Source organism: Rhyacophila brunnea, unplaced genomic scaffold (genome assembly GCF_057557595.1).
Source record: "Rhyacophila brunnea isolate RB1 unplaced genomic scaffold, BYU_Rbru_1.0 scaffold_22, whole genome shotgun sequence".
Lineage (NCBI taxonomy): Eukaryota > Metazoa > Arthropoda > Insecta > Trichoptera > Rhyacophilidae > Rhyacophila > Rhyacophila brunnea.
Window position 1 is genome coordinate 5,800,713 of NW_028232882.1, and position 144,179 is coordinate 5,944,891.

A 144,179-nucleotide genomic window follows, 5' to 3' on the forward strand; every position below is an offset into this window, starting at 1 on the left:
TGGTCCCAAGATACATGCCAAACCTTAAGAGGCCAATTTTGGCAACCCTAAATACAGCAAGAAAAACAATGTTTCTTAATCCTCAGTGCTGACAGCACAGCAGTTGTGTCCTCATTAGTTGGCCAGTAGATATAATTAACGTTATTTAAATGTGGTAATTAAATGTTCCGCGGTGAAGAAGTTATTATTACTCGTTACCTACTGTAACTTTGTCGAAAACAATTTTCTCAAAAAACTCTTAAAATTGTTTTCAAAAATAAGAATGATTTTATCCAAGTTTTATAGTTAATTAAAATCTAAGCGCTATCTATTTCCCTGAGCCACGTAACAATAAAATTGTCAAGTTCGGTTGTTTGTCATGTGTAAACATTGATGATTTATGTATATGGCATTTTAATAAGATATAATCATGTCTACTCAGTGTTGCATTTCCTGAATGTGGATTAAATATCTGATATATCAGCGTATTTTGTTTAGGAAAATATATAATTTGAACTAGTCACTCTTTTATATCGCAAGTTATTGAATTTCATTGATTCAGTGTCACCATTAGTGTGTACCTATTCATTAGCGGTAATATCATATTTCCTGTAAGCACATTCATGTAAAACTGATAAGTGTGCACTTTTCTTCTGATCTCCATAGCCTATAACCTACCTCTTTCCAAAAGTTGCCACTCGCCACCGCTTCTTACCAAGATTAAGGGAAATAAAATTGGGGCATAAAATAAAAATGCTTTTGTTTTGAATAATATATTTATTAATCATATTTGTCAATCTCCTTGGCTGAAATAATAATTTATTATTCATCTTACCTCTAATCGATTCTCGTTCCCTACTCTCCGTCTAATGTATGAAAAGAATCTAACCGGACGTGTGCTGGTTGACAATAATTCAAGTTCATGTGTGATTTGTTGTAAATAGACTAAAAATATATATAATTAAGGAACAGGTGACTTAATACTGCTATTTTATTCTTCAGCATTTAACTCCATCAGCCATCTATCTGCCAGGTGGTCGGTGGTCCGTTTTGAATACGATTTAATTGATCAAGAGATTGTAATGAACACATTGATATTAATGAGTAATAAAAATTGGGGCGTGGGGCGTGCTGCGTCAGCGGTGGACTAAAAAGGAAGCGGGGGCGGCATGTGGCAGCGCCTGTTGACAGTTTATTCACAATTAATACACCTCAAACAGAACTTCAGTCATCTCGGGAACAAATTCCGGATAGTGCAATCAACTGAATGTAAAAGTGAACTTATCTTTTATTATTAGAATAAAACGGGCATGCATTCTTATTGGTTTATGGGGGGGTTTTTGATGATATTATCACCTCAGTGCTTATTTTTAGGCGAAGTAAAAGTGTGTAATGTATTGGCATATTTTTCGTGATACGGAAAACAGGGCTGAAGGGCCAAACAGCCTCTTCGCCCTGATCTCCGCAGCACGGGAAAATTTTAATGGAGAACAGTTAAAAGGAATGAATGCCGGATAAAATAATTCAATCATAAATGAGTTGATACCGAGCCGGCGAAGCTCAGCCACGGCGGCGGACGGCGGCCACTCCTCTCTCACTCCCACCTCCACTCTGCCTAACCGCCTCTCCCTCTCTCCACTCGTCACTCGCCTTTCCTCCCCCTCCCCAAACCGCCTGCCCGTTCGGCTGGCACGCTTCACCGCATTCGCTCTATCCCTGCTCTGCCGAGTCGGCTCCGCCCCGCTGCTAATCAGCTCCCCCCGCCCTCCTCTTTCCCACCCTTTCGCTTTCTCTGCGCGCCTACACAGCTACACGGCCACACAGCTACCGGCCTGACAGGTAACAACAAAATTCGGTTAATAAAGCACGACATTTTAAACATCTTACAATCATTTTATCTCGACTGAAACCGAGACACTGTCGGCAATCCATCGAAATGAGAAAACGCAGCTTTGAACCGTCCGTTGAATATTGCTTTACAGGTCGATACACACAGATAAAATTTTACATGGAACAAGCTCAGCCGCGTTCCGATTCTCCGGATTGCCGTGACATTATTGAGAAAGATGAATATAATATTTTTTCAACAGGCTTACGCGACATCGACAAGAACTATGACACATGTTGAGCTACATTAAATGGATACAAATTATTAAGAACATCAAAACTGAGACACTTACAACCTAAGGTTAAGAACAATCAGATTAGAGGAGTCTACACGTTACAACTTATTACTTATGTATAATGAACCGACGCAGAAATTGCGAGACGCGTATAGGTCGGTCGGTAATGTCGGTTGTGAAGGGGCAAACACAATGAAGTACCTTCTGGACGGCGCCCACCACTCGGGCGCCCGCCCCCTGCGCTACGTCTGCTTCTGCTTGCTCTTCTATTGGGCCCCGCCTGAAATGGAAATTACAATTGCTAAAACAAAAATAGGGTGAAGGTGACAGATAACAGTGCCAACAGCATACTGCCCACACTCACTGAACATTCTGGTCTATAATTTAAGTATTTTAATAAATAAATTTGTATTCTGTAAATCTGTACACTCCACCACTCTGTGGCCCCTTATGCCTAGTAGGAGTTCATTTTTTATTTCATAGACATGAAATAAATAATACATTTATGGTTTACAGATATGTAATGCACCCAAAATGACTACATCAAGATAATTATTGAAACACAAATTTCTAAAAAATACTGCATTTTTGTGATATGTAAAAATGTCAACATTTCGGTGATACATATTCTTCTTCTCCGATACGATACCAAGTATCGATATGACAGTTCTGGTATCGTTCGACTCGCCAGAACAGATTACATAGTCTTAATTACTCTACTCAAACCAATTACATTTTTACTGGTTGAGTTACGAGATAAAAGGATATTTCGACCCCCCGTGACCAAAGAAACCCATCAAATTTTAAACGATTTTGAGTTACATATACCTAGTAATGAACATAAAATAGCATAATACATTAAGTGACAAAAGAGACAAAAAATAGTTCAATACACATCTCCTGAAAACACTTTCTTGATAAGTGTCAGTAGAATTAATTTTACTTGTGTTTGGGGTCTCCTGTAAAGTAGTGAAAATGAGATAAATTTCTTTGGTACCAAGGGACTTGAGTTAGTACTTGCCAAAGTACTCTACCGCTAAATCTACTAATTAAAACGACTTATAGTATAGTCAAGTTATTGCCATGAATTTTCATTGAGGTTATGGTGCTCACCTAGTAACGGGAGCGTGATCTGGATGCTCTGTGACTGCCGGCGGACCTGGACCGTGTCCTCACGCCGCGGCTGCTCTTGGAATCGGAGTGCGAGCGGGAACGAGAGTAAGAGCGCCTCTTAGAACGGGAGCGGGAGCGTGAGCGGCGGCGAGATCGAGACCTGGACCGTGACCTGTACAACAACATAGCACTATTGAGTAAAGATGGAAAAAAAACATTAATAAGACAAGACCTGGACCATAATCTGTACAACAAAATTTAGGGTGAAAATGGAAAAAATCATTTTAGACATAGAATTTTAAGACAGGTGTTCATGACTCATGTATGACTTTTTGTTTTGACACAATTCGACTACCTCATGGAATAACACACCAACTCGAAATAGTGTTTTATGTTTTTTGAGTTATTGTTGCATAGGAAAAAATTCCACACCAGCCAATTTTTTTTTGGATTTTTTTCTCGAAAAACAGCCAAAATATTAAAATAATACTCGTAAGTAGAGTTATGATTATATAACATTTTTTGTAATATCTTAAATAACATGGAACAATAATCCACATGTAGTTGGTATCACAAGTTATTGTTATTATTTTTTAAGATATAAATTATAATTTAAATAATATTTGCATAAAATAAACAGATTTCGCTACACATTTTTTGATTGGTTTTTTTGCTCTCCTGAAAAGTTGATAATTTAGAGTTAGTGTGTTATTCCATGAGGTAGTCGACATTTATGTTACTCTTCTGTTTCATTTTTTTCCTGTTCACATTGTATACCACATTCAAATTTGTTTTTGAATTAACAGCTATTTGCAACACCACCACAAGACTATCCAGGTCCAAGTAAATGCTTTCTCGATATCAAGAAAAACTGACTGGCCCGGTTGATAAAGAAAAAATCTTTCCTTTTTTATGCGACGCGATATTACAATGGCAGTATCCGACAGGCCGCAGATTTTTAAAGACACTTAACTAATGTAGGGCAAAGCTCCTACTAAAATCGGTGTAATACCGATAATTTGCGGCTTAGTATTTCACAATAATTATTCAAACAGATGTCACTGGGTGTTTAATTTTTTAGATAATGCAAATCAATCGGCAGTGGCTAGTAATTTGAGTTTGAAGTCAGACCAGATAGCTCGCGAAATTTGTTTGTGCACCACTGTAGACATGCGTCGTTCTCGAACGAACGAATCTTTTAAAACTAATCTTTAGCCAGCGAACAAATCGGTCCCGTGTCACCTGGGGCTTTTGTCGTTCGAGGCGAACGAGATTCGCGAGAGTGCACGCGCAGTATAGGAAGAAACGTGGGTGCGAAGGATACGCTGCCCGGCGAACGGAATATGTCGTTCGGGGCGAACGAGATTCGCGAGAGTGCGCGCGCAGTATAGGAAGAAACGTGGGTGCGAAAGATACACTGCCCGGCGAACGGAATATGTCGTTCGGGGCGAACGAGATTCGCGAGAGTGCGCGCGCAGTATTGGAAGAAACGCGTGGGGTGGCGACGAGATTCCGTAATTCGTACGCGCTAGTACTATACATTTTATTACAGCTACAAAAGACACAATTGACCTAATCTGTCCGAACAAATCACTATCCGTAATTAACCTATTCGGTCGGAGTCCTCATTAAGTGACTCATTTCCCATAGCTACACCACTGCCTCGTAGTGAGAAAACTCGCTGAGCTTTTAATATAAATATTATTAGATATATGACAAGAATCAATAAATAAATTTATGACCGACCGAATTCCCACAGTATTGTGTTATATTATTATAGCAAGGGATGGTATAAGTAAATAAGGATACCTTTTAGATTATTAAGTACCCATTATAGACATAAGAACTATGTATGTTCCCACAATGATGTGGAGGGAGCAATAATATTAATTATGATGTAAGCATCATGGGATCGATAATTATGATGCTTTTGTGGAACATCTGTTAATTAGGGTACTCTCCCTTAATCCATTTCCGTGTGAAATATCGCAAGTACGATAAATCTCTATCCAGTATCCAAACTACATATTGCGCATGTAACCAATATAGCGGTGACTGCTGAATCAGAAGTCATACTGATAAGTTATGTATGTTAAATAGCTGATTATATAAATTGTCTAGTAAAAGAATCAATAAAGCATTTTAATAAGATAAAATCATTAATTACTAATTTTGGATTAATTATAAAGGCCTGGTCAAACCGTGCTTTTACGTTATTTAGTCGAAATTCGATTTTGCATATGCGGTAGGGATCGAGGTAAATGTGTACATTATTTTTACTAAATATTTCCTCTGGTTAACAACATTAATTTAGTGAAGATATATGTTGACTGTGATATGAATAATCATTATAATACACCCACAATATCCATTATAGACATCCTACTCGTTCTGACATTGTAAACAATTTCATTAGGTCGGCAATATAAACATTACACACTAATACAAAAATAATTGCATCACATATTAACATAATGTCAGTATTATTTTGACATTTTCCTTTCAACCGCCATAATATTCAACAGAATTTATTTTGGATAACATTTAATAAGATTGGGATGTCATCAAAAGAAAACCTTGGGGTAGTAATTCACATTTTTAGATGTATCACATATGGCTCACATCTAAACTCGCTTCATCTGCCGCAGTCATAAATCAAACCTTCTAGAAACATTGCTTCGATGTTGCATATGAAGACCGCCGAGGCTGGCGAGGTAGTACCACCGAGGTCGTTGGATAAGACTGTGTGTCCTCGCGAACCATTCCTAGGGTTTTCGCCTTTTGTGAAAAAAATAATTTCAGCGTACACGTGTTACGAACGTGGAAGGATTAGATCCTTTAGATTTTAATTGACAGCCTAGGCGCCCATTTAAAGCACATCTACCTAGCGACAGTCGTGCATAACCTGTCAAAACATATATATTTGGATGTGGCAACCGGCGAGCCGGTATAGGAATGACCAATTCATAGGTGTGCGTATGCATTCTGGCATCTACGACTCGCAGCCCGAAACGCACGCGATTTGTTGATGACAGCACTTTCAAACTAAGTCGCACTCGACCAATCTGCAGAGCTCCATTTGCCGTGTTTTGGGAATAACAATGACGTATTCGACACGTAGACGAGATGAATTTTTATGTGCGAGCCAGCTAACTAACTCATTTCCAATATTGATGGTTTAATTCGAGCATGGTTTGTGTTTAGTTTTCATGAAAAAAAATTGTATAATAAATTTGTAACTGTCCAACATAGTACCTATAAATTGCGTAGGATTAAAAAATGTGAATTACAAACTGTTTTCTAGTTTCGGTAAATATGCCGCAGATGCAGTCATGAGATTTTATAACTTTCTTTTTAGACCAAACCAAACCTAATGTTACACTCCCAAATGGTCCCCATTTGGGGATGTCTCTGTGGATCTGGAGAAGCCCGAATCAGTATCAAGCCGACAAATAGTAAGAGTTGATCACGAAAATATATAATAGACCGGCAACGTTGTAACAGTCAAAGAGTAAACATTATTAACTCGCGCTACGCATAAATGAAATTGTAGAAATGTAACCATTAGTAGATATCGAGGGCTTAGTGTCAAACAACACTATCTACAAAAGTGCAACTTTACAGGAGAGCCAAAAATCGTTATTTTAGATTCTTGTAACTCAACAAGGGAAATGTTTATTTAAAACCTAATGTTAATATTTTATAATTTATTGTGTATTGTACATTTATCTTGCTTATGATGATGTTAAAATTTATAGGGATAGTTTTAAAAAAATATGAAAACAAGGGTAACTTATGTAGTTAGCGTTAAACTTTACTGACGATTTAATAAGAAATTAGAAAAGATTGACATAACGTTGTTTGACTATCATGTAGCCGTAAATGTAAAATAACGTTATCTAAAAAAAAAAAAAAAAAAAACACTTTTTTGTAGATAACATTGTCTGACTTGAAGCCCTCGATATTAATGTAAATAAAACTCATCGTTTCTGACCACAATTCCGGTGTGTTATTTGTCAACCAGACGAAAAACAATAAAAGTGACAACATCTTTTCACTTTCGAAAATGGAGGGAAATGACACTAACCTACCCCAACCTAATATTAGTTTGTGATAATGGTGCATCAAAATGTATGAAAATTTCAAATTTTAAATCAACAATTATTGCATCGAAAAGCCTATGCCCTGACAGAAAAAGGTATTATTATAATTGTCTACATGGAATAAACTGTTTTAGTAAAAAAAAAATTATAAAAGCTCATGACGGCATCTGCGGCACAATTACCGAAGTTCCCATCGCCATTTTCGAAACATTACCATAACAAATTCCCTCAAGTAATTTTCACAACGCAAGACAAATACCTAACTACTGTAATATCTTTGATTTCAAAAGCTCGTCATCATAGGTCCTAAAGAAAGGCTTGACCCAGCTGGTGCTCCAATACAATTAATAGTAGAATATCTTTGAAATGTCACCTCTTTCGGCTGGAGCGGCCGTATCTGCTACCGCGATACGGAGATGATGGGCGACCATAGCGAGCCATTTGTACGCGAAGCTCCCTTCCGTCCAACAGTCTACCGTCCATAGCGTCGAGCGCATCCTCGGCATCACGCTTGTCGTAGAATCTACAAAAAAATCACAACCATTAGAAGCGTAGATTACAAATGAAGATGGCGTCGTAATTTAATCGTCATAGTATTAAAATTGTTCGGTATTTAATTAAATATGCTGATATTACTTTTAATAATATGATCGGTAATATTCACCTGACGAATGCAAATCCGCGGCTTTCCCGTGAAAATCTATCTCGGGGAATGTATATGTCGCCCACTTCACCGCATCTCTCGAAGACGCGTCGAAGATCTTCAGGCGTTGTTCTGTATGTCAAATTGTCCACTTTCAGGGACACCATGCCCTCAATACGGGGCGGCGGGCGGCCGTAGCTCATTGTGATGTATTATTAACACGAAATATGACGCACAAAGGATTTTTTGCATAAAATGTAAAACTCACAATCCCAGCGGAGAAAAGCGTGTCATGGAACCGCGTCGCACAAGCTTTACGGAACCGGATGAACTGCCATTTTGGCATTTGGCATAAACAATATTTGCGGCAGAAAAAATTGCCATCTCCAATAAAATTATTTGCCTAAATTTCCTAAAATTCAGTACCTATTCTCTTACGAAAAATACAATAGGAAATAATCATTCTAAGCAGTTTAATTTATTTATATATCGGAAGTTTTTCAAAACTATGTGTTTTGGTTATAAAGCTTCTAGGACAATAACATAAACAATTTAATCATGTTTTATAATAATATACCTAGGTACCTACTTAACTATTAACTATTCAATAAAACACTTTTATTAGATTTTTCACTGGGTAGTACAATATATTAAATAGTACACAATAACTCAATAGCAACATAAAAATTACAATGGAATAATAATATTATTTAGTAGTAAAAAATATTTCCTCCAGCAGGTTGACGGGAATATCCTGGAGCTGTTTTAGCTGAATGATGACTTGAATTCATTAGTTTAATATTATGTGGTGACCGTCGTTCCGTCAAGCCACCCCATTTTAATGGATGACCCTAGAAGTGCAAAGAAAATTGAAAAGGTAGGTTCTAGAATTAAAAAATATTTTAAAATACATTTACACACCTAGGTAGGTACTTGATTTTAAAGTGTTTACCATTGGAATTACAGTCGGTGGTGATTGATCTACAGTATTTTTCAGTCTACGCCATGTTATTTTTCCAACTGTTTCTTTTTGGAGATGAACATCTTCCTTGTCAGGGAAAAGTCCTTCGCTGTGATTGTAGACTGACGATAAAAGTAAATCCAGACTATCCTTTGGTGATCTGCAAAACATTTTTGATAAATTTTTTATACATGGTAACTATTAACGTGTTTAACCTCTATGGTCGAGTATATTTATGACACGAAATTTAAATAAAATATCAATGTAAAACATTGGGATTGTACTATGAACCCTATTATATCTATATAACAGACGTCAAATTGTCGTTAAAGATAATAAATTCCGAAAGTATAATTAATAATACAAAAATTATCTATAATCATTAGGTAGGTATGCACTGTCATCGTAAATGTTTAATATATAAAGGGACCCCCTTCATAACAGAACTCACGACGATTGATGACAAACATCATCCTATAGGGTGTCAATTTTTCGCACAAGTTTCTCACTTGAAAGATTGCAAAATATACTAAATTAATATAACTGATGAAATCCTATGTGGAAGTTTCATATTATATGTATTTTGAAGAAAAAATATAGGAATATAGGTACCTACGACTTAATGAGGGAAACACAATATAAATCTAAAATGTATTGATTTACCTCGACATGATAAGATCGTAAAATGCGACTCTTCTTGCACTTGATAATGTGTGATGCGAAAACATTCGGTGATGAATCGGCGTTTCTTTATTTTCTATTTGAAAAATTGGAATTTTTTTCGAAAATATACCTTCCTTGTCAAGATCTGGGAGCATGTTTTTATTGGGAATTTGTTTAATTACAGCCATCGTGATATTTTTGTTATTTCCACACGCAATTTTAAAGTAAATAAGGTATACAAAGAGAAATTAATACTATTACGTAGTTCACTATTAATAAATTTGGTTTCGAAATGTTTCAATTTGGTTTCGATCAAACAATGAAAGCAAAATCGAAATCACGTGTGACAACGTAATAAAAAAAAAATACCTAAAAATTCTAAGTATTTTTTTACGATTACACGGTTACTCAAACATGTTAACGGCCCACGTGCTCGTCGTAGGTCAAAATTGAGTTTTTATCGTATTTTCAAACCATGATCCTGAACACTCCTTAAACGTTGTAGATAATCTATTTATATAATTTTGAAGCCTTATTATCCTTTATAGTTATTTTAAACATTTGATGACTGCATAAAGTATTTTTGTTACATAAAATAGTATTCTTTTAAACCTCTCGCTCTAATGTTTTAGAATATAGTCATATTTCGGTACATAACTGTGGAGTGGTGTTAATATTTTTTACATTTATTAATTTTTAAACGCATTTATAAAACCATTAGTATAATTTATTACAAGATAATTTTTGTAAAATATTCACGATAAAAATTATAATGATAATCTAGGCATTTTATTATTCAAAAAATCGGCAAGATCAACACATTTGAAGATAATTCTAAAGATACTTATTATAAGCTATGTCTTTGACCATTCAAGTGTGATAAGCATCTTATGAATAATGATTGCTTTATAATAATTATTGACCTAAGAATAAGGTAGTGTTTTTTTGAAATACGCCATTTCTTTTGTCATTCCCCAGTGGTTAAGCTACAACATACGGCCGTAGCCATAAATATATATATAACGTTTAAGGAGTGTCCAGGATCATGGTTTGAAAATACAATAAAAACTCAATTTTGACCTTCGACGAGCATGTCCCCCCTTAAGATATATTGGCCAACTATTAAGAATTTACAGAATATTCACGATCACGACCCGTTTGTCAGAAAATTTAAAAGGGAGCTTCCGAAGAGTTAACGCCGATATAGTCACGAAGATAATAATTTATATTGAAATTTAAAAAAAAAGACGCGTAGGTATTTATTTCTCTGTCTAAAATATTATCCAAAGCTTAAAAAAAATTCTCCATTGATAATTTGGTAAATCTATAAATATTGGTCATATATAAAACCAGTGATGTCACGTGGGAGTAGGCAGGTCATGCGTTGTTTAGAAAAACAAAATTAAGACCGATAGTGCTGAGGCAATGGGTGTCACAATGATTATTATTGTCAATATTTTTTCCATCTTTGTTGTCATTCAGAGGAAGCCAATATAGTCACTTGTCTATCTTCTAAAACTAATAAATCCCATTATGGTATAAAATATTAATTTTTTTTTAGTGTGAATCCAATGTGAATTCAATTTTCTTGAGTGTGTTCCAATGAATATGAAATCCGCATGAGTGTGGCGTGCTGCATTCAGGAAATTTGGAATCGTATGTAAATCAAGGCTGTATTCTGTGAGGAGCAATTGTCGTTTGTTCAATGCATGTGTACTACCTATGCTCCTGCATGGCATCATACCAAGCTTCAAAGATCTCAACTTTTGAGCTTTGAGAATCAATGTTTCCGCTGAATCTTAGGGGTACATTGGTACGACCGCATCACAAACACTAAAGTAGTCACGATGAGACATTTCACGTGGCTGGGCCATGTGTTCTGGATGCCATCAGAGAGTGCGACATAACCTCAAGGGTTCTGTCGCCGTAGCTGACCCTCCCGCACCCTGCAGCGGTGCTACAAAAGCGATCTACGCACTGCAGGGCGAGTGCTCACATGGCGAGATGTGGTGAAGGACCGGGTGCAGTGACACAACTTTGTCCTTGCCCTATGCCCCAATGTTGAGGCGTGACAGGGTGAAGTAAATAAATAAATACACCATCATTATTAAATATCTCAGTGTAAGATTCTTGCATCGATAACGAGTCGAATCATTTCAAAAATCAATCATCCAGAAACTACAGATAAACGGTTCTAACAATATGAGATGCATTTAGCAGTTTTTCCTACATATTGTTCGGCACGGACCGGATAACCCGGAGTAACTGGTGGTTTTAGGTAGCCTCTAGGAAAGGCGAAACAGATTAGCTTACTCTGCCCTGGAAGAAGCAGAGGACTGAAAGGGGTGGAAAGTCTTGGTTGGTCAGAAGATAACGTATTTTTAAGGTGGTCTCGATCGACGAAGAAGATGGTCATTTTAGTTTTTATTTTAATTTTTAAAATTCCAATTAAAACAAAAATTAAAAAATTTTTGATACGAGGGTGGGTCAATAAGTCCTTAGAAAAGCCGACAAGTGGCGCGACTAGTACTGTAATGCCAGCGCTCCATTGGCGAGCCAAAAGTCCGACGACAATAAGTCTTCAGATTTTTCTACGTTCTGCTACTGGCCAACAGACGTTCAACGAAACGAGTATATAATTAATTTGACGAGTAAAACAGTCGACTTTGACAGCATAGATAATATACGTATATCTGACAGTTAAATCGTGATGGCGTTAAATGATACCGACGTTTTATGTTTTTTGGGTTATTGGGTGGCAGATAATGTAATAACGAAGCAAAGGGTACACAAATACTGGGTGAAACATTGGATAAGGAAACGAACGACATTATCCCACACAAATTTAATACGAGAATTGCGTTTGCAACCGAGCGATTTCCGCAATTATTTGCGAATGTCGGAGGATGTATACACAGAACTGTATAATTTGGTCTCCCCATTTATTAAAAAAAAAAATACTATGATGAGGGAAGCTATTTCTCCTCATGATAGATTATGTGCAACCCTGCGATTTTTGGCTGCCGGCGGAACATTCACTGACTTGCATTATAGAACTGCGATTGGAAGACAAACTCTGGGCAAGATAATTCCCGAAACTTGCCAAGTCATCATTGACGTTTTGAAAGGAGAATATTTCAAGGTGTGTATTATATTATACGTCATCTAATAAAGTTGGGCAAATTTACAAATATATCATTAACAAGTAGACATTGGTTGGTCTTATAAAGTGAAGGTTTAGTGGATTGTTTTACCTATATAAATCATAGACGGCAACATCATAAGAATGGCAGACAAGATGCATTTGAGATAGGTATATATATAGTCACAAATAAGGCCATCGTTGACATGCTAAATATTCAATAGACCATTAGAATGCTGTACCTAGCCAGGACTCTCCATATAGGCTGTAAGCAAGCTGCTTAATTATTCCTGTTGAATGTATTGTAATACTAGTCATATTCTTCGAAAAGCAAGCATGGAATTTGATTTCTAAATGAGGCCACATAATAATATAGGTTTGCTAACATAGCTCAAATACTTACCATTTGTTGTATCGCTTAAGCTAAGGTTTATAGGCATAAAAACAAACAAAAAAACAAATATTTTTACAAGATATTTATTCATACAAAAAACATTAATTTATTATACCGGCTTTTGTACATTTTTGCTTAATATACGATAAACTGGTTGAGTATGAACAGTAGTTGCTGGCATTCTGGTGCTCTATTGAGATTCGACCTTGGAGTAGTCGACAACGTGGATGTTGAAGGCGAATATTCTATCTGTAAATAAAATGTTGATTATTTTTTGTTGCAGTTCCCTGATACGCACGAAGAAATGGAGACGATTGCAGAAGAATTTAATAGTAAATGGCAATTTCCAAATTGCCTGGGCGCAGTTGATGGGAAACACATTGCAATCGTGCCACCTGCAGGCGCCGGCTCCCACTTTTATAATTACAAACATTTCCACAGCATTGTTTTGATGGCGATTGCAAATGCTAATTATGAATTTATTTATGTTGATGTTGGAACAAATGGACGTATTTCTGATGGAGGCGTACTGAGAAAATCTGATTTTTTCAAACGTTTAGACGAAGGCAGATTAAAAATACCTGCACCAAAAAAACCTACTGCTAATTCTGATGCACTGCCATTTGTTTATATTGGCGATGAAGCCTTTGCATTACGTAACGATTTCATAAAGCCGTATTCACAAAGGCAATTAAATCACAGTAAAAGAATATATAATTATCGGACATGCAGAGCCAGGCGAATTATAGAAAATGTTTTTGGCATTTTAGCTGCTAGATTCCGCATTTTTCAAGCTCCAATAAACATGAAAATTGAAAATATCAATACAGTTGTATTAACTTGCTGTGTGCTGCACAACTTTCTTCGTCGCAAATCAACACATACTTATACTCCTTCTCATGACCTTGATAGGGAAAATCCTGAGACAGGTTTAATAGAGCTCGGACTGAGGTCACAGGACACCTTAGCGCCTTTGGAAGCAACGACTAATCGGAACTCGACTGCCAATGCTAAGAAAGCGCGAGGAGATTTCGAAAAATATTTTAATACTACCGGGGCTGTCACATGGCAAGAAAGTATGATAAGCAATAGATAAATTAAACCAATGTAACAATGTAGTTAAAATGTTTTACCTCAATACAATCTTCGTTGTTTAACGAGTTGGAGTAACTCTCATCAGGAGACATGTTTTCCAAATCGTCCACCATGCTGGATATTGAGCTCGATTCTGTAAAACAAAATGTAAATTGTTAAAATACAACATAATACTCAAACTTGTTTTTTATTATCTCTCCCCTAAGTACCCATTCCTTCATACGGTTAATATTGATATTGGTATAATTGGTGTAATCCAGTATATCGGGTATTTTCAAAATGTGTTTTCCGCTGTATTCCTCATAACCAAACTGTACCATTAATTTTGATTGATGATTGACGATTTATTGATTGTCTCTGAAGGAACCTAACTCGAGCGATTTTTGATTTAATGATCATTTCTTTTCTTCTTCTTTCGACCATGTCCGATCATAATATGGACCTCCACGGAGTGGAGGTTTGTATTGACAGATTTTGTTTTTACGAGAAATGGATGTCAGCCACTTGCTCAACATATTAGGTCCATACTCTGACTCATACACAAATTGAAATTCAATGTGTACTTGTCAGACCCAGGATTTGAACCTGGGACCCGACCACGACTCAATAAGCCGCGCTTCCACCGCCATGATCGTACCTATATATTATTATTTCTTACCTACCTCAGCAAAGAATAAATAATTTTATTGTGACTAGAAATGATTCATAGCTGTATGTTTTAATTGCTTAATAGTAGCTAATCTAATGCGATGTCACTTTCAGAGATACGACAATGTCATAGTCTGCACGTGTATAATAAATAGCTTTAAAGCATTCCCTCGTACCTATATATTATTATTATTTATTACCTACCTCGGCAAAGAATAAGAAATTTTATTGTGACTAGAAATGATTCATAGCTGTATGTTTTAATTGCTTAATAGTAGCTAATCTAATGCGATGTCACTTTCAGAGCTAGGTACGACAATTTCATAATCTGCACGTGTATAATAAATAGCTTTAAAGCATTCCTACGTACCTTCCATTTGGTCGTTCAAGAACTCCAAATTTTTATAGTACCACAGTTTGGGTAGATAAACTGCGTCTGTGCCGGCTCCGCTTCGATATGATGTCCTTACTTTATTTCTCTCCTTTCTGTAACCCGACCTCAATGTCTGTATTTTCTTTTTAACATCGTCGACCCTTGCCTGCGGCTCCACCTTGATTAAAATCTCCAAAAGTTCCGCATACGCCAAGGACTTGGCATCACGATTCTTGTATAGTGGGCTGGTCGTCTTCCACAACGATGGGTTGTCTTTAAAACAACTAATAAAATCTTCCAAGAAACTTTTCGAATGCACTCGTAGATCTACCATTGTTGTTATCGATGTGAGATGTCCGAACACTTTGAATGACAGTAAAATAATGATGGCGCTGTCGTCCGTCGGCATAGATATAAATAATGTGACGGTAAAGCGTGGTGAACGTACGAATTTCAGCGGCTCGGCGAGTAAAATATCAAACATGTTTGAAATCCAACGAGCCTGGTCTGCGGATTAAAAAGTCCGCAGACCTGGGGTGCTCCACGCGAAAAAAAAGTCCGAAGACTGTAAATCGTCTGACTTGCGTGCCAATGGAGCGCCGGCATAAGCGGTTTGTTTTCATGCAGCGGCACTACCGATTCAGTATGCTGCGAAGTTTCAATCAGATTGGTCGGGTTGTTGTGTGTTTTTCGTACATTTAAAAAAAAATTTGCTTGTGGAAAATGGAAAAATGGAAAATGGAGAAAATTGAGTTTAGAGCTGTTATTAAACATTTTAATACAAAAGGGTTAACAGCAAAGGAAATAAAAAATGAGTTGGATTTAGTTCACGGCATATCTGCTCCTTCACTTGCAACTATTTATAACTGGTTAAATGAATTTAAACGTGGTCGTACATAAACAAAGGATGAACCACGCTCAGGACGTCCTGTAGAGGTGACTACACCAGAATTGATCAATAAAATCCACGATATGGTGTTAAGTGACCGAAGATTAAAGTTGAGTGAGATAATTGAGGTTACAGGGATCTCAAAAGGTAGCGTCATTTCTATTTTACATGACAAATTGGGCATGAAAAATATTTCTGCAAGATGGGTGCCGCGTTTGCTCACAGTCGACAATAAACGCAATAGGGTGGTGGCCTCTAAAGCCCTGTTGTCGCTCATGCAACGCAATCCGGATGAATTTTTTCGTCGCTTTGTGACTGTAGATGAAACATGGATACACCACTATACTCCCGAGACGAAAGAACAGTCAAAGCAGTGGATTGCGAAGACAAACCATGTCCAAAGAAGGCGAAAACCGTAAAATCAGCTGGTAAGGTTATGGCTACTGTATTTTGGGATGCACGTGAAATTATTTTCGTTGACTATTTGGAAAAAGGAAAAACAATAACAGGGAATTATTATGCATCTTTATTGGACCAGCTAAAAAACGAAATTGAAGAAAAATGGCCTCATTTTAACAGGAAAAAAATCCTCTTTCATCAGGACAATGCCCGTGTTCACACATGTTTACGATCAATGGCTAAAATTGAAGAATTGAAGTTCGAATTGGTCGACCACCCACCGTATTCGCCAGATTTAGCCCCCAGTGACTTTTTCCTTTTCCCAAACTTAAAAAAATGGCTAAGTGGACAACGTTTTTTTTCAAATGAAGAAGTCATCGATCGGACAAATGCTTATTTTGAGGACCTTCCGAAAACTTATTTTTCTGACGGTTTAAAAAAAATTGAGAAACGTCTAACCAAGTGTATTGAGCTCCAAGGAGATTATGTTGAGAAATAAAAAAAAAATACAAAAATAAAAACTGTTTTAATGCTTTTTTCTAAGGAATTATTGACCCACCTCGTATCTTCAGTTTTTGGGTTTACATATTTTAGTACAGTGGCGAGGGGCGGAGATAGGCTGTTAAGATTCGACATAAATAGTGCACACTAAACCAAGCATATTTGGTTTGGTTAAGGCAATGTAGTTGAGCTTTTTAAGTGGACTGTAATTATTTTAAGGGAAGATGATGAGGTCGGATCTAGTGGTGGGGGCGATGGAACAGAATGTCAGACACTGACCTTTGTGATGATGTATGATGGCTCCGTGGTCTGGTTTCAACTTTCGCTCGCACGGTATTGTTATTTTGGGTCACCCGGTTCGTACCTACACTCCCGCACTTTGTGACACAGTTTTATGGATTATATGTGAGGGTGTATGAATGATGATGATAGATTCTGAATGAGTCTGTATCTATTGAGTCAATCACTTAAGCGACGGAAAACTATTAGAAGCCCGCACGCGCCCGCTATCGAGATGTAACTCAATCTTCTTTGTAACACCGTCTCTCCTGACCCGTAATTGCTTATTGATTGTCTGGCAACAATAACAGTGAGGATTAGGAGGTGGGTGAGGAGATAAGGAGTGGAATGGGAACATAAATGGCCCAACCATAGTGTTTAATCGAATTTTAAAAACTAACCAGCACCATCTGCAAATTGTATTCTTAGTTCAATGAAAACAAATACTTTTGACCAACAAAGTTTAGTGTGCACTATTTACATCGAATGACAGCTTACCTCCACCCTTCGCCAGTGGTTTACAAGATAAGACAATATACTGGAATCCGTATAATCAATTAGTAGTTTGTCAATGGTATAATTAACTGTTGCAAGTGCACTAGATAGGTGAAGATATATCCAAAGCTACAAGAGCTCTAAGATTTTGTGATGTTTCACTTTAATTTTTGTATTCCACGTTGGAGTAGTAAACAGAACTCACGATACAAAATTCATACATTGCCAGTTCAAATTTACATGTTTTCTTTAAATGGTTTGGATTCGTGGATTCAATGAATTGATCGAAAGGCTAACAACCACAATTTACATGGTCCACAACAGATCGTACACCTCATGTAAATAAATAGAGGATATAGAAGCTCATTGGTATGGTTTATAAAACCCTTTTCTCAAGTCCATGTATATGTATATATCCAATATCCATGATTTAATAAGGCATAGTTAAAACGGAAAAATAATCAGTCTGATTTTGGCATAGAGCTGATAGTATTATTATGCGATAGAATTATGTAGGCAGTGTGCAAGCAATAAGGCGAAGAAGAGGTAGGTCACTAAGTTACAAATGGAACTACCTATGATTTGGGTACCAAACTGGAAAGTGGCCACCTTGGAAAAGAACAGGCGGAGAGTTGTTGATAGTCAACTACTGCGCATATCCATGGTTGGTCAGTCCCAACGTAAGCAGTAGGTACAGCAGAACATCAATTATCCCGATTGATTTTGGATAAAGTTAATTCAGATAATTATAACTAGGGGTGCTTTTACATGACTGAAGAGAATACTATGTAGCCACGATCTAAGCCTGGGAGTCAGAATGAAAATGGTTAGATGTTAAGTCTTTCAGTCCTATTATGTGGAGTGGAGGTGTGGATAGAGTTGGGTATTTCTCGAGAAAATCTCAATCTCAAGATTTCCCGAATCCTAAAATCAGTGTAAAAACAGACAAATTAGTTTTTTTTTTATTTAAGTAAGAAGACAAACAAAATAGAAGTAGGAAAACCAAAATATTTCAAAACATTACTTACGAAAATAGAATTTCAAAAACTGTCAATGGCTGCTTCTGACAATTGCGTACGCTTTTGAGACACAAAATTTCGTGATGTTGAAAAATTGCATTCAGTCGACGTTGGCTAAATTGTGTTAAATGCCTCAGTCTGAACGTTTTGTGTTTTCTGTCCACTTTTTTCATACACTGTGTGACACACTCGAAATCAAATTTTGTTGATTTATTTCAATTAAAATAATCGTTTTTTTCAATTAATATTTGATATTAACAAAGAAAAAAAGATTGTCAGGCTCCGGGATTTCCCGAAATGTTAAACATTTCAATTCTCGAAATTCGGGATAGAAAATCTCAAAAATTTCTCGAGAAATCCCGTAACCCAACTCTGGGTGTAGATACTCATAGAAACAACGCTCAGAAAACTTGAAGCTTTCGAAATGTAAAGACATAAATACAAATGACGAGGATGAAAAAGACCAGAAGAAATAAAAACAGTGTGCATACTATCGCCACATCATGCGGCATCCCGAGAGATATCAACTTCTGCATTTTAATTATCAGGCCTTGATAGAAAAACCTCGGCGACTAGTTTTGCACTCAGGACTTCTTCCCTAGTTAGAGAAGAAACGGACAGGGAGAAAATGGCCGAATTCATCGCGGACATCCAATAACGTATAATATGGCACAAAAATAAGAAAATGAATAATATTTTTTTTATATCATCGTTTGTAAAGTTCATCCACACCATTTTCTAATAATCAAACTTAAATTCAGAATAGGGTTTCTAATGTGTAAGGAAAATGATAAAAATGACGATACACATGTAACAAATTTTATTTTATAAACACGTTTATAATAATTTTTTTAATATATTGTATAAAATATGTATAAAAATTATTCCATTTTTGCTATTTTCGAATGTGTGTTCTCGTCCTGGGATGGATGGAGTGTTTCTTCTTCATCTTTTTCATGTTTATTCTTGAGACCTTGGTGTTTATTTTGATTTCTTTTGCTTTTGCTGATTTTCTCTTCTAAAACTCTGTGAAAATAAATTAAAAGTATCATTTATTAATTTATTTAAAAAAACAAAACATTGCGGACATAACAAATCAAAATTCAGGACGTTCAGAACATGAGATTTACATTATAACAAATATTACCCTCACAAAAGAAAAGAAGAAAAAATAAAAAACAAACAATTTTATACAGTAAAATAAAATTTCAAAAACAAAGTACACAGCACATCATTGATAATGTTTGGGGAGCGCATTGACTAGTCTTGCACCCCTCGCTAATGGTGCCTGATAGGCATGACTCGAGGAAACAGTTCTGACCCAGAATAGGTCATGGCTGCGACCATGTAGGTAATTGACAGGCGGCGCATATAAATTTTAATTCTTTAGGATGCCATGATTGGAAACCATCCCTCATGTTAGCAGGCAAAAATGTCTCAAGCAGAAGTGGCCTACGAGATTCAAGAGAGTGAAAATTGGCATGCCTTATAGGAAGGCAGTCGGAAAGTAATCGTTTGATGAAGTTTTGAAAGGAAAATAATAATACGTTTTAAAATAAAGACATCAAATAAATTTCTTCCGGGCGCACTCTAAAATAAGCTTGTAGGAAAAGTTAATAAGGACTTCAGATAATATACCCATATTCAAGAATACTACGCACTAACAAGACATAGTGTGTACGTATGACATTTGGGTTCTTGAATGGTTTGGCTTGTCACATGATGAATCCTGCTTACTTGCATGTAGAGCTGTAGAAGTAATACATATGCGAGTGAAAAGAAAACGAAGAATCAAAAATTATGCTAAGATCTTTCGCCTCAGATTGGCGCTTTCGTGAATTTTTTGACATTATATAATTATATTTAATCGGAGCTCTTCTTCTAATGTATACTGTACATCAGTAGCGAAGGGTGGAGGTAGGCTGTTAAGATCTGTCGTGAATAGTGCGCATTAATCTTTGTTAGTCATACATATTTGTTTTTATTGAACTAAGACTACAATTTACAGATGGTATTTGTTAGTTTTTAAAAATCAATTAAACCCTGCTAAAACCTAACCATAATAGATAATACTCCTCTACATAAAATATCTAAAATTATGCAATTAAATCATACAAAACTTTGATATTTTATAGATAGAATAATATTTAATATAGTTATCAAATATTTAAATTGACGATTTCTTCAATATGGTCACTGATGTACTTGTATTCGCTCAATTCTAAGCACCTTGATTATCAAGTAAAGAATAGATTCCATGTCCGATCCTAATAAAATCATATGGGCCTATGGGTTTGTATTAACAGATTTGTTTTTACGAGAAATGGATGTCAGCCACTTGCTCAACCTATTAGGTCCATACTCTGACTCAAACACAAATTGAAAAATAAAGTGTATTTGTCAGACCAAGAATTCGAACCTGGGACCCACGACACTCAAGCTACGCGGCTACTGTGGGGCTTTGTAACGCATGAAGAAGCTGACATGAACCACTCCCGTTCTATTACCTTTAAATATACCAGCCATTGGCTTCTAATAATTGAATGACTAATGCACAACTCAGGGACTGCAACGAAAGGAACAGTAGGTATTTATAAATATGGTTTCCTGTCAATTACCGGGAGGAAGCTCTTGTCCCTGGTCCCCAATGCGGCGTTGGATTGAACTGGAATCTCAAAAAACCTTCCTTGCGACTAATCGGATTGGCATCTTTTCTTATCGTCAAATCAATATGTGATGTAATCTCCTGCGATAAGATGTATTTAGTAATAATGTCCTCCTCCATCCTGAAAGGAATACATAAAACGTTTTATATAGTCAATGTTTAACATGTAAAAATTATCACTAAGAACACTAGACATGACCCCCACATCCTGAAACGGGCCCCCAGGCACGGATCTTTGGCGGGGCCCCCTACCTATCGCTAGAATTAAAGGCGGTGTGACGCTCTACCATGGCCCCCACAAGGGGGGGACTGACAGGGCTCTAGCGTGGGGGCCCGGCTTAGCGGATCGATCAGCCAAGTGAGATAAACACACATCACAAAATTGCTGTAAAAGTAAAAAAAATGTCGTGTATTTCACTTCAAGCGTAATAACATTAAAAAATATGTGATTGTACAAAGTAATTTTTGATTATTGTATGTCAATATACTCGACAACTCCATAATTCAAGTGAGTTCAAAGATACAAAAAAATCGCTAAAAAATACACAGAATACCGTTAATTTCATCTCGAACACCATTTGGAACACGTAAATGTAGATCATAACACTGTTTTTAATTAACCTTTGCGATAGGTAGGGGGACCCTCCAAACATTCTAGCCTGGGGGCCCGCTTCAGGATGTGGGGGCCATGCGCTCTACAGAAGGGTTTTCCAAACAGTGTACCCGGTAAAATTAAGGGTAGGTATTCAGTGTATTTTTGAATAAATCCACTTGAATTATGAAGTTTTCGAAAATCGACACATAATAACAAAATTTGCATCACACAACCACATACTTTAAAATGTTAATGTACTTAATGTAAACTTTTTAACATTTTTTTACCATTACAGAAAATTTTTGATGTGTGTTTATCTTACTTGCTAGGTCGACCCGCTACAACGGGCTCCCAGGCTAGAACCCTGTCAGCCCCCCCTTTGTGGGAGCCATGACACTAGATGTCACGAAAAATCCAGATATTAGAATTACTAGATTGCGCAAACATCGTTTATGATTTACCGGACTAAATTTCGTTCACTCTTCTGGAGGATGCAGTGAACCGAATAAATCTGAAGGTTATTATTATTGAGAAGACCGAGTACATAATCTTTCAAACTGATGTCACTGTGTGTATAATTTTATAGATTATGCAAATCAATCAAAAAAGGTATGAATTAATTTCTACCTCGCCTTTTTAACAGGATGTCCCTTCTCCCAACTTCTTAAGATGTCCCAAACAAATTTGGCCGGTGCATCCGTTTTAAGAGACGTCTTCGATGCATGGGAATAAGAGACTCTAAATCCTCCGTTCATCAGCGCAGACCTGAAATACAATCATTTAAAATCTAGATTAAAAAAACAAATGAACATAGTAAGCCAAATTATATAAAAAATGTATTGTAAAGTAAACAGTTATGTCATGTTTTCACATGCCGATTGTAAGTTGTTGTTCAGTTGTATTTTGTATGACAGGTGAAAGTTTTAGAAGAAGAAATTTTTATAATTACCTCATAATTTGCATGGGGATACTTTCCAAATGGAGGCAGGAGATAAGTTTGTCCATTGAATAATAAAAAGGCACATCATTCAGCTCTTCCCGTATCATGCAAAGTATGCCTTGAATTCTTTTGGCTGTAGCAAACTTTTCATTTTCCTTGTCGACAATAGTCAACACTCTCTCCACAAAGTTTATATCGTGTAATGGTCCCGACCACATGGGCCCCCCTATCTGAAAAACATGTAAACTATCATAGAACAGTTAACAGGCGGACCTTGCTAGCTTTGTAACACATATTTTTTGAATCAATGTGTATTTGGAACCAATGATCAACAGTAAAAAAAACATGAGATCGCGATATTTCATAGAACCAAAAGATATAGCTAACGCAGAGTTCTATGCGTACATTCCAGTTAATTCCGTCTTACTCTAACTCATATCTTTGTCACTGAGTGCTTTTTTTTTTTTTTTGTGATTTTACCGAGGCTTTGACTGCGACTCGCTGTCATATCGCCTCTTCTCTTCTAGAAGGGGATCCATCGATCAGGTCCTCACTCCTATTCTGTTAAATAACTTTACAATTTTGCCTAGCTCTTCCGTCTTACCCACCGCCAGGACACCCTTCAATTCGTCGACATTCTCATAGATATCTGCAATTCGCAGCTGTACTCTGTGAATTTCATATTTGGGGCATTGCAGTGCTATATGTACAATGTCCTCTAAAACATGACATTCATCGCAGAGCTACGATTCGCTTCTTCCCATGAGGACATCAAATCTTTTGCCCATGGTGTGCCCTGTTCTTAGCCTCAGTATTAACTTACGCTAATTCCTCGTCAAAGAAGACTCTTCAAACCAGGGCACCTCTCGTGGTGATGGTAGAATCGACTTACTCCATTTCCCCTTTTCTAATGATGCCCTATGGTGAAAATCTATCCACATACTATGGCACATTTTCTTTATAGCCTCATTCCAGTCCAGGTTTTCTGGTATCCACTGATATGGTACCCCTGAATGGCCGGCTTCCTTTGCCAGATCATCTGCCCTTTCATTTCCCTCAATGCCCATGTGCGATGGGATCCATTGAAGGCATAGATCTCCTCCTCTATTTTTCTTGGCGTCGATCTGGTCAAGGATGTGGTATGCTATGGTTTTACTGTTATGTGAGCGAGTTGATGCGGCAAGATGTTGTAAAGCGCTTTTGGAGTCTGTTAAAATGACAGCGGATTGCGCCGAGAAATCATCGCTTAAAGTGTATTTAATTGCTTCGTTTATCGCGATGAGTTCCGCCGTCATTATTGGTATTGCTGGGTTTAGCTTCCAGCTCTTGTTTATACCTACTTCTGGTATCACAAGAGCTGCTCCTGCTCTATTCTGATCTTTGGATCCATCTGTATAAAGGTGGCTCCATCCTGCGTACCTCTCTGTCAGCATTTTTTCGACACGCTCTCTTGCTTTATCAGATACTATGCTCCGTTTTGGTTTGTCTATTCCTTTGACCTCTAGTTGGATAACAGAGCTGAGGTCGTAGGTACCAACTGGCCTCCTCAGCGAAGACATACCTAGGCATTTTGTATTTAATACCTCCCAACTTTCTGTGGCTTTAAGGATTCTTACCAGTAGTGGAAGCTTTCTTTTCTCATAGTATGTATTGCTTTCAACGAGCTCGTATAGGAGTTTCACCTTTGCCAATATGGGGTTAACTATTATAGATTTCCACTTCATCCATGTCTTTGTAGCCAGTGCCCATCTCCTGACATTCAGTGGAGGTACGCTGAGTTCCGCTTGTAGCACGTGAATGGGCGTTGTCCTGATAAATCCTCCACATATTTTTAATGCTTTGGACTGGATGCAGTCTAGCCACACCGAATTAGTTTCGGCAGCGGAGTGGTAAAACATGCTCCCGTAATCTAATCGGCTTCTAATGAGTGCCGTGTATAACCTTCTCATATGAATGGGGTGTACGCCCCACCCACCTCCCGCCAGTACTTTGAGTATGTTCAGAGGTTGTGTCAGGCTATTCGCGCAATGACTAATATGATGCTTCCACGTTAGTCTATAGTCCAGGTTCATACCTAAAAATTTATAAGTGTCTACTCTTTCTATTATAGTGCCGTCGATTTTTAAATTAAGCTGGTTTTGTCTCTTGCCTCTGGCAAAAAGTACCACCTTAGTTTTGTTGGGAGCTACTTTGAGGCCTCGAGTTTCCAATAATAATTTCATTTTGTCAAGACTCTTCTGCATTAACCTTTGACATTCATCTACTCTTTTTCCCGAACAAAAAAGTGCGAAATCATCTGCATATTGTACAATGTTGACCCTTGTTATTAACTTTAATATGTCAGTTGTAAGAATGTTGAATAGTAATGGGGATAGGGGGTCTCCTTGCGGAAGGCCTCTTGAGCATACCGTACTCTTCTTTTCATTATTAATGCACATGGTGATTTTTCTTTCATTTAAATACTGCTTAAGATATTTAGTGATCTTCCCACCGATTCCCCATTCATTCAACAACCTTGACACTTCTTTCACATGCACATTATTATACGCATCCTGGATGTCCAGGAACGTTGTCAGAGTTACTTCGTTTTTGACCTGTGTTGCATTAATGTCTAGTACTAGGTTGCCTATGTTCTCCAGAGTCGACTATTGCCTTCTGAATCCCGTAGTATTGTGATGAAATAGTTGTTTTTTCTCTGCAAACCATTCGATTCTTCTTGCAATCATCTGGTTGAACGTTTTGCACATGCATGATATGAGTGCAATTGGTCTGACGACGACCCTAGGGTAGGGTCTCGCCCTGGTTTTAAGATTGGGATAATCATCGTTTCCTTCCATTGCCTAAGGACTTTGCCGGTTTCCATGATTAAGTTGAATATCTCCACTAGTTTATTTTTTTCGGTCTCTGGCAGCTGAGCGATCATGGAATATGAAACTTCATCCATGCCGGGGGCAGTGTCTTTATTTTTGGTTACTGATCTTAGTTCCGCCACTGTAAGAATTTCATTCATTGTATCATTAGGATTATATGTTTCCTGTTCTGCGATTTCTTCCTTCGTTTCGTCACCTTTATTTGCTAGTTGTTGAAGGAGGAGTGACGCCACGCTTTCATCCAGTTGATTTTTGAATTTGTTTCCCGATTTGCCCTTCACCCAACTCATTTTTCTCCAAATTTCTGAGTAGGAAGTCTCCTAGTTGACGGAGTCACAAAATGTTTTCCAACTTTCTCTTTTGGCTTTTAGGATTGCTTTTCGAGTTGTGGCTTGCTTTTTCTTTAGTTCTAGGTAGTTTTCTGTTGAACTGATTTTTTTGAAGCGAGTATAGGCAAGCCTTCTCTCAGCGATTGCCTTTGATACTTCGGAGTTCCACCATGGTTTTGGTCTAAAGTTTGGGTGACTGCATACTTTGAGTCTCGGAATGCTTGAATTTGCCCCATTATTCAATATTGCCTCCAATTTATCATACTCTACTTGTACATCTCTGGTAGGTTCTGTAAGTCTGTCTATGTCCTTTGAGATAATTTCTCGATATTGTTCCCAGTTTGCTTTAGGGTAATTTCTTCTTGGGAAAAACTCTCTGTCGTACACGCCTTGAAGAAGATGCTTTTATTGTTAAAAATTATTTTTTTATTCAACGAATAATTCACAAGATTTGAGAATGTAACATTGAACATATATAATTTCTCACATTGGTGTCATATTTTTTTCAAAGTTCTTTTTAGTAGGTATATAATATCTACTAAATATAGTTATTTTCAAATTATGTATGTTTTATGTATAAAAGCTTGTCATACATTAGAAATTATTGGATCAATTTTACTGAATTCAGATTTCCGGCATGGTTATGATATCATAATTAAAAATCTCTGATATAGACTAAATTATAAATAACATTCGCACATGATTTATTCAATACCTACTATATACACAGAAGATTTAAAAATGTTCAATTCTTAATATCAATAAGAATTTGACATTTTAAAATCTTGTGTATTTTTCTTACATGATGTCTCTGGTTGCAGTGTTCACAGTTAGCGGAGAGGGGTGGAGCATGCGGCAGACATGCTTTCGTTCTATTAGGATCTGTGGGCCCCGGGTTTGGCTTGAACATCCCCAATGGTTGTAGAGTTAACAGATCGCACCCAACACATTGATATACCATAGAAAGTTTACTGAAAGCAATAAAAGAAATGAAGCTTATTAGTTTCAATATCGGTAACTTCCATTTTTACATTTTTACAACGTTTTTGTTTATCCAGTATAAATCTTGCAATCGATTTTTAACTAACTTCCCGACTAGCTAGACATTTGAAACTTTTAGAATATATCAGAACACGATGCCAATGCATTCTTTTAATACTTTTAGCCATCTTTCAGTAGAATTGAATTCATTTTCACTTAATTCTGTCTTGTATGAAAAGTTATTTCGGAAGAAATCCGTAAAAAGTAAAATACTATTATTGGTTGCTAGGGGTCTGGGGTCCTAGCAACTAAATTATTAATATATACGTGCGTTACTATGGAAATCAATATGCAATGTCAAAATGACATTTCAGTATTCTATATTTATTCAGTATTTCTATCAAATACAATTTTTTTTGATCGTTTAAGCTAGTCAAGTCAAGTTTATATGATTCAACAGAAAATTTAAAAACGTATATAAAAAGTTCTTTTTATCTTGTAATTATTAACCTGATCCGTGCCACGGACAAATTAACTCACCAAAGCATGTATGTCGCGTCAGGCCATCGACGAATATATTCGCAGGTTTTTGTAAATGTCATAACTTCTGAATAAACATTCTGTGTATATTTTCTAAACAATATTTATCATTTTAGTGTGAAAATATTCACGATAAACTTGATAAACATGTTGTGTTGGTAAGTTTTCACAAATATTTATCATTCCGTTCCTATTTCATATTTTTTAAAGGATTTATTTTATTTCGAACATATCTGGCCTACAAGTGTCCACCTAGTAAAAATTGGCTGGCAGTGATAAGGTTAATATTTTTCTTGATTCAATCATATATATGGTATATCAAATCCAGCTTTAGAATTAAACTGGAGGTTAATTGCAATGTCATTTGTATTTGTGAACCACTTTTTTTATATACGACTATAACTATAAACTATAACTTATAACTAATACTAAATACTAATAACTAATACTAAAATCTGTTAATACAAACCTCCACTTTGTGGAGCCCCATATGATTCTATTACGATCGAACATGGTTGAAAGAAAAGAAGAATAACTACATAACTATATACTATAACTTGGAATATAATTTTGGGCTCTATTTACCGAGAGCTTACCGTGGAAAAACGTCAGATTTTTCTAGTCTATACCTGAAACCATCCAAACGCCACTTTTTGAGCATAGAGAACCATGACAAAACCGCTATTATAAGCATAGACAATAAGTACGGTCACCGAGGACAGTGAACAATTAAATTTGCTTTAATTTTTTTTTTGTTAGCTACATACGATTTATGTATAATTATTTAAACTTTAAACACTATTCTTTTTATTTTTATCTCTTATATTAAGCTAGAATTTACGGCTAGAATTTAGCTAGAAGAAGCACCAAACATTTTTTTTCATATTTTATAAATGTGTACCTTTGAGTAATTTAATTGCATGATTTTTCATGTATTTTTTATTGTTTTTCCATTTAAATTACGCGAAAAACTAGCATTTTTTCTATTTTCACTAAGCACCCCGTCAAAACATTCCGAACAAATTCTCTCGTCTCAGACAGAACAAAAAGTCTCGCAAATTAGCCAACACGGTGCTATGCTCACAAAACATTTCGGTTTTTGCGTAATTTAAATGGAAAAAAAATAAAAATATATGAATAATCATGTATTAACATCATGTATTTAAAAAACATCAATTATCAAATCAGTGTGAGCCGTTTTATCAAGGCTGTATTGACCGGGCCAATTGTTTGTGGATGCGAAATGTTTTCATGGGGCTAATAAACTGGTGCCAGCTTTATTTATTATATATTTAAATGAATACGGGTACGAAATACTGACTATGGATATATCTGATAAAAACAATCACTATGTAATCAAAGAGTAAATAAAAGGCATCCAAGCCATTTTCACTCGTATTTCTTATTTTATTGATTAAATTTGAGTCGGAATTATCTGAAAAAATAACAATATTGTTTATTTAACACGCTAAATTTTATATAAATATTTTTATCTATAACGTTATTTTCGTATGTTTAGCATTTTATACGAAGGATTAAGCACGAGTGTCAAAGGTTATATTATATTTATTTTAAAATTATGAAATGCATTGGCAAACTCTATTATGCTGTACTGATTTTTGAAAACGGCGAATTTTATTAATTTTAAATGTTTGAATTTTATTCATTGTAAATGATTTTTATATTTGTACTTATTGTCTACGCTTATAATAGCGGTTTTGACTTGGTTGTCTATGCTCAAAAAGTGGTGTTTAGATGGTTTCAGGTATAGACTCGAAAAATCTGACGTTTCTCCCGGGTGAGCTCTCGTAAAATAGAGCCGAAAATTATACTATTTAAGCAGACAAAACCAGCCGAGGTTATTGTTAAATTATTTGAAATAGTTAAAGCAAATTTGGTGTAGTATTCTAGCATTTTTATGCAAAATTTTAAGCCGTTTAATTGTCTAAACACGCTAGATTTAACACCATACACCGGCAGGACTTTTCTTAAATAATTAACGCGGTAACATGTTTCCGTTATTTTTATTGGTCCAAAATAACACGGATATCACTTGGAACAATGCCATAAGCAAGGCGGTTATGTACAATAATTATTTTTAGCACAGTTAACATGTCTTAATTGATTCTAATAAGATGGATTTGGAATCAAGTAAAACGTGTTAACTGTGTTACTCACCGACATTTAACAGCTGCGGTTCATGGGCGACTATGTTAAAAAATATCACGCCTTACAGTTAACTTCCCGGGATAAATAACTGCCTAAATACAACATATTATCATTTTTATCACTTTTTTTTATTGATTTTGGAGTTAGGTGCATATTTTAGAAGCTAGATAGATGGCTGTTTAAAAATGCTAGATCTGGCAAGAAAAACACTAAGTTTTACGCTGCTTATGCTCTGAAACTGTTGTGGCAATGTGATGAAAAAGATTGTCTACCAAAATATGGTTTTCATACTCAATAACTCTAATTTGTATTAACAAAATAACATACCTTGTACTTTTTTTACAGTGTATGGGTCCAGTTAGTATCTTTACAAATACCCTAATGTAAAAATCTGCCGATACACTGATGAGTGGGACTATGTACCGGCCGTAGCGATTTGCATGTGATTCAATACATTGCAGTAATATCCTGAGAGCCTGAAAATTTAAATAAAAAAAAAAACAATGGATATACAGTCGAACTTGGTTATTACGAGGAAGATGAGATCGACTGAATTTGCTCGTTATAAGCATTACTCGTTATATAACATGTTTTGCGCCAAATTCTATTTAAGCATAGAACATAAAAAATCTGAAAACCATCATAAAAATCCCTGAAACAAGCATGGCATTCATAAACTACAAAAGAAGTTGTTTATTGTAATGAAGTGCTGAGCCGTCGGCGCTGGTAGGTACCTACTGACTTCACAACGTTTGGATTTTTTACATGTAATTTCAACCATATGTGTGGATACTTTTTAGACACTTAACTAGTGTCATAAACGTAATCCGATCCCGGCGGCATCCTGCCCGGTGACATACTCCTGGACTTCCCGTCTTCAATTGGGAGCCGGAATAAAGTTTTGTAGGCCTAAGCGTGCAGCTTGGTCATTTAGTCAATTAACAAAATATGAAAGGCTTATGACGTAACACTTGGCTATCTGGATAAAAAGGAATATGTTAGATTTAGAATGCTAATTATAATATGTATCTATATATAAATTTTCAAACAAATAGCTTTAAGTGTAATATTAAGATTTATACCATTAAAATTGTAATTAATTTAGTAATAGGAATAGTTTGTAAATCTATATAAGATCTTGTTTTAAGAGTGGAAAAGAGTGAGTATGAAAGTTCCTTTTGTAGCGACTGCACCACTTACTCGATTGTCAAGTGAGATTTTTTTCTTTTATTTAAAGCAGTCGGAAGAAAGACGTGTTGCGAGTGGACGCAAGTTAAAGTTCGCGAACTCGCGCGCAAAAAAAAAAACTATTGTTTTAATTATTAGCATATAAGTGTGTAGCAAAGAAAAATTACTGAAAATATAAAGCCACGTGCTTATAACCAAAAAAAAAAAGACAAAGACTTTTCATTTAACCCAAATCTATTTAATTAATTTTTGTGAATCCTGAGTTCGAAGCAGTTCTGAGCTAGACCGGAACTCGGGATATCTCACCGGTCGGATTTTATTGTTGTTTTTAAACGATCGACAGTTTCGAATCAAATTTTTGACGAAATTCTTGCGGTATACCCGATAAGTAGCTCATTATAAAAGTGAATAAATGTATGAAGAAAATCATAAACTAAAAAGTTAACGAATGTTTCCTCATTACATCCGAGATCTTGCTATTTCCGTGATCGTAATAACCAAGTTCGACTGTATTATACATGTACATAATATGTACAAGGTATAGATGATAGCCGACTCCACGCCCATACAGGACAGTAGCATAGCCATTAACTATATTCTCAATGAATAAGACTAGGATTTCTGTCAGATTGTCCATAGCATACCTAAACTATTATGGTTTGGTTAGGTAGGGTTTATTTGATTTTTAAAAACTATCACCATCTGCAATTTGAAAACAAATAAATACGACTGACAAAGTTTAGTGTGCACTATTTATGTCAGATCTTAACAGCTTACCTCCACCCCTCGCCACTGTCACACGGCATCCATATGCACCAACAAAAGAGTGGACATGGACTAAATAAGTAATAGTCCAAACCATTTGTTGTCAGCAGACATTAATCTAAATGAATATTGATATAAATTTATTAAGTATGAAAACGATGGACGAACCTGTTCATGACATGCTTTGGTCCTTAGACTAACAGCACCATATTTGGAATAGCAGGTTTCTGGAGAGTTTCCGGCCAAGACCGCCATATCAGTGGCTGTTACGAGGAGCAGACCCCCGTCTTTGATGCATTGAACGGCTCCATCGAGGAATATGGAAGGGCAGCCGTAGGGGTCAAGATCCACCGCAGTGAAACGATCAGAAATTTTACGGTTTTTGTACATCACCATACTGAAAGAATACAATAATTATTATAATTTTATGATGTACATAATTATGATTCATGGGATCACAACCCGTATACGTCGCGCCCTACATGATTTTACGACATATTGAACATAATTCATATAATCTTAACAACATGTTGCCATGTAAGAAGTAAAAATGTTAATCTTTTTATTGTATATATGAGCGCTGAGTCGCTAAACTGGCTCCTGGCGATTTTTTGATAAAATTAGTTTTGAATGTACATATGTGCTATATTGATAGATCTACCAGTTTTTCCAGAGTTTCAAATTCCTTCCAATTTCGTCAAAAAATCAAAATAAATATTGACGTGAGTCGCCAAGCGCACTCTTTGAAAAAATAACGAGTCGCTAAATTGTCTCTTCATAACCGACCAATCAGACGCCGCCATTCAAATGCTGATTTTAAACGTACTTTAAATTCTCTATACAATCGTGTCAAACTGGTCACGTGTGTACAGTGAAAAAGTCATGATTTTGCTTCGTCTATTTGATTATTTTTATTAATTAATAATGGATGTTTCATTAGTTACTGTAAGGGAATCTCAACCAGAAGAATCAAGGAAGCGTTTGAGAAATCCAGCTGGCTGGAGATGTAATGCGTTACGCCAGGAAAAGTATTTGAAAATGGGCATTCCAAACATTAATTTTTGCTATAGTTGTTTGAATAATCCAGTGGTGTCACATATTAATTTTTAGTTTCGTATGCGTTTTTTTAAGTATGCCGTAAATATTAGATATTAAGCGTGATGTAATTAAGATTTTTAAATAAAAGTTTTTAACATAATTTTAGTTTGTTTAAAAAAATATTATTATTGGGACACTTATTAATTGAACATTTTTGAATCATTTGACGACTTTGTAAGCGAATCCATAATTATGATAAATTAATTAACATAACCGCATTAAAGGTCTTTATATAAATATTTACATATCTATATTAAATGCTGATAACCCGTGTATAGGTTTGGTTGGGCAGTGCGCTACCCTAGTATTGGTTTATGCCATAGACTAACTCTGATAATTTCAATAAGTCATGGGAAATGACTTACATGTTGATATGATTACTCATAGGATTGCGTTTGGTTTAAAAACATACTTTTTGGGATGTATTTAATTAGTTAAAAGTAGACACATGTTTCGACTTACATCATCAAATTCGTTTTTTGGCTTTACTCCAGCAAACATTGATTAAAATTATTTTTCGTTACCTACTTCATACTTAATAGTCCCCATACAAGTTACGAAAAAAAATTATTTCGAAAAATTTAGTATATGGCGATTATCGTTTATTCGAAATCAAATTTTTAGGGACCCCTGTAGTTAACGAGATTATACTGTACTAATATTTTATTTAATCAACTTATTTCCAATCATCCCCAGAAATCACTTATTCTTTTATTTTGTATACTTCTGTAATTTCTTGCTTGCTGCTCCTTGATAAACAACGATTCATTATTCCGAAAAAATGCTTTTTTATGTATGTATGTGTGTATGTATACCACTTTAAAAGCTAAATGGATTCAATGTAAAAAAAGACCTACCAGCTAGTAGGTAAGTATGGCTACGAAATATTTGTTTAGCAAAATGAATTCTAAAAAACCTATATTTAATTGAAATAAATACGGGCCGTTACTGAGCTGTCATTTCCGGCCGACCATGTTCCCGCAAGTGCCAAATTCGACTCTATTGTCATGGAATGTCAAAATGTGAGTAAGAAATTTTGCTCCTTGCGACAACGAGTGACAAGTCCGCTCTCCGGACAATTAAAATGGATTTATTTGGAATATTGCCGCATATAAATTGAATTTGAGGTTTTATTTTACTTTTAATATTAACCTAGAAGATACAAAACCACTTAAATTACACATAAAGTTAACACACTGTCCATAACAGTTTTTCGTGATTTACTCAAAACTCAAAAAACCCTCAGGAGCCACTTTAGCGACTCGGCGCCTCAATATACAGTACTCTCTCAGTAATCCGCCACCCCAAAAACCAGACAAGTGTCCAATTAGTGAAAGCGGCGGATAATAGTTCATACATACATGGTAAAAATTGAAACAGGCATTTCGTAAAAATAGTTTTTTTTTGAGAAATTTGTACTACAGCAAATTACGCTTTTATTTATAATCAAAATCAAGTGTTTACGAAATTATACATATTTATAAACTAAGTTCATTAACTAAATATTAAACAGAAAATCACTTGACACAACCAGATGTTCAGTAAGGTAGATATTCTTGAATGGCTTACGATGCCTGGCTTTCCCTATGACCAAAAGCTTAATTTTGTGTGTCCCAGTTGCATTGGAGCACGGCATAATTGTGATGCGGTCCTTGGGCACTTTCCTCTCTGGTAGGGACATTATTTTCTTCGCGATGAACGTACGTTTTACGAAGGAGAAGTTTCCAAAATAAACCCGTCTCATCTGCGTTGTATACATGTACGCGGCGGACTACTGAATTTGACAATCGAATACCAGCGAATTATAGAGCTTGATTTTGTGCTTTAAACTAGTAAAAATAACGGCGCATTGTAGTACTTGTCGGATAATCGAGAGGCGGATTACTGAGAGTGTACTGTAATCTTAATAACACAATGTCATGTAAGAAGTAAATATGTTAATCTTTTTAACGTATATAATTAAATAAATATGTCTGCACAGCCAAAAATTTACCCATACCTAGGGTGGCCAGATTTGGGGATTGTGTATACAGGACATTTTCAGTGGTAACCATTATGATAAATGACATCTCTGTTGATAACAAAAAAATGCATTTTTTTTCAATTCATTCTATATTTTATTTTACAAAATTGAAGTACGTAGCGACATTTTTATTTCGGCTGCTGTTTTTTGTCTAACCACAGGATTGTTATTTTTTTGCGAACTAGGATTTTTTTAAATTGCAATCTGCACAGTGAAATATTGTCAGACAACAAGAAATCGGCTGTAGTCGCATGTAGAATAATTCTAGGGAAGTACCTGTCATGACAGCAACATGTGCTAGAGGCGTTAACAGGTGTTAATTAACAGGTGAATAGGCGAAACCAAAGGTTTACTAATAATAGTTTTTTAGTAATAATAGTTAGACATTTTTTTATTATAAAAAGCTTCAAATTACGTAAATTGAGAGATCCGTACACCACGAGAGCGTAAAATGAAATGATAAATTTGGGGGTGTTTCTCATTTGAAAACCGAAGTGCGCTCAGCTGCACTGGAGGGGGTTGTTGGTTAACAGTTTTAACACGTGGACAAGAAGTTCTTGTTCGACAGTAGTTGATGATTTAAAAATAAAGTATGTACTTACTATGAATTGAAAATTTCGTTTAATGAAAAAAGAAATTAATACATTTTCTCTTCCCTTCAGTTAGTTCCCCTAATAGTTGAAGTTGACGATTACAGTTAGAACAATCGACTTTGTAAATGTATGTTTTGCAACACACACATCCACACATTTTAAAGTAATATTCTCAATTACATGAATATGGATTGTTACCAATAATTATGTAAATACAATAAATCTACATGCATTGACACCTCTTATTGGGCTGGTGGAAAATAATTACAAGGTAAAAAGAACTTTTTATATACGTTTTTAAATTTTCTGTTGAATCATATAAACTTGACTTGACTAGCTTAAACGATCAAAAAAATTTGTACTTGATAGAAATAATACTGAAATGTCATTTTGCAATTCATATTGATTTCCATAGTAACGCACGTATATATTAATAATTTAGTTGCTAGGACCCCAGACCCCTAGCAACTAATAATAGTGGATTGGATTACGGATCTCTTCCGAAATAACGTTTCATACAAAACAGAATAAACTAAAAATGAATTCAATTTTACTTAAAGATGGCTAAAAGTATTAAAAGAATGCATTGGCATCGTGTTCTGATATAGTCTAAAAGTTTCAAATGTCTAGCTAGTCAGGAAGTTAGTTAAAAATCGATTACTAGATTTGTACCGGACAAATAAGAATACGAGCTAATAAAAACGTTGTAATTGTAAAAATGAGACATATTCTGCGAATACCTATGCCAAATATTTTGCGTTTAATTTCTTATGTTAATTATTTATCTCTCGTTGTGTCAAACCCTCCAAGAAAACAAGCATATCAGTAGTTTCCCTCTCGAAGGAATGCTCGGGAGTGGGACTATTAATAGGTAACTCATAAACCATAAACCTATTTGTTAATAATAAAAATAAGAACCATCTATGTACCTGGCATCATCATGACTTGTAACAACAAGATGTTTGACACCATTGAGTTCAATGTTGGCATTGATACTCTCGACTGCTTTAGCCGAAATGTCATTTGCTATTATCCTAGTGATTCCGGCCACTTCTTTTGCATATCGAATGCTCCTCAGACCAGTCGCCGACAGTGCTTCTAATACGGTGAATGCATTCTACAAATACAAAAAAGGAACAATTAAATCTTTATGTTAACTTGTAATGGCTTGATGCATAGAATACAGATGTTACATAGATCTAACCATTCTAAACTATGATGAATATGCTATGCATAGAATGAGACAAAAAACAAAATGAATGATTAATTGAGTCATGGTCAAATGCAGAGATGGTATCATTAAGTTAGCCTTAAATAAGATATTCTAGTGATAATAAATAATTTGTTACTTGTTTTTCTTACTTCCACAAGTCAACAATCACAGCGGCGTAAGGTTAAGTGTTGCTTAATGCCAAGACCGATGTATGCTTGCTTGCGCGACTACTGGGCGACCAGGTGTGGCATGGTCCATATAACTGCAAACATCGGTCTGGTTTCGAGACCAGAATTGCCCGGTGTGGCCCGGCTCTAAAGGCTTGAACAGACAGAGAGCGGTCAGGCGTTCTGCGTTCCGCATTCTTTGTACTGTATGGACTGTGCACACAGCAGGCAGTCAGACCTCGCCGGTCAATGAGAATGCTTGCGTTCTAGAGTTCTATTCCCGCCACTACAAAGAACTCCGTACCTCTCAACCGTTGCAATGTCGAGATCAAAAAATTGATCAATTTAGCGATATCTTTAAAAAAAAAAAAAACCAACAAAAAACAAAAGTGGACAACATAGATCTCTTCTTTTTGAGCTATGCTAAAAGTTTAAAAAAAATTCCACGTAGAATGCAAACTACGTTAAAACTGGAAATCAACGGTATACAGATACTGACGCTAGTATACTACAAAATTGTAATACATCAGACTGTACTCTCTCTGCCTCATCTACCGAAATACAGCCGAGCACTTAATGGCTACTTTTTATCAGACGGTGGCAATCGCACTTGATGATACTCCTTAAGTACCCAGTAGATATTAAAACAATATTATTCTTTATTAATTATTTCATAAAAATGTACTTTATAAAACTCCCAGTCTTTCTTTTGCAGAAATAGCCTTTCTCTAATAAAATTGGTATCTTCTTTTTCTATGTAAAATTTAAATGGATTATATAATTCATCGAAGCTTTGTATTGACATGCGAAAGTAAATAAAAAATTTTCATCTTTAAGCAATTGCGGAAAAAGAACATTAAATTCTCCTTTTTCTTCTCGTTTCGTGTTCATCGGATGCACCCAGTGCTTTTGTTTTGTTCGAGACGGCTGTAGGCTCCACAAAAGCAATGCTTCGTTTGCGGAAGATGAGCTGTCAAGCGACATGTTACACATACAACGTTTGTATACAAATGGAACGCATTATTGTTGACCGCCACCTGTTGGCTGTCGGAACTCGTATTGAACGCTACCGGTCAATGGTCGGTTGAACGCAGAACGCCGACCGCTCTGTCTGCTCAAGCTCTTAAGTATGATTATTCATTTGGCACTTAAATTACCTAGCATTTGTTATCGTCATTATGTAAAATTAAATTACGCCAGATTACAAAAAGAACAATAAACTCACCGCATCGATCTCACAAGAGTTAGTTTTAACGTCCGTTGTATTCTTCTTGTCAGCGATGACTTTTTTATTGTATTGTATTTCCTGATATTCTTGGATAAATGTCCTCAAAACAGCTATACTTAAATCTCGATTAAATTCTTGGACTGGATTGTAGAAAACATGTTCAGAAGTTAAAAGAACTTTCGCTTGGCCTTCATTTATTGTCTTCAAGGCCTCTGAATCAGTCTCCATCACTTTTAAGGGAATTAATCTCTTATTTGTCTGAAAATAATATATTAACGTTTCAATGATAATATTGTCATAATTTTGGTATGTACTGAAGTATAATTTTGTGAATTCTTAATGCTTTAATATAAATACTACAATTAAGATATCACATCTAAACGATAAATACAAAGTATATTTACTGTAACTGTAGAGCTATGCACTACGAAATATGGTTGAAACGTGGATTCAAGATTTGCCGTAATAGCAACGTATTTTTTCAATATAGTGTTTCTTAGTAAAATAACATTCATCTCATGTGATAATTTATCAGCCGTTTTAATTGAATAGAACTATAATACATACATGTGAGACGTGCAAAATAACCTATAATAATAATATTATTTACGTCCAACCCAAACTTTGACTTTGACAGCTACAGATGTTTACGTCTAAAATATTTATGATTATTAATTATTATGACAAAAAACAATTAGTATCAAGCAGAAAATTTACAGATTGAATTAAAATATATTTAATGACGATGTGTGAATCGTCGATTTTTTTAAAGAAACAATTAAAATTCAAATGAAAAATCTACCACAGACTGCTTCAATAATAGTTACTAGCTGAGCCAGCTGGCGGTCGCCAGTCTGTCTCGCTAGGTCTTGCAGACGGCTTGGCGGTGTTGGATTTTAATATAATTGTGAAGTATGCATAGAGTTTTCCCTTCGGAATTGATTTTCATTCACCTCAAGACAGTTTGACATTTTGCTGATTTGTCAGTTTTACGATTTTCAAGTCGTCACTGTCAATATAAATTTGGGGTCATATGCGTAGTCTTATCTGGAGTCTGGCCTTCACAATATCGTCCGACACCACCTCAGGCTGGTAGGCCAAATAGAATAGCTTGCAATCGCCGATTGCGACCACTGACATTTTAATAAAATAAAATATGTGTAGTTATATAAATGTTTCGTTAAAACACGTGCATTTAAATATGATAAATAATTATACATCTCATAAATTCGAATATAAAGCAATGTATGTGATTATTATAAATGGCGATCCAATATAACATGAATATTAATCTGCCACGGGACCCATTTAGATAATAAAAGGTTAGCAGTATATAAATAATAAATGCTTGCAGCCGTTTAATAATATTTAAAAAATCAAATTTTGAATTAAAATTTAACCTTAAATAACATAGTCTTCCGGTGCGGGACATTCATATCGAAACAAAATTTATTTTGGGTAGGGTTTGGGTATTATAAATAGGTAGGTATATAAAATCACAAATTAAAAAAAATATAGCAATTTATATGACCAAGTAGAGTAGAATTAGGTTGGGATAACCTTCATCCAGCAGTGGATTGATTCTGGTTGATGATGATAAAAACGATATTATGAATGGGTAAATATAATATCAACAATTTTGATAAATATTGCAATCGTTTAACCGCTAGTAGTAGAATCAGGTTGCGGAACCCTTCATCCAGCAGTGGATTGATCCTGGTTGATGATGATGATGATTATGATGACGATATGAATATGTAGTTAAATAACATTAGCATTTTTAATAAATATAGAAATTCAATACTGTCAAGAATCAGATTGCGGAACCCTTCATCCAGCAGTGAATTGATCCTGGTTGATGATGATGATGCTGATGACGATATGAATGTGTAGTAAATATAATGTCACCGATTTTGATAAATACAACAATTCAAATGACAGAAAGGAGTAGAATCAGGCTAGGGAGGCCTTTATCCAGCAGTAGAATTGCTCAGGTCGATGATGATGAGGATGATAGAAATAGGTATAATATCACAAATTCGTTTAACCGCTAGTAGTAGAATCAGGTTGTGGAACCCTTCATCCAGCAGTGGATTGATCCTGGTTGATGATGATGACTATATAAATATGGAGATAAATAAAATATCACAGATTTTGATAAATACAGCAATTCAAATGACAGAAAGGAATAGAATCAAGCTAGGAAGGCCTTTATCCAGCAGTGGAATTGTTTAGGTCGATGATGATGAGGATGATAGAAATAGGTATAATATCACAAATTCGTTTAACCGCTAGTAGTAGAATCAGGTTGTGGAACCCTTCATCCAGCAGTGGATTGATCCTGGTTGATGATGATGACTATATAAATATGGAGATAAATAAAATATCACAGATTTTGATAAATACAGCAATTCAAATGACAGAAAGGAATAGAATCAAGCTAGGGAGGCCTTTATCCAGCAGTGGAATTGCTCAGGTCGATGATGATGAGGATGATAGAAATAGGTATATTATCACAAATTTGTTTAACGGCTAGTAGTTGAATCAGGTTGAGGAACCCTTCATCCAGCAGTGGATTGATCCTGGTTGATGATGATGACTATATGAATATGTAAATAAATATAATATCACAGATTTTGATAAATACAGCAATTCAAATGACAGAAAGGAATAGAATCAAGCTAGGGAGGCCTTTATCCAGCAGTGGAATTGCTCAGGTCGATGATGATGAGGATGATAGAAATAGGTATATTATCACAAATTTGTTTAACGGCTAGTAGTTGAATCAGGTTGAGGAACCCTTCATCCAGCAGTGGATTGATCCTGGTTGATGATGATGACTATATGAATATGTAAATAAATATAATATCACAGATTTTGATAAATACAGCAATTCAAATGACAGAAAGGAATAGAATCAAGCTAGGGAGGCCTTTATCCAGCAGTGGAATTGCTCAGGTCGATGATGATGAGGATGATAGAAATAGGTATAATATCACAAATTTGTTTAACCGCTAGTAGTAGAATCAGGTTGTGGAACCCTTCATCCAGCAGTGGATTGATCCTGGTTGATGATGATGACTATATAAATATGGAGATAAATAAAATATCACAGATTTTGATAAATACAGCAATTCAAATGACAGAAAGGAATAGAATCAAGCTAGGGAGGCCTTTATCCAGCAGTGGAATTGCTCAGGTCGATGATGATGAGGATGATAGAAATAGGTATATTATCACAAATTTGTTTAACGGCTAGTAGTTGAATCAGGTTGAGGAACCCTTCATCCAGCAGTGGATTGATCCTGGTTGATGATGATGACTATATGAATATGTAAATAAATATAATATCACAGATTTTGATAAATACAGCAATTCAAATGACAGAAAGGAATAGAATCAAGCTAGGGAGGCCTTTATCCAGCAGTGGAATTGCTCAGGTCGATGATGATGAGGATGATAGAAATAGGTATAATATCACAAATTTGTTTAACCGCTAGTAGTAGAATCAGGTTGTGAAACTCTTCATCCAGCAGTGGATTGATCCTGGTTGATGATGTTGACTATATAAATATGTAGATAAATATAATATCACAGATTTTCATAAATACAGCAATCCAAATGGCAGAAAAGAATAGAATCAGGCTAGGGAGGTCTTTGTCCAGCAGCGGATTGGTTCAGGTCGATAATGATAAGAATGATATAAATAGGTATAATACCACAAATTCGTTCAACCGATAGTAGTAGGATCACGTTGCGGAACCCTTCATCCAGCAGTGGATTGATGATGATGGTGACGATATAAATATGTAGATAAATAACATTAGCATTTCTAATAAATATAGAAATTCAATATTGTCAAGAATACAATCAACGTAGAGAAGCCTTCATCCAGCAGTGGATTTATTGAGGCTCGTGATAATAATGGCATTATATATAGATAGGTAGATAATAATATAATATCACTGATTTTGATAAATATAACAATTCATGTGTAAGTAAGGAGTAGAATAAGGCTGAGGAGGCCTTCATCCAGCAGTATCCACTGCTGGATGAAGGTCAAGATTGATGATGATAGGGACGATAAAAATAGGTACTTAGATATTATACAATATCACACATTTTGATGACCATAACAATTCGTATTAATTTCTTTCATTGTTTGTAATGGCAACTTTGTTAGTTTAATATGACTATATTCTGATCTATGGAAATTAGTAGCCTAGGTAATTATTCAATAAAAAAAGATTGAGTGAATAGCCACAAAGAAGTATTTTAAAAAATCAAATTTGGAATATCACGTTATCTATGAAATGGCGGACAGTGGCGTACGCTGCTGTTGAAAGATAATATACGTAGTGAATTGGACCAAGATTATTGTTTTCTCATCGGAAAAAAGTGCGCCAATGCCTACATTACGGTATTTGAATAAAAATAATCGAATCCGTTAGTCAATTAAAGGATTAGAAGGTCTTAAGCGACGAAGACGTCATTTTGCTGTACGTTAAAAGAAATATGGCGAATCGTATGCGGTATATGAGAAAATATCGGATATAAACGTCACGTACCTGTAAAATCATTGAAAATTTCTGAAATGTGGTCAATTCAATCGGTAGATGAATCGGTAGCGCACATTTTGAAGTGAAGATGTAAAAATAACAATAAAATGTCGCTTAAATGGGCCGTTGGTGCGTTTTCCAAAATCTCTTAGGATAATAGGAGATGCTTCAAATACACTCTATGACGATCGGTCATATATATGTCGAAAAACCCGTTTCTTATGTTGGCGTCCTGTGTCACAGGGTGTCACAGAGTGTAAATACGATGTCATAGCTCTCATACAATATGTATGTATAATATGTCGGAATGGCATAGATTTGATCATAGACACTAAAACACTCTTAGCAGATATGTGCCCAATCTTAGGGTTCAAATAGACTATATTATGACGATCGGGCAATATATGCTAAGAGCGTTTTAGTGTCTATGATCAAATCTATGCCATTCCGACATATTATACATACATATTGTATGAGAGCTATGACATCGTATTTACACTCTGTGACACCCTATGACACAGGACGCCAACATAAGAAACGGGTTTTTCGACATATATATGACCGATCGTCATAGAGTGTATTTGAAGCATTAGTTTATGGGTGGGAATTAATCGCACAATGCAATAATCAAAATTCACAAAAAAAATAACTTTAACATTTGGAAAGTAGTTTTCACATAATATTAAATGATTTCACAAATAAATAGATGAAATCACATAAAATAGTTTGTTTCACAAAACAAAAATCATAAATCACTCATTGTAAATATAAATTCACTCAATTTTGACAACTGCACACATTTGTAAAATTGTTTTCACCGACAAATAATATATCGCACAAAGAAAAGATAGAAATTCACAAATGTCAAACTAATAATTGTAGCAGCAATACAATTTATTAGAAGGCAATCGCAAAAATGATGCTTAGGTGTCAATATAATTAATGTATAACGCAGTAATATAAATATGTGTATATTCGTGCTGCTATCGTTCATATATTATTTGATGTAAATCTACAACCAAATAACACCACCTAGGTATATCTTTTTCGGTTCATCGATATAAATTTTGGTAAATGTGGAGCAGATGCCGTCATGAGATTGTATAAGTATCATTTTTGAACTAAACCTAACCTAACCTATTCTAACGTAATCTAACCTAATATAACTTCACCTAACCTAACCCAACTTAACCTAACCTAACCCAACCTAACCTGACCTGACCTGACCTGACCTAACCTAACCTAACCTAACCTAACCTAACCTAACCTAACCTAACCTAACCAAGGCGGCTCTCGTGGTGCAGTTGGTAAGGCGCTCGCCTTCCACCCGAGAGTTCCTGGGTTCGATTCCCAGTCATGACAAAAACATTTATGTGTTTTTCTCAAAGCCTGGGTGTTTGTGATTGTTCAAAATTACTAACAACCACCTTGTACGAAAAAGCAAGGACATGGTTATTAATATTTCTAAAAAAAAAAAACCTAACCTAACCTAACCCAACCTAACCTAACCTAACCTACCCCAACCTAATATTAGGTACCTAATAATATAATCTTAGATTGTGATAATGAAGTATCAAAATCTATGAGCATTTCAAATTTTAAATTAACAATTATTGGATCGAAAAACCTATGTGCCGACAGAAAAAGGTATTTATTATAATTGTCTACTGGAATAAACTGTTTTCGTAAAAAAAATCATAAAAGCTCATGACGGCATCTGCGGCACAATTACCTAAGTTTTAATTAACGTCACTTTCTAAATAGGTATTTATAGTATTATTTGAATCTGAAAGTAGGTACCTAATACATACTTATGTTTTGCCAAAATATTTTTTTAAATCATTAAACCTAATTTTCATAGTGTTTGTATTCTTTTACGATTAATTGGTTACAATAGTATATTGATACGTGAAGACTACTTTTTCCTTAGTGCAAATCGATCATTTGAGTGTTGTAGTTGATTTGTGAATATCAACCATTTCCGATGTGACGAACATCTTTTTAAATGTTGTCAGCGCTTTGTGAAAACAGTCTATTCAATTGTGCGAATATAATAATTATATTCCCCATCTATTTGAACCCGTCCCGAAATGAAACGTCAAATAATATTATTATTTATGGTCAGTTTTAACACACACGTGGGGTTGAGAAGTTGTCTATGGTTGTTTTATGTGTGATTTCTTCTTCGGCCTCATGTCAATAATTTGTGAATTGTAATTTTATTTGTATTTACTTTCATAATATCTTAGCACAAAATGGACATTCTAGCAGGAATTATAGAAAAGGAACAGAAACGAGCCGAAAAATATAAGTCTACCAATGTTGAAAAACACCTGGAAGTTGAATATGACTTTGGCACGTTACTTGTCAGCGATAGTAATGATTTGGACCTTAAATCTTTGGAGTAAGTACGAACAGTATACTAAAACTAACTCAAATGCAGTGAAATGATTCTATAGATGCATAAATTACTCAATGATGCCCTGCAATGCGATATTAGCTAACCGACATGCAATATGAATGAAGTTCTACATAACCTCTTTAAATTAGCGCCAATATGCGTATATTTATTCAAAAAACGAAAGCCATTCTTTCCTAAATATTGAAATATGTAAGTGTCGGCCTATAATCCACTTCTCGCATAAAAAAAACTGACATTTTCAATCCTCATATTGGCTTCCACTAAGTGGAGGTTATATTAATTCACCTTTTTACGAGGAATGTTTATTAGCTATTCGCCCAATGCATTGGCTCTTTGTGGCGAATCAAAAACATCATACATTATTTGACCAGCAGCGAGTTCAAAACCCGTGACCCACGACTTCTTATTTATACAAAGTCGGCCGCCGCTCTACCCACTTAGCCACCATGAACCAAAATTTCAAATAGTGTAATACAAAACAAATGGCCGCCTAATGTGTTAATAGGAAAATCTGATTCAGTGAGATATTATGCTAAAAACTATTCAATTTTAGCCTGACCTCATGGCTAAGTGACACGACCCACAAAAATTCTAGCCAAAAAGCTACATTTTTCTTACCTATTCCATTATCTGGACATATCAATTGCAAGGTCATATCCCATATATTTATATATATGTTACGCCGAATGTGCGAAATTGACTATTACATGAAATGGCCAAAATTTTGGCTAATTCATGTAATAGTCAAGCCTGTTGCCTTATTCATGAATTGGGTAAATTTTCTGCCGAATACGTGAATTCTCCAGGGTATGGAATTCTTAAACTGTCAACATGACAGTAGAAAAAGTAAATTTAATACGGATGGTTTTATTAGTTATAATTGGACATAATATTATTATTATTAGGTTAGGTTAGGTTAGGTTTTGTAATTCTGAATTAAATTATTCAACTGAATGTCCATTTTGAGGTTAGCTAACAAGTGTCAACAAACTATCACAAACATACAATCGACCATTGCACGGTTGATACCCAAGCACGAATCAAATTGCGAAAATACCTTTCAATAAAATTCTTCCGTTATCATATTATAGTTCTAGATTTTTTTTGCGCATAGTAAATGGATATGAATTTCATTGTAGTTGTTGATTGGTATATTTTTATATGATAATCAATGACATTTGACACATTTGGTTAGTTTGATTAGTTGCAAAAAACCCCATCGGAGCGCGACCATCTATTTTGACCATAGATAATATACGTACATTTTGACCAATGCATGAGCATTTGACACATTTAGTTTAGTTGCAAAAAATACCACTGTAGCGCTACTATCTAATTTGTCCAATGCATGAACTAGGCAGAAAAATTACTGCCGAATTCACGCACTCGCCAGATATTTTGTCTAATTCATGAATAAGGCGACGGGCTTGCATTTTTCATGATTTAGGCAAAATTTTGCCCATTTCATGTAATAGTCAATTTCGCACATTCGGCGTAACATATATAAGGTGATATATTGCTATTGTTACAGCACCTCAGCTTTGAGCCTATCTTTTTATTCGTATCAAGTATTAATAAGGATGCATAATGAATGGCTGGGAAGTCATTTGATAAAGATTTGCTTTATCACACCATTATTCTTATCAATCTAAACGTCTGGAATACAGTGCATCTTTATCGCTCATTGTTTCAAACCTTCTTTCTAACGGATATTGTTTAATATCCACTTTTTTCATCAAACGAAACGTCTGAGAATGCCATGCGTAATATTAATAAAGTTTGTTTTATATTTATATAGAATCAAAATAGCTTTTCAATTTAGTTTTAATTCAACCTTAAGGAAGGACGCATCGACTGCATTCAATCACTGTATCAAATCAGACTGTTAACCAGTTATTGTCTAAACAGAATCTAATATATATATTACATTCTTATGAAGTCAGTTTAAGTGTTTTTATGAAGTTGATCCCGTTCACTATATCAGGCCGGTCAGTGGATATGATATTATGTAATGAATACCTCAGATTACATTTGTCGAACCAGCCTTTGCTTACTTGAAATTTCATGTTAGAATCTTCTTTTAATCAAGTATTCCAATCTTCATGCAAAAATAAGAAGCCTTAGCTTGAGAGGGACATCTTTCTCAGATGTTTGTCATAAATAAATTCATGATGGGTCTCCATTTCATCCATCACAATGCCATGTCTTATGAAAACAATCTTTGAAGATATTTTTCCACAATTTTGAACATTTTTTTTTTTTTCCGACCATGTCCGATCCTAATAGGATCATATGGGCCTCCACAGAGTAGAGGTTTATAGTAACAGATTTTGTTTTTACGAGAAATGGATGTCAGCCACTTGCTCAACCTATTAGGTCCATACTCTGACTCACACACAAATTGAAAAACAATATGCGTACTTGCCAGACCCAGGATTCGAACCCGAGACCCACGGCGTGATAGTCCAACGCTTAAGCCGCGCGGCCATATTCTTCCGCTTCTCACTCATGTTTATAAATTTATAATGGCGAAATATTTACACATACATGAAGAAATAAACTGCATAAAAGCGTACAGTTTTTGCATTATCATGAAATAGCGAATTGAATGAAAGTCGAACGTACGAAAATCATTAATATATTCGGAAAATCGAGAATTTAATTATAAACTATTTTACTTCCAGAATAACCTTTCACGAGTGCAGAACTACAAGGTTCTAAGTGTTTATCTTTAGAGAAACAAAGTAACAAAGAGGCAGCTTAGAATATTACTTCATTGTTAGCTTTGTTTTGTCAAAAATAAACACTTCGAACCTTGTAATATTAGGCTCGCACTTTGTCATTGCAGTTTTTAAAAATCTCAGTTTTCTTTTTTTAATTCATGCATTGCTCTTATCAGCGAACACAAAATTAATGAAAACTGGCTTACCCTCCCGGGTATGGTAGCAGTTTTGAAGCAAGGCTTGCTTTATTATTTTAAACCATAAAATCAAGGAACTTGTACTTAGCGTACTGACTGTCCCCAAACATTAAATGCTCGTTTATGTTTACATACATGACAAACTTTAATATATATTCACATATTATTCTTTAACACGTGTTTAAGTTTCTCCCATATTTTTCCACACTCGAGATCTGTGCCCTTATGAAACTGATCATAATGCAAACCGGATAATTGCAGTCTACACACTCAAAAGACAAAGCTTTCGATCAGACATCAATTATTTATTGATCTTGTGTTGAATATGCCTTTTGTTTTCCCATAGATCGAAGAGGGATGATTACCTTTTAAATTTGACAAGGGACAACACGCAGTTGCTATTCAATAAAATTTGGGAGTTGCCGACGGAGAGGGTGGAGGAAACAATAGTAGTCACATTACCGGATCCGAAATTCACGCTCCCGCGTGCGCAAAGGGTACCCAAGCCGAAACCGCTTACCAGATGGCAACAGTTTGCCAAAGACAAAGGAATCACAAAGACAAAGAAAGACAAAGCAACATGGGATGAACAATTACAGAAATGGGTGCCATTATATGGGTATGTAATATTTTCAAACATTTTTTATTAATGTAAAACTTGAAACACAATATATCAACGTACATCGCTTTAAAATTTAAAAATTATTTTTTTTTTCTTCAAAATACGCTGACTATTATTATTGTAATAACACTTCCAGCATGCAGTGGTGAAGGGTGGAGGTTGGCTGTTATAAATAGTGCATATTAAATTGAACTAAGACTATAATATCTGTATACCAGAGGTAAACTACGGTATATCCAAAATGACAACTTTACAGGAGAGACGAATTTATGATTTTTGGTACTTTCAACTTCTGGCATTCGTGAACGGAAAAAGATAAAATTAATTTATTTATCAAAACAAGCATATTTTCTCGTGTTCTATTGTAATATGTATATATTTTTTTATTATTAATATTATTTAACGCTCATAATGGATATTGTTTGTTTACCTCGAAATCTGTTGGTGGTACACAATAACATATGCTAAGTAATAAACAACTGTAAGTCCAAGTGTTTTTCATTAATTGACTCCTTGGGATTGGGAACAAATGGTAAGAAATGCAACAAATATGTACACATGTTTTTTTTTTTTTCAAATGAGAGGGTAAGTTCTAACTTCAATTTAAAAAAAAAAAAACCCTTGGACTTACAGTTGTTTATCACTTAGCATATTTTATTATGTACCACCAACAGATTTCGAGGTAAACAAATGTATCTCCATTATGAGCGTTAAAAATTATAGTAATAATAAAATATATACACAGTATAATAGAACACGAGAAAATACGCTTATTTTGATAAATAAATAAATTTGACTTTTTTCCATTCACGAATGCCAGAAGTTGAAAGTAACAAAAATCACAAATTTGTCTCCCCTGTAAAGTTGTCATTTGGATATACCGTAGTTTACCTCTGGTATACAGATGCTTCGTGCGAATAATCTCCGAGGTTTAAACAATTGTAAAATGGACTTACCATTGTTTACCGCTGTAATCGGATTATAAGTTTCATCAAAATAATTGTATGTTTTCTTACTGTTGTTTACCTCTAATAGTTATGGAGTTACAATGACATTTTTAATTTTTATAATAAGAGTAATATGAGTTACAGCTGTTTACCACATATGCAGAATAAGTAATGAAGTAACAATATAACAATAACTCCATTTCACGATTTTTGGAGTTACAATAGTTTACCTCTGGTATACAGATATATTGCAGATAGTATTGGTATGTAGTTTTAAAAATTCGATTAAACCCAGCGTAAACTAGATACATAATAATCAAAATTCATACATAATTTGGATATTTTATACATTGAATAATATTTTTTATATTTTTTGTAATATTGTTTGCTTTAGGCAGGGCTTAATGAATTTTGAATACTATCTGTAAAATGTATTCTAAATTCAACGATAACAAATAAGTATGACTGAAAAAGTGTGTACTATTTTTGTCTGATCGCCTATAGCGTACCTAAACCATTATGGTTTGGTTAAGGCAGTGTTTAATGAAAACAAATAAGTTTAGTGTACGCTATTTACGTCGGATCTTAATAGCCTATCTCCTTCTCTTACCACCGACTCCTTGAATAGAAGGGCAAAGGATATGTGAGATGCAAGACAAAGATATGGATTTATTTGGACACGGCAATTTACCAATTTACGTGGCAACAAATTATGTAATTAGTTTCAAGGCCAGACACAATAATCTAGACCGGTGTAAGGAATATGTCCAAATGAATTCTAAAAACTACAAATTAAAGTACAACTTAAATCAATATATGTAATATATTAGGTCGCGCGGCTTAAGCGTTTGCCTTTGGCGTCGTGAATCCCAGGTTCGAAACCTGGGTCTGGCAAGTACACATATTGTTTTTCAATTTGTGTATGAGCCAGAGTATAAACCTAATAGGTTGAGCAAGTGGCTGACATCCATTTTTGTAAAAACCAAAAATCTGTTAATACAAACCTTCACTCTGTGGAGGCCCATATGATCCTATTAGGATCGGACATGGTTAAAAAAAAAAATTGGGTATTCGGAGAGCTTTCAAGGATGGGTTCTCATCCCAAAACGTGATGGCTAGACTGCTTCAACCATCAGATGGAATTAATTTTACAACACACTAAAACACGCTATGAATCCTGGAAGACAGTTATACCTATACAGTAAACTCCCGATTTTCCGTGCATGATACGGTGTATAGATCGATATAATAGGTCCTAGGAAAATTCGAACTGATGTTTAATTATTAATAATAAATAAATAAATTAATGATTAAAAGATGCCTGCAAATAAACCAAAATCACAGATTTTCTTTATAAATAATTAGTACTAAACATGTTAAAATAAGTGTCAGCTTTAGAAATGTATAATATCTAGTATTTTAAATAGAAAAAACCATAGTTCGGATTATCCGTGTTTTTCATTTATCCGTGTCGCTGCTCCCCATCATTAGCTTGGATAATCGGTAGTCTACTGCATTTAGTAACTCGAACTTTTGATAATACTCAAATTGTGAGGCAGCACAGCATTGGTATTATATACTTCCATCTGGTGAGAATATCTATGCAAACTCTATCCTGTGTAGTTATCATATTTTGTTGTTTTGGCAATTTTCAGATACAAGCGAGCCGCCGCCCAGGCCGATAAAGATTGGGTTCTTGAAGTACCTCAGAATGATCCGATGAAAGACATGTTCGCCGCGAAGGCCGATGCCAAATCGGAAAAGGTCGCGAAGAATGAATTGCAGAGACTGAAAAATATTGCCAGAGCTCAGAAAGTCAAAATCCCCAGAGTTGGGCTCCCGGTTACCTCGGATAAGGCGACCGCAGCACAGGTAATAAACAAAATTCATTTCACTTAGGTTAGGGCACAAGTGCATTCACGATAAATTAGTGAATTAATTTTCTTCACTTAAAAGGTACATATGGAATAATATGGCATTAGAAATAACTCCACTAGCATCGGCCTCTAGTGTCGTGGGTCCCGGGTGCGAATTCTGGGTCTGGCAAGTACACATATTGTTTTTCAAATTGTGTATGAGTCAGAATATGGACCTAATAGGTTGACCACGTGGCTTACATTTCTCGTAAAAACAAAATCTGTTAATACAAACCTTCACTCAGTGGAGGCCCATATGATCTTATTAGAATCGGACATGGTCGAAAAAAAAAATAACAAGCAATTCAATATATAAGTTATAATGTCTTGCAAAGTGGGTTCTCGGTCTATCGTTTTTGAGGGGACCAGATGATCTGAACCAGTGCAATTATTACATGTTATTAATTAATCATCTTTATTTTAACAGTTGGCGACAGCAGTTACAGTGGCCCGATCGTCTACCGCATCTGTTGGAAAGTTTCAACCGAAACTACCGAAAGAGAAAGAGGCTCATGGCAAAGGCGTTTCCGAACTCATCTCAGGAGCTGGCAAGAAGAGAAAAGCAGCCCCACCCGATATCAAAACCGAGAGACAAAATAACCTCAGTATTGTCGATTCTCTTATTCAAAAACAACCTAAAATAGATATGGACATGGCCGTCTCCAAACAAATACGACAAGAGCAAGCACAGTAAGTAATATGATTCTTATTTTACCATTTCCAATTGATGAGCCACCGCAATGTGTCATAGTTTGACAGTCTCTTAATCTGCATTTAGACCAAGCGAGCGAATGTTTGTTCTTCCCCACGCCAGCGAAATTCTCTTGACGCAAATACTTTTTGTTGAGCGAGCGAGCATTCTTTTGAATTCTACAGATATTCGCTGCATCTAGCTAGAATGCTCATTCATTTGATTTAAACACATGCTAGAGCGAGAGCACAATTAGAGCAAATGCAATTCTTTCCTGTTCTGTCGCGCTCGCTGGTGGACCGATTTCATTAAAGTGTTCTTCACACTGTTGAAACTAAATATGAAAGAAAGACAAGTTTAATGTTTTGAATTTTTTATTTGGCCATAGGTATATGCATGAGATGTTTTCAAATTATGTTATGTTCAATATATAGAATGTTACATTCTCAGATCTTGTGTCTTATTCGTTAAATAAAAAAATAGTTTATTAAATAAGTACTTTGATTACTAGCCAGCATTATCAGAATTGTAATTAGGTACAGCGCATGTGGCTCAGGCTGTAACTACTGTATAATATAATGTCTCACCTCTGCCCAGTGTCTTAAGCTAGCCATTCGAATCTGGTGACTTTTGATTTGTTACTGTGTTTACTGCTCTGCAAGCTGGTTCAAGTGGTTATCTTTATGTCTTCTTCATATAGGTTCTTTCATAACATTAAAAAATATTATAATGCTAAATGTGTTTTTTTCACAGGCGGGCTGAAGAGAGAGCAAATCAAAAACCCAGCGGAAGGAAGGGAAAAAAAGGATTCGGTGGTCCCAAGGGAAAGAAAGCTGGTAAGCCAACGGGAGGAAAACATTCCGCAGCCAAGCCCACCGGTGGTAAAGGACAAAGAAACCCCAATAAAAGAAGTTTGGGAAGGAAGAGACGTTGAAATTATTATTATATATTGAATTATCGCAATAATTTTAATTATATGGCCATATTACAACGAAAGGCGCAATTTTATAACTCAATCAGGATGAATAGTTTCTTGGATCTGAAGAAAGGTGGATTCTGGGGAGTACAAGACGACCATGATAAAATAATTTCTATTTTTGTATATAAATAAGTACCTAATATTATAAAACTGACATACATGCATAATATAAGTTACATAGTGTTTTATGTATGACAATTCTTATAATGACAAGTGTTTCATCCATTTTATTACAATTAAATTGAATGAAAATATTTTTATGTACATAAAAATAGAAAATAAATACGATTTAATTTGAATTTTATAAAGCTTAAATTTAATAATAATATTATATAATTTAATAATACTCCCACGGTGGCCGCGCGGCATAAGCGTTGGACTATAAAGCCGTGGGTCCCAGGTTCGAATCCTGGGTCTGGCAAGTACACATATTGTTTTTCAATTTGTGTCAGGGTATAGACCTAATAGGTTGAGCAAGTGGCTGACATCCATTTCTCGTAAAAAACAAAATCTGTCAATACAAACCTCCACTCTGTGGAGGCCCATATGATCCTATTAGGATCGGACATGGTCGAAAAAAAAAAAAAAAAAATTTATCGCCAGATTCTCAGGCCAACCGTCTGCCACGATCACCCCTGATTGTGAAAAGTCACTTTTAAGTCGTTCCCTTGAGTCATGATTGAATTAGAATATTTTTGGGTACGATCCTGTCGAAGATTACGAATGAATGTACGAAAATCGTTCCGAATTTAAAGTCGACGATTACTCATGATAATCTTATTTTATTATCTAATTTTATCTTGATTACACAGTAGTCTCTGGAATGTATTCATCATGTAAATCAAAATATAAAGTAGCCATAAGCCCCTATGTATCTTTTGTGCGAGAGTCTAATGAAATATGTACATCTTTAGCTAGCGATTGAGCTATAGGTTTTATAAGCTATTGAAAAAAAAACTCATATACTGTCTTTGGATCTGTTGTACGAAAGAATCAATGCTTTCCAATCGCAATGTCTTCTCAAATGATTCAATCAAAGAAATGTTTTTTACTTCTAATTTCATGTGTTTTGGAGATACTGTTGGTTAAACGTATTGTAAGCGTTAGCCTATACTTATCACACGTCACAGGTTTGAACCATGGGTCTGGCAAATACACATTGTTTTTCAATTTGTGTTTGAGTCAGCGTATGGACCTAACAGGTTGAGCAGGTGGCTAACATCCATTTATCTTAGGTCCATGGTATTTGCATTTTTAAGTGATGTACATAAAATATCTCATTTTCATGTTCCCACGTACATATAGAATTACAATATACATGTACAATATCAATAATTGTGAAAAAACTAGTTTTATATGTCTATTATTTATGGTCTGGTTGAGTTAGATCTTTCGGTGTAATATGGCTAATAGACAAGTCATCTTGTATTGTTATGTTGTCTATACCTATGTTTAAAATAACAGCTGTTATATTTTATAAGTGATAGGGAATGGAATATTTTTTATTGTAATGAAATAAAGACACTTCCGTTTCCATGATATTCTTTGATTTTATTTTTTATTGATCACAATATTATAAGCATTTTCTAAAGCTTCATATTATCTTACACTACTGATTTTTAACACTTTCAAATACATATGTATTATACATTTAACAAATACTACACAAAGTGACATTTTCATAGAATAAAAAGTAAAATTTAGTCAGTTCCCAATGTCAAATGTTTTGAAATGTAATAAGTAAACTTATTCTAGTGAGTTAGTCTTTGGTACCTGTAATCAAATTAATTGTTATGTAATACTGCTACAATTAAAAAATATATATATAATATATATTACATAAAATTGAGCAGTTACAAAACATAAATACATATATTATAATATTAAAACAGTAGATTTATCCTAACAGTCATGTTAACTAAATTGGAAACAAGCAACAGCAACGTAAAATGTGCATTGTTTTTTTTCCATATCTATTCCAGATTGAGTGCATAAACGATATGCCAATCTGCTTCTAATGGCATAGTTTTGGCTTGACAGTAAACACATCTGATAGAATAACATCTCTGAAATTCAAATACATCATCTAAAATACGTTCAATAAAATGAACACCAAATTAACAATTGTCTACTTCAACAACTTAAAAAATGCTGACCATGAAATAGGCTGCAATAATTGCAATAAAATAAAAACCTAGATCTATAGCTATTAATTATAAAAACATAATTTCGAATAGTGAGCCAAAACTTTCAAAAAAGGAAAAAGCAACAGTGTTGCCAACAAATCTGCCGATTGTTTATTTTTCCTTGAACTTATGTATACAGAATGCACTAGATTTCAAATAAGCTATATGTATCTATAATAATATGGTTTCTTTCTCATGAAAGCATATTTATTTTGAATTGATTTGTAATAATTTCTGGCAAGATAGTAATTATGAAAAATAAAATTCAACAGAACATGACATTGTGATTGGTAGGGTTCAACAATAATTTGAGACTCCAATATATTATCTTTGGGGTAATTTTGTTACAGGGTTTGGTAGCTAGTCATTTATTAAACCAAAGAAACTGGAGTCTGTAAAGACAGGGAGAGAATATAATAAATGGACATCACTCGATCAAAATACCCGTTGAAGTTAAAGCCTGATACTCATAGGAACCCATCAAGTTTAACCAACATGTTTTTCAGTACCTAAATGCTGAAACTACATGATTGCATACTTGACCCAGTTTAAAACAAAAATATTGTAAAATAAGTATGTAAGTACACACATAATATATTTTACAAGAATAATTATTAATATATTTGGCACATATTCATTACTTAATAAGGAAACTTCTTTCAATACTAAATTCAAAATTGAATATTGCCGATTGACTGATTTTCATTCCTGTGCTTGCAAAACAGTGTTAACAAGTACAGTAATACCCTAACTTCACTTTTGTTGATCTGTATTTACGTCATCTATAATTTAAATACTCAGATCATAAAATATACTCTCATTTTCAAATATAAAAACTTTATAATAAAGATGAAAGTCATACTCCTAGTAAACCTTAGTCTGCAAAGCCAGCTACAACCAGTGTTGCCAACTGTCTGTCATTCACAAAGATATTCAAGTTAAGAAAATAAGCTAGATGTCAGAAAAAAATGCTAGATTTTCTCAAAATTCAAAAAGTGCAACTTAACTTTAGGGTATTACTGTATACTAAAATATATAAAATCATAATTTATTATTAACAATTCATTGCCTTCTAAAACCATGCGTAATCAATCACAATCTATACAGAGTATTAATAATTTATATGCAATACGACAACATATCCACAGGTCCATAAAACATGACTTGATCAAGAATGTTTATGCCTTAAAATAGTCAAAAAATATACATTACATTAATTGTATATATTTCAAAAAGTAGTTATTACTGAAAGCTGATTTTCCGAAATCACTTCCAATATGACGGTTTACTAATTTAACAGCCATATTAATTTGGCTGTTTGTAATTACACAAGTTAAGAAGATTATACATATTATAATAAAATACCTATGTAGAAAAATACAATTATGATTATTGCTTTTTTAGAGAGGATAGAAGCATTGATTTTTATTATTGGAACTATGTAAAGATTTTAAACAAACTATTAATCGTCGCATGGTGTCTGACCTAGAACGAACAAGAGGAATTAGTAGTATTTGTGAGCAAAATATTGTATAAAATCTTGGCATCCACACTAAGAATTCGACTAACAGAATACACCATAAGCTTGACCAGTGTTTTTCAACTATTTATAATACAACTACAATTATATGTACTACAGCGGCACATTTAACCTTCTGCCAAACTCGAATGGGACACCAGGTAGTATTGACATAATATTAATTAGACATGACACTCCCTATAAACAAAGTGCGACTCATACTGCTCGACCAGAGCATGGTGCGGTTGTGTGGTAGAAGTGGGAACGAAGCAATCACTGATGACACTCAAAGCGTAGTAGCGACCAATTTGCTGATCGAGAATAGTACATTTTAATATAATACCAAATGACAGGATGCCAAGATCCTGATTAGGTTACCCCATTGAAAGGGCCTATAGCGAGACTACGAAAGCCGTGGATTGACTGGGTGGAGAAGTAATGAAAAGGTTTAGTAATTAGAGAAAATTGGTGAGAAGCAGGGTTTTGTGGAGATCAAATCCTGCCCCAGGGCCTAGTGCCGACAAATAAATCGTTGCCGTTAAAGCAAAAGTCGAATCAGCATTATAGTTTTTAGTTAAATATGCTAATGGATTCAGATAAACATACTCTTTTAGATCTAAATGGGACAGAATATTGAATCTGATATAGCCAAGATAATTTTTCATACACCAAACTTCCATGTTTTTGTTGATAATGACTTTTGCTCAAACGGCAACAAAATGATATTGTTAGAATGCAACACATTTCTGAAGAACCGTGCACCATTCAGAGAACTGCTATATTACCCCAGCCTCCTTCCTAAACATATCGCACTCGTATGATAGTTAATAATTCATTTATTCATTATATTAATGATTTTACAATCTTCTGACTCAAAATACAAATACGCAGTAAACCTAGATAGATATTATTACGATACAGTAACTACATAGATAATCGAATTCTACTTATAATAATTAAAAATACTTTACTGTTTTAAAATGTTGAATTGTTAATTAAAAGAGATCATAATATGGCTTTAAATATCATTTATTTACAGTCAGCAAAGTGACAATGACACAATAGATTATTTACTAGTTATATTTTCAGTTATTAAAATTTCTTTTTAAATCGTAAAATTCTCACATTATCGGTCAATCTTGTAAAACTCCTAAATCCGACATTGGTCAAAAATGATCGAATCAAAAAAATATCATTGAATATCTACATCTGCCTATGATTCTTGCACCACTAAGGCTCGTTGTATATTACAATGACAACCACAAATTGAAGAAAGTAGCAGTCTAGGTATACATTTCAGGGACGGTTCAAACATTGGGATATTTTGCGAAGGAGTGTGGAGGTGTTGCATGCCTATTAATTCGTGGCGGGAAATAAATTCCTAGCACCCACTTTTCCAAACTGCTACTTCAAGTAATGTAATGCAAACTTTATGAGTTTAACATTTTTTAAATTGTCTCCTGCAAAAAAAAGTTGTTTTGGATTTATATGTTTCACAAGATAGACCAACACGTTATCCGTTTACGCTACACAGGCTAATGAGAGAGTGATATATTATAATATACTGTCATACACAAGGCCATATGTAGGAATGCAGTAGTGCAAAGTTGCAAGTTACGATCGTAGTGTCAGTTTTTGCTTATACTTTATTCGCTTCTTATCCTATGCCCTGCTGGATTACTAAACATTATTCTCTTCGTTAACTTTATGATCGTTCACACGGTCAGTATGACCTAACCAGTAAAGCCTCTCAATCTCGATTGACTGTATTACCCTGGTGTCGTCGTAGACACCGTAGAACCCAGCGATATACCTTTTCGTCCAATTGTGGTCCATAGATATGAAGCAAGATTTTTTTGTCCAGATTTAAAATTTAAGATTTAGAAGTTAAAATTAAATTAATTACCAAACAATAAATTTTTTTGATATATTTTGGTAAAGCTATATTAAAGACATCAATAATGGCAAACAGTCACAAGGTGTCAATTAAACACCATTGCTACTCCAAGACTACTCCGAGCACATGACACTCCAGAGTGAAGACATCTAAACAAATTTTTATGAGGAGTGGTTGTCGGCCATTCACTCAATCCCTCGGGAATAGAAGTTAAATTGAAATTTGGACAATGGAGTACGTACATTTTATAGAATTTGGACAGATTTCATATTATTCTTTATATTACTTACATTAAGACACTAAAGCGTCAGCCTACAGAACAAATATTGTCAAATACGCACAATCAAAGCAGTCTATTTATTTCTATATCTACCCACTACTCACATGAAGTCATTTCAATCTCTATTCAAAAATAATTTCAGCTAACGGAAAGCATTTTAATTTTTAGAAGCCTACTTTTTTTTTCAAAATTTGGCAACATTTCATTTTTTAGTCTACATTTTCCATTACCTCCATAGATACTTAATTCATTTTAGAGCTAGCAATACTTAATAATATCACCCTTCTTAATTGGAACAATATTTGAATTTTCAAATCCATCACCGTTTTAGAATGCACATGCTCACATGCTGAGATCAAAATTATGGACTTATATTAACCAGTTAAGTGCCCAGAGCGTCTTTGGACGCCTTAATTACACCGATTCTTATGTTAATTACTATCAATTAACTAATTGCGGCATAGAAAGGATTAAGGACTACACTTTTAAGTCCAAGGTATTATAATTATTACAAAAATAGACTGAATAAATGTACATATTATATTAATGGAATAACATCACCACTATGAGATCTTTCCATATGGAGAAACAATTCAAAACAAAACTGTAATTCAATAATTGATTGCGACGTTCTATATCAGCTGTCAAATGTCTGAACTCTGACACATCCAGATGACAAAACAGTGACATGTCAATGTACATGCACATTAATCTTATTATTATAATATACACCAGTAATATTCTATCCAATGTAAAAATATATGTATCTATCTATCCAGACATTTTTATAGCTAATTAATATTTGATAAATGTATACGAATGATAATATTTAGTACAACTGCAAATATGTGGATGTATCGAAAGACAAAAATATTGTTTTTCTTATAAACACTACTGTGACTGCATGTGTTAATGCAGCGTTTCCCAAACTAGACATATCGGCGACCGATTATATTTCAGAATAATTTTTCATCGAGTTTTTACAGAAGACGTAGATATTTTTTGTTGATAACGATAATTCAAAATGAGTATGATCACTCATGACTTTTGTCTGCATGAAATATGGAAAGAAAAAATAGACAGGCAATTTAAAAACAGGCAGGTTCGTATTATTAACATTATTTCTTCTCAAAAAATGATTAAAAAAATAATCTATTCACTTAATTTTTTATAAACATCAGATAGAATAAGCTAGTTTCACATACTCAAAATTGCATTTATACATCCAAAAAATTATGAATTTAATAAATGGGAAACGCCGCGTTAATTCATTAAGTACCTACTTAAAATATCAATGTAAGTGTAATACCGCAAAAGAGCCAAATTTTTAATCAAACATTTTTTGCCGCATTCTTTTAAACGTGACAATATGTACTTAATTAACTTTATTTTTATTCAATGAATAATTCACAAGATTTAAGAATGTAACATTCTAATTATTGAACAATGTAGCTCAATTTAGAAAGTACTTCAGTGAGTATTAAAAGACATTAGTTAAAACTTGTTGTAATTAAGTATGACTCCTTTAGCATTGTGGTCAATGTGCGTGGGCGTGATACCCGAGAGATGCAGGTTCGATTCCTGCATTGGTTATAATATATTTTCTCAGAAGTGTTTTCAAAATTATGTATGTGACAAATGTAATGGTTAATGTTTTCAAATTTCAGAATTGACTTAAATCAACACCGCATATGCACAATTCATACCACTTGCAGTGAACAAAACTGCGTGTGAACCATACAGCGAAAATCATATTCGAAATATGGAAAAACAAGTCCGAGTAGTTACATTTTATAGTTCAATAGTTCAAAAATAGTTTATTCACCATATTGCAGTTGCACTGATGATTTATTGATGTTAAGTAAATTATTTAAATGAAATTAACTTGTTTTGGACTTGCGTTGAGTTTGAATATTGTAGCAAAGGTTTTTGGAATTTTGAATATTGGGCAAAATAATAAAAAAAAGATAAATGTTTTATCTATTTTAAGATCTCATTCTTATAGCAGCGTTCGCAGACAATATATTCGTCAGAAAACGAGTTATGTTTGCCTTTATCATGGCAAACGATATGCACAAGTTTCAGATTGTCAACGGTAAAGATCTCTTTATAATACCAAAGCGCTGATATGTGTCCGGCGTCTATCTTACCGCAGCAAGAATGACATTTGTTAAAAGAGCTATTCACAAGTTGAACGGCTTGCAAGATATTAGGGACAATGCTGCGGGATAACTCTATTCTATGATCGAGATTCCACGTCTGGAATAGTATCCTTTCTTCTCTGCTCCTGTAGGGATTGATGGAGTGGCTTCCACCGTACTTACAGCTCTCCTCGTTCCACAAGCCTCCGCAATCGAATTGCCCTTCGTCATTGCAAAGCCGCATGCAGTCGTGACTTCTGTCGAAGTAAAAGCAGTGGTATTTGTTGGTGTCTAGCAGGCGACGGAGGTTTGAAATCAGCAAATCGATTTCTATCTTGGCCTGGCCTTTTTTGGAGTGGACGTATATGTCGGATCCTGTGAGAAGCTGCTTTGTTTTATAGAAATATCCCTTGATTCTGTCTTTGGCCTTTCGTCTCATAAATGCTTCTTTTGTAGTGTCATTTGTGTCAGTCCCTAAAAAAAGATCTCATTAATTCAATGACATATGGATGCAAACATTAATATGTTAACTTTATCATCATGGGTTTAGTAAAAGCCTATGACGTGAAGTACTTGTTTTAATTGCATTAGCATCACATAACCTGCAAAAAAAAATTCAGGACATGATAAGAGACTGAAGAAAAAACCCACAGAAGGTCATGGACTGCTGACATTTGCAAAAGCTAGTTAATAAAATATACCTTCAAACCACTCGGAATCCTCCTTGACATGGGTAAGGTAAACTTTGTTTGATTCAGCTCGGTGAATCTGATCATGCAGTCGTTTGATCTTTCCTTCGAGATTCTTGCTTAGGAAGTCTTGTGCACTTCCTCCGGCTTTCAAATATTCCGTCTTTGTCGAACGAATCATCTCGTACAAGTGTTCGAATTCTGGAAAGTAAAAAATTATAGAGTTTCGGTAAAATTTTACAGGTATCGTAATTAGTTATAGCTCAACAACTTAAGTATTAAGGTGACGCATCAGTGAAACGCCAAATAATTTCCAACTGTAGGCGCGACGAAATTTTGGACTCGCTGCCATTCACTGAGAGAATCTCGAGTCGTAAGCACGTCACTTTGCTGCGTGATGGCGACGGGTCAATTAATTCTAAAATCGTGTAAAGATGACTAAAAACGTTACCCATTTACTTTAAAAAGAAAACATGTCAATGAATATATTATTATTGTTACTAATAGAACAATAAACAGAACATAAAATTAACGTATGTTGGATTTATATGAAAAATAATATTTCGTTTGACAGGTGTCATTTGCACCCGCGACCCGCAGTCCGCGCATCGCCTAGCAACGATCTTTTTAGACCGTGCCTCAACTAATGCATGGCCTTAACTTGTGCAGAAGCACACCTCCTTTCATGCGCATGAAGTAGGTGGGGATAATTAGTACATCCTTGACCTAGGTCGTGTTAAAATCGGTGCTTGTCCGTGAAAAGTTTGTTTTACATAATTGAACAAAGAATACAAAGTACAGATGGTGTTGCTTAGTTTTTAAAATTCAATAAAATGCTGTGTAAATCAAGCTTAAGAGACAAAAATATTTGTCTATCTATAAATTATCTAAAATTATGCCATTAAATCATACATAATTTTGGATATTTTATAGATCATCAAGATACATTTGTGGTGCTTGAGAAACGATAGAATGGTTTAAACGCCAATGGCTTTGTATGAGAGTATTGTAGTCAATTTTTTGTTACTGCCAATATTTTCTCAAATAGTTGAAAAATTATTTACTTATGTGTTACCTGTCTTCATGGTCTCGTCGGGCTGAACGACGACAAGAAGCGTTTGAGGCTCAAGAGTATTAAAATATTCATCGTCATCCACCAAGGTCCCGTCGTCCGCAACATAACACTTGCACTTTTGCCACTTGTCCTTGACCTGAAACAACACGGAAAGTTAATCAATACCTCTCTAAAGCGTAATAAATGTTTCATAATTACTAACTAAACATTAATTAATACATTATCCTACGCCAATATTAATAATAAAATCGAAATTATCAATATTACTTAGTAATAATTTACCATGAATTTCTCGCAGGATTTCTTCAATAATTCGCTCAAAGAATCTGCCGCGACTCCAATTTTCTTCTCCCTCGAGAGATTCGTCACTTTGAAGCCCTTTTTAGTCATGATTGCACAAATTAAATTCTTAAAGCACTATTGGTTTCAGCTTATACTGAAAACCTCCGGATGTTACTACTGTTTACATGTCAATACTTGGGCTTTTTGACATATTAACGAGTGTAACATTGACCTTGACATTTTGTGATTGTGCTGCCATGTACAATTAAAATATAGTACACGTAATGGCAATACTAGCTCGAACTCTGCCCACAAAAAATATAAATATGTATGTAGGTAGGTAGGTACCTAGGTATGTTAATGAAAGGAGTTTTACCTACCAATAAAACTCTTATTATTCATGTTGACTTTGAAGTCCTTGGAGATAGGGTTTGCTCTTCCTTCTTCGCGTGAGGTTATATTCTACTAAATTATTTTCCTTTTTCTTGTCGTTGGTCATTCCCCCGTTTTTATTTACTGGTCATACTCGCGCATTACTTTTTTGTAGGGAGTTTGGGACTCTTTTGTCATTACTGATATGGCTCAAGGAACAGGTAGGGTTACCTGGACTTCAAAGTTAACATGAATAAAAAGAGTTTTATTTAAACTCCTTTCATTATTCGAATTTGTCTTTGAAGTCCTTCATATATCTGTTTGTTATCACCTGGTGTTCGGTATGCCAAATTCATGTATGTGACGATGATTCATTGATGAGGTATAGACCATCGTGCCGTTCAATGTATAGGGTTGAATAGAGAAGTTAATGGGTTCCTTTCTCCTTATGATGGTGATGTGTCCATCGTTCTCTGGTAGTAGTCGTGAAATGTCGACTCACTACGTCAGTTACCTCTCTCTAAGATATCATCTATCGGGTATTTTTACAGTTTAAGGAAGCCTCCGCTGATCGGACACTGCCTGGTGGTTCTTGGACCCCTGCTTCTAACAGTACTGAACTGGACTAACTGCCCTGCCCTGGTGGCTGGTTTTGGTGGTCCTCTTGAAGATATAAATAATTCCGAAATATTCCCACCTTCCTCTCTCCTTGGGTTTGACACGCAGACGAGTTTCCGTAACCAGAATACTGGGTCGATGTTTTGACACGTGGAAGTGCTTAGCTTCAATTCCGATTGACGATGCTTGGCGGTATCTGTCTTTGCGCCAAACATTGCGTCGCTATAGGATTTGTTTCCCGAATAGACCAAATGTCAATTTTACAGGAGACGAAAAACAAATTTCACTGTCGTATATTTTTATATCAGTAGATGTATCAATCATTCTTTCTATACTGTATGATTGCAATATTATCTAAGAATAGATTCCAAGAATAATATACTGGTATAAATCATTAAATGCACAGAAAATGCGTTTTATTTACAAGTACTCACTGTGGATATTCGGGAAATTTTTAGCGCTCTCTCAGAATAATGGATATTCGGGACAAAATCGGACGTTCGGGATTTAAGACCGTAGCGTATTGCTGCACGACCCACAGATTACTGAGTGGTCAAAAAGTACGCGCCTCAAATGTTATATTTATTTACACGATAATTGTTAATAATTACCTCTACTATTTAAATACTTAATGATCGTAATTAACCAAGTTCGTATGTAATAATAACACGCGGCAATCGCTATTTTCGGTTTTTTTTCGGATTAAGTAATAAAATAGTTTTTAAGTAATTAACTATTTTTTTATTGAACGAATATTTCACAAGATTTAAGAATGTACCATTCTAATAATTGAACATACTTACATATTTTTTTTAAATCACTTCTGAGAAAATATATTATAAGGTATCTACTACTTCAATTATTAACCGACGTCACGGTCATTTCTCCAATATTTTATGATGGTACTTACTCGTACTTGCTAACAATTTTATATTAATACTTTTTCCAAAAAAAAAAATCTATTTATATATATCTGTATATTATTAAATATATATATTTCTATAATTGACAATTAAACTTATTACAAACCACCAAATAAATATTATATATTTACTATTGTAAGGAACAACAACACAAAATAATAGCATGCATAAATTAATTACCATTGGCTGCTAATATTAGGTAGGTACCAATATCCTAAGTATATAATGTCCACCAAATAAATAGTTACTAACATACATATTAAATTAAAATATTAATTATCAGCGCATTCAAAAATAAATAATAGCATCGCTTTTATTTTCATAGAAATACCTTGATTAAAAGTAAAATAAAGACAAACAATGTTTGATTAATAATAATTTGAAATAATAATTATTTTTTACGTCATAGTAGTTGCCGGGTCATACTGTAGAATTCATATAACCGTTGGGATTTTGTGTCATTTATCAAAACAAAATGCAGTTATTTAGGTTAAAATACTCACTTCCACAACTCTATTGTAAGTTCAGGGCGAACTGGTGATGTATCAGCTATGAATGATTTCTTCAAATTTGATGAATTCACTATTAAAACAATAGTAACGTTAAAAACAATATCAATAAGACGAAATTTGAAAGAAGTCTCAAGACGGCGGAAAAATATGAAAGTGGGCGTGATTGTTTTAGAGCTAGACAGCGTGAATGTGGGAGCGAGATGCACGGCGTGAGCGCGATTTGATTAGCTAAAGTCATATTCGGGAAATAAACACTCAGCCAGAGATATATTTCAACCGAAATCAACTTGGATATTCAGGTACGAATAGTTGGACATTCGGGAGAACACCACGGAGTAATTGTAACTTAACATGGCGTATTCGGGTTTTTTAAAAAAATATCTCTGTTTCTAGATAAAAATATATTGTTTTTATAAATGATTTCGGTAGAGTTCGATAAAGGAAATTGAACTGCATCAAAATGTCGATTTCGACAAAAATGGATATTCGGGAAACAAATCCTATAGCGACGATTGGCCATTTAATTATGTGGTCACCTTTATCCACTAATCCATTGTCTACTATTACTGAGTAGTGTGAGGTCAGGAACCCTTCGTCCCGATGCGTGAAGCAGCCGAGTAGCTGTCCTGCGAGACGTTTCGTACCTATAGGTTGTACTCCACCGGTGTTGTTTTCCTAAGATGATCTACCACTCGTCTTGGATCCCAAACCGGTGGTTTGACGGGTTTGGATTTATGTACTGAAATTGCCTTTAACATATTGTGTTGTACTACCACGTCGTTACTGCTGATATCTCAAATAATCATCGTTTGCAAAATGTGGCTATGGCTGACTTATTCACCAGGTTGGTGTTGTACGACAAACCCTCCTTGTTATGCAAGTAGCCTATGTATCTAGCCAATAGAAGACCCGAGAGTGAGAACAGGATATAAACCAAAAACTCTAAAAACGGTTTTTCGGTAATTTCATATTAAAAAAAAACCTCTATCGATGAGTTCGAGAACGAGATATAACGAACTCTTCCTTTTGCCATAAGATGGCATTGGTGGTATTAAATTCAGCTAAAAGCCAACTTCACTTAAGCGTCAATTACATTGAGCTTCTTTGCGAGCTGTTTGTTGACGAATTTATAATCTGCCTGTAAAGTTGCTCAGTGTAATCATCGAACAAGTTAACAAGCAGGTTGTAAACACTCTACCAAGAAAAGTTGAAAGCCGGTCAACTTTACACGCTACACGCCGGCGTCTGCGCAGTAGAACGCAGTAGCAACCTCCCGGTAAAAAAATGAACTACGTTCTGTCAAAATAATCGCTGGCTTGTGGCTTCTCAACGAATGGAAAGTTTTGTGTGTAATCATCAAACCGCAGTACCTAGCTGAATCGCTCGAAGCTCAATGTAATTGGCGCTTTAGAATGAGAAAGATATATAAACCATTTATATCTCGTTTTCATTCTAATTCGAACGTCAGCGATATTTTTGTAAGCTGTCAATTCAAAAGTGTCTTCTTTAATAATATGTCCAGCGAAAGTGAAGAAGAATATGGAAGATGGTGACTCTGAGTAGGTACATCTTAGAAAGTGAGGAAGTAGAAATTAGTACTTCTCGTCGTCTCGACTCTTGCTTACGACTCGAGGTACTCATATTTTGTAACATTTTTACTTATAAGTGAGTAATAAAAAAACATTTATGAAAATAAATAAGCCAAAAAACGGAATTAATATTCATTTAGGTAAGAAAATAAAACAATAAAATTGATATTGAAAACAGGATAAAGACCAAACACAATTTAATTGATAAAAAAATATGTAGGTATCTGCAAATAATTAATTACTTATTTTTATTATAAAATGTTCAAAACCACTTTAACTATCATAATGTTACATTCACTTTTTGAATGATAGGATCACACCAAAGAGATTAAAAGACTATTTTTTAAATCAGTTAATAGGCTCTCCTGTAAAAATAAAATAATAAAATTGATATTGAAAACAGGATAAAGACCAAACACAATTTAATTGATAGAAAATATGTATATGTAAATCGTTTTACAGTGGCGCCATGGGTACGGCACATCGGCTTGCAGTTGTAGTGGTATTGTTTGCTAGCATTGAAACAGGCATTGTCGCAAGCAATTCAATACACTCGCGAGTCGCCTATGGTGCCACTGTAGAATGATTTACCTATACTTATCTGCAAATATGTAATTATTTTTATTATAACATATTCAAAACCACTTTAACTATCATATTACATTCACTTTTTGAATGATAGGATCACACATATTTTTTAAATCAGTTTATACCTAGGCGCTCCCGTAAAATTTACTATTTTTGGTCTTTATATAGTTTTCATTCTCAGGTCTTCAATTCCATTGGTTGAGGGGTGTTATGATCTATTAGGTTCATCCGTATCTACTATAATTATAGTGTCGTATGTAGGTGGGTGATATTGTAAGTATAAGGAGGTACTATCGCCCATCGTCGTGAGTCCGCTCCCCAAAAGCATTGTTTCCAGCTCGGTGCCACTAGTAAGTACTTCCCTTTTGCTGAGTTTAGGTGCGCTGGGACTCGTGGAAGTAAGTTTGGTGGTGAAAATATCCACGCCAGTCTGAAGTCCCATACTCGGTTGAAGGCGTCGTAAAACAGAGCGCCACTGTCAGCAACGTCTCGTGAGACGTACGTTGCAACGAAATGTGCTGTTTCTCTTGCGAATAAATCCACCTCGGGAACTCCTTATCTTTGAAAAGGGGGGATGGTTGCGGTGTTGATGAGGTGCCATTCGGGAATGAGTTGTCTACGGGAGAGATGATCTGCCACGCAGTTGTACTTTCTGCGGAGGTATTGCGCAGTAAGCGTGATATTGGCTCGACTGGTAAATACTGTCGGCAAAGGTTTAGGAGGGTGACAGACTTTGTGTCGCCCTCGTTGTTGATGTTTGCCACCACTGTTTTGTTGTCTGTCTGCCGATGCAGATCTGATCCTTTGATTGCTTGTACCCGAGATTGAATTGCAGAGAGAACTGCAAACATTTCCTTCCTGTTGGAATGCCATGCCATGCCAACTGGTCTTGTTTCCACGTAGGTACCTGATTCGTAGTGTTCATTCAGTTGGGTTCCCCAGCCTATGTCGGCTGCGTCTGTCGTCAGGAAGCGATTGAATGTCATTATGTGTGTCAACTCTGAGGATCCTATCGCTTGGAGCCGCCACATGATGTCCTGCTGGGCCTGTGGTAGGATTGTTGCCAATTGGCGAGGATGGGAACTCGACAATATTGATGACTGGAGCGTTGTAGCCGTCGGCAATGCAACCTTCTTCGTGGAGGTAGGATGCGAAGTTGAGTCACCCCAGAAAGGATTAGACATGTGGCTGTCTGAGGGAACAACTGCCTTTTTGTACCTGCATTAGCAGATGGTGACGGAGTGCTACACACTTCTCCAGCGACAGAAACCTCCGCTTGTTGTGTGTGTCCTACGTGATGTCCAGGGACCCTCATTGTTGGCTTGGGTTCAGACAGGATCTTTTAATATTTATTAACCACCCTAAAGACTGTAGGAAGGTTATCCTGCATTCCACCTGAACCGAGACTGTTTCTCGGATTGGTTAGCTACTAAGAAGTCGTCTAGGTAAGTGAATATTCTCAGCCATTCTTTCGTAGGCGTTCGGCGACACAATTGGTCAGGGATGCCAACATAATTGGAGCGGTCGGCAGCACGAACGGGAGACACGTGAATTGTAGGAGCTCCCCTTGGTAGGCTAGTCGAACGAATCGACGATGTTGAGAAGCTATTGGTACCTGGAGGTACGCCTGGCTCAGATCTATTATTACTAGCCAGTCTTCTGTTTGTAAGACGGCTGGAACCTCGTAATGCTGAATTAGTTTGAATGCCTTTGGCTGTAGGAACGCATTCAAACGCTTTCGGTTGAAAACAGGGCATAGGGCCCCGTCTTCTTTCTTGATCAGAAACAGGGTTGAGAGAAAAACTGGGGGTTTGACCCGTTTCCTCTAGAACCCCTGAGTACTTTAAGTCCTCGAACTCGAGAGTGACCTCTGCTGATTGTTGCATTTGAAATTCTTTCCGTAAATGTAAAGAAGGACTTACCAATGGTGGTATCCGCACAAAAGGTATGCGGGCTACGGCTATTATTTTTACCTATGTCGGGGGGGGGGGGGGTTACACTAGGCCATCCAGACTCCCCGAAAGTCTCTTAGGCGGCCCCCAATGTTGTTGGTCGTCCAGATGCGGTTACCTTCGCTTAGAGTACGGATCCCTGGTGAAGCCCGTACCTCCGATGGAGAACTCCCTTCCCACAGGACCTCGCCCCTTAGGAGTACCCCGGCCATAATGTGAGTTCGAGTGCCTTCTCGGAGGAATCCTTGATAGTGCCTCTTCGAAAGATGTGCCTGTACCAGCACCCTCTTCGATTTTTTGGTACAGGCTCATCGCTGTTATGATGTTTTGAAGATTGGAACCCTTGCATACCCTTTCAGAAGCTGTCCCGTTGGGAAAACATCGCATTCTGGAGGGCCGCGATGGTCCTCTCCGTCAGATGGTTAGCTGACGACGAGTGGTCGCACCGACGCAACTTGTCATTTAGACCTAACCCTACGACCGTAGGGGCGGGCTGCCAAGAATTATTGTTTTTTGGGCGTTGTGCCACTCCTTGCCGGTCCCCCTGCTGAAATAAGGTACGTAATGAGGATACCTCAAACATCAGCATCTTAATCGACGCTCGTACTTTGAACTTTTCCTTCTGTAGCAGTTCTGCTTCGCCGTCTGGTGTCCATTGCTTTTAGAATATCCTCCTCACGGTCATTCAGATGTTGCGCCATAATCACTGATCACTTAACGTTCACTTAACTATCACTTAACGTTCGTCCAAGATAATTTTTTTGATACTTAGAATGAACTGTCAGACGTAACATGTAAACAATAAGAAAGTCAAATCCTTAATGTAGACAAAAGGATCCCAAACTCCATACTTAAAAAATTGACGCGCGGGTATAACCAGTAAATAAAAACGGAGGAGTGACCAACGACAAGAAAAAGGAAAACCCTATCTCTAGGACTTCAAAGTCAAATTCGAATAATCAATAAATAAAGTGTTTTTATAAATTGTATGTCAGAAATAACAATAAAGTATTAATATCACAATCCAAAGGCTTGGTAGGAATATTCTTGTTACACCTATTAATTTTATCAACAAATGTTTTTCAAAATTGAACTGATTTTTTGCATTTCGGCATTATCTATGGTGCATAATATGTGAATGTGTATTTGTCGATGGTATATAATTTAGTCTATGATTGTTACTTATCTCCAGTGTTGCCACTCGTACTATAATTATAGTACAATACTATAATTTTGAAACAGCGAAAAATGTAAAATACTATAATTTTACGCAAATATGCCAAAAATACTATAATTTTGAAGGATTCGAGATGAAAAATGTTCCTGTACTATAGTTTTTTTATGAAATACTATAATTTTTACCTTTTTGTACTATAATCGACATAGAAAAAGATGGCAACACTGCTTATCTCCCAATTAGTCTATGTTATCTTCTGTCAAACTTATTTAGATAACAAGATTGCCATTATTAATTTATTGTATAATATACCTACTATAACACTTTAATAATATATTTAGTGGTATTTTTCCATCAATGTTTAAATTACGTGACATAATAAACTCAACTAAATGAATTATTAATCACTGTGAATCAGGGTGCAGTAGTTTACGAAGTTCAAAAGTTGTCAAAAAGTGTACATTATTTTGGTATGAGTCATTCACAAGACTATTCATTGTAAACCGCCCTCATACGATGCAAAACGAAATATTTAATGAAAAACTACTCAATAGGATCATAAAGTGAATATATGTGCACAATGTGTTCGTGATATAAAACATAAGTGAGTCACTTCCAGTGTACACAATGGATAATCCACCAGTGCCTCGACCTAGAACAATAGTCGACGTAGAAAATGTGAAGAGACCAGTTCCGTTGCCTCGGTGTAGAGATAAGGTCGATGCAGGAAATCGGCTGCTGTCTCACATTGGAAATACTCCACTGAATGGTGCGTCAATCACACCCGAAGACATTCCACCTGAACCAGTTGTCTCGGATAAAAATGCAAACTTAGTTGCCAACCTTAGCATTACACCTGCGTGTAAGCCTTCGGGTTCTGTGTTGATAAGTGGTGAACCGCCGGATTTACCAGGAAGTGACAGACAAAGTTATTCAAATGTTGTACTTCAGCCTTCCACGGATGTGAAGGCGTCCTCTAAAAGTCCTTCTACACCCCGTCGTCCGAAGACCTCGCCAGTTAAATCTTGTAATAATTTAACATCTTTAAGTTACGAACAAGGAAATAGTTCGAATTTAACACAGAGTCCTTGTACGTCCATGTATAATGATTATCAGAAAAAATATGAACTCTTGAATCAAGGGAGTGATGTCTATGACTGTCCTAAACCAGGTATACCGATTAGAACAGATTCCTGGCTGATGTATGATACGATATCGAACGCTTCGAGTGCAAGCGCAAGTATTACTTATGACACGTTTCCTCCGGTGATAAAGAAGGCCAGCGATTTATCTGAAATGTCCATTTTAAAACCTATTAACTTGTTGGCTTATGAAAATTGGAATGTCAGTAAGGAAAAACTGCCTACAACAAAAACTGGATTAAGTCCAGCGGTTTGTGAATTCGATCCGTTGGCAAACATCATAACAGAGGAAAATGATCACAGCAACGATTTAAGCTTACTAGAAGCTTTCCTTAATGCGGACACTTACGGTGATTCACAGATCGCTCAGACAACGGTGATGCCGAATACTCTGGCTTATGAAACCGAAGCTGACAAATCTGACTATGGTTTTTATTTGGAGAATAGTAGTTTCTTTTTATCACCGCCTACGCCTCCGGAAAGATCCGATTCGTTGTCTTTCGACATCAAGCATGGAGAAACTGTGAAGGAGAAGCCGGTTTCTGATGTGACACCGAACCAAACTAAATGGTTTCATACGGATAGCGCTGATACAGAGGTTCCCATAATGAGATCGACTAGTACAGTGACAGTCGATAGAATGCAGTTGTCTTTCAATAAAAAGAATCGTCTATCAGTAATCGACAGGATGTCCACCATGTTAAAAAATTTGCCAGAAACGACGGCGTATTTCAAAAAAAAATTCGACCCCGTGTACATTCCTGATAAAATTCTCACGCAAACCGCTTACATGCACCAAGGGTATTTAATACGTGTGATGACGCGAGTGATGGAAGATCTTTTCAAAAATTTCCAATCCAAGCAATACATTCTCTCTGACCAAAAATTAACATGCTATTCCGATGACAGTTTTGCCGCCAAAGAAGTATTTAACTTGAAAACGTTGTCGTCGATTCAAATTATTTTGGGTCACAATTTTAATTATGAGGGAGAGTTACACTGCTTTCAATTGTTCTTTTTAAACAATAAAGTTAACCGAGCGTCTGTTATCTTCGGTTGTCCGAGTGTCAGCGATAGAAGTACGTGGATTCAAAAACTCGTAGAGTCAATCTGTCAAGGGTTTCCCACCAAGTACATTTCGGATCTGACAAGAATCGGTTGGTGCTATATCAAGGAGATTGCGGGAGGCGCTTGGGATCCTAAGTGGCTTCTCTTTCGCAAGAGATGTTTACATTACTACAGTAATCGGGACACGCTTTGCACGCTCGATTTGCGGAAAGCTCGTCTGGTCGCCCTGCAGCAGGACGAAGATAAAAAGAATTGTCCCGGGGACGGTCCCACTCTGCTGTTGAATTTCCCGGATGTCACTTTATATATCAGAATGTGCATCGGAGTAGAAACTAGAATTTGGCACCATATTATTAAAATAGCTGCGTCTAATAACGGAGCGTGGATTCATCACTATCAGCTTACCAAATATGATATTCCCACAATCGTCGATAAGTGCATTAATTATATTTACATACAAGGTAGCTTGAGCGAGGGTATATACAGGAGAGCAGGATCGACGACCACAGTCGCCGCCCTGTTGGCGGCGTTCAGAAAAGACGCGTGGGCCGTACAGCTAACAAATCAGACGTGCACTGAACACGATGTTGCCACAACACTCAAACGTTTCTTTAGAGATCTTCCGGAACCTATTTTGACATCTAAGCTACGTCACCAGCTCTGCACCACAAGTGACATGACAATTCAAGCAGATAAAATAGCCATTTACAGAGATTTGTTGGACACCCTACACCCGGTTAGCAAGAACACCCTCAAGAAATTGTTGGGTCATTTGCATTTTATTCAGTTGCTGTGCGAAGAGAATTTCATGACCACGTCGAATCTTGCCGCAGTGTGGGGTCCGACGCTGATGAAGTGCTCTGAGTCTGACCAAGCTAATTGGTCTGTCGCCGAAACTAAAGTCGTATACGATTTGATTCACATGTATATTGAGATATATCAGCCTACCGCAATGGATCTGACCCGCGAATCAAAAATGTTGGCCGTCTTGCGAAAATGTCAGAAATCCACGACATCACTTCCGTCGAAACCGTCAGGGGAACTGCACATTTGGGTGTACATCGGCGATAAAATCGCCGGAAACTGCGTCAATATTACATTGAAACCGGGAAAAACTTCCGGACAGCTCTGCATCGAGCTCAGCCCTAAAGTGAAAATAGAAGCACATCATTTGTGTATCGAGGAAGTGATCTGCGGCGAGAGCATGTCGCGGCCTCTTCATCACACGGAAGTTTTATTGGATGTCGTCTTGAGGTGGGGCTACTGGGAGGAAATCGACAGGAAAGACAATTACTTGATAGTTAAAGGTAACCATCTCTTGAAGGATATCGCATCGCAATTGCTGCCACCAAAGAAAGATTTTCTGGTCGCGGAGTTTAAGTTCGCCCATGAAAAAACCAAATACTTCAAACTACACACATTTAATTTCTGCATGAAAAAATTGTCATGTTACAAAGATAAAGAATGTTTGTCTCTGTTGGCCAGTTGGGACATACACGAGATCCGTTGGTATATTGGACACGAAGCTAAGAGAAACCCACTGTGCAAATGGTCCTTGACGTTCATTCCTAAAAATTCAAAGCCAGTAAGATCGAAGGACAGTCCGTGGTTCGGATGCACCATCGCCGGGAACACCACCGACGACAGGATTAAATGGATGGGAGAATTTTTACTCGCCGAGTATTCTAAAGAAATCCTACCGATTCCCCAGTTGGCAGTCATATAGAAAGCTCTACCTGATTTACTTACTATTCATAATTTTCTTAGTAATGTTTGAATACTTTGTTGTATCATCGTTCTATGACACAATGGGTTCATATTTCTTTATGGCAAATTCGTAATTTATGTGTCATAGGCAAAAAGCAGTTGTGAAATAATATAATACAAAAGTATGGTGAATACGTACATGGAAACTAACATATACTATTTTATTTGTATTTATAGCAAAATATGCTCACACCACTATAGACTACTTTAACAAGGGTTCAGACTCTTGGGTCACAAGGGATTACACGGATGAAAATATACAACATTTAAATCAATTAGAATTAAAATTCTATCAAGCACCCTGTTGATAGTATTAATTTAATAACATGGGTGTCATTTTTATAACCAAATACTGTTGTGCGAAAAACAACACAATGAATCACAATGAAATTAAATATAGTGAATCATAATAATGGTGAACTCTGTATTATTCTAAAGTAGCAATATGTATTATGTGCCTATGTATATTGCAGTGGCGAAGGGTGAAGGTAGATATAGATAGTGCACACTGAACTTTGTCAGTCATACGTATTTCATTCATTGAACTAAGCTTACGCTAACGCTTATAATGAGCAAATTCAGTCGGTCCCATCTTCCTCGTAATAACTAAGTTCGACTGTATATCAAAGTAATGTTGAAAAAATCATTGCCATTTTGTTTTCCAGCCATTTATATATTATATGCCTTGCCTTAAGCTCAAATAACATTGGCAGATTCTCAGGCCAACCGTCTGGCCCGACCGTCTGCCACAATCGCCCCCGATCGTGAAAAGTCTATGACAAAATATTGATACTTATTTCTTGATATTTATTAATGTTTTTAGTGTTTGAGGGTGGACAAGTCAAACCAAATCATTCAAATTATATACGGTGGAACCTCTCATAACGAGCATAATTCGTTCCAGAAACTTACTCGTAATGTGAAACATTGATTGCCCATTAGATATAATTAACATGATATTTAAATGTGGTAATTAAATATTAATTAACAGGTCAGCAGTGATTGTGTGTAAAATATGATAATGCGTTCCATGCCGAAAAGATTACTCAATTTTTTTTATTTATAACGTTTATTCAAAGAAAATTACTTATTATTCTTTATGAATTTATGACAATAACTAATTTTTTTTACAAGAAAGCCATCTAGAAACATTTGTTTTTGCTGACGCTTCAAAATTTCATAAAAATGTGACATGGCATTATCATTGAATAAATTTGTAGGGTGATATTTCTTAGTATACGATGCAACAGTTTCCCGTGCTTTCAATACTAACATGCTAACAGAACGAGTGCTAAACACAGACTGACACACTGGGGCGGAATGTCCCGGCGCCAAGCCAGTGACGTGAAGAGGGGACTCCCCCTTACCGCATCACTCGTTATGTGAAATGTCTCGTTAAGGGAGCAATTTTTTTACAATTTGTTTTGCTCGTTATGTGAATTGCTCGTTATGAGAGGTTCCACTGTAATATGGTTTCAATAACAATATGTCCATAGGATATACTTTAATGTTGAGAATAAAATGGTTGTATATTTATACACAAAGCAGTTAGATGTCTATTATGTATAATCCTGTTTCATGTATAAATGGGTATGCGGTATTGTGAAAACTACCCTCACTATTTTTTTTAAATTATGATATGTCACTTGTATTTGTTTAATCCTTGGCATCTCACACATCCTGTGAGAGTTAAGTATACACTAAAAACCTATGGGATCACAATCAAAAGTATGTAAGTCCCTCTAAGCATAAGTCCAAACTCTTTTGCTAATTTACTATTTTTTTTACATGGATAGTATTAAAAAGAAACATGACCATTAATTTTATTTAAAAAAATGTTTTTATATTGTATTTTTAGGAATTGATCAAAGAAGGAAGTTTTTGTCGTAAAATGGACTGAATAATGGAAATTAGTATGTGATTAAAATTATATGCCAATTTGTGTCTGACTGATATAACATTTATTTTGTAAACATATAAATAGGTATTTACCAGCTATGGAATGAGTTAAAAATATTTAGTGATTATTAAGCCGACGACAAATGTGACTGCACACTTGAGCAGTATACTTGCACAAGTATACATTGATTAAAATAAAACACAATAATAGTACTTATACCACATAATTTAATAATCATCAGGACCGGTTTTTTATAGCTTCAATGGAATATTGTCATCTACTTCAAAATACATAATTTGTGATATATAAAATTTTAAATTTGTATTAGTGGTCAATGCCTCATTGATGCAGACAAACCAGTCCAGCACAGCTATTCTAAACAATTAACACTATAGGACATTTCAGATATTTTTATTGGTTCAAATTAACATGGAAGCAATTCCATACACAAGGCGGTTATCAGTGGTTATCTACAATAATTAGTAAATTTGTAATATGGAAAAAAATTTAAGTTGGTAGACATGTCGTGTGAAATACGTCTCTTATTTGCGGACCTCGGTCAAATTTGGGTATGTTTGTGCTGGCGTATCTATCCGAGCCCCGAAATTTTGTATTGAAACATCAAACATATGAGGCGTCTAATTCCAAAAAGCGATAAGTCCACATTTGGTCAAAATCGAGAAAAAAATACGCACGTATTCTTTGTATAATTTTACACAATATGTATTGATCTCTAAATTCCAAAATGCGACATAACCCTACGAAAAAAAATATTTTAAGTCTCGATTTATTACAAAAAGCGCCAAGTCCGTGTTTCATATTATTTAAAGCTTGGTTGATTTCGCGCGTGTTTAAGTCAACCAATAAGGGAACATTCAATATGAAAAGGGCGTCTCCCATGCTATAGCATCTGGTAAACTCATGACAGTCCCACGGAAATATGTGCCTTATGCAGAATAAATTAAAAAGTGAGGTACAAGTAGCGCTACGTCCAATTTTATTTTCCTATATTTATTACATTTAAGAGTTTATCGGCTGAAAAAAATTGCCATTTGGTTCTAATTTCGACATAGAATACAACGGAAAAAATAATCTCACGTTAAAACAAATAATTGAAGCTTGAAACATAACGTTTCCCGAAAATATTAAATTGTGGACTTCTCGCTTTTTGTAATTAGACGCCTCATATCAACATAACCTACAATTTTATTATCATGTCATTGTAGTACCTATGTATTAAAAAAATATGTTACTACTCGCCATTCGATATCTAACAGTTCGCGGGGAACTATAAGTTGATGCGGCGCCACTGACCCGTGACATAGATTATTTTAGAAAAAAGTCACATCTCGCATCTCAATTTTCAATATGTAATTGACATACTCTATATCACCCTAAAAGTTAACACAGCCAAGACAGGGGGTGTTAAAAAGATAGCATTTTTGACAGAGTTAACTTCTTGTGATAATTAACTGCCTGGATACATAAAGTGATATGTTAGTATAGCTATTGAGAATTGACGATTATCACCCCTAAAGAAAAAAAACATATATACATAACAGGCATGTAGACTCCATATGTCGCAGGTATATTTGAACAGTGCCAGTTGATGTTTGATGTTGTTCACAACGAAAGAAATGTGACTTGCGCAAATCTCTGTTACACACACCCAGTTATACCTGCACAAGTTTGCATGCATAAGTATGCTCAAGTATGCAGTTGAATTTGCAGCCAGCTTAATGTTTAAATAAAATAGAATAGCATTTATTATAAAAACTAGTAATATTCTGTTACTGCCATGTGTTATTATAATTCTATACATTATGTAGTAATAATCTATAATCAGATTTAGAGTTTATTGACAAGATTTTTAATATATTGTGAATTTTATTAACAACTAACTATTTTTTAATCAATGTATATTAGACATATATATATTGTTTATTATAAGGAAAACAGTGTATAAAAATCATGTTGTCCGAATGTATTGCCTTCATTTTATGGTGCTAATGTATTATATCATATTATTGTTACATATCTTGGTTATATTATACATAATTTAGCCATAGATTGAATTAATGTATTCTCGATTATTCGATTTAATTGTAAGTATACCTACTTGCCACATGCGTGCGGTGAAATCTGGTCGTGGGCATTCCGTTGAAAACAAATACAAATATACCTACTTTTACACTTTTGGAGACACTTTTTGCTTAGTTAACATCGAAAGCCGCGTATCCATTATGTTCACAAACCAGTGGCGGTCCACAATCTTTCCAGTTAGTTTCTGTGTACAGTTCGCGAACCATGGAATGCGTTCCAAATGCTGTCAGGTTTTTTTGCGAACACAAAGGCAAGCGGAGTTCGTTCGGGGACGCCAGTGAACCACAACATGTAGTGTGTACGTGACAGTCTGTAACAATTCGTAATGGGGAGGTCGGAAGAAAAATACTTAGCTCACATCGAAATAACAGCCTTACAAACTTCAGAAACAAATTTGCTGATTTCTTGCTTCGCAGCTTTAACCAAATATTGCAGACTAATAAAACTATCACCCACCGGTGACTAAAAATGTTAAGGTGAAAGCCAGCTTATCTTTAGGATATACCTCAGCTGAGGCATGGTCTAAAACGATCGTAACTATGCGACGCACGGATTGTGTTAATGACGCGTGCTGAACGAAACATAGTGTGTCATAAAAATTCAACATGCGTCCATTTAGTGCTATGTTTATTGTTATATTAGTAATAATAATAATATATTCATTGACATGTTTGCTTTTTCGAGTGCAGGCATAACGTTTTTAGCCATCTTTACACAAATAATAATATATTCTAACGACGCCATCACAAAAAAAATCGATGTGCTCCTTCCTCGAATGCCGCTCAGGAATTGGCGACGATGCAAAAATTTCGTCCTACCTATTGAAAATTATTTGCCGTTTCAGTTATGTATGCTCTTAAGCTTATATAGCCTTTCAGAATTTAGTATCATTTCTTTGGATCGGTGTTGCTACTAAACTACCAGATGTCCATAATTTAACGAAGACAATCTTATAAAATATTTTCTGTAATGCCCACATAATTCTTGAGATTTTAGGTCGAATAGTATTCATGTTTTTGTAGAAATCGGCTTACCAAGAATGAGAAAGCCTTTTATAATCGTCTACCAAATAATGAAAGAATATGAACAGAACTTGCCACTAATTCACTAGATTGCTTAACATTCAGATAAACGTTGCGGAGCACCTGCGAAGCGTTCGTGTAAAGGCACTTCGCTTTGAGTGGTTTCAGGTTCACAGAATGTTACTGGTTTGCGAACATAGTGGATACGTGGCTTAATGAATAAAATAAAATAAGGCAAAATATTTTTTCTATTTGTCATTCAATCAACTATAAATTTACAAAGGTATTTTTAAAAGCCATATCAAATTTTAATGAAATATCAAAAGTTTATGTCAAAATATTGAAAAATAAAAGAGTGGTTGTATATTAAATACTCTTTATTGTAATAATTTGATGTGATTTTTACCAACACTGCTCTGTGAAAACTGCTCCTAACCAGTGGTGGCTGGCGGCGGTTCCCAAAATTGTTTTTGATAGGGGTGCACAAAAAACTTACTTTATTGAAAAAGAAGACTGTTCAATTGAATTTAAAAAACTCACCAAAATTATCTGCAATATGTATTCCTTAGTTCAATGAAAACAAATAAATATGACTGACAAAGTTTAGTGTGCACTGTTTTTGTCAGATCTCCACATCCAACCCCGCTCTTCGCCACTGGCCTAAAACTAGGGTTTCCTTAGAAAGCTGTGTAGCGGTGGTTGACGTCACTAAAACGTTGTCCATGCAAACCAGATGGCATTGGTTTTCTAGAGAGTGTAATGTCAAATAACGGTGCAGCCATTTGCATGACGGCCGTTATAGCGGAACAAACAGTCGTGGAACATTTTTTACCGTGTAGCGGTGACCATTTTAAAATAAAAATGAGTGTTAACGCTGCAAATGTAATTTGGACCAGCAAAAATAACGAATTATTGATCGATTTCGTGAGAAATAATGAAATGTAATATAAATTTAAATAGCAAAAGCCATCTCTTATGTGATTCAGTACATAATCAAACAATAGCGGTGTAAAGTGAAAGTATTGCCTGAATTTTTCCTCGTTGCAGTGCAGATGGCGACGCACTACAATTTGAAATGTACCCTCTGCAGCATGATTTCTAAATATCTCGCTATCCTCCAAATGATACTTTTCGTCTTCCGATGATTCCTCATCTTCCAAATATAGTAATAATGCTATGTCTAGATTGTCCATTCTCCACCGCAATACGCTCACTGACCGTTAGCCGTCTTTTTTTAGTTTACATCTCCGGTTATCGTTTTTATGTCCGCCGCATTACGTCATGTTACGGCCGCTACATAACGGCACCGCTTTCTTAAGAAACCCTAGCATAAGGCATGCGCAAAACTACGCAGTGTTAAAAAGCAGAATTAAAAGTTGAAGACGAAGTGAACATTTGTAGACCTATTCTTGTTTAATCCTCAACACGTCGTATTATTATTTACCAGTTTATTTTTAAGACTTGTTGACATTTCGAAACAGGGGAATGAATCATGCCATGTACATCAGATGTTTGATTAATATAATTATTTTATAAAAATTCTTCCAAAAGAATTGTGCGCAGATATCTGTACATATTTGATAATAGTGTTTGTTTGAATGATTAATGGTGTTTTTTTTATCAATGTTTAATGAGCCTTCATTTCTATTTTATAATAGGTACTTAGATAAAAATTTTGTGTTAAATTACTATACTATACTAATATTTAAAATGAATGGACACGTGTGTGATTTCATTTATAATTTTTATTAAATAATATTATGTAAACGTGCTGGCATCAGATGTAATATATACCAGTCATGCTGTGATTAATAAATTGCTTGTGTTAGTATCACTCTAAATTATTGTTGTACAAAGTATTTTTTTAGGTCAGTTGAAATAGTAAAATGTAGTAATGAATTGCCCATTGTATCAGTAAACTTAACTGCAAAAAATGATTGAAATATAAGCTGGAATCTGTTTTTAAGGTCCTTTTAGACGTCAGTTCTGTTGTCCGTTCAGTGGAGATTGACAATTATTGGGAAACGGCTATGTAAAAATGAATATTATTTTTATAATAACTTTATAAACATATTGGTTGGTATAATGTAGTACATATATTTGAAGAAATAATAACGTCACTGTTCTGGCAGAAGACACTAATTCGAAAAAATGACATATTGAGTTAGTTATACCAAAATGTTCCTTATTTCAAACTTTACCGTCTGGAAAACTTTTTAATAAATAAACAGTCTTTATTTTAAAGTCATCCTTTTTACGATTACTTAATAAACTCACATGATAGACCATTTCAAACATTTTAACAACTTCAAAGTCAAATTACCCAAAACTAGTAGTCTCCAGTTAGTGTGTTCTGCCAGAACAGAGACGATAATATTTCGATCGAAATTAGAAAAATGGTATGAAAAATACGGCAACATAGTAATTTACACGTCAATTTAACTGGCAACTTAAAAACGGATATGATAACTCATGGACAACCGAACCTGTCTCGTCTCCATTTTGGTTTCAGTCAGCCACAGTTTTGCATTTACACATGAGCTTAACTGATAGCTCGACTGAAACAGAGACTGATCGGACAGATAAACTGATCGTTTAAAAGCACCTTTATGATTTTTTTTTGATTTTTGAATCAAATTCTATAATGTAAACATTGTAAACTAATACCAGCTAGATTTATAGCCAAGATATGTTCCTGCAGGCCTATTCTAACATATCACTTAATATCCAAAAAGAGCTAATTGTGATAAATATATCACGTTTATCACTTTTTTTATTCTGGCGGTTGATTATCTAAAAAAGTTAACCGTCTGAACTGTCAAAAGGTGATATCTTTTAACAGCTCCTCTCTTTGTCATGCTAATTTTGAGAACGAGACAGAGTACGTAAATTTTACAAATTGAGATGCAAGATTCGACTGTTGTACTGCAATAACAATGGCATGACTAATAAAATTCTTCTGTTTAGCTCATTACCGACTAGATGGCACTGGTTCGGTTTTATCCGCTTGGGTTCAGCAGCACAAAGATACCCGAATTTGACCGACAAGTCTACCAACCTAAATTTTCACCGTATTATTATTTAGAGATAGCCGCCGATAACTGTTTTGTTTATAGAATACCTTCCATGCTAATTTGGACCAATGAAAATAACGGAAACGTGGTAAAGTAATAACTGTTAAGAATGGACCTACTGGAGAGTTGGCTGTGATGTGAAATGCAGTATGAGTTTATAAAAAACTTTTTAGTTGAAATGGCATTTTATTTATTTTTTAAAAACACATTCTCATTACAAAAATAAATATCTTTTAATACTGGCAAGTTTTTAAGTTGAAACACAAGAAATAAATACGTTATTAAGACTAATTTGAACTAAAGATTGATTTCCAGAATCCTTTGTCGAGTTTTATAATGCCGGTGATCATGACTTGTTATTATTGTGTACGAGGTCCAAATATTTCCATCTTGCCCAATTTTTTTCTGCATAATATACATATACCTATATTTTCTCCCTATGTCAAAAATGCATCGAAAAGTATTTTTTTTTGTGAGTACAGTAAAACCTCTATATAACGGACTAATGCGGGTGAGTGGGTGTCCATCATAATAAAAAACACCAACAAAATCCTGTTTATTCGTCTTTGGATGATATATACAGACACATCTGTTGTGGAGTGACGTTAATGTTCGATGTCTTTCTTGCTTGTTTTCAGTAATCGTGCTTTGTAAAAAGAATCAGGTTTTGTTTGCACTTTTGAAATCTGCTGTTTTTTACAATGTTTTTATTAGGTCGTATTCCTATTTGTCCGGTGATTGTCTATCCAGTACAAATCTTGCAATCGATTTGTAACTAACTTCCCGACTAGCTAGACAGAACACGATGCCAATGCATTCTTTTAATACTTTTAGCCATCTTTAAGTAGAATTGAATTCATTTTCAGTTAATTCTGTTTTGTATGAAAAGTTATTTCGGAAGCAATCCGTAATCCAATCCACTATTATTGGTTGCCTATATTGGGGTCCTAGCAACTAAATTATTAATATATATACGTGCGTTACTATGAAAATCAAAATGACATTTTAGTATTATTTCTATCACGTACAAATTTTTTTGATCGTTTAAGCTAGTCAAGTCAAGTTTATATGATTCAACAGAAAATTTTAAAACGTTGTATATTATAAAAAGTTCTTTTTATCTTGTAATTATTTATAATCAACTCTCTAAAATTACGAAAATGCGTGTAATATAATAAAATTTCGTTATCTGACGAATAGTCAATAAATGTTATTAGATTATCATGCGCAAAACACTGTTGACAAGACAGTGATGACACTTAGATTTAAACGTGTATAATAGCGCCTGTACAAGTGCATTAATTTACCTGTACCAATAACGTGTATTTTAAACTATCGCGATAATAACTATTTACATGTAAAAGTGCTGACTGTCTCTCCAATTTCATTCTTCAAGCGTAAGCGAGCTGCGAAGTTGTCATCGTATTGGTGCTATTTGAAAGATTCAGACGTCAAAAGGTTCGCTACTATCGTTCCACTGCACATGCGCCAATACCAATTATTGCGTTAAAATTCAGAAGCTTCTGAACTCTTTGATACATGCATGCAATCTTGCAAATTGTATGATAATATGTGTTTACACGTGCATTTTCTTGTTATTGCCACGATAATACGTACTAGCAGCAGTAAATCCATGCACGTGTAATTGGGGTATAACATTAACTTGATCATTTTAACAATTTTCTCATTTGACCGGATATTTTGTCCGTTATATCGAGGTTCTACTGTATATTGAAAAGAATCGGGACGTAAATCGGAATTGAAGCGGTCGTATAGTAAGGTGTAAGTGTATGTGGAATCAAGTTCCATATTATCGAGATTGCATTATCCAATAAATAAATTATGATTTAAATTTTATGCATATTGTCATTGCTACATTTGTCTTGATAATATTTTGTAAATAAAGTGTATAGTCAAACTATTTTGTTTTTGAGTTTGAAAAATAATGTACCAAGACAATAATTGCATGCGTGGAAAGATTTGCGAGTTTAACCTACTCATTGCGCTGTATTTGGCAGTGGCGAAGGGGAGGTAGACTGTGGAGATTCGACACAAATACATACATCATACTTGTTTGTTTTCATTGAACTAAGAATATAAATTGCAGATGGTTAAAATTCGATTAAACCTGCCTAACCAAACCATAATAGATGAAAAATGTTCTTCTATCTATAAAATATATTTTATATTATATTTATTATCGTTCACTTTAGGTGATTAAAGATAAAATTTAGGTGATTTAAAAACTAACCAATACCATCTGCAATTTGTATTCTTAGTTCAATGAAAACAAATAAATATGACTGATAAAGTTTACAATTTATGTTGGATCTCCACACCTTCACCTCCAACCTTCGCCACTTGTATCCGGCCCGTATTAAGTCAAAAAACCATAAATTCAATGACTTGGTTAATGAACTAATTTTCTGGATATCAAAAAAGAGCGAAAGAAACAATTAGCAATAAAAATAAAAATGAAGCGAGATGCAGAGATGTCGTCGTTCAATTAACGTTAATTTAAGTGGCATCTGTCAAATATGTCGCATATAAAATTGAATAAAACATAGCATGTATTTTATTTATTCGTATGCAAGATAAAATAAACCTGAATTTTGTTGAAATCATAACGAGTTATATCACCGTACATACCCGAATTCCATGCATGATACTCCGGACTATTCTGACAGCTGTCACTTTTGAATTATGCCACTCACTAAACGTCCAATTTGGGCGAAGTGTTAAGCGACAGTTAAGTATGACTAAGCATCTGGCCCTTACACTTTCTTTGAGAATGAAAAATCATGTCTACAGGTTTGAGTAGGTAATAAAATAAAAATAACTTTTTCTGTTACATGACGAGTTATATTTTTTTACCATTAGTACAAATTTATTGTTGTGGCCTTTTGAAAAAGCGCTTATGAAATATTTCTAAATATTGTAAAAAATGAATTTGTCTTCATATGATAAATCAATAATATTTTATAATGAATTTTATTGTAAACTTATGTAAATAATTAATGCATTATAAATTAATAAAGTGCAATATCTATATGACTTTGTATTATTTCTAACTTTCAATAGATTCTCAAACAATTTATTTTATATACATGAACTCAACATCACATAATCATGAGTTTGAAATGTTCATGACATAACATGAAACAGCGAAGAAGTAAATATGTTTAAATGAGATTACATCTAAGTATGTAAATAAAACAAAATAATAAGTAATATAATAAACAGTGGTGGCTGCTCTAACACAGTACAAGTGCATTGCGCTCCCTTTAATTTTCTAAAGAATAACTAGATACATGTAAATTATTGTACGTATAATATTTCACTGTAGCACAGTTCGCCGTGAGCTTTCTTATCGTTAAGAGATGTTCAATATTCAAATACGAAATGTGGAAAATGTTTGTGGTATTTGCAAAATGTTAATATGTCGAGTTGTCAACATTTTCACGCCTTGCACGGATGTATAAACAAGTAATAAATACATAGTATGTGTTGAGTGCCAGTTACTTAAATTGTTAAAGAACTCTGAGAATAAAATCAGTTCTGTGAAACGTTATAAATCAAGAAAGTCTAAACTCGTTATCAATGTTGATTATTGAAAAAACTATATTAAACTCTGCCATTTACCAAGCTGATGAAAACGCACTGGCACGGATTGAAAATTTGCCGCTGTAGACAATGTAATTTTGTATTACCGTGGCTGTCTTTTTGCTAATGTGTATTCGATGCCATCGCTAACACATTACCGCCATACAAGTGAATCAATGAATTTCATATAATTACAGATTTTAATGCATGAGTTATGGATGTTTTTCACACCGAGCACAATAGATATAATAATGATCTTCAATTTAATTGGTAAGCATTTATAGTGAATTACCAAGAAAAATAAAATTAGAAACCACCGGCTGCCATTGGTAATAAGTACACCACGAGAGCTAGATGGTCCCAACTGTAAAAATTTAGAAAACAGCGTTCACCTAACTCACCTCACGTAAGTGGAATATATCAATATCCAAAGCAATTTGGTTGAACACAGATATTGCCCTACAAATTTCTTTTCCGTCTAAATTCCATATCGAGACCTTTCCTTTATTTTAGGTTTCCGTTGTTAATATACACTGTGTGAAAGAAAAAAAGGAGATGTCTAAAGCCTCAATTACATTGAGCTTCTTTACGAGCTGTTTATTGGTGAATTTAAAAGCAGGCGATTCAGCTACTGCGATTTGATGGTTACACACAAAACTTTCCATTCGCTGAGAAGCCACAAGCCAGCGACTATTTTGACAGAACGTATTTCGTTTTTTTACCGGGAGGTTGGTACTGTGCTCTACTGCGCAGATGCAGTAGGCCCACACGCCGGCGTGTAGTGTGTAAAGTTGACCGGCTTTCAACTTTTCTCGGTAGAGTGTTTACAACCTGCTTATTAGCTTATTCGATGATTACACTGGGCGACTTTACAGGCAGATTGTAAATTCGCGAATAAACAGCTCGTAAAGAAGCTCAATGTAATTGAGGCTTACCTTCAGGAGAGTCAAAAGAAGATTGAGTTTAAAACAACTTTGTATAGAAACTTGAATGTTTCTGTAAAATTTATTAATTCACAGACATTATTAATTTAATGCATTGTGTTAATTATGTGTATTTTTATTAAAATTTGCATCCAGTTTACAACATCTGATATTGTATTATGTAACTATTTGGTTATTATTTTTATTTGTTATAATATATTTTTATGTAGGCACTTTGTTTGATAATAATTATTGGGTGTCTTGATTCTTGTCAGTAGGTAGATTATATGCTAGATTTAAAAAATACTATTCCCTGTTCTGTTAATAGTAAAGTTAATGAACTTTTAATTGATTACCTACCTGGGTACCTAATTTAAGTTTTTTTTATGTGATTGGTTAGTGTTGGTTGGATTTTATGTGTGATGATATCATTGTTAAATATAAGGTGATCAAACATGTTTGGTAAATTTTTGCTACTACCAATTGAGAATGTTCATCAGTACGAAACCCATCTTGAATTTATATTTAATAGATTATGGAATTAAATAGGTACAAATAAAGCTATAAGTAAGTAGGTAACTAAACAAAAATCATTTGTAAATTCTAATAATTAAGATATTATGTTGATTCGACTAACCTAGACTCATCACTTTTCTCATTTTTTTTGCATGTGTTATGGTTAATTTGGCATATTCAACTCATTTTTTAAAGACTTATTGCCCTCTTCTTTTTACACACAGTTATTAAATATTCAATGTACCTACACAATAAGTGTTGAAAATTTCTTAACTCATTCACCGCGGAACATTTAATTAAGGTGAGTCGGGGTAAGTGTGACATAGAATTTAATGAGATGAATTTCAACCTGGTTCATGATGAATAGGTATGTTTTAAACAGTTGAAAACTTTACCACATAGACTAACTTTACCATATGATCTACAATATCATTACAATTAATATGTACAGAAGGAACCCACTGTATATCTTACTATAATACGATATTTTAATATTTTTTGATTACTAGTCAGTTTGTAACCATAACGTATTACATGCATAGAAAGGTAATATATCATTTAATGGATATTGATTCTCTAATTAAAACTTTTGTATAGATTTTCAACAAAAATGATCTCTATCATTTTTTTGGGGTAACTGATTAACTGAATAACTGAAATGAATGAAGATTAACTTATAATTTTATTCGTCTCTAAAGAGCACAAATACAAAGTATACAATACAGGAATGCAGAGTAACCCTAAAAATAGTCAGTATTTACATGACAAAGACGTAAGCACTTACAGTAAAATCAAAACGATAAAGAGGTTTTTCGATTGTGTGCGGCGTGAGAATAAGTGTACGAAAGAATGAGCTAAATTTGAAATGTTATAATAGCTTCACCAAGAATTAACAGGGTAAAACATTATTTTGTTAGCTCGAAACAGTGAGCATTAACAAACAGTTGATGAAATTTAATATACCTAACATGATTATTTTCGTATTAAGTATTACAAAATTAAATAACAATCAGCAAAAATAAAATGTGGATACAAATAGTAAAATATAAAAGAAAAAATAATAATAAATACACAAAAACATTAAATCTCTAGTAACATTTTGGGTCTCATTCTCGAATCATTCTTTCGTTTTTACTGTACTTACAATTCAAGTTAAGTGCTTACTTACAAAACTATTTATTCTTACTTAATTATTTCGAATTGCAATATTTGAAATTGCATGACTAGGTACCTACTGAATATTGTAACCAGAGATTTTTGTTTTGAAAATTAATTCGCCTCTTCGTCCAGTTGATGCTTGAGGCAATATGCAGATGACATCCTCTTCTTTCACTTCGTAAATATCTTCTACTCTTGGAATTGAAAACATAGTTTCGTTTTCTTTTTTAATCGTCTTAAGTTTTCGAGCAAACAATGTCAGAATTCTGTCATCTTGCTCAAGTTTTATTATAACTCCGACAGAATGTTTCACAGTTTTTTTTAGCAAATTGTACCAATGTAAGTGTCCATTTTCCAATCTCTAACATTTCTGAATTAGATGCAACTGCAGTATCATCAAACTGATCAAACATTTATATATTAATCATATTAATTGAAGGATCGTTTTCCTCATCGCCGAGCAAATCATTAATATAGTCTTGCATATTATCTTCGCTTTCGTCACTTGATGTCCATGACAAATCTTCTTCTGATGACATGGGTTCGTGTTTTTTTTTTGTTTTGGTGTACTTTTATCGGTTTCAATACCTTCTTCTGCATGTTAGTTTTGTCTTGCAATGGCAAACATTTCTTTTCTATTGGGACATTATTTTTCATTCGCTCTATAACATCATAACATGTAATCACTTCTGCTCCTGGGGCAACCATTTTTCTCTTATTCTTTATAGGCGCCTTACTACTGATAGAATTCAGCAAAAGTGTTTCAAGCAAAGTTTCTCTTTGGTTTCAAACAAAGTTTTTCTATATTTTATGCAGGAAACTTTTGTAACAGTGGCATTTCTATTAAACTTTCGGTAACTTCTTTATTTGGTAATTGAACAACTTTGCAATCCAGAATTATAGGCCTAGAAGAACATTTTTGAGTCGAACAGTCCCCATACAAATTGACGAATTTTTTTCTTCTTCAGAAAATTCGATTTAATATAGCGATTTTCGCGAATTCGAAATCAAATTTTCAGAGTCCCTTGGATTTAGAATTATCTAGGTTATACTGGTATACAAATTCTTACATATAAACATTCTATTTCAATTACGAACATTTTCGATCTTCGATACTTCGATCGATATAAATAATGCGTCATGTCCCATCACTAGTTAAAATATTGACTTTGCAAATTCATAGAAAATATATGGGGTGACACAATACAAAGGCACACTTACCCCACGTGTTTACTTTCGTGGGGGAAGTGTGTCTACTTGATTAACGGTTACACCACGTGAAGCAGCGTATCAAAATACATATACTCACCAATTTTTACAACCACAATGTGCAGATTTCCGTGTTTAAAAAAATATTTTAGTAACAGCTACCATCTCACTCGTCGACTTCAAAATGTCGTCTGGAGAATAATCCATGTAGTCACCTCAAAAAACATGGTATCGACACCATTTCTGATTATTTTTATAAATCGGTGACTTTTCAAGAATAGATGGCATCATCCAATTTGTAGTAGATACTGAGATATCTTAGTAGCCACACTTACCCCGACTCACCTTACCTACCACATTTAAATAACATGCTAATTATATCTAATGCCGACACAACAGCTGTGCTGTCAGCGCTGTAAGAGTTAAGTTATTTAGAATGTCATTTACTTAGTAAATGTATGGAATGAGGCAAAATATTTGGCCTCTTGGCAGAACCTAGGTACAATGTTCCCACACTACCATTTTTCATGCATTCGTAGTTCATTATTTATTTTTACATAGGTAGGTACTGTCACGACCTCGGACTTCGGGTCTTATACCTAGAGTACCTTTTAGGGGTGTAGAGTGGCCTGAACACGCCCTTGGCCTCATAGTCAAATAAACTGCACCGAGCCGCACCCTTGACCACCCAGAGGGACGTTTCTTTCCAGAAATAAGTCCCACGGCCCGTGTCTTTGAGGCTGAGGACACGGTTCGTGGAAGACCAGGCCTGAATAAATAAGAAAGTATGCGAGACGACGAATGAAATTGGGCTTCACCCCTTAAACAGTATAAAAAGTGACCAACTGTCGCTAACAATAATGTATGAAACATGTCAGTAGAATGTGTAGACAAAACGCCAATAAATTGCAATACCATGTATAAAGAATGAATGGGAAAAATAACTTGTATTGTAATTGAGAGAGAGGAATGTTAGATAGTGCAAGGAGAAGAAAAAGAGTTGTTAGAAAATAAGATGTTGAATGGCAACAATGCCATAATTTGACCGTTGGAGATATTGCAACGTCGCCTTGAAAAAAACCGTTGAAAGCGATTTTCAAGATGGCGTCAGTGTCGGAAAACAGTCAAGCAATGAACTCACGAAATTTTGTCCTCCGTAAAACAAATTATAAAACAATGTAATAATTATATAACATCCATGTAAATATACCCTGCCGTTATAAAACTAATTCCGGTGCGTTATTTTGTCCAGCCCAAATCCTAAAAAAAACCATACTAAAGATAAAAAAAAGGACAGTTTACCAGTTACTAACTAAAAATTGTGATACCAGGGTTCGAATTGAACTTTGTCTGAGCTAGACCGGAACCCTGGATTTATCATGTGGCGCCCCACGTTAGGCGCCACTTATCACTTCCCTCCATTTTGGTAAGAGAATTTTCTCAACTGTCACTTTGTGTTTTTTTTTTTTGTCTGGATTCGGGATGGAAGGTGGATAATTATGACACCGGAATTATGATGGAAGACGACGAGTTTATTTACGTTTATTATACTATATGGTTACATTTTTTTTATATTTAATTCTACAGAGGGCGAAATGTACGCGTTCGCGATTTTGCTGCTTGTCGCGATCTCCGCGCCATCTTGAAAAAATCATTCCCAACGGTTTTTTTTTCTTGGGCGACGTTGCATATCTCTAACGGTCAAAGACAATGTTGCCGGCCGACTTTTAACATTATTTATTTTCGTATTATTTGTTGGCTTTGATACCGATTCGGGCGTCTCCAGATACACAAAGACATCCCCAAATGGGGACCATACGGGGGCGTCACAGTACCTACATAATATACTTTGCAGTAATGTTGTAAACCTACAGATTTTGTTCAACGGCTTTCTCTCCATCTGAATGTTAAAAAATATACATTTAAAATCTCGTTTTCCTTTTTTTTAATGTGTGTGGACCAGAGTATAGATCTAATAATAGATTTAGTAAGTGGCTAACATCTATTCCTCGTAAAAAAACCCCATTGAAAAACTTTTTTAAGAGGAAGCCAATAACCATATCGAATTGTAAACCCAATGACTACAAATATAAGATTTTATGAAAAAGTAATTTATTAAACTAAATTAATCAGTAGGTAGGTAAGTAATTTACCATTATTTTTTGACAATTCAGTTGTAGGTTTTTATTTTAAATCATGAAGCCAAGTGTCATTTTATTTGAAACTAAAAAAAGTAATGGCCTTATCTCACCCCATTTTACAGCATTTATTATTGTGATTGGGAAATAAAGTTTTAATATAGTGGCACTAAAATGGCCATGCTCTTTTAAACGTCAACAAAAATGGGTTCGAAAAAGAAATATAAAAATGAGAAAAAGTCATTTGATAAACCAATAAAGATAAAAAAACGCAAAGATAAGGTTAATTTGGTTTTCGATGAAGTTAAAAGACGGTAAGAATTATACTTTAAATATATTGGTCTTATTTTCAGCATTAATGATGGTAGTTACAAAAAATAACTAACCTAACTTTTACAGAGATTTTCTCGGAGGCTTTCACAAACGAAAACTTGAAAGAAAGAAGAAAGCTCAGACTGAATTTGAAGAAAAGCTGAAAGAAGAGCGAAAGCGGATCAAGTTAGAGGTAATTTTAATATAATGGCTACTATTTCTGGCACTATCCATACCATGATTTATTTTAATTCATCAAACCATAGATATAGTAAATAAACCGATGGAGTGTTGGACTAATTCGAGAGTCATAATTGCTGAGAGCGTCAAATCACGTCATCGTGGTACTTTTTCATAACGGTCGATTCATCACACTAACTAATATCCCAAAAGCTACGTCTACATTTTGATTACTTCATCTTCAACGTTTTAATTCTGGTTTTAACGGAGTAGTTTTGCGCATGCTTTACGTTGAATGTGTCATACGCACCGCATCGACTGTTGACATTTGTACGTCAAATAGTTTAAAATTTTTCACAGTGCAGTCTTTTTATAATGCTGATTTGGTAATATCTATTTGGTACTCCATATCGCTATTGTGGATAAGGTGTTTTGAGGCCAAAAACCAAACCAAAACCAAATACAACCTACTGAAAAGACCCAAAATCAAACACAATTTACTTATTTTTGGTTTACAATAGGTTTTGGTCTCAAAAAACGGCTATGGCTTCCCCATAACCAACTGAGAAACCCGGGGTTCCTGCGGCTAGCTCAGGTGTCCATCGAACCCCGGATTCACAAAAAAAGTAGTACGATATATTTGAGGGTGGAATTAAATAAAACCACGTCTGTCTCGTGTAACTTGGTATTAGCTTATATTTTACACTTTCTTTACATGTTTAGGTTTTTACAATTAGTTACGCAGGTCCGTATATGTCGGAAAGGGGACGCTTACTAATTTATTTATTTTTTTAAACTTCGCGTACCCACGCCATTCGTAAAAGGGACTAGTGATTGGCCAAATCTTGATCGCATGATCTTTGATTCGGTGAATCACGAGCCTAACCCTGGCGCCGGCGCGCTAGGATTTCACGCACAATGTGCGGCAAAATTTATTATATTTGAATACTTATATTTAGTCTTAAAATTATCGCTTTCATCCATCATCATTTATACTTTTTAAATCAAATTAAATTTATCTTAATTACACCTCCGCCCAATATGCGATTTTCACACACTGGACGAAGGCCTTTACTTATGATTAAAAAATACTTACGTGGTTGAGCAAGGAATCAGATTAGATATTTTATGAAGCCGTTTATAGAGGTCAGGGTTACGTTTCGACTTATAGCTACTAAATGATTATTTTACACCGGGAGAAGCCCGCCTGTAACAGGGGTGTATCAATTCGCCCCATCTGGATTAAAGTCGAAAGGTACGCCCTGATCTCATCGGCCACCCATCCAATTCCTTCTTCATCCGTTAAGTACATGGCATGATAACAGTTTATAAAAAAAATTCAACTACAATCTAACTATTTTAACAAAAAAAAAAAAAACAACTAACTTTACGTATTGTTTCTATATTTATTTTAATTACTATTTTCCTGCTCAAAGCAATGCTCCTGAATAAGTCAGAGTTTGATTTATTTTCCTTTCTTATTATCATTTGTCATAATTTATTATTATTTTATTTTTCTCCTGTAAGTAATGTCGTGCGTTTATTTTGTTTTCGTAATGTTTTTGTTATTCTTCTCGTTCTTTTATACTAGTCAGCGGAGGGGTCGTGGAGCTATAGTCTTCGACTCTTGGGCTGTCCAGTTTTTTTTTTTGTATTCCGAGAGGCTACATTTGTAGACGTTTGGCCCTCGTTCGGAATTATTATTTCGTGTTACGTTTTTCTTCTTCTGGTGCAATAGGAGCGTACCTCGTTTGGCGTCGTCTGCCTTTGCAACCAGGGCGTGGTAGTGGCGTTACTATTGAGCCAGGCTCGTTCCGAGCAGCGGATATCTTTCTGTGGAAAGTTTTCCACTGATCTGCTGGTCTCTGGAGTATCACCTCATAGATGGACAGGTACTGTGTCTCCATCTGTTCCTATTACTGCGGGCAAGGCATCGTATAGCGGTACAACGGCCAGGCTCGTTGACGGCGGCACGGCTTTCCCACAGGTACTAGGATGGATTTTCACAATAAGTATCCTTTTCCCTTTCTTTTTTTTTTATAGATAGTTACACTTCGGAGGTACCTCTTGTTGTTTCACGATATCTTTCAGGCGTCACGTCCCTAGTCTCTCCATGAACCTGCGCGAGAAAGGAGAGTGCGCACTCTCCACACCATCAAGCTTTGGTATCATGAATTTTCGGCTACGCTGCCTTTGGATGCGCTTACTTCGAGAGGTGGCTCCCTTTATGCTTCCAAATTGTCTTCATCTGTATTTATTCTTTTTCTTTCTTTAGTAATTTATTCGTTCATTAGACTTCCTGTACTTTAAATTTATTCGAATTTACTTTATTAATTACTCCTACCCCATACATTAAATAGCTACTAATTTTATATAAAATCTTCCCATTGTACTTATGGTACTTACTATCACATTTAATATTTTACCCTAATACCCATAATTATTTTGCAACATTGTATTGACTGTATAAATCACATTGATATTAAAAATTGAAATATTCCACCCTCTCATTATATTTATTTCTGAATCAGTACACTTAAAACGGTGTAATTAACTTTATTTTTAGTGAAACCCATTTTATTTAAAAAAAAATTGTTGTTTCGTTTTACGCGCCCGACATCCTATTCCAAAGGCGCGCCGCGCCGATTTGCGGTGCCTCTCACGTTTTATTATTATTATTATTTTTATTTTTTTTCATTATTGAAACCCCGTTGAGAAATTTACGGCTTATTGACTCATTTTTTTTTTTATCACAAGCATACAATCTCTACTTTCATCCTCTTATACCTAATTTTAACGTATTATTAAAATTTCACTTATCAACTATAATATACACTTCGTCGAGTGATGCCGTATTATTCCCGTTCCGTTTTCGCTGTGTTAAATTTACGATTGGTAATTTGTAAAGAAATAATAGTGACGGTCGTATACTATTTTCCTCGTTTCTCTTTGAATTCAAATTATTAACACGGCGTAACTTTGAAACAGGTTTCGTGCTACTGTAGAATATCCTCTTTCCCGTTTATAAAATTGTTTGCGATTTTCAATGTTAATGTTTTCGAATTCATTCATATTTACTTTATTTGAACGGAAAGAATTGGCGTCACTTTGCGAAGTGTTATTTTTAAAACTAGAATGTACATTTTTCGTACTAATGAACTTAAGATTACAAGGCTCAGAAAGTTTGTCCTTAATTAACTTTATATCCGTAATTAGAAGAATTTCCGGATGTTTTATTCGTATAATCTACACATTTCACTTCTAACAGCAACTCGGCGTTCACCCTTGACTCGAGGGTTGGCGACTGGTCCTGCTTCATCTCCTCGTGGTCGAGCCTGCGCCCGCACAGCTTCGATTCATCTCAGCTTGCGCGCCTTTTCAGCCCTCTTGTGAGGCTCCCTGGCCTCGCGTTTCCTTTTTCTCTCCTCACCGAACATCCCGTGGTCGACTAGGGTACACGACATGTTAGTGATACCCTAGGAAAATCGGCATTTTGCTCGCCGTTTTTCGTCGTGAGTGGGCCGTGGCCTCTACGAGCCCTCCTCGATGGATACCGTCGATGATGTGTCTGGTCTCCATAGGTGGGATTTGTGCAGCCATTCGTCGTACTGGAGACGCGCTGGTGTTACGGTCTCCAGCACGACGCTAGGCGCGGTCAGCTCCGTATGTGGACTGTCTTCGAACACCAGAGGAGGGCTCTCCCGGTTTGATGTTGGAGACAGCACTTCTTCTTTGATAAGGGTCACGTCGGAGTCCACTTTTTAGTTAACCATTTCTTGGTTGTTCCGGCTCCTGGATCATAAACTTTTATTTAGCGTTCGCGGGCGTAAATTTTATTTCGCGGGTTCGGAAGAATCCATGCGATTCTTCGAGCTTCACGTTGCCAAGGCGCCATTGAGAAACCCGGGGTTCCAGCGGCTAGCTCAGGTGTCCATCGAACCCCGGATTCACAAAAAAAGTAGTACGATATATTTGAGGGTGGAATTAAATAAAACCACGTCTGTCTCGTGTAACTTGGTATTAGCTTATATTTTACACTTTCTTTACATGTTTAGGTTTTTACAATTAGTTACGCAGGTCCGTATATGTCGGAAAGGGGACGCTTACCAGGGGGGTGTATCAGGCATACACCTAAGAGGTATTAAATGATTTGTATGCAGTCCAGACTGTAGAAATCTGTTGGATCGACTGCTTAACAAAATGGCGGTGAAAAATGTGACCAGCTATCATAGATGTTATCCGGCTATATTGTACATTTATATTTGCCATGTGTAATAAATATTTTTTTTATTCAACGAATAATTACAAGATTTAGAAATGTCATACTTACGTAATTTTAAAACACTTCTGAAAAATATATAACTACTAGAAAAAATCTTTTTGAAACAAATACGACACCCAGCAGGATTGTGAAGGATTAAATAATTATAATTTATGTTTATTATCTCTTCATTCTTTATTAATGTTTCTTTATAAAATAAATATATTCTTTGAACCTTGTGTTTATCAAGTGGAGAAATCTTATTTCAATTATTTCCAGTTATTTAATTATCCTCTAGATAATTTATTAATATTACAGAGTTTTTATTGTGCAGCATGTTTATTAGGTAAATTGTTATAATTTATAATAAATTGTGACATATTATTTAATTTGTGATATATGGATGTTAGTATTGTTGCAAAAAAATACAATACCTACTATAAGTGATATTATATTTATATACATATTCATATCGTTATCATCATCATCATCATCATCAACTAGGATCAATCCACTGCTGGATGAAGGGTTCCGCAACCTGATTCTACTACTAGCAGTTAAACGAATTTGTGATAGTATACCTATTTCTATCATCCTTATCGACATCGACCTGAACCAATCCACTGTTGGATAAAGGCCTCCCTACCCTGATTCTACTCTTTTCTGTCATTTGAATTGCTATATTCGGTTGTATAATTGATATATCGGTTGAGTGGATTTTGCGTTAAAATCAGACAAACGGATAGACAGATAGAGATTACAAGTTTATATCATGGGCCAAACATAAATATACGTCAGTAAATTTGTACCTTAATCTCGATTCAATTTACTCTGTGACCATATCGTGCTTATTGATTTAATAAGTGTTTGTCGTACTGTATATTTTTATTTTTTAACATTTTTGATGCGTCATTTTTTTTGATCTAGCCTTTCTATTTTAAATAATAATGTGTAAATTATCATTTTCGTTATGTCATCTTAACTGACTTACAAATAAATAATTATTCATCATTCGCTTAACTCCAGATCATATCCAAAATGAAAACACTCATGAATCCATGAGGTATTACAAAAAAAAAAAAAAAAACAATGTGACTTTCAACAGATGGCACACCGATCAGGAATCAAACGTACTAACCATACGTACTCTGCTCTGAGACATTCGCAGCAAAGAGGTTAAAATGGAATATAATAAATACATCATAATATTTATCCTATGAAAATAAGTTTATTAGGTCGAGAGTTCTTATTTTGAATATTTATATTTTGTTTAATGGATTTTTCAAATGTCAAATGAATATGAAACAAAACACAACCGGATTGGTGAAAAACACATTGAAATCTACTAAAACGTGTGTGAAATTAAATACTTTTCGTAATAATTGACTAGTAATAATTATTATTAGATAAAATTTATTAAATAATGTCAAAGGATAGGTGTGCAGTAAAAGGGTGTGATAATTTACCAACCACGAGTAAGAAGAGTTAATAAAACATGAAACGGTGGTGAAATTCTGTCGATCCTAAAGACTAAGGTGGGCTGGACACGTTGAGAGAATGCCAGGACGCCAAAAATCATGACCAAGTGGATCCCACAGCGGAAACGGTCTAGGGGCAGACCAAAGAAGAGGTGGGCTGACTGTATCGAAGAGGACTGGAGAAAGATGGGGAGGGCTGGAGACTGGAGAGGAGCAGCCAGGGAAAGGAGCGTGTGGAGGACAATTGTAGAGGAGGCCAAATCCCGCCCCGTGATGTAGTGCCGAGAAAGAAGAAGAAGAAGGTACCTACCTATTTATATATAAGGATAAAAATTCTCATGATTTTTGATAAATTTGATATTTTAAGGGGTACTTTAAATAAACTAATGTGTTCCTCAAAAAAACGATTCTCTAGCGAGAATCATAATATAACACTCTTTAAGAGTAAATGACATTTTATCATTTTGAACCTTGAATATATAAAATAAAACTACATGAATTAATTTGTGTAAGTATTTAAATTAACATGGCGTTAATCGTCTATAATGAAAATGTACCTATTTATTTTTGCAATGTTTTCCGCTCATTTATCAGTGTACATAGTTTCAATATTGCATTGCAAATGGAATTATTCCAATTAAATGCTATCTCATTTAATATAAATTATATAAGCCTTCAGTAAAATTTCTTGTGATTAATTGAAAAATGTTAAACCTTACTTTGATTTAAGATTTTATTGAATTTGTCATATTACATTCTGTTTTCGATAATCTGATGATATTTTGTTGTAATATTATGTATTTATATTTTTATTGTATATGCTGTTCTGTGTATTTCAAAAAATAAAATGTCAAACATATAATATTTTTTTGTTTTTAATTCCCGCCTAAGTCCCAGTCCAAGATTCTAGCCACTTTTTAAAACAAAGACCTCCAGTTCAAGATTCGAGTCATTTTTTAAAACGAAGACCTCCAGTCCAAATTAGAGAGAGATATATAGAGAATGATTTTGAACCACTTCTACACATTGATGTGGCTTATCTGTAGTATATAGTATATTAGTCTATGACGCTTACTAATTTATTTATTTTTTTAAACTTCGCGTACCCACGCCATTCGTAAAAGGGACTAGTGATTGGCCAAATCTTGATCGCATGATCTTTGATTCGGCGAATCACGAGCCTAACCCTGGCGCCGGCGCGCGAGGATTTCACGCACAATGCGCGGCAAAATTTATTATATTTGAATACTTATATTTAGTCTTAAAATTATCGCTTTCATCCATCATCATTTATACTTTTTAAATCAAATTAAATTTATCTTAATTACACCTCCGCCCAATATGCGATTTTCACACACCGGACGAAGGCCTTTACTTATGATTAAAAAATACTTACGTGGTTGAGCAAGGAATCAGATTAGATGTTTTATGAAGCCGTTTATAGAGGTCAGGGTTACGTTTCGACTTATAGCTACTAAATGATTATTTTACACCGGGAGAAGCCCGCCTGTAACAGGGGTGTATCACAACCTGTACCCATTTTTCATTTGAAATCCGTCAAAATTATAGTACAATTTACTATCATACATTTTTCAAGAAATCATTCGGTTGGCAACACTGACGTGATGTTAAACAGAAATCCATCACTGATATAGCTATGTGCGCTGGTACTTTCATCACGAAATACGGCCATTTTGAAACCAGTTTGAGGTAGGCAATGTGCACGCCACGTATGTACAATGATGCGTTCATCTAGCGAATGAAAAAATGCCCAAATGCAGACGGCTAATCAATGCTATCGGCACATTAAAATCTGCCTCATTTTCATTCTATTCTGAGCTTGCGTCAAACTAAATTATTTTTTCCCAATACGGACATATTCTTCAACGGTTGATATAAATGTTTACGATACAGTTAGTAGTCCATATCATTTTTGTGGTCGTGTTATTTTGAGACCTAAAAACAAACCAAAACCCAACACAACCTATGGTAACCCAAAAACAAGCAAGCTGTGTTAAATTTTGATACCTATAACATCATCGCCAAAATGATAAGGTGTACTGTTAACTTTACCTATCATTTTTATTTATAGCTAATAATATACAGTATTATATAATATACATTGCATATGTGGTCGTGGTCTTTTGGGACCTAAAGCAAAACCAAAACCTAATAACCTACTGTAACCTAAAACTGAGTAGGTTGTAGTTGTGTTTATAAGTTCCGAAACTGATGGTTTCAGACAGGTTGGACTGTCTTCAATCTATGATTTCGGACCATTTTTCTTACTGGAAGATATAATATAGTAAACTGTATGCAGGGAGCAAAAAATAAGAGAAATGGATTATCTTCTAGGTGTGTCTGTAAAAGGTTAAATTCTTGAGTGGAGAAATATGGGATAAACTTTAGCATGTGTTAAAGAATACTTAGGTTATTTTCAATATTTTACGACTGTATCATATCTATTAAAATTTGCCACGTTAACAAAATGCACATCTAATATTGGTAATATTTTAGGACACCCGGGCATTGTATTTTTTGTATTTGTTTGGGTTTGACCATTATTAAGTCATAAAACAAATCTGGCTTCAAAGTCTTGGTGTATGGTGACTGTGTTTCGAATTTCTAACAAATTATTCTGTTCTGTGACTGTTTTCTATGTTTATAAAATTCTGTGATGTTTATCATGTAGTAATGTTTTTTTTTTTTTGCAATTTTAGTCAAAAGAATCTTATAAGAAATTGGTTGTTACTAGAAGACCAATACCCGAGTTGGAAGAATTGCTAGCAAATGAATATGAGTCGGAGGATGTAACTGTGAAAGTTGTCGAGCTGTCGACCAATGATTTTGCCGAGAAGAGCAATTGGATTGGAGAGAATAAGCCTCAAAGTGAAGACGATGAGAGTTCAGAAAACTCAGATGAAATGTCCGATGATGAAATACCAGGGATGGAACTAAAGGAGAAATCAAATAAGAAAACTTCCGAGAAAACGGATGACACTCAAAAGTCAAATAACAGTATAAAGTCATTCAAATCCAAGAAGGATATTAATAAGATGATCAAAAAAGAGGCCACGAAGAAAGTACAAAAGAGTAAAACCTTCCAAACTAAAAACAAAATGGAGCAATTGAAAAATAAAAAGAATTCGATGCGAATGAAGAACCAGAGAAGAAAAACAGCAGATAAAAAAGGAAAAGCCAGGCACAGAGGTCCCAAACCAAATCATGATTAATGTAAAAAATATATGACATTTTTGAGTATTAATAAAATTATTCTACTTTTTCAATTGACTGCTTTTTTTAAATATCCTTTCATCATCTGATATGTCAGGTATGGCCAACAGGTTGATCGATCGCGGCCGTATTCGTAAGTTACAACATCGCATCTTTTTATGGTATTCTGTGATCTATTTACGTATTGACAGATTTTAGATAAATTCAGTGTTTTGAATTTAAAAACACACTGATGAAATAAGATAATAAGTAACATGACTAGTAGACTGCCGGTAGGTGTATGTATGGCAGTACCTTGCACGCTGCGAATTTTATTGCAAAAATAAAAGATGCATTGATTGTGCCACCATTTATCCATAATAACAAACTTAAAATGTTTATGATTTGTATCTTTAAAATAATTGATTTACGTTAGTAAAATCCCGTTTAAAGCGGTACATCCAGAGACGTCATTTTTGTATGAGCGGCGTTCCGTTCACGGAAAAGTTCATGTCTTAAGACGTTATTGGCAGCCATCCAGTTAATGCTTCTACGGAGTTATTCATCTATAGATCCACCAGTATAAGTTGTCAGCTGAATGAGGGCGCCACATGCTTACATTTGACAAATCATTCAATACTTTTTATACTGTGTTGAGCTTAGTTCTAAATTCGAACACATGCCGATTTATGATGGTATATCTATAGCATGAATTTCATAGTTCTGTCATTTGTTATAATTATGTACCAGCATAAATCGGCAGGTGTTCGAATTTAAGTATTCAATTATAATATGTCAAATGTTAGCATGTGGCTCCCTCACTCAGCAGACAACTTATAGTGGTGGATTTATATCTGTCAAATATTTCGCATGTGTTATTTGACATACTGTCATTTATTTAACTTAAGGCTATACCTCAGTTGAGGCATGGTCTAAAAAGATCGTGGCTAGGCGATGCGCGGATTGCGGGTGCAAATGACGCATGCCAACCGAAATATAATTTCTCATATAAATCCAACATGCGTCCATTTAATATTCTGTTTATTGTTCTATTAGTAACAATAATAATATATTCATTGACATGTTTTCTTTTTAAAGTAAATGGGTAACGTTTTTAGTCATCTTTACACGATTTAAGAATTAATACCCCCGTCGCCATCACGAAACAAATTGACATATTGACACCTCGACGTTCGCTCTCAGACTGCCAGCGAGTCCAAAATTTCGTCGCGCCTATAGTTGAAAATTATTTGCCGTTTCACTGAAGCCTTAACACAATGGATGATTTTTACACCGCACAACAATCTTACAATCATATTAGGAAAATGGCACATTCGGTAGAAATTATCATCAAACTGAAAGCTACATTGTGGAATATGTATGCAATTTGTGTCAAGGTTTTCACTATATGCGGACTTACCTCTGTTTGGAATTGATTAAAGAATTTTACTTGGCTTGAAAGTATGGCGACATTTTTCTGGAATTAAAATTGATTTAAATTTTGATCGATAACTTATACATAAAGGTAGTTATTGTAGAATGCCTTCATACTACAAATGTTGAAAAGTTTTTGTTAATGATAGTTAATAAACAATGGAATTTTGTTTGGAATATTTTTTATTGACAAACATTAAACACACAATAATTAATAGGTACATACTAATAATATAAAAATATAGAATGTATTGTGATGGCAGTTTTGCAATTAATTAAATTAACAGAATCAATATACTATGACAAAAAAATATTTAAAAAATGAGTAAGTTGACATATCTGTTGTATATATTACACTATGATGAAAAGATAATACATACAAAATATTATAAGTATGTGCAAATGTATTTGGATAATTCAAAATAGACATGAGATGCCTTTAAATCCGTCACAATGGAACATAGAGACATCCTTAGAATGCAAGTAACTTAATAGCAGTGGCGGCTCGTGGATAAGATATTTGGGGGTGCTGCGGTTGATTTAAAATTAAAATAAATGTTTATTTGGATTATATTTTACTATTAACATCAAAATTAAATAAAAATAATTAATTATATTAATAATTAAAATAAAGAACTTTGCATAAATTGCTTGCAGAAATAAATTTTCACAATGTTAATAAATCATTATAGCTATATTTCTTTCCTCGCTCTGGCACCCGTGCTCACGCGCGACGCAGGAACGGGGAAATACTGAAAACGGACTGTCTGACCGGCAGTACGAAGCTGCGAGCACCGCTGCCCGCGCCCCTCTGTCGCCCACTTGAGAATATTCTATTGAAATCGGTACTGTGCAAAATTAAGTACCTACCGCGCTGTATGATATTATTGGACATTGGATGTATCAATGTGTGGGCGAGCTGATTACACGCTTAATAATATTGATATTTTCATATAATATATCGTCACCGTTCAGGCAAAAGTCACCAACCCTGAAAATGGCAGTTTTGAGTTGAGTATGTCACCCGAAGCGTAAAATTATGTTCTTTAAGATGCAAAACTCACCTCGGTACATAAGTTAGTAAAATTTTGCTTAAATCCGAATTATTTGTTTTTCACTAAATGACTTTCGATAAAATCTTAACAAGCAAAAGTCATTATAGGTGAATAGACATTATTGACTCTATAACAAAAAAAATCCTTCGTTATAAATATACAAGCAAAAGTCACTATACTATGGATGGTGAGTTTTACTGATGCTTCTTTTGGCTAACATTGTTCAGATTATTAACAAGCAAAAGTCACCAAACCATAATTTGAGCTACCTTGCCTCCTTTAAAACCCTCCAGTGGGTCTATTCTATACTTATCGAACACTAAATTGATAAATAGTATCAAACTTAGGGTAGGTTTGTATCAAAATATTAGCACTTATTGTAACAATTACACGAAGCCGGTTTTTATTGTTGCAATAAGTGCGATATTTTAACAGCAGCAAGATAGGTGCTGTTAAAATATAGCACTTATTGCAACAATAAAAACCGGCTTCGTGTAATTGTTACAATAAGTGCTAATATTTTGATACAAACCTACCCTAAGTTTGATAATATTTTTCACTTTATCACTTTAGCGGTCGATAAGCATAGAATAGACCCACAGATGTTTTAATTAGCATCAAAAAGTAAAATTACCTTAAAGAAATTATTAAGAAGACATGAAAAAATAATTTAATGTAGATAAAACCTTAAAAACATTAAAATCTGATTTTTCCTGCATTTTCAAACTTTCAAATTGCGATATCTCAAAACTATGTTTTTAGGGTTGGTGACTTTTGCCTGAATGGTGACGATATAATATAATATGCTTGGGGGTGCTGCAGTACCGCAGTGCATATGGACGAGCCGCCACTGCTTAATAGTATACTTTTTTTAAAGAGTGTTGGTTGTAACACAATTACACATGAAACCAACCGCAAAATATAATACGTAGGGATTGATTGAAAAAAATAACATGTTTCCTTAGGACCAGTGGGATGAATTAATCTGTGACCCAACAAATTAATGAGCTTTTAACCTCTGTTCTATTATGCAGGGCATTAAGTTTTTTGAATATATGAAAATCTAGTGTGTAACCAACATAATAAGGCCAGTATGTACAATACCGAATTATGTTTATCAAAAACCCACAGATTAGAAAATAATATTGTAAAAACAACTGAGTACTGTATTTAATAAAACCTGTCACATGCATGGATTTACTGGCACCAATAATGAGTAAATTAAACTATCTCAATACTAACTGATTACACGCAAAAGCTCTGACTGTCTCGCTAATCTCATTCATCAAGCGTAAGCGAAACGCGTTTTCATTGTATGGTGTTACTTGACAGGTTGTGAAAATTGGTAAATATCAAAATGCTCTGCGCTGTGTAGTTTTTATTTTTTCTGGCAGGTTCGCCACTATCATTCTACCGAGCATACGTCATGTTAGTTGCAATCATCGCATGAAAATTCAGAAGCCGTTAAACTTTTTTGATACATGCATGCAGTCTTGCAATGTACACGTGTTTACATTTGCATTTTATTGTTATGGTCACGACAATACGCACTGCCATCAGTAAATCCATGTACGTGTAAACGGACCATACCATCGTACTATATAGGTTTTAAACTTTTTCGTTTCACTGCACCCTAAAATATATAAATTGGAAATTTCCCTTCAGAATAAAATTCAAAACCTTAATGTTTTTGCTTTTCAGAGCTGCCAATTGAAAATTATCCCGTCAGAATCAGATACGGAACCTTTTTTACCAAGTTGCCAATAGAAATTTAAGTATATACAAAAATAAAATACGTACAGATTTCTGAATAAGATAATATGTGGCGTTTATGAAAGAAAAATTAATGTAAAATTAGTGGGTAAAATAAAGAACTATCTCCCTAAAATAAAGGATGAATGTTAACCATAACGATACGTGAAGAGCTGTTTGTTATTGCTTGAAAAACAGCATACTAATCTGCCATTGTGATCAGCACATAGAATTAAGAATTACATAGATAAGATAACAAATGAAACACACTTTCAATACCACTCCCATACCATATCAAAGTGTGTTCATGGTATATTTTGAAATAAAATTCGAAGATTTTATTTTTGTGAGCAATTTAAACAGTGCATTTCTCCATAGTAAAAAACTTAATAATACTGATAAAGATCATGGATATAATATATAATTAAAAAAATATATTTTGGCAGCATAATCAATCGATTAGATTTTTACTTTCTTGAAATACTTTTAGAATTCTTCGTAACAAATGGGCATATTTTTAGGTTAAGGCAGGATGAACACTGCGGATGTACAGGCCGACAAACTGTTTGGCCGAATCCAACCAGCAAGTGGTTGACTTCCGACCAAAGATTGTATGGCAGCCATGCTTGAAGCATCTCTCTGGTTGAGTCCGGTGTTTTAGTGGGTTTTGGCAGCCATTCTAATCTATTAGATATCCTATGCACGTGGGTGTCAACACCTGTAACAAAGTATAGTACTTTTAAAATAAACAGCTATTAAATCTGTACTTTGTAGCTGAAAGTCACATTTTTATAGTTTTTGCGTACTAGGGAGTTTGAAAAGTTTGTTAAATTTCGATGAGAATATGACGTCACAATTTATGAAGCAAAATCACTTGACATGTAATCATACTTCAAAAATTTCAGTCAGATCTGACACATAGTTAATGATTGACAGCCATCTGAATCGATCACTTTCGCATTTGTTGCAGTGATAAAAAAAGGCTAGTTTCGTGGTTCCGTAAAACATTTTTATTCAAAGAGCTGAACCGCAATGTTCCCTGTAAGGTGTGCGCGCGCAAACCTACCAAAATGTGTCCGCACAGATGTTTTCATCCCCCGCACAATCCTCACATAAAAATATTGTAAAAGAAAGTTTCCTTTGCCAGATTTTAGTTTTGCTCGAATGCACGAACCATCACATGCACAATTCTTTGACTCATTTTTCGGAAGGCGAAGGTCAAGTGCGACTTTTTACGTAGTTGAAAAATTAATAGGAAAAATATTTGTTGCATCACTCCATTTGTCAGGGTGAAAAGAAACACGTTTTTTATAAATGTTTATTTTGTATTAAAGTGTTTATATTGAATAAAAACAACCCAACATACAAATATATAGATTTAATATAAATATAAAAAAAACGTTCTGCAAGTTAAGTATTTAATATATTTTATCAACGAATACTTTTTTTTCTTTAATTCCTATTTTTTTTATTTACTTAAAAAATTATCGTTGTTCGTGTTATTATTAAGTATATCAAATCACTGAAATTAATAAATACCTTAAAAATATAAGTTTTAATGAAAAATTCTAAATTCGCCATAATTCGAAATTTTCGCAAAAAAAAGTCCCTTGAACATTATTTTCATATAAAATCATACCTTTAATTCGAATTTCGTAATTCGAAATTATTTCAGAGTCCTGGCATATAAAAATATTCAATAAATCGAAATAAAGTACACTATAATTATCATGAGCCAGTCATTGAAAATTGTTACAGGCTTTTAACATTGTAAATTACTTATTTTAAGAAGGTAATAAAAATAATCCTGACATTTTATGACCCATTAACACACACGAAACCAGAAATTTGGTAGGCACGTCTATGATCGTAAATGATATTAATGAAAATATGATTTTTTTTTTCCAAAATTTTTATATTTTTCCTCCATACATTTCATTATTCGTAATTCAAATATTTTTTCGATTTTCGGTCCCGTGGAATTCGAATTAACGAGGTTTTACTGTATCTGACAGGCCGTAGATTTTTAATGACACATGTTGAATGTAGAGGATGGCATGGATAATTTGGTGGCTTAGTTTTTCATGATTATTCAAACATGTCACTGTGTGTTTAATTTTTTAGATTATGCAAATCAATTGACAGTGGCTAGTAATTTGAGTTTAAAGTCGGACGAGATAACTCGCGAAATTTATATGTGCAGCCAGTCAATCACGGCCTCATAGAGCGAGAAAACTCATTGAAGGCATAGAACCCGTTGACAAATTTTTAAAACTATTCTTGTATACAGATTAAAAAATATTTTCATGTTCTATACATGCTGAAAACAAGATGTCCTAGTGCTGCACGGTTAATGATATATAAACAACTAGAGTTATATATTGTCTCTGTTCTAGCAGAACACACTAACTGGAGAATACTAGTTTTGAGTAATTTGACTTTGAAGTTGTTAAGATCTTTGAAATGGTCTATCATGTGAGTTTATTAAGTAATCGTAAAAAGGATGACTTTAAAATAAAGACTGTTTATTTATTAATAAGGTTTCCAGACGGTAAAGTTTGAAATAAGGAACATTTTGGTATAACTAACTCAATATGTATTTTTTTCGAATTAGTGTCTTCTGCCAGAGCAGTGACGATATATAATAAGTATTATATATATAAGTATAAAATGTACTTTAGAGCTAAGAAACAGTGCTAAATACTCTTGTGTAATATTGTGTTATTGTGACTTCTAGACCTTTTGGCTCTAAGGTACATAGATTAATTTGAAGATGAAGGGACAAAGAATGACAATGCAATAACAGATATTTTTAATTAAATATGTGAAGATTAACTCACCTATTCCAGTCACTTTGTTCCAAGCTACGCTCATACAGATATGCGCCATCTTTTGGCCGACGCCGGTCAATTTGCAGAGTTTTTCAACACTGTCAGGAATGTCGCCATTGTAATCGTCTTTTAGCGTTTGTGTAGTCTTCTTAATGTATTTTACTTTGGTCTGAAAACAATAATGATACAGCATATTATTTAAATACTGTGGGTATTCTGCGAAAAAGCACTAAGTCAAAATTTTGCTGTTTTGACTTAATGATGAGGTAATCTTATTAAGAGTACGCTCTATAGTCTACAAAAACACACACAGTCATATCTATAAAACTGGCGAAGATAATTTATGTTATAAGTCAAAAAGACATACATCTATTTAGAGAAAAGGCACTAAAGGGACTTAGTGCATTTGCTTCTGTCATTCTCAGGCTATATTCACAAAATTCTGCGTGCGAAACTGCACTCAGTCATACTCAAAGCAATATCGCAGAAAGGAATTTGCCTTTTATATATATAAAAAAAGCTAAGACCGTCCAAAATTTCAAACTCGATTATCTCAAAACTAGTATTTTTGACTTAATGCTTATTCGCAGAATACCCACGAACGTATATGTAACAGGAATGGTGAATCTATGATTTCTTTGACATATTCATTTGAATTTTGTATGCATATGCTACATATAACTTTTTTTACACTTATTTTAACTGAAATCTACTGAGTTTTTAATATTTAATTTATCTGGCAGAATGACTTTTTATTAACCAATATGTTTATTTCAATGAAAAAGTTAGTAAATCATTGGAACATATTAACACAGCCAAGAATAAATTTAAATCAGTAGGTCGTAGACAAACAAACGGACATCACAAACAGTTGAACCAAACGTGTGTCGAAAATATGCTGGGAAAAGTTTCGGCAGTAAACAGACGCTCTGTCAACACACAATTCTCTGGGTCTGTCTAAAGAATCTTGACAGGAAACTCCAATAGGAGAAACGTGGGTAACCATATACAAGCATAGAGCAAGAGATTTCGTTAGGCGAGGTTACAGAATACTACTAATGTTGTGGACATACCTTCCAAAATCCAACTGGATAGATGAGCTTTCCTAGTTCATCATCTGAAGTTTCGAGTATGTGTTCTATGGTGAGGCCATGTTCTTTAAGCCTCTGCATAGCGGCAAATGTCACCTGGTCTTTGGTTTGACTGGACAGCATGAGCGCTATTAACGATTGGTACCTCATCACCTGAAATTTAAATTAAATAAGTATAATAATTTTTAATTCGAATAGTGCCGTGAAAATGTTAATTGTTGATCATTCATTTCACCGTAGCACAGTTCTCCGTGAGCTTTCTTATCGGAAAGAGATATGAGGACAATGACTATGAGTATATAATTTATAATTAGAACAAGTAAGAATTGTCAAATGGGACATGTGGTGTTGAAAAGTCAACATCATTCAATTTCAAATTTTATTTATTTGTACATATAGTGAACATTACAAATTATTAATTCAAGACGTTCACAGTATGACATTTACAAACAAAGATATATTAATTAAACATGAATTAATTCATGAAACTGTTGACCCAGCAGCTATTCAAAGACAGTACTTATGTTGTGTGTGTATTTACTGCTATATCAAGATAACAATGATTAAATAGGTAATCGAACCTCTGGTGGTGCCAGTTCATCCGAACATTTATGGCATCCCATATCATCTACGGGGGCCCCTCCTCCTGCTCGCATCTGCCGGATGTTGTCTAGAGTCTCTTCCCAATTGTTTGGGCGCCAGTCTGTAGTTTTCTGCTTGATCTGAATAAAGCGGTACATTTAAATAAACAATGCTAATCAACCAAAACCAATTGTTACTGAAACTGAATGGTTTTTGTTTAGATTTATTTTAATAGTAAACCATGATTGCTATAGATATACCATTATAAATTGAAAGGTGTTTGAATTTAGAACTAATCTCATTACATGAGCGTGAGGTTAATTTTGTAAGCTTGGCCATATTCAATTTGATTTCAGATTAGTCAATTAGTCACACAAATTACAATAATTATTAATCATCCAGCGAGTTTGCGTGTTGTGACACAGTGCATACATAAACTTCTACTTTGCGAGCCCATCTTTAGTTACTTTGAACGAATATTCTTGGACCAAGTTGCAGTAACTTACACAAGGGTTATGTCAGTCACTCTATATAGGAAAATACACAGTACGCATGTCCGCCAGCACTAAATAACTAGAAGGTAGGTCTTCTTTGCCCGTCATTGGTGACCCTCACGGTGCCCTTGAAGTTACCCAATTTCGGTCACCAGTGATTCCCATGACAATCAATGTGTTTAGGTTTCCAAAATTTTCAGTTACCTACATGAACATGATTTATGAGGTTTTTGTGGATTTATTTTTCAAATGATTTGACGTGTTACGGCTTAAAGAATTTTACAGAGGTCGATATTTGATAATATAGTAGAACCTCAATATAACGGACTAATGCGGGTGAGTGTGTGTCCGTAGAAGCCGAAAGTCATTATATAAAAACACAAACAAAATCCTGTTTATTTGTCTTCGGATGATATATCCAGACACACCCGTTGTGGAGTGGCGTTAATGTTCGATGTCGATGTGCTTGGTTTCGATATTCCTACGATATAAGGAACACCCACGAAAGAGATGGCCCGATAATGTGCATGTGGACGCAGAAAGGTCAATATGTTTTAGTACAGAGAGAAGGCTCAAAATTGAGGTGTCTAGAGGTCAACTGTGCAGCCGGCCATGGATAAGAATGATCATATTAATATAGAATTTATACTGTATGAATTTTTACCTTATTTTTTATATCTTTTTCATATTCAATTTTCACAGGGTTACTTTTTTCATCGGGAGATTTTTTAACAGGTGACTGAATCTCTTTTTTTATAACGATGTTTTCAAAATCTTCAAGAGGCTCAGGTTTTACAATGACATCATTCGATTTCGGTGAGATTATTTTAATTTTACGCCGAGTTTTGGAAGTATTATCAACAGCAGCTATTATCGAATTAACCACTTCTTTAGTTTCAAGATCTTCTTTGATGGCGTTTAAATCAATTTCAAAATCGGGTTTGATGATTTGTGACATTGTGTCTTGCTTGCCTCTAGTGCTTTTAATTTTGGGTATTTTCACGTCTGACGTTTCTTCCGTCGTGCAGACATCTTCGCCTTCAGACTTCACTCCTCGTTTTCTCTGGACTTTCATTTTCGGCTTGTCAACTTTCGGTTCGAAAGTTGAACGCATGTCTTTCAAACATTCGCTCAAAAGATCTTTGTCAATCGGATTCCTTTTCGCACAGTCTAATTTTGCAGCCCTTGATCGGACTCGCCTCACAGTCGACATTTTCAAGAGACGGTTTACACTACAAAGACCACCGGAATCATTCAAATTTTGGATTCGATAAGAGGTTGTAAACAATTTTAACAAAGCAAAGACATTCCCTGCACCAGGTATATTTCGTAACATTAAAACATCTTGTTAGCATTTGGAATTATTATAGACGTGCATTTTATTTCACAACAACAACATAGGGAACAGAATCGCGCGAAAACATTTAAGCCAGATGAATTTGATTGTCAAAATTATTAATAGACAATAAACTTTTCGCTGTCAACATAACAGTCTGCCAAATGACGCAAATAATTAATTTTACTGGAGAAATTTATTATGAATATTACATTTTAATAAACCTTTAAACGAATTATTTTACTATTTTTTAGCAAGATTTTAGTCACTGTAAATTTATACGTACAAGTTGCCATTTTGTAATAGTCTTGTTCGTCAGATGAGTTTTCGAACACGACGTTATATTCTATTTCTAGCAACACAAAAACGTAATATGTCATAAAAACAATAATACTTCAAAAATGGCTGCGGAAGACGATGAGATTGACATCCTTGGCGATTTTACTTTTGACAGTTGTTTGTCGAAAAACGAAAGATCAATGTAAGTATTTATGAAACGCGCTAGCTTCATTGGTGCATTAGTATATTTTTTGAGTTTCTAAAATTACAACATGGCATAGACCTTCATTTAGTATTTGAGTAAAAAAATGGCAATAGGTAAGTAAACAAATTTGGACAATATTTGAGAATTAAACAATACACTATTTTATTCCACGATGCGTAAAATAGTTTAATTAATTCAGTTTATCAGTATGTACATTTATGAATGTTTAATTATAGCTACTGTTGGCTACTAGGTGTCAGATAACCGATAGGTTATGTCATTTTGAAGTGTAAACAATCTATAAATTCTATCAACATTATTTCGTTATTTTCAATGTTTTTGGCATTCAGCTATATATTTAATAGTAAATTTATGTTACATTTTCATTAATTCATGATATGGAAATCAGTTTTTACAAGTTGATTTATCATAAATGGGTAAAAAAATAATACATGAATTAATTAGTACGTTTTTTTTTGTCGAATATTGATCCTTTACGGATAGCCACTACAATTAAATTTTCGCAACTGTTTTTGGTAAATGTGCCGCAGCTGCTGTCATGAGATTTTATAACTTTCTTTTTAGACCAAACCAAACCTTACCTAACCTAACATAACTTAACCTAATCTAACCTACCCCAACATAATATTACCTAATATCGTACCATCGCGACTAAACTGCCACAATCCAAAAAACGTCAAACAGAGAAAATCAGCTTTGAAGTTTTTACCTTTCGCATTTTTGTACTGTGTTTTTGAAATGTGTTTAGATATTGAATGAAGTTTTGATTTGAATTTAATGACTTAGAGATATGAAATTTTCGGTACATATACTATGAACGATAGACAATGAAACGTAGTAATTAACTCAAAACACGTAAATTTGGACTTGTGGCGGTTTAGTTGCGAATGTGCGAAATAAGGTTAGCTTAGATTAGGTTAGGTTAGGTTTTCATTCTTGTATTCATGAATTTTGCCAAAATTCACTATGAAAGTTAGTGCGGTTCCCGCCTGGCTTCCCGTAAACCGACTTGTACCGTTTTTTCTTTCTTTAGTAATTAAAAACGACCTTATAGCGCCTGTACACGTGCATGGATTTACTGAGACCAAATCTAACACGATAATAACTGTTAACGTGTAATAGTGCTGACTATCTCGACAATTTCATTCTTCAAGCATAAGCGAAACGCGTTGTTATTGTATGGTGTTATTTGACAGATTATAAAAGTTCGTAAATATCAAAATGCTCTGTGCGGTGTAGTTCGTTTTTTCCCGGCAGGTTCGCCACTATCATTCTACTGCGCATACGTCATGCAAGTTTCAACTACCGTGTGAAAATTCAGAAGCTTTTCTTTGATCTATGCATGCAATCTTGCAACTTGCACGATAATACATGTTTACATGTGCATTTCCTTGCTATGGCCACGATAATACGTATTGTCAGCAGTAAATCCATGCAAGTGTAAACGGGGTATTAGTACCTATTGTAAACGAAAACTACCAGACTCTTATTGTGTTTTACTTATAATTTATAATATAAAACCAATTATTAAGTGTATAATAATAGTTATTTGCATTGAATATGTTGAAGATTTATATTATTTTATACTTACCACTGTTTTATAATAATAATCAATTACTGATAAAATACTGACTACTTATTCATATAAGTAATAGGTATATAGTTTTATAATATTTAGAAGTCATATTTATGAAGTTTCTGTGGAAGTAAATAAGCAAATGGTAAAAATGATCTTGTTAATATTGTACCGCAAGGAGTTTTTGCATTGCATAATGCTTATCAATGATCTATATTCGTACTTAATCAATGAGAATTGTATATTCCACAGTTCTACATACCAAGAACTTCTTCAATGTGATTACTCGGTTCCACCCCAATGGCTTCTAGACACAGGCACAACATCCTGTTGGTACGACACTCCAGCTCATGAAGATGGCTCACTGTAAGTTTTTTTCACTTCTGTCTGTTCTCATTTGAGTATGTCCTTCTTTTCCTTAACGATCTTGTTTTTTCAGTTCAATGCTCAATTCAATTCAATTGCCGATAATGCTATTTTTTGTAACAAGTTTTCATGCATGCTTTCACGATTTCTCCACAAAAATGGAGCACATTGACACCTGTAATATGTAGGTAATATAGGTAATAGGATATCTGATGAGGATTTTCATGAATGTCCGTGATAATTTAAATATAAAAAACAATGTTAAAGTAAATTTTGGAAAACGTGATAAAATGTATGTAATTTTCCTATAAATTGTCAGATAATGCTTGTGTAAGGCTTCTCTGTAATACTTACGGAATTTATGAAGATAATAATATGATATTACTACATTATTGTCAACGTTGAATAATAGGTATCGTAGAATTAAAACACATTGACTGCTGACTAGATAATTACTAATTAATTACCACATTTAAATATCATGCTAATTATATCTAATGGCCACCTAATCGTTACGCGCCTAGCTCGTCTTTAGCACTGAAAGACTTGAAATGAAATCAATGACATGAAATTTATAAATTTATGGTGTTAGTTGGTTTTTAAAATTTAATTATACCATAAACAAAAAACCCTTCAGAAATTTTATTTTTAAAAATATTTCAAATTTAATGATTTAACAGTGTAGGAAAAACTTTTTTGAATTAAATTGATCTAATTTTAAATTATTTGCTTGTAGGCTGATATGTAATGAAAAGCCTTCAACTCTAGTGCAATTTGCCGATCTGTTTTGATAAATTTCCGGTAGATGTTACATACAGATTATTACAGCCATTGAATACATGAGTATTGGTGGAAATTACATTACATATAGATGCTTCTATCAGTCTGTTCCTGATACAATGTAATATTTATTTTTATTAAGGTAGGCTCTAATAATCGCTAGTAAGGTGTAAGGAGTTCAACCATTATTTATTGAGAAACTGACCATTTACGCCTTCAATTTACAAAAATATGTTAATTCAGATGAAAATCGAATTAAAGCTAATCCTAAAATGCCAAAATTCTATTATTTTCAATCTCAGGACTTCGCGTTTCATTTTTTGAATGCGAATTATTTTTTCATGTTAGACTGCAGAATGTTGAGACTTTTAATAAATTGACCATCTGAAATTTTCTAGTAAATCGGATATTCACAATAACCATTCGGAGGCATTCAGTGACGATGACTTCCAACCTTCAACTAGTAAGCACACGGTGATCGAGTGGACTGAAAACGAGAGGGAACTCCTCAAGAAGGGACTGGTTAGTTATGTTTGAAGATACGCCAATAAATTTTTATTATTTTATAAATTTTGTATTATTATATCATCGTTTTTTCTAACAATAGCTAATAAGTTTTTATTAGCCATGGTGTGATCATTAGATATGTCGTGAAATAATTATTATAGAAAATTACCATTTTTTCTCATAAGCAGGGGCGGGTCTAGCGGTAAGCGGCCCCGAAGAGACCCCGAGATCTTGGAATGTCTTTAAAGAATTATCTTACAGACGGATTTTGATAATTTCTGATAATTTTTTGATAATTTCTATGATTGGGTGCAGTTCATCGTTTACTTTATTATGGTCTCGCTACTTGTTTTAGTTTCCGAATAATAAAAAAATACACCGAATTTAATCATTTTTCCTGACGTTGTGGGTTAAATAACCGAGAAGAAGTGACTCACTAGTCGATTTCAAAGTAAATTCATTTTATGTCATATGTGATAAGACCAAGGCAAAACTATCGCAAAGAACACAAACATAATATGAAATAGTTATAGAGCCTTTTCGAATATTTCGTCTTTTAAGAAACAACACCGCGTAAGTCCCCATTTGGCGGTTTTGAGTTTTGAATAACATTCGGTAGGTAAAAAAATCCTACACCGTGTTCCTTCTGTGGAAAAATTCTTTTTGAATGAAAAAATGTTTTTTTTTTAACTAAACACAAAAAAATAAGTTAAAAGGTATCAATTTTCAATTTTTTGAGACGTTTTTTGTTTCCCCTGAAAATTTTAATTAAATGACTTCCGCGGTGTTGTTTCTTAAGCGACGATTTGTTGTTTGGAATCTATCAATGGAAGAAAAAAAGAATGCGATAAAAAAGTTGATGGATATTTACAAATGGACATTGATGTTTGTACTTTTGAAGATGAATTTGACCATTTTTTAATATTTCTTAAAGAAAACAAAGACACTATTAAAACCACACCAGACATCTATCGAGCCGCCAAAGAAATGTCTTGCACATTCCTAAATGTAGAAATATTATTGAAATTTTTTTTAACAATCCCCTTATCTAATTAGGTGAAAGATCATTTTCTGTTTTAAAGCGTGTAAAAAAATATTTGAGAAGTACTACGGGAGAAGAAAGATTATATAGTATGGCCATTTTGTATATAGAGCAAGAATTTTTTTAACTGAATTGACACTGCCAAAATAATTGACGAATTTGCAAGAAATAAAGCAAGACGAAAATTTATTTAAAAAATGTTTTTTTTAATTTTATTTCTTTTTTGTTATATTTTATGTTAATAAATTAATGAGAGTTTCTATGTGTAAATTTTTTTTTTTCCAACTTATTCCTGGCCAACTGGCCCCGAAATTTTTACCGCTCAGGGCCTCCACTTGACTTGATCCGCCCCTGCTCATAAGCAGAGCATATAGACTTCCACAGAATGCAGGTTATATTACCAGATTTTTTTGACGATGCATAGTCCCTTGCCATTCGCTCAACCCATTGGATGCCTGCACTGAAACAAACACTCAATATGTGAATTTTTCTAGATACAGAATTTGAACGCGTGATATCAGAGATGGGCACTCTACCGGTACTTGACTATGGGCTTGGGTGTTATTTCAAATCGGTATAAAGATCAGAAAAATCTATTAACGTTGTTTCTGTGATCAATGTTTTAAATTTATAAAAATTTGTGAAAATTAATATCTATAAAGTCTCTTTATTTCTATTGTATTATGTATATTCTATTGACTTTAAATATTTGAACTCATTTCTAGTTTGGAGGCGAAATTGATACTGATAATTGTGTACTTATTGTAGGAAATATATGGCCGTGATGCTAATCGTTTAGCAATATTCATGGGAACTAAGAACGTGACGGAGGTTCAGTTATTCATTGAAACGGAATACGGCATAAATCTGGAAACCCCCGCGTCGGAACTGCCGTCCAATATGACAGAACACATAATAACGCAAAACCTTGCGAAGGAAAGACCGCCAGGTTTCGACTACGGAGAGGTGCTGACTGATAACGAGATACCGGCTTCTATCGAAGAGGTCATATCTATGGTCAGCACAGCCGAGCCAACCGTACACGGGATAACTAAGCTTAAATTGAAAAGCGGCGTAAATTCAATTCAAAAGAATCCAAGGAGCATACTAAGGAAGAATTATCCAGCGTATAACGAGAACTCTGGTAGAAGCCTGTTGAAAAACTCAATTAAAATCGAGGCTCCATCGCCTGAAATGTTACATAAGCTACCGAAAGTCCAGGGTCTTAATAGTTTATGTTTCGATACGGTTAACGATTACCAGTTGTCTATTAAAACATCAGGTAAAAGAAGTGCTCAATTTGTAGATGCCCGATCAGATGTGTTAAAAAACTGTGATTATCTGAACGACGATAAGATCAAAAAGCTTCAGTTGTCTCCTGTCGGCGATAAGAATCGACGCAGACAAAAGTCCAACGATTTTGACACGTTACGGTTCGATGAGATCGATAAAAAGTCCAAATTTAATATTAGTTTGACTTTTAATAAAAGCGACGGATTGAGCCGGCTCGGGTTGGGCGGGAAGAAGAAGAATAGGAGTCCGATCAATTCGAAGAGGAAAAATAATAGAAGTCGAGTTTTGGTCGATAAGTCTCCCACTGTGAAAGGACTATCGACTCTCATGCAGATTGTCACGGGATCCGGGCAGGCGTTGCCGTTGAGTGAAGGGGAACAAGTTGTAAGTATTTTCTTAATAGTTTATTATACAATAAACGGGGAATAGAATGTATTACAAGTTTACACAATACAATTCAGGTGTATTCTATATGGTGTACTTTATTGGAGAATCGACATTAAAAACGGCAGAGATCCGACTGTTTGTTATGTGCCGGCAAATGAGTTCAGGCTGAAGCCATTAATTTTTTTCTTGTGACTAATGTAATTGAACAAAACGTAGGGAATAATTCACAAGCCTTATTTGTTGAATAAAAAGTAGTTTATTAAATTATTAGCAAGTGCAATTATTATGTTATACCAAAAAATTTAAGTGATTCTGACACCGGTTGGTAATTAAGGTAATTTAATATTTTGATTTGAAATACAAAAGCCGATTGCCAATAAGTAACGCAATTTAGAAAGTGCTTCGGAGAGTATTGTAAAAACATTAAATTTGTCACAATTAGATAAGATACCTATGGCATAGGCCATCCTCCCACGGCGCAATTGAAGTCCGACAGAACTGAAACTAAAATTCCAGCCAGTATCTAGCTAATGTATTTCAATGGCGGCTCGCTGACGGCGAGACTGGAATCTCTCAGCTTCAAAACGGTCGCGAAGAGACGCGACATGCTAGTCGCGCGGTCTCTGAAGTTTCCAGTCACCGTAAAACAGTGGTACCAACATCATTAGATTCGGTGAAAAATCATATTTTCTTACCAAAATTGGCCGCACTGCGAACATGTGTCATGCTATAAAAATCATTAACAACCCAAAACGTAAAAAGTACAAGATAAGCAAAATTGAAATAATTTAATTCTATTTGAATAAACGCAGCAGCGTGCGTGTTGTCGGTTTTTGTACAAAACAGCTGATGGTTCAGTTTGACAGTTTGAGGTTATGTGATTATTATTTCAAGTGGTTTCAGTAGCGCCGTGTGCGAAGCATCACATTGGCCAGTTTATGAGTTCCTTCACAAACCAGTTCTGTCAGATTTCAGTTGCGCCGTGGGAGGAGGGCCATAGTGGTCAGTGCATTTTCGAGCAGGTTCGAACCTTCTGGGTGTCATATTTTTTTGAAAAAGATTTTTTCTAGTGGTTATATTATATTTTCTCACAAGTGTTTTCAAATTATGTATGTTCAACAACTACTCTATCAAGTGTTTTATTACTAAAATTTCATAAGACTCCTTGTTGTCTGGTCCTTTCTCCTTTTTCTTCTGGTCAAAACTTTTTGTCAAATGTCTTTTTTAGTGATTTTAGGCCATTTTAAAATATGGCTTTATATTGTCACCTCAATACTACAACTAGGTAACTCTGATTTGGTCATTGTTGGGAAAATGAAATTTAAACTTTACTTGTTAAGGGGGCAGCGCTCGAAATGGAAAAATTTACGAACCGGAGCGCTCGACAAATTTTCTGAAGATATTTACATAGTCATCAAATCGTATGTGTATTTTATAAAAATGAGTGTCAGATTATCTATTCTATGGCCTATCTAGCTCAGACGGTCAACATATTTTTTCCACGAGACGGAGCGATGATTTTACAAATTTCACGAGCCGGAACGGCGCTCCGGTGCGTTCCGTTCCATTTCGAGCCCTGTAAGGGGGAGACGCACGCCAGCAGAGAACCTAGCGGAAAAATACGAAGCTTGCAATTTGAGATTTTTTTTTGATAATTTACAATTTCAACTGTATTAATTAATAAATATGTATCTGAAAACATTAAATAGATTTTTAATTTTTTTTTAAATTTAAAGATAAACTTGCAATCGTAAAAAAATGTGAATTCGTTGCAGGGTCACTTCTTATTATTACATTTTATTTTATGGTCATATTTATTATTATAATTTAGTTTATTAAGTTTTCAATTTTCTGTCGTTTAGATTTTTGACTAATTCATCATTTTAATATTTTTTATATTTAATTTAAAAAACATCGATTTTTATAAAAATCCTTTTTATTTATATTAATATTTATTTTAGGTATGTTCCTAATATTGAAACTCGATTTGATATAAATAAAAAGGATTTCAAGTTATACACATTTATATTTTTATAAAAATCGATGTTTTTTAAAATAAATATAAAAAATATTAAAACGATGAATTAGTCAAAAATCTAAACGACAGAAAATTGAAAACTTAATAAACTAAATTATAATAATAAATATGACCATAAAATAAAATATAATAATAAGATGTGACCCTGCAACGAATTCACATTTTATTACATTTTTTTACAATTGTAAGTTTATCTTTAAATTAAAAAAAAAATTAAAAATCTATTTAATGTTTACAGATACATATTTATTAATTAATACTGTTGAAATTGTAAATTATCAAAAAAAAATCTCAAATTGCAAGCTTCGTATTTTTCCGCTAGGTTCTCTGCTGGCATGCCTCTCCCCCTTAACATAAATCTATAGCTATAATTATTATTAAAAATAAAAATGGAAAATTGTGCTTGTCTAATTGGGAACAGTTAAATAATGTTCAATTGTATGAAAAAAATGCATTTATGGTTTTAAAGTTATCTAATATTTTCAAACACAGAATTAATACAGTTCCCATTAACTTCTGACTTATCTAGTTTTATCATTTTGTAGAGAAGGAAATGTAGAATCATATTCAATAGCTATCTCAAAAACAGTGAAAATCAAATTATCTAGTTGTAGTATTGAGGTGACGATATGGAATGTGTAGTTGATATCTAATAAGTCCATGTATTTTGTAGATCAAGTTGGAGAAGCAAGCAGAGTCAGAGGCTGACAGCGATGTCGAAATTGACATTGACAGTGACGGGGATACTGCCACGCCATGCACGCCGTGCACGCCACCCCAGTGGAAAGCGGCAACGCCAAAATATGTCAAAACGGAATTCTCGCCGCCCATACAAGAATACATCAGTAGCAGTCGTACACCCGAGGCGACTGTGGACACCATACTGAGCCAGGAGTCACCCAATCTAGTCAAATCTGAGGAGTGCAATGTTAAACCGTTGGAGATACCGGATGAGCTAAAAGATCTGATGACCGGATTGGAGAATCCTCAAGAAGAATTGACTGTGAAAGCGGGGGAGATCAGTGACCTTGAGAAGTTCTTGTATCCAGATTTCTTTGAAGGTATGCTTGCTTGATTATTTATTCACTCTATTACACTCTGATTTTTTACTCCACAATGTATTGTGTAGATCACTCTTGTAGCATCATTAATGGGCATGGTCGACCACCATATAAATAAAGAATTAGAAGCAGTATTAGAAAACGAGTGTAAGAAGTAAATACAAAAATTAAATACTAAATGATTACTCCAATGTTCACCCTGACTAAGAATTTTTGTTGAATTGCCACAAATAGTGCGATTCGTCTTTCATCTGTTGGCATTAAAATTCGAACGCAAGAGCCTGGTGATATTTATATGAAATTATTGGTCCGCTAATTTAAAATACTAAAATTTATATGAAAACCTTTAGCACTGCTCTGTGGAGACTTAAACATTTTAAATATACTGAATAACATGATTAAGCCGAATAAGCCGAGGGCATTGTTGTTGACTTAACAGCGTGAAGGTTCTAATGGTTATTAAATTTTGTGGAATAAGTATGTACTATTGTGATATATTTTAATTAATATTGTCTACTCTATGACATGGTAACTCACCGTCTAAATCCCCGTATTCACTAGTGGAGAAAATGTCCCTCAACATGACGCGCAATATAGAGTCTTCGTGATGCTGCAACGTTGCGCACTGTCCCCCAATGTTGCACGCAACATAGCGCGGCATTTCTATGTGACCCGGGACGTGTTGCATGCTGTTGCTTCATAAGAGGCGCACGGGCCACCCGTCTGTCCAGCCTCAGATGTTGGTGAATGTAGACGGGTGCGCAACATGTCGCTCAACATGAGTCACTTGAATATCCATTCTTCTTTCTCTTTGTAGTAAGTAGTTTCACACCCACCACCTTTTCTTTCTCTTGCGTTTCGATAAACTACTCAATAGAATAAATATGTACGTATGTAGCACTGACCAACACAACCTCCTTGGGCGACGTTTCTGCGACAACTGATGTGAGTCCTGTTGTGCACAAGCAAAATGTTCCGCAACATTGTTCCTGAGACATAGACATTGAGCTTCATGTCCTGTGACATGTTGCTCCGTTTGTCCCATAGTGAATACATAGGTAACTTTAGTGTATAGTTATTATTTTCATTTTCCCCTACCCGTGTGATAATCTGTTCTTGGTTTTTTATGTATATTTTTAGGCAGGCCAGCTAAGACCCCTGAGCGATATTTGATGATTCGTTCACACCTCATAAACAGCTGGCGCCAGTGCCGACCATACTACCTGACCAAGACGGCTGCGAGACAAGGCCTCCGAAACTGCGGCGATGTCAACTGTATTGGCCGTATACACACCTTGATGGAACAGATCGGGGCAATCAATTTCGACTGCGGTAAGTAAACATCAATTTAATATATATGATCATTAAATGAAATATGTGAACACCTTTTGAATCCTCAGTGAAACATAATAATATGTCATTGATCAAACTTCCTGGTGATTGGAGAGGAAGGGACATTTTTTGACCAGCACAGAATAGGGAGGACTCCGGCACATGATTTTCTAAGTTGATAGATTTTAAAGGCTTCAAATTATTTGGTAAGTATATATTATATGCATTAACAGCAAGTATTTTAATAAAAAATCGAGCAAGTATTTTATTAAAAAGGTGGGAACTATTTAATATGAACAGCAAGTAAAAAATGATTATTGGGAAGTATTTAAATAATTTTTGGTAAGTATAAATATCAATTTGTCAGTATAAAATCTATTTTGGACAGATTTTTTCTTTTACAGAAATAACTTATTTAATAGCTTCCTTATTATGTTAAATTTAGTAGGATAGTTTTGTTCTTTCTATCTGGCTCTCCAGAACAGATTGTACTATTAGAATGGTATTTCTCTATTATTTCATCCCTTACGCCCATTTAGTGTAGCAGCATTTGTGTATCTATAAAATGGCTCAATGATGCAATGCGAGTCTCCTGAGCAAGCTTCTAGTGCCTTTAAGATACTATTTCATTTTAACTATCAGCTGTAACTTAACTTAACTGCACCTTCAGAACCATCAGTTGTAGGTAGCTGTTAGGCATACACTCTTGATATAAACGCACTTCAAAGATATATGTAACCTTACCTTATGAGATTCAAACCCCTAATCTCTACTTCATTGCAGAGTTAAATAAATTGTAGTGTCTATTTACTATTTTATACATTTTCAACTTTGCAATAATAACAAGACATACTTCAGACTTGTATAGTGCTTATTACATATTATTTTCAGTATCAGAATTAAATAATAAGACAGACTTCAGTTGTTTACAATAAATGTATTTATGGTAACAAACATATGACAGAATAAGACGTTTCCTTCAATGACATATCAATTACATACAACCTATTACTAAAGACGATCGATGTCGATCAATGTGAATAATTGAAAATGATAATCTAGAATACACACCCAGTCAAACGATAACATAAAAATCTTTTCCTTCAATTACGTGCAACCTATTACTAAAAACGTTTATGAAATTCATAAAAGAAAACATAAAATTTGTGTTGTTTTTACTGTTATATTATTTTATGCAAGTCTACATATAAATAACACAACATTTTAGGATTATCGGAAAACATTCCGATAATCGCAACTTTTGACTTTTGACAGCTCGATTTTGTTATTCGTTCGTTGTATAAGTCGATCAGTATCAGAGCATAGACAAATCGGATGACTTATGCCAGCGCTCCATTGGCAAGCCAAAAGTCCGAGGACAATAAGTGCTCGGCCGTAGTCATTTGGCGGGCGCGGCGCGGCAGCGTCTTGCGAAACTCAAACGTATAACCGTGTGTATTATGCCCCAAAAAAGACACTGTCTACGAATATTTTACACACGGTTATACGTTTGAGTTTTGCAAGACGCCGCCGCGCCGCCCCTGCGCGATCACTACGTTCTTGCACTAAATCGTCCAATTTGTCTATGCGTTGTTACTGATCAACGAACGAATAAAAAAGTCGAGCTATCAAAAGTCAAAAGTTGCGATTATCGTAATGTCTTCCGATAATCCTATAATTTTGTGTTATTTATATGTAGACTTGTATAAAATAATATAGCAGTGAAATCAATACAAGTTTTACGTTTTATTTTATTAATTCCGTAAATTCAAATCAAAAAATAATTGATAAATCTCTCATTGTAATGTGTAAATTAACAAATTAATTAATAAAAATGTTTAAAACAATTACAGATTTTTTTTCGGTCTGAATAATCGCGTATTAATGTGAAATCTAATTTCCATAGTGATCGACGGACGAAGTCTGGCAACTCAGAGAGTAAAATATCAAACATGTTTGAAATCCAACGAGCCTGGTCTGCGGATTATAAAGTCCGCAGACCTGGGGTGCTCCACGCGAAAAAAAAGTCCGAAGACTGTAAATCGTCTGACTTGCGTGCCAATGGAGCGCCGGCATTATTAATTGTCCTCGGACTTTTGGCTCGCCAATGGCAATACGTTTCACGGTCTTGTTTACATTAGATACTATAGTAAATTAACAATATTAAATTATTATCTGATTCGGCATTTACACTAATAGTAAAAATAATAATATACATTTTATATAAATAATTAATCTACTTACTTAAATTAGTAATTTTAAAAGACGTTGAAAAAACCTTTTTTGTGGTGATGAGTAAAAAACATGTAAAATATAAAAAATTCACGAACCCTAACTAATTAATTTAGCATGCAATTTTAATTGGATAAATTTAATATCATACTATTAATTATTGTTGTACCCAAACTGAGATTCATTTTTTTTATAAAATTAGACAATAATAGGTAATAAAAATGTACTTAGTTTAAAAAAATGATTTCTGTAATAATTGTAGTACCTACCTAGAGAACCTATATTTTTGATCAATTATTAATTTAATCTTTGAGGTTATTCGCATTTATTTTATGAAATGTCCATCTAGCTCTTTTTTCTGCACCTCTGCGACTTCTTATTTGATCTTCTTTTAATAATAATGTAATCATAAATAGTTTGTTCTTACCGATATTCATGAATGCATAGACTAATATACTTTATATGCGATAATGGTAACCCTAAAATGCCGTGCGGCCCATTGAATGTTTTTTACTTTTCATACTATCAAAATAATAATGGATATTGATTTTATCTATTGGCCCATGTCATTTAAATAATGATTATTTATTTTTACTACTGATTTTTGAATATTATTTCTTGCTGTACCAATATTTTACATTCAACATTAAAACTGGCGGGCTTATACCGATACTTTGAAATAAATACTTACCATTCATTTAAAATTCTGACAGTTGTTATTTAAAAACTTTTCAAAATTGTCTATTAATACTTGCTTCAAAAATGCACGCCGATTTTAAATACATACAACATTGAAGAAGTTATGTATCTTAATTTGTAATCGCTTTTCTTTTCAGAACAAACATCATACGTGCGTCCGCTGAGTCTTTTGCTTTCGCGAGTAATTCCCGCCACACCGACGCCGGCTCAATCTTCAACGCTCAAAGTAAAGCAACCGGAGGATGTGTTTAAATTCGATGTCTCCAGACATAGGAAGAAGAAGATTGTTGTTGTAAGTACGATGCAATGGTAACATTTTTGACAATTGTAAAAACAATTGGTTGCCGTATATAATAATCTTATTATGCCGTCTACTTTATGAAGGTTTAACCCAAAAAAGAAATCTCCACCTTTGAGATCGCTGAATGGAACAGCGAGGTTGTGCTCTTATGAAACCATCTCAGATTCTTCAGCAAATATATTTTTTTCCGTTTTTATTGGACTGGAGACAGCTAGATTTACGCTTGGAAAAAACAGGCACAAAAAATAGCAATTTTAAACATAATTTAAATTTTCTTACTGATACAAGAAGAAACTTGTTTTTCTAACCATGAAGGATTATTATCTAATGCGTAGAAAATGGATGTCTTAAGTAATACTCACCCCACTTCTGAATGTGTGAAAACAGGGACGGTTTTTGATATATTTGTGCACTGTAACTATGTCTTTCGGTGCCGTTTGCAATTGATTTTAGCGACGTTAAAAGCATGTAACACCATACTTACCTACTTCTGTCGAGTTTTTACGCATCCCAATTTTAATTTGGTATGAAGGCAGTTGCTTCCTCTATGTCAAGGGTTTGTCAAGGAGTTTTTCAATTTATTTTTGTGGATACCACTTCTGGGGGTGTGGGTGATACACCCTTTAGCCCTATCGCAATTCTCGTCACGTTTTTGAAATACTCTAGGCAGGTAGGCTGATGACATAAATAGTGCACAAAAAACTTTGTCAGTCATACTTATTTGTTTTCATTGAACTAAGAATACAGTTTATAGATGGTGCCGGTTAGTTTCAATTAAATTAAACTCAATTAAACCTTGCTTGAACCTAACCATAATAGTATTGGTATGATATGGGTGATCTGACAAAAATAGTGCACACTTTTTCAGTAATATTTATTTATTTTCGTTGAATTAAGAATACATATTACAGATGGTGTTTGTTAGTTTGTTTAAATTCATTAAATATCTAAAATGACGTATGATTTAAATGGCATAATTTTAGATATTTTATGGAATATTTTTTTACTATGAATTTGATTAGGCAGGTTTAATTGAATTTTAAAAAGTAACAAACACCATCTACACAATGTATTCTTAGTTCAATGAAAACAAATACGTTTGACTGGAAAAGTATAGTGTGCACTATTTATGTCGGATCTTAAGGCGATACATCAGTGAAACGGCAAATAATTTTCAACTGTAGGCGCGATGAAATTTTGGACTCGCTGCCATTCGGAGAGAGAACATCGAGCTGGGAACACGTCAATTTGTTTCGGGATGATTGATTGATGGCGACGGGGGTATTAATTCTTAAATCGTGTAAAGATGACTAAAAACATTACCCATTTACTTGAAAAAGAAAACATGTCAATGAATATATGTATTATTATTGTTACTAATAGAACAATAAACAGAACATTAAATGGACGCATGTTGGATTTATATGACAAATTATATTTCGTTTGGCATGCGTCAATTGCACCCGCCGCAATCCGCGCATCGCCTAGCCACGATCTTTTTAGACCGTGCCTCAACTGAGGTATAGCCTTAATAGCCTACCTCCACCCTTCGCAACTGCTTTATGGTGTGTGATGGTTCTAGCTGCGTTTCATTCTCGGTAATCCTATGTCATTTATTATCTCATATGAAATGAAAGGATATAAATTTTTGCTGGCATTTTTATCAGGATGGCGACGGAGGCTATACGATAACTCACAGCGAATTTGGAGAAATTTGTGAAGCAGTGTCGGAGCCCAGACAACAGAGGATATTGAAGAAGAAACCTGTCACCCTCATGTACTGCAGAAGTTTTACAGAAGACCATCCTGTGAGTGATTATATTTTATTCTTTGCTGATATCTGACAATCATTAGCCCCTGTTTTCAGCTTAATTTTCATATTGTCTATTGAAAGGGAAAACCTGTGAGATAATCATTGTTAATCTTTATGTGCAATCTGAACTTGAAATCATGATGTGATGCATAGAGAGAGATATCTCTTCGATGCGCTAATTTGACAGACCGCAAGAGCTAACAAAATGATGGTGTGATACGAAAAACTATAAATCACAAAGTTTTTAGGTTCTGCAGGCCTATGTTATAACTGGTGATATGAAGTCACCCGGTGACATGACGTAATTGTGACGTAAGCCAGTACACTCTCGAGGCAAGCCGCCCAACGCACACTGCTCACCATAGATATTATTATGCTGAAACACCTATTTGTGTATGGGGACAATGGATAACGCCAGTATTTTAGTAGCGTTAATTTCTCGAATGCTATTATCACTCCGGTAGTACGTCACAATGATGTCATATGACGTCATGTCGACCGGGCGACTTCAACTCGCAAGTTCTAACATAAGGCCCCTGGTCTCTACAAATAAAGATTTTGTTTGGCACATGCCTCAGGAGATTATACAAAAGAGACATACTCAACAAAACATTTTTTATTTATCTAGCGTTCGGATAGAAATATAATTTGTTTTCCTTTCCAGGCTCCACACCGTGTTCACATGTCCCTGTCGGCGCTGATCCTCATGGACTTCCACTCGCACACGTCGCGAGCCGAGGTGATGGGTCTGCTGGGCGGCCACCACCTTACAGAGGAGACTGGCCGTCTGGTCTCCATCGAGAGATACGTGCCCTGCGATAGTTTGGAAAACAGCGGCACGCACTGTGATATGTGTCCAGGTGGGAATTATCTATTTTAGTTTTTCTTGTACTTTTACTGTAGGTACTGTAAAATAGGGAATTACTGTTGGCTCTAATGACAAGACCTGTTGCTAAAGAGTCTCACATTGTATTACAGTAGAACCTTGATATAATGGACCTCGATATAACGGACTTCGGATATAACAGTCAAAATATCCGGTCAAATGTGAAAAAACATCCTGTTAATGTTGTACATGTTTAAATCTATGTGTCACCGCTTGTTAAAAATGTTCTGCACACGATAATCTATTGACTATTTGCCAGATAACGAAATTAAACTATATTACATCCATTTTCGTAATTTTAGAGTTGATTATAAATAATTACAAGAAAAAAAAACTTTTTATATACAACGTTTTTAAATTTTCTGTTGAATCATATAAACTTGACTTGACTAGCTTAAACGATCAATAAAATTGGTACATGATAGAAATACTGATAAATAACTTTTCATACGAAACAGAATTAACTAAAAATGAATTTAATTCTACTTAAAGATGGCTAAAAGTATTAAAAAAATGTATTGGCATCGTGTTCTGATATATTCTAAAAGTTTCAAATGTCTAGGTAGTCGGGAAGTTAGTTAAAAATTGATTGCAAGATTTGTACCGGACAAACAACCACTGGACAAATAAGAATACGAGCTATGAAAAACGTTGTAAAATATCAGCAGACTTCAAAAAGTGCAAACAAAACTTGTTTCTTTTTCAAAGCATAATTACCGAAAGCAAACGCGTCGACATTGAACATTAACATCACTCCACAACGGGTGTGTCTGGATATATCATCCGAAGACAAATAGACAGTTGTTTGTTTTTATATAATGGACTTTTGACTGCAACAGACATCCCCTTACCCGTATTAGTCCGTTATATCGAGGTTCTACTGTATATTGATTTATATCAAAGATATTGTATCGAACGAAAGGATTGGCCGCGTTTATTGTTGTACATAGATAACCAGCGAAATCACCATCATTATTTAGAATATCTTATGTGTATAAATAAACAGTCTTAAGATCATGTATGTATGTCATACATCCGAAATGTCTACTACTGGTAAAATGTATGGCAAGGAAACATTTAATTATGAATACTAAAATGATTTAAAACTATCCAGTATCCCAGAGTGCAGCGTCGGAAACATTGGCTTGCGAAGGTTTAGAGACTGTGGGCTGGCACCACAGTCACCCGCTCTTCCCGCCGCATCCTTCCGCTCAGGATATTCTCTCGCAAGCTGATCTCCAATCTGCGTTTGCTCCGAGGCCTTTCTTAGCAGTTATTCTATCTCCTCATTGGCCCCCAGGGAGGACTGCTTCACAATACAGGTATGTTTTTTTAATTCGAGTCACCGTGGAGGTATCTTCAAACTTATATGATTGGTTTATTTCTTTGTCTTGGAACCGGGTAAAAAGAGAAGCCTTCGAGAACAGTTTTTCCAGGATCCGATTTTGTCTTTTTAACACCACAACAAGTCATGAGGCCCAATGATAGTAGTGTAGTAGTGGAAACGAAACGATCACATAAACACCCAAGCTTTGAAAAAACCACATCAATATATTGTGACCTCACCAGGGAATAGAACTTAGAGTCCCCAGGTAAAATCCCAGTGCATTACGCACTGAACCAAGTGGGCCGCTACACAATAGAGCAGAAGTAAGAGTTTACCATTCATACCGATGTATATTTTTGTCAATTGGGTTTTAGAGAACAAACAAGTTGATGTTGGTTTTTGCAACCGCTGTTGGATGAAGGCCTCCCTAGTAGCTCCCTTCACTCCAACTCGGTCCCTAGTTCTTCGCTGCCACGTACATCCATCGGACTCAGATTTCGTCCATCCAGCAGGATTTAGGGCTATGGTTGTTGTTATGTTCTCTCAATTCTATTCTATGGTATAGACGTATGGACGGTAAACCAATAGATGTCATGGAGAGTTGAAGCTTTTGAGATGTGGCTGTATAGCACATCCTCAAAATTCATTGGACTGACTGGGTGACAAATGTTGAAGTTCTCTATCTAGTGGGTAAGGACCGAGAAGTTCTGCGTAGTATCAAAACCAGAAAAGTACAGTACCTCAGCCACATTATGAGAGGAGGTGACTTAACAACCTCCGTGATTGGTACGAGTGCAGCGCCACTGAACTGTTCCGGGTAGCAGATGACAAAGCTAAGCCGACCTCCGCTAGGGGATGGCACAATAAAAAGATGGTTGTCTACATTTGTCAAGCGGTTGTCCATTCGCCGAGCGAGATGTCAAACCCATTGCCATTTCATCTGTTTAGTGACCTCTATCACATCGTGTGTTCTTGTCTGCTTCCTTATCCATTGGTTTCTCAGTGGTCTTTCCGCATTATGCCCAACATGCACCTTTTGTGTAATGTAATTTTCGAATTTCTCTTTACATTAACAGTCCGTGTTTCATACGCATACGTGAGCACTGGTAGCACATGTTCGTTTATCATTTTACGCTTAAGACACAATGAGAGGTCACTTTTGAAAATACTATTTCCAAAATGCATTTCGTGGTAATTTGGTACTGCTACACACTAAATTGTCACTATTTTTGTATTTTTTTTATGATGCCGATATTTTTTTTTATACACTTAAGTCACCATGAAATGCACGGATGAATAATCCCTATATCCAACTCAATGGGAACATTTTAAAGAGTCGTATTATTCATAGAATTATATTTCCAGATGCATGTATGTGAAGAAGGATATCAGCAGTGAGCAAGACTTGGCTTTTCGCTTCAAAATCCACCTGCACTGCGACATCAACAATCACGTGGACGTGAAAATGCTGTTGGCGCACGTGGAGAGAATGTGGAGTCACAATAAGACCTCCAGTGGGAGCTTCAAGGTGGACATGCGGAATGATGTGTGCTCCAATGCCAAGATTCCGTATCTCGATAAGGTCAGTATTCAATTTTGAAAAATCTTGCTATTTCAAATTACACAAAAGCTAAACTAAACAAAATTTTGGAAGAAATGAGTACTTATTTATTGTCTGAAACTGTGTTATGCTTAAATTACATTGGCAGATTATGTCTGCCACGATTGTCAAAAGTTATTATTTATGCTTAAAAATCCCTTTTTTGGAATTGTGAACTATCGTGAGCACATTGAAACAATTCTTATTTCCGTCTGTCACGATTCACCTACAGCATTCCTGAGAACGTACGAAAATATTCAAAATTACCGCTCGCTCTGCGAGTCACGACGTCGTATTTAGCCGTGCCATTCTGAATTCATCAATTCAACTGTCAACACTCTCTGTCCAGTACTATCATAACCATTGGCGGCTCGGCTCTATGCTCGATGATTTGGTGGGTCAGTTTTATATTATTTTAATTTGCCTTTTCGTTGTACACTTAGAAGACGTATAGCAAATTGGCTTTTTATACATTATAAAAGAAGTGCTATAAATTGTTAGATAGTTAGATTAAAAAGATAGATACCTACTTAACCTTAAAAAAAAATGTCTATTTTCACATCAAACAATCAAAAATATTTAATAAAAACTCCGTAGCTTTTTAGCTTCATTTTTCATTAAACTGTCACTATCAGAAAAAGTGTTGTGTACTGTTATGAAATGGCGGGATCATGTATATATAAACACTTTTTATATTTCCACTGATTTTATTAGAAGGTAACTTTTACGATTAATATAGCAGATTACATTTTAAAGGGTAACTTTTATACAATGGTTTAACTGTTTAACACAATGAATGCAGTCGATGCGTTTTAGTCAAAGGTTGTATTTAAACTAAACTAAAAAGCTATTTTTGGTTGAGTACTATAATATTACAAAACAAATAATGACATTGCATAATATGAAACTTTCAGACAACAATAGGAAGTTTGAAATAATTAAAATATAAAAAATAATACGGTTGAAACCATGCTTGGTAGGTAATATAATACATGCTCGATGAAATCGCGAGGCAATAATAATTAATAACAGAACAACGTTTTATACCTGTTTCCTTTAACACACTGAAAAATGTATTGTTATCTCTTTTTGGGACAATGACGAAAATCTTGCCTATGCTGCGTCAAAACAAATTAAAAAAAAGACTGGCGAAATGTGTGTTTTCTCCGTTTCACATATGGAAAATGAGAGAGAAAGAGAAATATGTAGAAATATTTTATCCCGGCATATTCCCAAATGCCCAAGGTATAGCGACCGAGCGGATTCCTTTTGTTTGAATTTTATACACACAGTTCGTCCGTCCGTGTGCGTCTCGCCTTGACGTGTTAGCCGATAATTATTATAATACATTGTACCTACATCTTAGATTATAACCTACATAGATTGTAAGATGTTTATTTTTGGAGGGTCATTGACCAATTGACCTAATGGACCAGCCGCTATTGGTCATAACTATTCTCAAGATGGCAACCAAATCAAAGAACTGAAATGTAAATTAATAATAATAAGTATACAAAACTAAAGTATTTTCTATACGTCAAATGGCCGCGACTCGCTACATGCATAAAATATATTTATAGTTAGCTTTGACAGCTGAGTTTTGACGTAAAAATGCGAGTGAAAACTGTTCAGTGTAGCCAGCAATCTAACGAAGAAATAGTTTTTGGTCAATCTATATTTTTAATAATAGCAATACTATGTTTATTTTAAACCAATCAAAAGCAAGGATCAACGTAGTGTGTAATTTCTTGTAATGTAAAGACGATTGGTCACGACGGTTGGCGTGGATTATTGGATCTGGTTGGAACTGCGCGTCTGCTGGTGTAATTAAGCCTTTACCCAATCGTGCAACTTGCCAGTTTCCCTTTATAGGCATAGATTTTACGAGCATACCCCATTTTTATGACATATTTGTGATTGAAAAAAAAGTCATTTATGCTCTGAGTAGAAAATTGAAAATCTTCACTTTGGATTCAAATGTGAGAGTTTTTTTTTCTCTCATTTATACGTAATATAATCTTTTCATACACAGACCAAAATTATTATATTGTAAATATTTTTATGACAAAACAGTTCAAACACATATCGCTCAAACTAGTTTGGGGAACAAATGATTTACGTCTCTATGATTTGTGCCATTTTTCTTCAATGCCTCGGGGGCCATTTATGATTATTGCGTAGAAACGGAACCTTACATTTCATGCAAAAGTTATTAATGATAATTTTATCTTTTTGTTTCAGTGTTTGTCCAGTATAAGACACCATTTGAACTCAAGTGAAAACAGAATCAACGCCACACACTTTCGAGACATCGTTGAAGGGATCAGAAAAATTGTTAGATAGCCAAACTTGCATTTTGTATTAATAATATTATATTTATTTATTATTTAGATTATTGTAAGTATTTATAGTAGATTTTAACTTGTACATATTATTGTAACGCAGTGAATTTATACCAAATAGCATGTAAATTGTAATTTTATAGTAACGATTAATATTAAATAGCATGCCTTTTTAAAATGAATAATCCACTATTGTACGTAATAAACAATGCACATCTCTATTCGAAATTCCCATAAAATCTTTCACAATTGCAATTTTTTTTCAATTTCATATTCAATATAAGATTTACTTCTGCCAATTCTTTATCTTTTGAGATACGGAACTCTAAAATGAATCATTTAATTAAGGACCTGATATCAACGCATTTTCTAGTTTGGCAAATGCAAAATGTATGTTCAAAATTTCGGTTTGACTCGTACTTTGTTGGTGTCATGTTTAATTATTACTGTGTCAACATTTGGTATAAACCGCTTTCGTAAAAAGGTTGTAAAATACTGGTCTATTGAACATACATAATTTGCAAAATCTGAAAAAAATACGGCATCCGGAGGGACCCGTATCCACTGGATTCGCCCCAATGTGCTTTATCAATTGAGCCACGTACAGTAAAACCTTGTTGGTAGGAACACTGATAATTCGAAATTCGCCGTAATTTGAAATTTTCAGGAAAAAAAAGTCCCTTGAACACTATTTTCATATAAAACCATACCTTTAATTCGAATTTCGTAATTCGAAATGATTTCAGAGTCCCTGGCATATAAAAATATTCAATAAATCGTAATAAAGTGAGCTTCATGAGCCAGTCTTTGAAAATTAAAACATCAAAAATTACTTATTTTATGAAGGTAATAAAAATAATCCTGACATTTTTGACCCAATTCGATAGGCACATCTATGATCGGAAATGAAATTAATAAAAATAAAAAAAAATTAAATTTTCAAAATTTTCCCCCCATAATTTCATATTTCGTAATTCGAATTTTTTTTCGATTTTCGGTCCCATGGAATTAACGAGGTTTTACTGTATGTCTTATTTAATTACAGCAAAATTAGCTAGTACTATATGCATCTGAAGCTCTTAACGAATTGCATTTATTTGACAATCGGCTTTTGTGTTTTGAATAAACAATGTTACATTCTCAAATCTTGTGAATTATTCGTTGAATAAAAAAAATAGTTCACTGGTCTATTGATATCTATCTTGCACATAAAGTTAACTCTAGATTTATCTTCTACTCTTTTGTAGCCCGCGATGGAATCAACCTTAATTTCAAAGTCACCCTAAACCACTATCCTCGATTTTTAAAATACAACCAAATCCGCATGGCCAATCTAAGTCAAGTACAGTCGCACTCGGTTATTACGATCACGGATGTAATGAGGAAACATTCGTTGCCATTTTAGTTTATGATTTTCTCCATACATTTATTCACTTTTATAACGAGCTACTTATCGGTTATACCGAGCTACAATATGGTCAAAATTTTTCTTAAAACTGTTAATGTGTCGATCATTTAAAAACATTTCGACCCTAAGCAATAAAATCCGACCAAACAGGATGCCGCCGGAATTGGATTACGTTTATGACACTAGTTAAGTGTCTAATTACCTACTTAATTGGTGTTTTCGCCGACAATATTGAAAAAGTATACACGCATATGGTTGAAATTACATGTAAAAAATCCAAGGTGTCTGAAGTCGGGTACCTACCAGCGTTCATTACAATAAACAACTTCTTTTGCAGTTTATGAATGCCATGCTTGTTTCGGGGAAAAAATCTAATTGTGTATTTTTGTTTGAATTGCGACTTTTTGTGTTGTGAGCGCTCATTTAAAAATATCTATTCTCTGATATAACGAGTAATGCTTATAATGAGCAAATTCAGTCGGTCCCATCTTCCTCGTAATAACCAAGTTCGACTGTATTTTGAATCGGCCAACCAATGACAGGCACTAGATTATAGCTGGCCTATACAGTGTTAAAACATTCTATGTGTATATTTGTAAACAATTTGTTTGCTAAGTCGTCATAGAAGGTGTCCGCTTTCTGTTCTTTTCGGTCTAGTAATCGCTGCTTTTTGGATGGATTAGTGATTGACCGATCGCATCTTAGATCTCTAGTGGGGCTGCCACCTCAGGGTTTGAGAAAACATTTTGAATCTCTTTTGGTTTGATTCCTCATCTTTAGCCTGTTTAGTGACTTACTTCATTTTTCATCTGTATACTTTGTTATAATTTATTGTTGGGGGTTTCTCACATTGCTAATATAATGAATGTTATTGTAAATCCAAAAATGTTTTTAATATTTACAGCTTTTTTATAGTATTACACATTATTTATATTTTACGAACATTATTAATGATATTTTCTTTTGTTAAAATAATTAATTCAAATTATTATATTCTCCTGAATACCCCATAAAATAATCACATCTACCTATTGCATTACATTTCTATGTATTTAAAATTGATACAACGTAGAGGGAGAGCATAGGTAAAAATACCTAAACTGTTATTTTTAATGTATAGATAAGATTTTTTTTTACTGTTGATTGTTGTGTTAGGCTTTCCATCCACGGAGATACACACAGAAGACGCAACTGGTTCGAACAGTAACCAATGTTTCGTACACAATGCTATTCTTTATTGATTAAATCCATTGATATACTACTAGATGAGCAGTTCCCATACAAGTGTCATTTTAAAAATGTACCACAAAAGATATTACGAATATCGTCTTATAATATTTCCTTGTAGGTATAATGCGTTAAGACCGTTAACATGGATTCCCGAAATTCACCCGTATTGCCCTGGCTGTAAAACTAAATTTGCGTTCTTGGAATAGTGAACCTAAGGGTTGCTGCAACGCAAAACAGACAGAGCAAGTCGTCATGCGCTGACTATTAGTTAGAGTAAGATGCAAGCTAGATCGGGCTAACTCAGTAAGTTTTAACAAAGGCCGAGTCGCTGAAAATCGGGCGTCATTTTAAGAAGCATATGATTCATCCAGTAGTATATCAATGATTAAATCACTCAACAGTCAGATTAAAACAATCTGCGGGAATAGTCAGCTTGTTAACACGGGCAGGGCTATTTCTCCTCTTTTGCTACAAATATTGTATTCAAAAAATGTCTTCTTCCGACATTTGAATGACTTTCAGTTAAATGTTGCCGTGACAATACTGAAACGAAACTTCACAACATAATACGCACTGTCGCTTGTCTACTTCTGCCAAATACCTTGTTTTCGCACCCCGTCTTGCATGCTTTTGTCAACGACAGTTGGCAACACTGGTTATTTTTATATTAAGATGCTGACAGATTTGTGCTATTTGTTGAATAATGATCAAAAATTTAAATGATTGGTTTATTTTACAAAAAATTAAAGGCTGTTTGGACATATCTATCAGCACCTTGGACTTCGGTGGCGAAGAGTAGAGATAGACTGTGGAGATCCGACATAAATAGTTTTTAATTTGTAAGTTAGTCATAGTTATTTATTTTCATTAACTTGGAATACAAAATATATAAGATGGTGTTGTCTAGTTTTTAATATTATTTACACCCTCAATTAGTAAAGCATATTAGCGCAAATCCAGTGGATGTTGATTCGCCGTGCGTTTTATTCTTTCTAATATCAGGTGTTTTCAAATTATGTATATTGTGTTTTGGTTTAGGCAGGTGCACTATTTATGTCGGATTCCCACTGCCTACATGTACTCTTCGTCACTGACGTAGTTTATTTCTGTTGGGGCGGACCTAAAACAAAACAGATATGTACTTACAATACCGATACCAAGTAGTTATTAATACTTATTTTTCCTGAAGTGTATATAATGTGAGGCCTTTTTTCTATGTAATATAAAAAAATATTCCATTAAATATTATGTAAATAAATGAATTTTGTGTACTTTTTTATATCAACTTTACCTATAACTACTTGCGAGGTTATTATAACATATCACTTAACATCCAAAAAGTGATAAATATATCACATTTATCAATTTATATATTCAGACAGTTATTTATCACAAGAAGTTAACTATCAAAAGTGCTGTCCCCTGTCCCAAAAGTGTACCCCTTCTCCTGGCTGTGTTAACTTATAGAGCTAGATAGAATACGTCAATTACATATTGAAAATTGAGATGTGACTATTTTGGAAAATAATCTATGTCACAGGTCACGGCCGCCGCTTCAATTTATAATTCAGCGTAAGCTGTCAAATATCAAGTGGCGGGTAGTAACATATTTTTTTTAATACATACTGCAAATGTTATGTTGATATATTCCATTCTTGTTTGACGTTTCAATACAAAATTTTGGGGGGTTCAGGCATACGTATGCTCACCTACGAGTACAGCGACATATCGCATCCATAATTTGTAGTTACTGAATGCGTGTGACCAGTTATTAGGATCGTTAGTGTCCATTTGTGTCGTCCTTGCTCTTGTGTCTTTTAAAGATGCCCCAGATGCATGCACCCATTATTCATGAGTGCCACTGTTCTCCCAGTGGCCACAGGCCTTGTGTATGAGAAGTGGGGTCAACCCGTTGAGAAGGCTGTTCGACAACTAAATCATCCAGATCACGATCCTCAGTCATGAGATCCTGACGAAGTAATCTTCCATTCACCTTTTTTCCGTTCCTAAACGGGGGGAGGGACGCAAGAATCTCACCCCCCCTTGTGTGCACGCCTGCTTACAGTAACCACCACATCTATTCTATACACAAGATTGTTTTTGGCCGCTACGGCAACTATCTTGGGTAGGTTTGTATCGAAGTATTTAGCACTTATTGTAACAATTACAATATGATAGTTGTAATTGTTACAATAAGTGCTATGTTTTAACAGCACCTCTCTTGGCTATGCTAAATTTTAGAGTGAGATAGACAGTTTTGACTGTTTAGACAGCTAACTTATTATGATTGTTACAATAAATGCTAATACTTCAATAGAAACCTACCTTAGCTAGCTGCCGCAGCGGCCGAAAGCAGTCTTGTGTATAGAATAGATGCGCAGATGTAAGTATTGAATTTTAAGGGTAGATTTTCATTACTGTAGGATGGAAAATAAGGATACAGCATTGCGATTTCTTACTCAACAACTATATTTCGTTCTAATATACACTTTTATCTTAAACATAACTCAATATAAACAATATATATTAGTATTAAAAAATAAATATAACATACCGATAAAATATGGTACATACATACATACTATGTAATAATAAAAGTCACATCGTCTCTGTTCTGGCAGAACACACTAACTGGAGAATACTAATTTTGAGTAATTTGACTTTGAAGTTGTTAAAATGTTTGAAATGGTCTATTATGTGAGTTTATTAAGTAATCGTAAAAAGGATGACTTTAAAATAAAGACTGTTTATTTATTAAGAAGGTTTCCATAAGGTAAAGTTTGAAATAAGGAATATTTTGGTATAACTAACTCAATGTCATTTTTTCGAATTAGTGTCTTCTACCAGAAAAGTGACGACATACTGTGGTCAATCATTCGATAGTAATTTTTCTATTCCATATTGACATTGTTATTGTATGTATGGAGAGCTTGGATAGCGTTCCATAGAAAATCTATAATTTCCTCTAAGGAAACTGTATTTTTCGTGGAGGAAAGCATTTTCCATTTCAAGTCTGAGAGGCCTGCAATATGGTTTCTCTTTTTTCTTGGGAATTCGATTTCGAAAATACGAAACACGTGGTTGCTTTTAATTCTATATATTGTGTGTGTATTTTGTTTCCAAGATGGCCGGTGACTGACCTTTGAATAAAAACGGCCCGCTTATAATGAACATGTCACTAATACAACCACACGTACAATCGATTGATTCGAAAATTGAACTGTTTTCAAAATTCCTAACATGGAATGCGTATAGTGCCTCAAATACATTATCATCACATTATGTGCTGTCACATGCTGTCACAGTAAGCTGCCGCTACAGGAAAAAAGTGTATAATGTCGTTTTTCTTCGTATTTAAAATATTATCAGACTGATGCTCCCTTCCCGTAGCATATTTTGAACCTTTAAACGAACATTGCAGTAGTTAGTAAAATCTGCCGAAATCGCCAGAACAATGACGTCATGCATACATCATGAACTGCATTAGTCAGTGAACATTTTTTTCTAATTTCTGCAGGTCTACACATTTTCGACTCATGTCAAAATCGCCTGTTCTTCGGTATTAGTAGTTTTCTCTATAGATTGCCTGGTGTTTACATCTATTATCTATGGTCTGCTGGTTGGGTTCTGTTCAAAATATTATCTATGGATCCAATATCGCAAATTATTTTAATGTACGCACACGTAGAAACTGTTAAAATGAACTGAAATTAACATGAATAATGAATAATAATTCAAAATACTAATAAATTAGAGTTGGCACTTTCCATAATTGAATTTATAGAGATAGTGATCATTCAAAATATTCTGTGGAATGACGAAACCATAGTCTAAATTTGTCGCCGTACCAACATGTGACAGTGCGTGACGTGATCATAATGTAATCGAAGCATGAGAGTCCTTCTATCCTTCAGTCCAAAATCTTGAGTATTTATCGACAGTGCAATAAGTATTAGTATCACTAATTAATAACTGAAGCGATAATTGACTGTATTTGTTGTCAGTATGCATTTAACTTTGGTAAGTAGACCCTGAAGATGCCGATATTTCGCAAAAACGACTACAAAATTCAATTAGAATTTTAATTAAAATTCCATCAAATACCATATAAATATCAGTCGATATTATTAATTTTTTAAGATATTCATTGCACAAGAGAATGTCTCACACAACCAATGAATCGAAATATTCTTTGATTTACTTCCATTTAATATGAGCAACCTCATGGCTTTTGATGTTTGGTATTAACAATACTCCTATTTAAAGCAACTGTTTGTACTTTTGAGATCAATATTAAATAATAAACCTTCACTTCAGTGAAGTGAAATAAAGAAGCGATCTTATTTAGTTGCAATAGATACATAATATGCCACTGAGAAAAATTCAAGATGTCACAACTATATTCCGTTATCAATGCTGTTAAAGCATATAAGAAAAATCTCAGAGGAAGATAGTTACGAGTGTGTCCGGAAACTTGCACATATGCAGTTCGCCGTATCACACTTCACTGTGAAATGTTGTATCGGAAATATATGATGGTATATTAAAGACCATCCAACCTCTTTGGGTCGTATAGTACTGAGATAAAATTCATGTCTAAATAAACACAATTCTTGTTGGTTTACAGGAAGCCAGCGGCAAATAAATTTTGAAAACAGCCGATATACTGGATTATTTGTTAGGTTAGGTTGTCATTCTTGAAGGAACATTATTGTCTGCAATTCTCCACGAACAACGCATAATTTTTTCATCTCGGTGCTATAGAGATGACCGTATAGTATACGGTCATCTCTTTCCAATAAGAAAGCTCATGGCGAACAGTGCTACGGTGAAATGTTATACGTTGAATTTACATGTAACCAAATTATTCATTCAAGCATACAACTCAGGTCTTATGTCAATTCGCCACAAATTCAAAATACTTATACATGTTAGACTGTCTGAATTTATTGTTATGTTAGCTGTTTGTCGTCTTCAGTGGTCGGGGCCGGTTCCTGGATAGCAATTTCAGTACAAGGCGCAGTTAGTGTGAAGATAACTGGAAGATTTGCCAATCCAGGGTTTCCGTTCTTTTCCAATAGCCTAATCCACGATAATAATGAATCCCGAGATGATGAGCCTGTGGAAGAAAGAAAAATGGGGATAAAAAATGGATGTTATTACATAAATCTCGTTTGGCAAGTATGGCTATAAAACAAAATGTTAGTTGTGCAAACCTGTTGCGCAGATGGCTAATATGGTTCCGTCATCTTGTTCATGGGTTGAGGGCTTTGCGACTGGTAATCGAGACGATCCGAATGTGTTTTGGACTTCCAAATTCGATACATCTACAAAAAAGATAGATATGAATTTATAATACCTACAGGTACAATACTATTACAAGGTATGGAAATATTATACTTATGGTAGAAATTATAATAATTATAATTTGTATTTTTGATTATAAAATTTTCGTATGTACAGTGAAACCCCGATTCTACGATTTTCAAGGGACCCTAAAAAAAACGATAAATGCGGGATATATAATTTTTTTTTTTAAAAAAAAATCATTCTGAATTTTTTCGATGTCTTGAATTATTTTCAGTTTCTCAGCTAGAGTTCTAGTTTTCTTCATGGGGGGCATTTTAGTTGCGACTTATAAAACTTCGTGATACGAGATGCGAGGCAAGCCTGAGCGTCGACCGACCTGTGCAAACAATGCGACGCGACTGAAAAATCTGTAATAGTCTGTAATCATAAACAATTCTACGAAAGCGAAATGAAAAATATTCAACAAAAACGGTCAATTGGGATAATATTTGTGACGGGACCATATTATTTAGACGATAGATCGAGGAAAACGATAAATTGGGGAAATTATTTAACATTGTTCTTATGGGTGTTTGGTGGGACTTTCTTTTGAACGATCAGTGCGGGAAAACGATTTATGCGAGAACGGTAGATCGGGGTTCCACTGTACCTTGATTATTTGGATTGTTCAAAACAAATAATTTGAATAAATCACATTCCGTGCTAAGAACACGCCACGTATGGAATTTTTATATTATTTTTTTCAATGACAGAAATACGTTTTAATGGTAATGCAATAATGATTAAAGATGAGGCTTTGCAAAATACTAAAAACTGAGATAGTGAATGACCAAAAATATATTCGAAATGGTATATTCCCCCATTTGTAGGGGTAAAATGCCAAGGACAGAAATAAAATAACGCTGGTGTGCAAGATAACCTCAAATAGTAAAATGTGATGGCAAACATCGTGTATTATTCAATGAAACTGAACTCAACCATGAATCAAATCAAATCTTTATGCTGAGAACACCAAAAAAATGGGTACTTCCCTTGTTTTATAAGCGTATTTATTTAATTTAAAATTTAATAGGACCAACGCCTAGCATGTGTTCTCCGGTACTAATGACTGATCCTAAAAATGATTACTGCACCGACATGTAGCGATGGACAAATAAATTATTTGAGCTTTGGTGTCTTCCCCCATTAGGCATATTCCCCCGACTTACCTTATAGGTAGTTATGCGATGCAATTTTTGATGTCTGTCGATACTCGACAATTCAATAATTCAATTGAATGTATTAAAAAATGCATAAATCGCTAAAACATATACTAAAAACTCTTAATTTTACCTCGAACACCATTTGGAAAACGTTATTGTAGAGCGGCATACTGCCTTTAATCTTAGTGATAGTTATGGGGGCCTACCAAAGATCCTGGCCTGGGGTCCTGCTTTAGGGTGTGGGGGCCATGCCGGTAGGTA

At 34.7% G+C, this 144,179-nt stretch overlaps 10 protein-coding genes across 13 annotated transcripts in view; 4 read left to right on the forward strand and 6 right to left on the reverse strand.

Annotated features, from left to right (window-relative positions):
* Positions 1 to 736: 736 nt before the first annotated feature.
* On the reverse strand, positions 737 to 8,294 carry SC35 (SR family splicing factor SC35). Of its 2 annotated transcripts, XR_015070950.1 has the most exons (5): positions 7,983 to 8,294; positions 7,692 to 7,841; positions 3,216 to 3,387; positions 2,304 to 2,382; positions 737 to 1,811 (listed from the first exon to the last, which is right to left on the reverse strand). XR_015070950.1 is itself a non-coding variant. In XM_085949476.1 (4 exons), the coding sequence occupies exons 1-3, from the start codon at positions 8,162 to 8,164 to the stop codon at positions 3,216 to 3,218; spliced, it is 504 nt and encodes a 167-aa protein (XP_085805602.1). In that variant the 5' UTR covers positions 8,165 to 8,294; the 3' UTR covers positions 737 to 2,382. The 2 variants fall into 2 exon arrangements, 1 of the variants encoding a protein (XP_085805602.1); XM_085949476.1 differs by having other exon boundaries at positions 737 to 2,382.
* Positions 8,295 to 8,418: 124 nt separating this feature from the next.
* On the reverse strand, positions 8,419 to 9,924 carry LOC147069972 (protein CFAP276). Its single transcript, XM_085949880.1, has 3 exons — positions 9,586 to 9,924; positions 8,914 to 9,082; positions 8,419 to 8,812 (listed from the first exon to the last, which is right to left on the reverse strand). The coding sequence occupies exons 1-3, from the start codon at positions 9,771 to 9,773 to the stop codon at positions 8,672 to 8,674; spliced, it is 498 nt and encodes a 165-aa protein (XP_085806006.1). The 5' UTR covers positions 9,774 to 9,924; the 3' UTR covers positions 8,419 to 8,671.
* A 9,700-nt stretch (positions 9,925 to 19,624) lies between these two features.
* Trm1 (tRNA methyltransferase 1) lies at positions 19,625 to 38,824 on the reverse strand. Of its 2 annotated transcripts, none has more exons than XM_085949882.1 (10): positions 38,751 to 38,824; positions 38,181 to 38,441; positions 36,505 to 36,692; positions 32,030 to 32,258; positions 30,236 to 30,384; positions 27,021 to 27,189; positions 23,029 to 23,249; positions 22,707 to 22,844; positions 21,438 to 21,605; positions 19,625 to 19,845 (listed from the first exon to the last, which is right to left on the reverse strand). In XM_085949882.1, exons 2-10 carry the CDS (start codon positions 38,409 to 38,411, stop codon positions 19,701 to 19,703), a joined length of 1,638 nt encoding a protein of 545 aa, XP_085806008.1. In that variant the 5' UTR covers positions 38,412 to 38,441; positions 38,751 to 38,824; the 3' UTR covers positions 19,625 to 19,700. The 2 variants fall into 2 exon arrangements, with proteins under 2 accessions (XP_085806008.1, XP_085806007.1); XM_085949881.1 differs by having other exon boundaries at positions 38,588 to 38,824.
* Positions 38,825 to 44,906: 6,082 nt separating this feature from the next.
* LOC147069974 (ribosome biogenesis regulatory protein homolog) lies at positions 44,907 to 53,541 on the forward strand. Its single transcript, XM_085949576.1, has 5 exons — positions 44,907 to 45,146; positions 48,431 to 48,703; positions 51,309 to 51,525; positions 51,997 to 52,259; positions 53,014 to 53,541. Exons 1-5 carry the CDS (start codon positions 44,998 to 45,000, stop codon positions 53,192 to 53,194), a joined length of 1,083 nt encoding a protein of 360 aa, XP_085805702.1. The 5' UTR covers positions 44,907 to 44,997; the 3' UTR covers positions 53,195 to 53,541.
* A 1,283-nt stretch (positions 53,542 to 54,824) lies between these two features.
* Positions 54,825 to 63,559, reverse strand: Drep4 (DNA fragmentation factor-related protein 4). Its single transcript, XM_085949674.1, has 4 exons — positions 63,309 to 63,559; positions 63,027 to 63,162; positions 61,964 to 62,152; positions 54,825 to 61,736 (listed from the first exon to the last, which is right to left on the reverse strand). The coding sequence occupies exons 1-4, from the start codon at positions 63,414 to 63,416 to the stop codon at positions 61,102 to 61,104; spliced, it is 1,068 nt and encodes a 355-aa protein (XP_085805800.1). The 5' UTR covers positions 63,417 to 63,559; the 3' UTR covers positions 54,825 to 61,101.
* A 7,723-nt stretch (positions 63,560 to 71,282) lies between these two features.
* On the forward strand, positions 71,283 to 86,110 carry RhoGAP15B (RhoGAP_ARAP and RA_ARAPs domain-containing protein RhoGAP15B). The gene has a single exon (XM_085949608.1). It carries the CDS (start codon positions 71,667 to 71,669, stop codon positions 74,973 to 74,975), a length of 3,309 nt encoding a protein of 1,102 aa, XP_085805734.1. The 5' UTR covers positions 71,283 to 71,666; the 3' UTR covers positions 74,976 to 86,110.
* Positions 86,111 to 92,827: 6,717 nt separating this feature from the next.
* On the forward strand, positions 92,828 to 102,180 carry vito (nucleolar protein viriato). Its single transcript, XM_085949458.1, has 3 exons — positions 92,828 to 92,976; positions 93,062 to 93,167; positions 101,614 to 102,180. The coding sequence occupies exons 1-3, from the start codon at positions 92,867 to 92,869 to the stop codon at positions 102,124 to 102,126; spliced, it is 729 nt and encodes a 242-aa protein (XP_085805584.1). The 5' UTR covers positions 92,828 to 92,866; the 3' UTR covers positions 102,127 to 102,180.
* A 1,536-nt stretch (positions 102,181 to 103,716) lies between these two features.
* Nthl1 (Nth-like DNA glycosylase 1) lies at positions 103,717 to 112,799 on the reverse strand. Of its 2 annotated transcripts, XR_015070943.1 has the most exons (6): positions 112,010 to 112,799; positions 110,851 to 110,991; positions 110,252 to 110,422; positions 109,188 to 109,347; positions 106,423 to 107,065; positions 103,717 to 104,044 (listed from the first exon to the last, which is right to left on the reverse strand). XR_015070943.1 is itself a non-coding variant. In XM_085949457.1 (5 exons), the coding sequence occupies exons 1-5, from the start codon at positions 112,679 to 112,681 to the stop codon at positions 106,815 to 106,817; spliced, it is 1,395 nt and encodes a 464-aa protein (XP_085805583.1). In that variant the 5' UTR covers positions 112,682 to 112,799; the 3' UTR covers positions 105,174 to 106,814. The 2 variants fall into 2 exon arrangements, 1 of the variants encoding a protein (XP_085805583.1); XM_085949457.1 differs by lacking the exon at positions 103,717 to 104,044 and having other exon boundaries at positions 105,174 to 107,065.
* Positions 112,800 to 113,062: 263 nt separating this feature from the next.
* Positions 113,063 to 138,607, forward strand: LOC147069979 (uncharacterized). Its single transcript, XM_085949456.1, has 12 exons — positions 113,063 to 113,162; positions 115,015 to 115,128; positions 116,307 to 116,430; positions 118,226 to 119,134; positions 121,849 to 122,236; positions 123,377 to 123,568; positions 126,637 to 126,791; positions 128,468 to 128,608; positions 129,278 to 129,473; positions 130,614 to 130,821; positions 132,192 to 132,408; positions 134,668 to 138,607. Exons 1-12 carry the CDS (start codon positions 113,083 to 113,085, stop codon positions 134,767 to 134,769), a joined length of 2,826 nt encoding a protein of 941 aa, XP_085805582.1. The 5' UTR covers positions 113,063 to 113,082; the 3' UTR covers positions 134,770 to 138,607.
* A 1,283-nt stretch (positions 138,608 to 139,890) lies between these two features.
* ECSIT (evolutionarily conserved signaling intermediate in Toll pathway, mitochondrial) overlaps positions 139,891 to 144,179 on the reverse strand; it is an 8,460-nt gene continuing 4,171 nt past the window's right edge. The window contains exons 4-5 of the mRNA XM_085949452.1: positions 142,623 to 142,733; positions 139,891 to 142,525 (exon numbers count right to left, since the gene is read on the reverse strand). Coding sequence (XP_085805578.1) covers positions 142,359 to 142,525; positions 142,623 to 142,733 — 278 coding nt within the window. The 3' untranslated portion in view covers positions 139,891 to 142,358. The remainder of the gene's footprint in view (positions 142,526 to 142,622; positions 142,734 to 144,179) is intronic.

Excerpts from the sequence above, each read along its gene's own strand:
- LOC147069974 (XM_085949576.1), top strand. The coding sequence starts at position 44,998 with ATGGACATTCTAGCAGGAATTATAGAAAAGGAACAGAAACGAGCCGAA. Across the intron at positions 51,526-51,996 it reads ATAAGGCGACCGCAGCACAG|TTGGCGACAGCAGTTACAGT; the intron begins GTAATAAACAAA and ends TTATTTTAACAG. Across the intron at positions 52,260-53,013 it reads ATACGACAAGAGCAAGCACA|GCGGGCTGAAGAGAGAGCAA; the intron begins GTAAGTAATATG and ends TTTTTTTCACAG.
- Drep4 (XM_085949674.1), bottom strand. The coding sequence starts at position 63,416 with ATGACTAAAAAGGGCTTCAAAGTGACGAATCTCTCGAGGGAGAAGAAA. Across the intron at positions 62,153-63,026 it reads CGACGAGACCATGAAGACAG|AATTCGAACACTTGTACGAG; the intron begins GTAACACATAAG and ends TTTACTTTCCAG. Across the intron at positions 61,737-61,963 it reads GGATTCCGAGTGGTTTGAAG|GGACTGACACAAATGACACT; the intron begins GTATATTTTATT and ends ATCTTTTTTTAG.
- Nthl1 (XM_085949457.1), bottom strand. The coding sequence starts at position 112,681 with ATGTTACGAAATATACCTGGTGCAGGGAATGTCTTTGCTTTGTTAAAA. Across the intron at positions 110,992-112,009 it reads AAAAAGATATAAAAAATAAG|ATCAAGCAGAAAACTACAGA; the intron begins GTAAAAATTCAT and ends CGCTTTATTCAG. Across the intron at positions 109,348-110,251 it reads ATCCAGTTGGATTTTGGAAG|ACCAAAGTAAAATACATTAA; the intron begins GTATGTCCACAA and ends TATTGTTTTCAG.
- LOC147069979 (XM_085949456.1), top strand. The coding sequence starts at position 113,083 with ATGGCTGCGGAAGACGATGAGATTGACATCCTTGGCGATTTTACTTTT. Across the intron at positions 122,237-123,376 it reads GTATCCAGATTTCTTTGAAG|GCAGGCCAGCTAAGACCCCT; the intron begins GTATGCTTGCTT and ends GTATATTTTTAG. Across the intron at positions 132,409-134,667 it reads AGATTCCGTATCTCGATAAG|TGTTTGTCCAGTATAAGACA; the intron begins GTCAGTATTCAA and ends TTTTTGTTTCAG.
- Trm1 (XM_085949881.1), bottom strand. The coding sequence starts at position 38,698 with ATGAATGTTATTTTACTAAGAAACACTATATTGAAAAAATACGTTGCT. Across the intron at positions 36,693-38,180 it reads ACTCTTGTGAGATCGATGCG|AATGCATTCACCGTATTAGA; the intron begins GTGAGTTTATTG and ends TTGTATTTGTAG. Across the intron at positions 21,606-22,706 it reads CATCCTGTTAAAAAGGCGAG|GATGGAGGAGGACATTATTA; the intron begins GTAGAAATTAAT and ends TATTCCTTTCAG.
- vito (XM_085949458.1), top strand. The coding sequence starts at position 92,867 with ATGGGTTCGAAAAAGAAATATAAAAATGAGAAAAAGTCATTTGATAAA. Across the intron at positions 92,977-93,061 it reads TTCGATGAAGTTAAAAGACG|AGATTTTCTCGGAGGCTTTC; the intron begins GTAAGAATTATA and ends TAACTTTTACAG. Across the intron at positions 93,168-101,613 it reads GAAAGCGGATCAAGTTAGAG|TCAAAAGAATCTTATAAGAA; the intron begins GTAATTTTAATA and ends TTGCAATTTTAG.
- SC35 (XM_085949476.1), bottom strand. The coding sequence starts at position 8,164 with ATGAGCTACGGCCGCCCGCCGCCCCGTATTGAGGGCATGGTGTCCCTG. Across the intron at positions 7,842-7,982 it reads CGCGGATTTGCATTCGTCAG|ATTCTACGACAAGCGTGATG; the intron begins GTGAATATTACC and ends ATTTTTTTGTAG. Across the intron at positions 3,388-7,691 it reads GGCCGCTCCAGCCGAAAGAG|GTCACGGTCCAGGTCTCGAT; the intron begins GTGACATTTCAA and ends GTTGTTGTACAG.
- LOC147069972 (XM_085949880.1), bottom strand. The coding sequence starts at position 9,773 with ATGGCTGTAATTAAACAAATTCCCAATAAAAACATGCTCCCAGATCTT. Across the intron at positions 9,083-9,585 it reads TACGATCTTATCATGTCGAG|ATCACCAAAGGATAGTCTGG; the intron begins GTAAATCAATAC and ends AATGTTTTGCAG. Across the intron at positions 8,813-8,913 it reads CACCGACTGTAATTCCAATG|GGTCATCCATTAAAATGGGG; the intron begins GTAAACACTTTA and ends TTGCACTTCTAG.
- RhoGAP15B (XM_085949608.1), top strand. The coding sequence starts at position 71,667 with ATGGATAATCCACCAGTGCCTCGACCTAGAACAATAGTCGACGTAGAA.